The sequence below is a fragment of the Pelobates fuscus genome, chromosome 3, assembly GCF_036172605.1.
Source record: "Pelobates fuscus isolate aPelFus1 chromosome 3, aPelFus1.pri, whole genome shotgun sequence".
Taxonomy (NCBI): Eukaryota; Metazoa; Chordata; class Amphibia; order Anura; family Pelobatidae; genus Pelobates; species Pelobates fuscus.
This window is the reverse complement of record NC_086319.1, coordinates 83,977,810-84,089,153: the sequence shown is the minus strand read 5'-3', so window position 1 is coordinate 84,089,153 and position 111,344 is coordinate 83,977,810. Positions and strand designations below refer to the sequence as shown.

The 111,344-nt window shown below is 40.1% G+C and overlaps 3 protein-coding genes across 4 annotated transcripts in view; 2 read left to right on the top strand and 1 right to left on the bottom strand.

Annotated features, from left to right (window-relative positions):
• Window positions 1-5,223: 5,223 nt before the first annotated feature.
• Window positions 5,224-23,911, bottom strand: KIAA1191 (KIAA1191 ortholog). Of its 2 annotated transcripts, none has more exons than XM_063447322.1 (9): window positions 23,744-23,911; window positions 18,625-18,755; window positions 18,307-18,389; window positions 15,829-16,019; window positions 14,727-14,844; window positions 12,482-12,606; window positions 10,708-10,811; window positions 7,120-7,247; window positions 5,224-6,857 (listed from the first exon to the last, which is right to left on the bottom strand). In XM_063447322.1, exons 3-9 carry the CDS (start codon window positions 18,332-18,334, stop codon window positions 6,646-6,648), a joined length of 906 nt encoding a protein of 301 aa, XP_063303392.1. In that variant the 5' UTR covers window positions 18,335-18,389; window positions 18,625-18,755; window positions 23,744-23,911; the 3' UTR covers window positions 5,224-6,645. The 2 variants fall into 2 exon arrangements, with proteins under 2 accessions (XP_063303392.1, XP_063303393.1); XM_063447323.1 differs by having other exon boundaries at window positions 18,721-18,755.
• Window positions 23,912-24,169: 258 nt separating this feature from the next.
• CFAP43 (cilia and flagella associated protein 43) lies at window positions 24,170-92,069 on the top strand. The gene is made up of 38 exons (XM_063447321.1): window positions 24,170-24,252; window positions 29,207-29,460; window positions 35,376-35,472; window positions 36,625-36,792; window positions 39,192-39,336; window positions 44,025-44,181; window positions 45,565-45,647; window positions 48,477-48,608; window positions 50,156-50,272; window positions 50,839-50,919; window positions 51,156-51,304; window positions 52,169-52,272; window positions 54,281-54,436; window positions 54,747-54,916; window positions 56,161-56,316; window positions 56,554-56,684; window positions 59,728-59,887; window positions 60,686-60,787; window positions 61,483-61,560; window positions 65,697-65,822; window positions 65,942-66,046; window positions 66,447-66,563; window positions 69,259-69,462; window positions 70,133-70,339; window positions 71,452-71,541; window positions 76,936-77,016; window positions 78,147-78,272; window positions 79,646-79,765; window positions 80,616-80,723; window positions 81,427-81,513; window positions 81,594-81,682; window positions 82,932-83,139; window positions 84,020-84,132; window positions 86,391-86,550; window positions 86,837-87,001; window positions 88,139-88,219; window positions 90,633-90,786; window positions 91,843-92,069. Exons 1-38 carry the CDS (start codon window positions 24,221-24,223, stop codon window positions 92,013-92,015), a joined length of 4,986 nt encoding a protein of 1,661 aa, XP_063303391.1. The 5' UTR covers window positions 24,170-24,220; the 3' UTR covers window positions 92,016-92,069.
• A 16,120-nt stretch (window positions 92,070-108,189) lies between these two features.
• The window catches only part of ARL10 (ADP ribosylation factor like GTPase 10), a 9,256-nt gene continuing 6,101 nt past the window's right edge, over window positions 108,190-111,344 (top strand). Inside the window, exon 1 of the mRNA XM_063447317.1 lies at window positions 108,190-108,418. Within this exon, the coding sequence (XP_063303387.1) occupies window positions 108,269-108,418 (150 nt within the window). The 5' untranslated portion in view covers window positions 108,190-108,268. The remainder of the gene's footprint in view (window positions 108,419-111,344) is intronic.

The window sequence follows — 111,344 nt, the reverse complement described above, 5'->3', positions numbered from 1 at the left end:
CAGACATTAAAATATCAACTTCAGGAGATAAATCTTTCTTTTAAAGTCTGGTATTCAGAAACCAGGACGTCAGGTTGAATTGCTTTAGAGTTTGAAGAGGTACCCAGGAGAGGAGTGTTCCAGCAAATCCACGGATAGAGGCAGTTTCCAATAGGTTGAATTGGGGACATTTAGAAGAGTGGAAAACAAACTCCTTCTTAGCCACCAAGGCAGAATTATAATAATCCTTGGGCTTAGTGGAATTAAAATATATGCCAGATTGAAATTCCATGGAATAGACAGGGAGTCTATGACCTCTGGTCGGTCTGACAGGTTCAGAGAAGCAAATCTTTTCATTTTCCTGTTTGCTCTTGGAGCCATAAGGTCTATATCGGGAAAAACAAAGGTTTCTGTTATTTGACTGAATATCTGAATGGAGACCAATCCGCTTGTTTTAAATACTGATGACTGAGGGCATCTGCTAGGATGTTGAATTCTCCTTTTATATGCACTGCCAATATTGACAGAAGGTGACATTCGGACAATCTCATGATCTGTGAGCATAGATTTTCTAAACCAGTCAACCTTGTTCCTCCTTGCTTGTTGATGTAAGCTACTGTTGTTGAATTGTCTGACCTGTTTTGGACATGTTTCTGTATCTGAATCTGGAAAGCAATAAGCGCCAGCCAAACAGCCTCCAGTTCCATTATTTGATCTTTTTAAATCTCTGAAAATCCAAATTCCTTGTTTGTTTGTTTTTTTCTTCCATGTGTGCACGCCGGCCGTAACTTGAGGCGTCTGTTATACTTTTGCACAACTTTATGTGGAAAGAAAGGCCTTTCTGAAGGAAATGTGCCGAAGTCCACCACTGGAAATTCTTTAGTGTGAGACTGCTGAGTTTCGTAAGACAGGTTGGCTGTTTTTTATTCCAAAAGGATTGAATATTTCTTTGATGACCTTTGCCCAATTCACTGCTGGAATGAAAGCTGTGAAAAGGCCCAGTAAACTCATTGCTTCTCTGATGGAGCACACACGACTTTCTGAATGGTCTGAGAGATTTATTTTTTTCTTCTGGAAGATCTTCATACTGACCATCTATAATCAGACCCAGGAACTGAATCCTTTGGTTAGGAACCAATTAAGATTTAATTTTTTTGTTGATTATCCATCTGTGGCTTATTAAGGATTCCAAAGCAGACTGGAGGTCTTGACACAGTTCTTTTGAATAGGCTGTTAAAAGCTAGTCTTCCAAATACAGGATCACATAGATGCCTCTTCTTAAATCCGTGGCAATAACTACCAGAGTTTTTGTGAAAACTCTTGGGGCTGACAAAAGGTCAAATGGAAGTACTCTGAACTGATAATGAAAACACTGTTCTTGGAACTTGATGGCAAATCTTAAGAATCTCTTGCCTGTTTCTGCGACGGGAATGTGCAAGTATGCATCCTTCAAGTCCAGAGAAATAAGCCAATTTCCTGGTTGAATAATGTGACTGGCTGAATTTATCATCTCCATAGGAAACTTTTTTTTTATAACTTGTTGATCGCCTTTAGATCTAAAATCGGTCTGAAAGTACCATCTGGTTTCGTGACCAGAAATTTTCTTTAATAGGTGCCCTGGAACTTTTCTTCCCCTGGAGTGCTTTCTATGAGCATTTTCCGCTGTAGCAGAGTGGACTGTTGAATATATATAAGTGTCTTCTGGGGATACCTGATAGTTCTAATTGGTACCTATTTATCATCACCGAAAGAACCCATCAGTCTGAGGTAGTTTGTTGCCACCGTGCCTTAAAAAAGTTAGTCTTCCACCTACAGGAATGGCGTCATAGATTTCTATTTTTGTCTGAGAATCTCTTTTCTCTTGTAATGAAACACTTTTCTTTTTGACCTCTGTATAGGTTTATCCGAAATGAGCCTCTGTAAGTGGGTCAATCTCTATTCCAATGTCTTTCCTGGTTTCTGCTGGCACAGCTTTTTTGCCATCCGTCACTTGCTTCAAGAGCTCATCTAGTTTGGAACCAAAAAGTCTACCTAGTTCAAACAAAATATCACATAGGGAGTTTTTGGAAGCGGAATCAGCCGATCAGCTTCTCAACCATACTGCTCTTCTTGCCACCGTGGATAAACACGGTTTGGCTGATATTTTCAGGCTTTCTGTAGAAGAATCAACTAAGAAATTCGATGCCATCTTAATGTTCTGCAGCAATTGAACTGGATCTTCTTTGGATTCACTTGCATAGATCTTTGCTAAGGAGTCTAGCCACTGCTCCTTTGCTTTTGCCACTGAAGTACCTGCAATTAGTGCTTTACACGGAGCTGATGAGGAGGTAAAAAGCTTCTTCAAAGAAGAGTCTATCCTTTTTTCCATAACTTCTTTTAAACCACTTGAATCTCCAATGGGTAATGTGGTTTTCTTACCCAGGAAGATGCTCTAATAAACACTCTGGTTCCGCTTTGATGGCAAAAAAAAGATTTAAAGTGCCTAGAAAGGAAAGGCTTCTTCCCTGGAAATTTAAATTCCCTCAAAATCCGATTTTTTTTTTTGCTCCTGATCACCCATCAGTATTTGGACTTCTTTAACAAGCTTTCCAATACATTCCTCTGGAAAACATTCTTAATCAGGTGAATCACTAGAATGCTCTGCTATGGATTCTGAAAGGGAAGAATTCCCATGTTCTGTCTTCTCTTAGCATGAACTTTTACTGCTGTATCATGGGAAAGAGGATTGTGCATACTGTAACGCTGCGGACTGCATGTCAAACGGCTGCTGTACGTTTTGTTGGAACCAGCTTAGGAACGCTGACATCTGGATTTTTTTTTAGATTCGTCTGAAGCTTCATAACAATTAGAACAAATCTTTCATTCCTAACCATCTGACATGCGTTGGGAACATGAAGCACAGATTAAATGCTTTGATTTTGTCCTGCATTTTCCTTTCTCTGAAGATCTCTCTGCAGCCTCAGGATTAGATATACTGAAGAGAAAAACCCAGCGGAAAAAAAAAAAAAATACCCCCCCCCCCCAAAAAAAACACTTAAACATAAGAACAAAATGTATATCAGGCTGTAAGCGCACAAGATAAAAGCAAAAAGTCTTAACTTAATGACCTCAAAGCGTGCTGATTCTGAGTGCACCTGACAAACTGTTAGTTATTCCTGGGTTTTCCATTAAGAAAGGGTAAAAGCCTGACAACCTCACCTGCCGGAGGAAGGCAAAGAACTGGGGAGCTTGGGTGTTTATTTTATTGTGCCAAAGGAAATTGGTGGGAGTTTCTAAAAATATTGGCCGTTTGCCTGCCTTATTTTTTCCTCCAGATTAGAAATCCCAGTCGTAATGCACTGCCTCTAATCTGAAAGGGAACAACAGCAATTCTACGCACCGTAAATTCCATATTTCCTTGGTATAGTGTCAGTATGGTTTGTTACCTCCCTATTTAGTTAATTAATTTGTGCAGTATTTGGTCTCCATAGGGTTCTTTTGATAACTGGGAGGCTTGAAGGAGCATACCATTTATGTGTGAGTAGCTGGGAATTGTATTTAATTCTAATTTTTATAGTCCATATGGGGAAGATACTACCCACTTGTTTCAGTATTGCCACTATACAAAACGAATTTACTGTAAGTAAAATTGCTGCTTTCTACCTCCAATCTCAAGAGTTCTGCCTGGATTAGAGTTTGGAAAACAAGCTGAACACTCATTTAGAGTGATTTTTCTTTTAAAGGGAGACTCGAGGCACCCAGACTACTGCTGCCCATTGGAGTGGTCTGGGTGTCAACTCCCACTACCCTTAACCCTGCAACTGTAAATATTGCAGTTTTCATAAACTGCAATAATTACATTGCAGGGTTAACTCCCCCTCTAGTGGCTGTCTGCTAGAACGCCACTAGAGGGCACTTCCTGGGCTATGGCGTCGCTGGACGTCCTCAAGCTATGCGAGGACCTCCAGCATCACTAAAATCCCCATAGGAAAGCATTTTCAATACTTTCCTATGGGGAGGTCTAATGCGCATGTGCGGCATTAACGTGCATGCACATTAGGTCTCATCCCGCCGGCTGACGTGGGCGGTCCCTAAACCACCGCCGAGGGACATCGGCGGTGGTCTCAGGTAAGTCACTGATGGGTTTTCACCCCTTCAGCAACATGGGATGGGGGGTGGGAGGGAGAGGGGACCTGCAGTGACAGGAAAACGATTTGTTTTCCTGTCACTGGGGTGTCCCTTTAAGTGCACGATAGTCAATAAAACTCCATTTTAACATCTACCTTGCAACGACTTCTCTTTGATCTGCATTGGAAAGTCTTTTTAGCCCAAAATTAATACATACATTTTACACATCTATAGCACTGAAATCCGGTTTGGTAGGCCACTGCCCAAGGTCCGGCCACTGGTTCCCTGGACCGCCATCCTGCTGTTGACTGCAGCGATGCCCTTGGTACCCTATGGGGGATGTGGACATAGTTTAGATTGATGCGAGGAAGCATTCTGTTGGGCAAGATCTCCCAGACGCGCGCGTACAATCAAATTCACAGTGAAGCGCCTCCTCTACTTCAAGTATAGCAGCAGTTCGCAGAAGTGTAAAACACAACCTATGCTCGCAGGAACCTGGCTGTAGCGAACAGAACAGTCAGCGAGTAGTCAAGTTTTGTGCCCAAATTGCGCTGAACAAGTACGTAAGTATCTGGGCTTAATAAAATACATTTTTGAAGGAGCTCCATCCACATGCGACTAGCTTGGATGGCTGTCAGGCAACAAGTTTTGTTTTTTTAACCCCTGTAGTGACATTCCGTGTTTAAGACAGCCCCCAATTTTAGAAAAAATAAATATATATAATGAAAAAGGATGGTACCTCCAATAGAAAATACATGTTTACATTGGAGGTATAACTACTAAACAGGTTTTGGTATTTAGTTGTGTAGTGGACTGAACCAGTATAATAAGATAGGTGACCTAGAGTGGTCTAGCATTTTATAAACTAGATCTACGAATGGTAGTCATTGTGCTTGGCACACCAGATATTAGTGAAAGTTTACTTCCTACGAGTGTTTAGAATTGCAAAGCACCATCAGGAAGGTAGTTTAAGCACGAGGGCGCCACAATTGGCCATCAATGTGTAAAATTCAGCTGCAATGAAAACTTTAAAAAAGGTAGTTAGTGTAAACGCTGGGATAGAGGTAAAGATAAACTTTTGAACAGCTTATGCAAGATATGTTTCAGGCACAAGATAATATACACATCAAAAGTAAATAGTTTAGTTTCAGGTTTATTGTGAACAAAAAGACATAGGCAAAATAAAAAAATAAATAAAAAAAATTAACTACTCAATGTACTCAAAATGGACAGCAATTATTTTCGAAAGGGTAGGGAAGAATAACAGCAGTGGCAGGTTACCTGAAGACATTTTTAAGCACCTAGGTATAATTCGATCACTTATTTCTGAAGTAAAATAGTTTAGTTTTAGAGCCAGCTAGAGAAATAATTCCCAGTGAACTAAGCTCTAGGCCAGGCATAGGCAACCTTCGGCACTCCAGATGTTTTGGACTACACCTCCCATAATGCTTTTTCAGCATTATGGGTGTAAGAGCATTATGGGGGATGTAGTCCACAACATCTGGAGTGCCGAAGGTTGCCTATCCCTGCTCTAGGCTTCAATGAATGTTACAGGCACTATTAGTTGTTAAGTCAGCTGTAGTAATTACACCAGGACAGCAGCCAGTTGGTGATGGCAAAATACTGCACCATGCAGTACTGTGCTCGGCGATTCAATTTCAAATAATAAGCAGTAAGTACATTTGAAGAGGGGGGGGCAGCCACTGTTTTTTGGGTTGGTTTTTTTTTGTAGAGTTGGACTTACACTTCCCTACCAGACCAGAAACATACAATGGGATGCAATGGTAGCTTCTGAACTCAGAATGTGACAATTTTAAGGGAACAAAAAAATAAAATGAAAACCAAAAAACATGAATAAATATTTAGCAAACTTTTGCTCTCAAAACATCCAGGCCTTTTCTTTTGCCCTGAGACATTTGATCAATCCAGCAGTATTTACACAGGAATTAAGATCTGAATAACACAAATTGGGCTCGCATCTATCTTGTAACTCCAGATAATGCAATGAAGAAAGGAGAAAGCAGAAAAGAAAAAAAAAACACACAGAAAAACCTTAAGTTAGTGGTCAATGTCCTAGAGCAAGCTTTCACTTTACGTTTTCATAGACACATAAAAGCTAGGTTATTGCACAAGGTACTCTAGGCATGACACCAATAACACCCTCATTACCTTTTATACACAAGGAGGAATGTCAGCTCTGGTAAAAGGGATCATTACACAAATATTAGCATAACCATTTGGTTCATTTGCTTGAAAAGAGGAATTGGAGAGTGCCAACCACAAGTGTTTAACAGCTTCTATGCATAGTTGTATATGGAGTTATTTAGTGGATTGACAGTTAATTTAACAGTGAAGAAGATATAAGGAAAGTTCTTTCTTCCTGCACTGACAAAGCTCGGTGAAGGGGAATGCCACAACGAAAAATCAAGAAGGACACAACCTTTTATCTGAATTAACTCTTTTTCCTGCCAAGGCAATCAATGTGCCAGGTATTAATTATCTCATTGTTGTCCTTTTTCAAAGCAGGAAAAAAAATAAAAATTAGGAGAAGGAAGTCTTTTAGAAGCCAGTGGGTGTGAGTATGTTCATGTCACGAGGCTGCAGGTTGTGCCCACGGGGAATTTTTTTCTTGTCTGTAGCAAATGAAGGCATTTCTATCTTGGGAGGTTTAAATGCTGCAGGATCATCTGCTATTCTGTTAGCCTGTGCCCGCATCAGCTCCATTGGTGTTGGCTTTTGAGCACCTTTATAAGATTGGACAGTGAAGCCACCTGGAAAGGGGAAAACATTTTTTTATTTTTTTGCATAGCGTGAAACCTTGCATTCCTACAATAAATTTGAGAAATTGCTTTCCATATCCACAAGGTGGGTGTAATTTAAATATATTCACATGCAGCTGAACTAAATGACATTTATTTTCCTGCTACATTTACACCTGTAAAACTACCCCACATGTCCCTCGATATTCAGACAATGCATTAACCAAGCATTAGATTTGCTTTCTAACATACGCACAGTGTAAAGACAAGTTACCTGGATCTGTGGTGGATTTCTGAACAGCACGAGGGCCAAATATGCTCCACTTGTCAGCTCCTCCTGACTCTGAGCTGGTGATCTCGCCAACTGGGAGGGAAGTAGTGGAGCCCTGACTGAACCATGATCTGTGAAGGACATTGTTTTGTTAGAGGAAGAGATATATAGATATATGCGCGCGTGTACACACACACACACACACACACCTCTCAAAAAAATAAAGAGAATACAAAAATAACATCCTAGATCTGAATTAATTAAATATTCTTCTGAAATACACTGTTCTTTACTTAGTTGAATGTGCTGACAACAAAATCACACAAAAATAAAAAAAATGGAAATCAATTTTCAACCCATGGAGGTCTGAATTTGGAGTCACACTCAAAACTAAAGTGGAAAAACACACTACAGGCTGATCCAACTTTGATGTAATGTCCTTAACCCCTTAAGGACACATGACGTCATGTTTCCCTCTTAGTCCAGAAGTTTGGTCCTTAAGGGGTTAAAACAAGTCAACATGAGGCTCCGTAGTGTGTGTGGCCTCCACGTGCCTGTATGACCTCCCTACAACGCCTGTGTATGCCCCTGATGAGGTGGCAGATGGTCTCCTGAGGGATCTCCTCCCAGACCTGGACTAAAGCATCTGTCAATTCCTGGACAGTCTGTGGTGCAACGTTGGTTGATGGAGCGAGATATGATGTCCCAGATGTGCTCAATTGGATTCAGGTCTGGGAACGGCCGGGTCAGTCCATAGCATCAATGCTTTTGTCTTGCAGGAACTGCTGACACACTCCAGCCACATGAGGTCTAGCATTGTCTTGCATTAGGAGGAACCCAGGGCCAACCGCACCAGCATATGGTCTCACAAGGGGCCTGAGGATCTCATCTCGTTACCTAATGGCAGTCAGGCTACCTCTGGCGAGCACATGGAGGGCTGTGCAGCCCCCCAAAGAAATGCCACCCCACTCCATTACTGACCCACTGCCAAGCCGGTCATGCTGGAGGATGTTGCAGGCAGCAGAACGTTCTCCGCGGCGTCTCCAGACTGTCACGTCTGTCACATGTGCTCAGTGTGTACCTGCTTTCATCTGTGAAGAGCACAGGGCGCCAGTGGCAAATTTGACAATCTTGGTGTTCTCTGGCAAATGCCAAACGTCCTGCACGGTGTTGTGCTGTAAGCACAACCCCCACCTGTGGATGTCGGGGCCTCATACCACCCTCATGGAGTCTGTTTCCGACCATTTGAGCAGACATATGCACATTTGTGCAGAAAAAACGATATGTGTGTACACCCACCACAGTGTAATAAGTGCTTAATTTATATCAGCAGAAATAAACGTTCCTGTATAGGATAAGATTTCAGTAGTATCCCAGAAGACTTCCTCTTGTCTTCCACACAATATAAGCAAAAAAAAAAAAGGGGGGGGGGGGTGATCTGAACTTTGATGTAAGTTATTACATACTTGTTTTATACCTCACTCTGAACGTGCACCTTATTTTTATTATACTTTTTTCTTGCAGATCCTAACCCAGATAGAAGATTTGGAACTCTTATTCTGAAAAGGAAAAAATTTCAAGGCTTGCAAACGTCTGTGAAAGTGTGAGTGGCCATTTGTGAATGCAATTTTTACAATTTGCCTATATACACAGTTATACGCTATGTTGTTTTATTTGTGATTGGTTCAGCAGATCATCCCCTTTTTTTTGCTTATATGCATATTTGTGGCCTGCTGGAGGTCATTTTGCAGGGCTCTGGCAGTGCTCCTCCTGTTCCTCCTTGCACAAAGGTGGAGGTAGCGGTCCTGCTGCTGGGTTGTTGCTCTCCTACGGCCTCCTCCACGTCTCCTGATGTACTGGCCTGTCTCCTGGTAGCGCCTCCCTGCTCTGGACACTGCGCTGACAGACACAGCAAACCTTCTTGCCACAGCTCGCATTGATGTGCCATCCTGGATGAGCTGCACTACCTGAGCCACTTGTGTGGGTTGTAGACTTCGTCTCATGCTACCACTAGAGTAAAAGCACCGCCAGCATTCAAAAGTGACCAAAACATCAGACAGGAAGCATAGGAACCGAGAAGTGGTCTGTGGTCACCACCTGCAGAACCACTGCTTTATTGGGGATGTCTTGCTAATTGCCTATAATTCCCACCTGTTGCCTATCCCATTTGCACAACAGCATGTGAAATTGATTGTCACTCAGTGTTGCTTCCTAAGTGGACAGTTTGATTTCACAGAAGTGTGATTGACTTGGAGTTACATTGTGTTGTTTAAGTGTTCCCTTAATTTTTTTTGAGAGAAAAAAAAAATCATACATACATACACACATATATATATATATATATATATATATATATATATATATATATATATATATATATATATATATATATATATATATATATATATATATATACACACACACACACACACACACACACACACACACACGCTGCATCCACTACACACACAAAAAGCTGCCCTGTCTAAACACACAGCATCCACTACATGTGGCATGTATATTTTGTGCCTTTACCTTTAGAAATAGTTTATTTTTTCAAAATGGTAAATGTACAGAATATTGGCAAGTTATCGGCTATCGGCCTGAAAATTCACAGATTATCGGTATCGGCTCTAAAAAAACAATATTGGTCGAGATAGAGATATATATATATATATATTATATATATATATATTCATTTCAATGTTAAACAAAAATCTGCACACCAGTCAAGCGAAAATAGTTTAGCCACTAGGGTCTCAGCAGTTCATGAAGCTCTAGAGAGAATCATTGCCTTGGTCTTTCCCACCCCTTTTGCAAAAGCAGAATCTGTGCATCCTCCATTAAGTAAATGATCCTATTCATTTGTTCGTTCCTGTAATGGTGGATGTTATTTTTAGTCCACACCATTTTCTCTCTTTCTTTAAAATGAAATTTGAACCAGGTGCTCATCGATCTTTTTACTACTAGATTAGCAAATAGTCACAGGGAGCACTATCCATCTTCGGGCTTGCATGTTTCTGCAGCTATGTATACACATTTCATTACGCAATCTAACCTTTCCAAGGAGTTCAGATGATTAGGTTATTACATTTGCTCTGCATTCTTGGTAGACCATAGCCCTTTGGATTTTTATAGCACTGCTCTGGGTCCAGATCTTTTGAGAGGGCAGATTTGTTCCATTTTAGATCTAAACAGTATGGTGATGGCAGCGATATGGGAAAACAGAAGACTGTTCAGAAATCAACTGTGGGTTTTCATCTAGTAGGCCGGGGCATCCTAAAATCATCACCAACAACTTTCTCTTTGCCTTCCTTCAGCAAGATTGTATGGAAAGCCCTTTGAAATACTTAGTTTAAAAGCTAGTTCTGTTAAGAGGCCCTTTCTGCCTCCAAGCCTGTATGAGTAAGGAGTAACCATTAAGGATAATCCATTGTGTTTCAAGAGCATACGGATTCAAAACACATCAGACCCATGTGCTCTCTATGCCTGTGGGCAACATGAATATTTTCAAATCTAGTCGTCACAAATAGGCCCGGTGATATGAAGAGGAAATACACTATCATGTGTAGAATGGAGAGGATAGGTTACCTGCGCATTTGCTTGGGAGATGAACTAGGAGTGCTACAAGGAGTAGATTGGGCAGATGAACTCTGTCTCTCATCAGTGGAATCTCCTGATTGCATCTTTAGTTTCTGTGGAATAAGAGAGGATTAGCTATACTGTGCCATTTAAAATCTCTACAGTCTCTACAAAAAACAAAAAAAAAGGAAGAAAGGGTTTAGGCAGCAAGGCAGCTAAAACTGCTGGAGGCGTAATAAAACTACTTTCATCTATAAATCCAACAAGTAATGGCAAAAAGGCAGTCTGGGACCTGGATTAAAGGGTCAAGTGGATAAAAAATAAATAAAAAAATAAAAAAACATCAGTAATTTACAGATGAGCATCACATATCCTCAGTAGGTAAAGAAAACCAGGTATAAGTACAGAATTCATTACAAAAAATAATGACATGGCAACGCTAGACAAAGCAACAAGCTGAAGAACCACTTCTGTCCACTGAACACAAATACTAGGAAATCTATTCGCCAACGCTAAATAAAATCCATAAGCAGTAAACAGAATATATATTTTGTATTAACTTGGTTTAACTTATTTTTTACAGATGTTTTGTTAATCATGTGCTAATGCCTTATCGGGAACAAACTCCTACCCTTTGTAAATGTAGCCAATAACAAAAGGAGGTTGCTGGAAATGTTACTCCAAGCAGATTCCATAGCATGATGCCTATATAAGCCAAACAGACTTTTCTTTGTAAAAAAAAAAAATATATATATATATATATATATATACAAATTGGCAAATGAAGATCAAAATCAGATGGGATACAATGAATTAAAAAAACATGGCCAAAAAAAAAGAAAAAAAAAAGCACAAAAACAAAATGGAATACATACAGCTGTGCCAAGACACATTCTCTAACCTACACAAAACACCGCTTATTACCAATCTGTTATGCAAACAACTCCAAGTAGTGTTTGTGCCAACAACATAGATATTAACTGGCTATGCACCTTACACCATTTTAAACTCCGCTATGACAAAAGGTTTCATTTTGTTAAAACATGACAGTTGTTTGACAACAGAAAATAATATCTGTTAATTGGTGGAATCTACTCTAGTGTACTATGGGTTATTAGTATTTTACCCCTAGATTAAATTGCTGTTAATTTGTTGTTCTGTTTGACTGTCAAGAAAAAAAGAAAAAAAAAATTTCACACTCATCATCCTATCATAGAATGGTCCAAATTTAAACAGATAAAAAAAAAAAAAAAAAGACGTGAAATCCTACATTTTCTGATTTGCAATAGAAGGCGAGAGAGCTGCAGGAAGAGACTATGCACCACAGATGATACAATATTCAGTAGTGGTTGTGGTGCAAAGTGCCCCCTTTAGACCCCATCTGTTTTGACGTATGTATATAAAAAAAAAAAAAAAACATTTAATATATTATATATCTTTTCTCTCAAATATATACCAATATAAGTAATGCCAATCGAAGGACACATATCTCAACAGGCAGATGAATGAAATCTCAAGAAAATACTATTTCAAAAAGTCTGCTTCTTTGACACAAGAGGAAATGTTAAACAGATTATGGATAAACATAAATAACAAAACAAATGTATAGATCCACCAACTTGTGGTGTTGGACTTGATTGACTCAAAGTACAAGCATGAGATGACAGGTAAAGTGAGGGATAGTAAAATGAGTTCACAGCTTTTGCAGGTAATCCAAAACATGAGCAGTAGGTGAAGCATCAAATGAAGCACAGGGAACAGGGTATAGCCAGGAGACTCTTACATGCAGGGCTTCTGCCACGCGGTGGTATTTGGTCTCTTCAGCAGTGAGGCCCTTATGTGGAGTATATCCTGCATCCCTGAGGCCGGCCTGCTGCTCGAAGCGCTGAATACTCTCCTGTGTATGCTCTGGAAAGGAAACATTTGCGCACACAACTTTCAAGCGTTTGTGAGAGACACACTACAGCCTTGCTCCAGCAAACTGGTTAGTCACAACATGGGGAATGCATGGTATAACGAACAATTCAAATAACCACTTATAAATATAATACAAGATTCAAACTCTTACACATTGATCTTCATTATCTTTCCATAAAGCTTGAGATTCTTAGCTGTGAGACCTTAAAAGGGATACTCAAAGCATCAGAAGCACTACAGCTAAATGTAGTGGTTCTGGTGCAAAGAGACTCTCCCTGCAGTCAAAACAATGCAAACACTGCCTTTTCTGAGGAAAGGCAGAGTTTACATAGCTTCCTATGGTAATCTCTAGTGACACTCGGGCAGCAACTAGAGGCCCTTCATGGTGCGATGTAGGACCAGGTTTGGAGTCCTTATGATGCAGAACGGATTTGTGAGGAGCAATTGCATTTCTAACAAGGCGATGCTGGTTGGCGTAGTGCAACATTTGTCACAAACACACACTAGTCACCCAAGCACTGGATTGGCTGAGATCATGTGCAACGATCTCAGCCAGGGGAAGAGTGGCAGACATTAAGAGAATCACAAGTTTTGGGTGGGGAGGTCTAATTAATCTAGATAGGAAGCACTCTAAAGTTAGTATTATGTGTTAGAATGTTCCTTTTATATTTAAAAAAAAGTAGATAAAAGTTATGTTTGTCCATTTAATTGTTACTGTGTCCACCCCTCCAATCTTTTTTCCTGTTGTTTTCCTATAACTTACTATTGACATTTCAGAAAATATATTATACATACACAGGCACCCCTCAGGAGTGAATTTTTACCCACCCGTGGAAGTTTTACAAATACAAAATTTATGTAAACATACACTAAATAAAAAACCTTGTTAATTGGCCAGATCATTCAGCGAGATCCTGAATATGTAGCAGGTACCAAATCAATCCTAAACTGACTATCAAAAATACGTTAATTTTTAAGTCCTTATTAAAATGTACGCTTTTTTTTTTTTTTTTTTTTTTAACTCAGCCATTAACTGAGGCAGACCAATTTATGTTAAAACATGGGAAACAAATAGACATCACTGGGAGGATCTTCACGTGACGCATGATATGGCACTACCACTACTCCCGACAAGCAGGTTACAAGACCATGTAAAGAACAGTACTTGCAGCTACTTTAAGGTTAAAACATAAAAATGCTGTCAGCAAACCTGTTCGCTCACAGCTGGAAAAGAAGAAGGACGCTGAGAAATATTGCATACTAATGAAATTATAACTCTTTCCAGGTTTCCTAAATACACACACTGCTCTGCACTGAACAGACCGGCTCCACAAGCATTCATCACACCCCTCCAAGTTAAAAGCATACATGCTAGGAATTGAGGGATGGGGGGCAATGGCAGTCGCTTGGGCTAGTATAGTTAGATGCAATATTTTACTGTCTTAATAGCATAGTAGCAAAGCCAAAGAAGGTCATGTTAATGGAAATTAAACGCATTGGTAAAAGTAGTATGCAATTTAAAGTGACACAAGTCATGTTTATGCATGACAGGCACTTTTTCTACCTATCTAATAAAAGAAAAAAAAAAAAAAAAAAAAAAAAACTACCTGACCAATGAAATGAAAACCCTTGAGCTTGATTTACCATGCGTAGCATCCAAAATGTAAAATTGCATGCAAAAGATATGTATGCAGGTTTCACATTGCTAGAATATTTTATACATCCAATTATATGAATATAACCAATCAACGTACTCATAAAACCACTTATGTGAAAGTGACATTTTATATACATAACCCCCTATGTTGCCACGAAAAGTTGCTTTGCTCAGAAACATAAAATCACTTAAAAAGCCACTACTGATTGCCTACTTCATTGGATTTCAATTTACAGAATACATATTTGATTTTTTTTTTTTTCTTGCTTCAAATTAAGTTTACAGTTTATTTTATTCGTGATGATGGTTTTATTTGTGACATGCTCAACAGATCACCGGTAATTAAGGGATTTAACAAAAGGACCTAAAACAAAAATCATAACTATCAACAGTACATTGCATTTTTAATCATTTTACAAGTTAAAATTTAGCACAACCGATGCAACATCCTTACTTGTCATAAGAGAATTCATGATGACAGATGTGGCTTTGGCTTTCACCACAGGGGCCTTCTCAATGGAAGAGGAATTGGGTAGAGCAGGTGGGGGCATGTTATTATCCCCATCCTCAACCTGCTCAAGACAATAAGATATCGGAAGGAGCAAGGGTAAAGAGGGAAGGAGAAGTGTTGGAAGAAGGAGGGGGAAAGAAAAAGAGAGAAAAGAAAAATCAGTCAAGTTATATGTTGCAGATATGCTCACACAAGAGCACTTTCAACAGGGGGTAATTTTTTTGAAAAAGATTTGGGCAAAAGGTTACTTACTAGTTAAATATATATATATTCCTAACTTGTAAGAGTTGTATATCCAAACTGGATGCAAAATAAAAACTACCGGTATATGGTGTCCACATACATGTAGTTATTAAAGGAATACTATAGGCTCAATGAAAAAGGTCTGGGTGGCACGTGCCCCCTATTTTAACCCTGAAAGCACTGCCCATCGTCTGGAAAGGCAATGTTTTCTTTGCAGGGTTAACATGCCTCTAGTGGTTTTCATACTTCCAAAACAAAAAAGGAGCAGGGTAAAACTCAGGTCTCAGACTGCCTCTTTAATACAGTTTTGCTATAAAATACAATCTATGAATGAGCACAAAAAAAAAATAAAAAATAAAAAATAAAGAGTATAGATTGTTCCAATTTTCACTGAAGCATGGGTTTGTAGCTACAGTGACTTTTGCAAATCACTACAGTTAAAAGCTATTTTGCGCATGGCAACAGGGACATTGAATCGCTTTGTAATGCCCCTATATTTACAAAACAAAAAACTAAATTATATTCCTTTTTCTTTTGATATTACATTTTCCCGTATTAGTATAAACTGGATATACAAATTATGTCAGTTAAAATATGTGCACTATATTTTCTTTTCAATTCTGTGCAGGAATTCAAATGAGATAGATTTGCGTTCTTTTACATCGGCTGGAAGCCTGTTTAAAAAGTTAAACCACATATATCCTACATCTCATAAAAGCTCCCCAAACCAACAATACCAACAGTAATATTCAAATAGATTAATCTTAAAGCAGAAGGAAAGATTCTCTAGAATTCAGCATACCTTGGACAGCATCTTGTATTTACGTTCTGGTATAACTGGTTTTCTCCACAGCGTGTTGCTGCATAAGTCTGATGGTGGTGGCGTCATGGGTGCTGTGTCCTCCAGCGCATCGTCATAGCTGAAAGCTCGACGGTGCATCCCAATCGGCAGGGACATCTTCCCCAATAAACCACCAGAGCTGTGCTCAATGGCTAAAGAAAGAGAGCCCACTACTTAATACAGACAGACAGTCTTAAAAACATAATGTATAATAAAGGCTACAACCCACTACTTGCTACATTCTTAAAACAAACTTTAGACTATATGATGCTTAATCTAAATAATTGTATGCGGTTAAAGGGTTATTTTTAAACACCATGATAATTTTCAGTGTTTTAACCCCTTAAGGACCAAACTTCTGGAATAAAAGGGAATCATGACATGTCACACATGTCGTGTGTCCTTAAGGGGTTAAAGTGGTCATGGTGCTTGGGAGTCTGTAGGTGCAGCGTTTCAACTCTGCACATGCAAAGATAAGATCGCTCAGGAGTTTAACTCCTCCTCTGTCAGCTTCTTTAGCTAGCAGGCTAGCCAATGTGAATTCTGTACATATATTTGTGTATTTCTGTTGTCAGCAGGAATAGCATGCAACAGATGACCATTGGGGGCCCGGCTTCCCAAATCTGAAAGAGACCAGGTTGCAGGGAGAACTTGGCCTCAGCGTAGCACAACTGGTTAGTTTTCCAGGAGTGCATGCCAGCAAAGATTTCTTGAACCAAAAAAAATATATATATATAGTAGCTGATGTAACCATCTAAGTAGCAATCTTTTTGGGGAAAAAAATACTGAACACATGGAAATATATGTTCAGGGTCTGGCTAAAGTAACTCTTAAATCATTTAGAATTTAACGGTAAAACAATTTGTAAAAACCGGTAAAGGGACACTATAGTCACCTGAACAACTACAGCTTAATGTATTTGTTCAGGTGAGATCTATAGCTCCCTGCAGGCAATCTAATGTAAACACTGTATTTTCAGAGAAAATACAGTGTTTACATTGATTGATAGGATTACCTCCAGTGGTTGTCACTCAGACGGCCACCAGAGGGACTTCCTATCATGCAGGTCCCTAAAAAGGCCCTGTACACGTCAGACGTTTGAAAATACGTCTGACGTGTGCAGGAGAGAGAGAAGGCACTGTGTGGGCCCCTTCTCTCTCCAGCCTGTCAGAGAGGAGAGGGGGCGGGCAAAGACCGCGAGCTGAGCTGTCAGTCAGCTCAGCTCGCGGCCGCGCACACGCGCAGTAGTGCGCTCAGGACTTCAGAGGGCGGCATGAATGCCGCCCTCTGAAGTATGTGCGCATGTGCACAAGGGAGCAATGACGCTTCCAAATGGAAGCGTCTGATTGCTCCCTGCTCGCGCCCGCCTATTTCGTCATTTTGACGAAATAGGGGGCACGGCTTCACGAGGCTCCCGGCGCTGGAACCAGGTGAGTAAAAACTGCTGCCTGGAGAGTCCCTTAAAAGCATCCATATATTTATAAAAAGACAGCAAAACTGAACACAGATATTATACACCCACAACCTATGTAAAAACAGGATCAGCAGGTGTTTACACGCAGAAGCAATGTTAGAACATGCTATATGTTACTCACAAAACGAGAACATAATGTTCTATAGATTCCTTTGTCAACATTAATAAAGTACGGTAAGTTCCCTGTACATCTACAAAAAAAAAAAAACTTTCTACGTGTCAGCCCACATTACTAAAGAAACAAGTTAGTTCTAGCATGTTTGGGAGTGTACAATGCTGCAGAATACCCAAAGTTGTTTTTTTATGTATTAGGACATGTATTAACTTCCATTCCAAACAGGAAATACTTACAAAATTTCTATAGTGATATTTGAAAATGTCAATAATTATGGTTTTTTTTTTCTCCCCTTTTCTTTTCCCCCCCCAAAGGCAACGAATGGACTTTGCACATAAACAAGCCAACTACTCTAGGATTTATTCTATTTTATTCTAAGGTAATTAGATCAGCCCGGTAAGATCCGTTACTGCAGTATCATTGAGAAAATTCTGGCTGTCCCAATACGTATCTGGCTGTCCATTGGCCAGAATGTATCAGCAACCGTTACAAAACAAAAAGCACCTGCAAAGATATATGCCAATGTCACCCTGGTCACGCTGCATCATGGTTTTATTTTAACCGTAGTTTTTATAGAGGAAATAAACATTAAAACAAATGTATGCTACCACTTTAACAAGTTGAACAAACATGTCAAGCCAATGGTTTAAACTGGAATCAAACAGCCTGGAAACATTACAGCCAGAGTTTCTCCTATTTTTAGGCTCCAGATTATGACAAGAGATAAAGCATAATCTAAAATATCAATACCCTGCATACAAACCACTATATTTTACAAAAATAAGTAAATACACAGCAAATTGGTTTCCTCTACTAGAGCAGCAATATAAGGGAAAGAAAAAGTTGTTACCAGGCACATCAGGCTGTCTTGATGCCATTACAGTGGATAGAAACTGTACTCTTTTCGCTATGGAAATCCACAAATTGTGTCACCTGGTTAAAAACAAGTATCTATTTACTAAGCAATAAAAAAAAAAAAAAAAAAGACAGCAATGGGACAGGACATGCACAAATGCATTCACAAGTCACGCTAGATCTATTCACAACAACAGATTGGGTGCTATTTTGAGGGTAGCCATGCAAACGTCATCACTGTGCACTGAGTCGAAAGGATAGAGCATGTACAGCAAAAACAATGCAAACACAAAACAGTGGTTAAGTGTCTTACCAGGCCACTGGGCTGTATGTGTTAACTGGAATGAGACAAGTCAAACTGAAACATAGTGCCACTAAAACAGAAATATAGTGCATTTAAAGCTGAAACCTTGGAAGAGATCCCAACTGGTCCATGCAGGGTACCTAAACACAAGATGAAACAAAAACTGCAAGTTTATTTAAAGATATGACCCATTTAGATTATATACATACATATACGTATAGAATGAAAACTGGTAGCTACAGAAAAAAAAAACAAAAAAAAACAAGTGTTGCCAATTGACATCAGTGATAAAACATATTGAAAGTAGCAAATCAATGTAACTGCTCTTTATATGTATTATGGATATAGATATGAAAAATGCTTTCCCTCCAAGTACTACTTGTCTGACATTCGGCAATATTTGTTTTTAGTTCACAATTTAGTGAATAATTCTAGAAAATCTCTCTTTTTATTCATATAAAAACTCCATGTTTTTCTCTAAAAAGGATCTCTAACATTTAATATGCAAATCATTAATGACATTTGTACAAAAAAAAAAGTGGGGGGAGGATCATTAAAAGCACACAGGATCTGAGTGCCCATGCTAGATTTTACCAAGTTTGGTTGCGACATGTGCACACAAAATTTGGACAGTTCTCTTCTCCCTGGAGGATAACTGCACACAGACTGACTCACTAAAACAGCATGGTTGCCATCAGTATGTAGAGCAGTTCCAAACATTATAATGCAATGAGTGGAACTGTTCATGGGGGGGGGGGTGGTAAATACAAATTTACCTACTTTAAAGGACCACTATAGGCACCCAGACGACTTCAGCTCAATGAAGTGGTCTGGGTGCCAGGTCCATCAAGGGTTAACCCTGCCTGCTGTAAACATAGCAGTTTCAGAGAAACTGCTGTTTCCTTTAGGGTTAATCCAGTCTCTAGTGGCTGTCTCACTATGAAGATCACAGTGATAAGACGCTGGCGTCCATAGGAAAGCATTGAGAATGCTTTCCTATGGACTCGCTGAATGCGCGTGTGGCTGCGCATTCAGCCGATGACATCAGAAGAGGGAGGAGAGTCCCCAGCGCCGAGAGAGCACGGCGCTGGAGAAAGGCAAGTGTTTAACCCCCTTCCTCCCCCTTCAGCTTGGTGGGAGGGGGACCATGAGGGTGGGGGCACCCTCAGGGCACCATAGTGGTCCTTTAAGATTTTTTTTTTTTTACCTCCCCAAAAATTACAAATTATGTTCTATATGAAACTTTGTGTAACACTAACAAATTTCCTAAATAATCTCATCACACATTCTGCATCTCCACAGATGAATAGAGTTTAGAAAATTGAAAGTACAAATACAATTGTTCTTTTTTTTAATGAAGCGAAGGATGAGGTTTGATTTTTGACCCGGAATCTCAGCACAAATGGGATGATTTTGTATTTGTATCCGCCCGCACTCAGTCATAATAGTAAAAGTTCACTTAACACTTTTATACAATCCAATTGAAAGCCAAGGACATTTTATGCCATTCCATTATCATAAGGGCAAAGAAGAAGCCTAGCGAACACATTTACTAGAGCTTGCTGTTCATACGAGGTAGAGCTGATTAGCATTTCAAGCTCATAGACAAAGAATTTATTAGTTATAAGCAGAAAATAGTGGGAGAATGGTAAAAACTGGAAGTATAGTTAATTAATTGCGGCCACAATTGCCAAATCACAAGAAATCAACTTTTTTTTTTTTCAGAACATTTGTCTTTCCTTTGTCAATTCTCTAAACTTTGCGGTTTAGTGAATAAAGACAGTTATCCTGAAACCAGTACATCCATAATCATTATGGAGAAAAAAGAAAAAAAAACGTGATACACATTAAAGTGAATTTTAACCTGAATGGAATAACATATTTGCACAGATTCATCAATCCCAATTGAATACCTATATCATCATAATACACTTAGCCCACACCAACTACAAAGCCCCTTGCATACATTATGTTAAATTGAACACTTGTTTTTCTTCTTTTTTTTTTTTTGAATTCTTTATTTTGTTGTGCAGGTGTTCACAAATCGATTCAATGACGCCACAACAGCTTAAACATTGACATTGCATTAAGAACAGTGGCATGTAAAACGTGGCACATTTTTTATTATTATTTTTAAGCTTAAACTAACAAACACGTTACAGGTTGAAACTAAATATTTTGTGAGTAGAGTCGTTGAACATACTAAGCATCATGTGTTCAAGCTCGTTACACTTACTAGACATTATTTACAAGATGAGAGATTATAGGCATGTATATTATGTGGATAGGTCAAGCTTGGGTAATTAGAGTGCTCTTAGGACTATGTCAGTGCCCTGCATAACTGAGGTGAGTATTCATAGGTCAGCGAAGAGTCACCTAGCTTCCTCTGGAGTATATGTGCCAAGCTGGCTGAGCTAACTAACCCTAGCTGGCACCGGCTGGCATTAACCGTTGTTCTGTTGAGCGTGTGAGTCAGTCTATGTAGTAGTGCATAGCAATTAGTGGGGTGGTCAGTGCTGTGTGTAACTGACAGTCAAAATGCAGTGCCTGCAGGGTGTTTTATAGAGTTTAACGGTAGGCTAAGGGACCTGCCTGCTATGTGTGCTGTGGTTTGTCTCCTTTTAATGTATTCAGTATCTTGCAAGGCATGCACTATAACTCATCTCATTGAATTGGGAATAATGCTTGGAGTCGCTGGTTACTGTCCCTCCATTCAGTGTTATTTTCCAGCAGTTTCTCTCGAAATTGTGGCCCCCTGGCTTCCAACAGCCACACCCATACTAAAAGGTAGGGCTAAGGCAGAGATCACACACACACTTTTCTAGCTTTAATGATTCATACCTGAATGGGCACTGTGATAGGCTGAAAGTGGTCGACTGACGCTCTCTGCCAATCACTGCTGCCCATTGATGCTTAGGACAAGTTTCCTCATTAGCCTTAGTAGCACAGGTGGGTGTTACTAAAAAAAACGGTTTAACACTGAATGGAAAGATGGTATCAGACAGTGGCCACTTAAAAAAAGTGGAAGCAGTCACAGTGCCTACAGTGGTCTTTAACAATTATCTACAGCTACGGCCTCCCTGTTACATAATATAAAATAGAACCCATCAATGTCACATTTATACATGATTCGCATGACCATCTTATAACTTTCTAAGATTTATACAGAAACCACCACAAACAAAAAAGGCAAAATAGCAGAAGAAACAGTATTTATTGAAAATATATGCACTTGATAGAATCAAAAGCCTGATACTTGTGGACTACATCTCCCCTGATGCTTTGCCAGCATTATGGCTGTAAGAGCATTCATATGGATGTAGTCCACAACATCTGGAATGCCAAAGATTGCCTACCCATGGACGACAACTACTACTACCATAACAAAATGTTCTCAACCTGTGCTGTGTAAAAACAAAAAAAATCTAGTTTATTTGGTTGAAGACATCTGCTGTAAAATGTAAGTTTTGGAGAAAGCAAGTTTATATGAAGGTTTTCATAATCTATTATAAATGGTAGAGGGCAGAGACCAAGGACACATCCTATAAATACAAATCACTGCCCAGCTCTCTGCTGTGGATCTCTCTGATGTGATCACAATTTGATTAACAATGGACGAACATGGCAAAAAACAGGCATTTCAGGGAAGTAAATATTGATTTCAGAATGTATTTCACATAGACCTCCCTGCACCTGTGCTATGGAGGAGGATGCTCACAGCAGGAATGCAGTAAAACCAACAGCTGTCTTTCTGCATCAATGCAGAGTAGGTACCTGCCTGCCCAAAACAGCAGGTGCCTACTCTGCTTTCTTATTGGGATGACCGGAAGCAGGGAGAGAGAGATCTCGGAAGCAGCTCTCCTGTCCTCCAGATAGCAATCTGTGTGGAGCGTTGCCGCGCGTTACCATGGCAACGCTCCACACAGCATTGCGCGGTAGGACAGGAGAGCTGCAGCCAGGCACATACTTATCACCACTGGACCACAAGGGATGGCTGTGCCCGTGCCTTCCCCCCCCCCACCCCCCTCACCAAAGGTAAGAAGAAGGGGGGGGGGGATCCAGAATATTACTTTTTTCAAAAATAATTATTTTAATGTATCCCCCCTCACTCTCACACACACACACACACACACACAGCACCCCTCAATGCACTGTGTGTGTGTACGTGTGTGTGTATTGCATTTGTTAGAGATAACAAATATAAGCTTAATTTAATTTATATCATTATTTAAAATGTGTATCATTGAACTCTCTGTTGTGTTCTTTTAAAACAAAATATGTTAATTAGTTCGGACAACTGTATGAGTTTTTTTTTCTAAATTTAAAGGGACACTCCAGGCACCCAGACCACTTCTGCCCATTGGAGTGGTCTGGGTGCCAACTCCCACCCCTGCAAGTGTAATTATTGCAGTTTTACATAAACTGCAATAATTAACTTGCAGGGTTAACTACACCTCTAGTGGCTGTCTGTCAGAATTGAAAAAAGGGAACTTCCTGCTCCATAGCACAGGAAACCTTTGCTAGAGCGTCGCTGGACGTCATCGCACTGTGTGAGGACCTCCACCGTCGCTCAAATCCCCATAGGAAAGCATTGAAATTCGTTTTCAATGCTTTCCTATGGGGAGACATAATGCGCATGCCAGCCGACGGAAGAATAGGGAGGAGCGTCGCGGAGGAGGAGACAGCGGCGAGGGACATCGCCGCTGCCTCAGGTAAGTGACGGATCGTTTTCCTGGCACTGGAGTTTCCCTTTAAACCTCTGAATTCAGGTTTAATTGCCGTGTTGACACTTTGAGGGAAATAAAGTTGGCATGTATTGCGGTTTGGGCACTCGGGCTCAAAAAGGTTCGCCATCACTGGTCTATATTATCAGCCTATTAGTTATAAATATCACAAGGCAGCTATTTCCATTCACTGTCACACAGCATGGAGGCCAGTGGGCTAGGTGCCCATGGAGGCCAGTGGGCTAGGTGCCCATGGAGGCCAGTGGGCTAGGTGCCCATGGAGGCCAGTGGGCTAGGTGCCCATGGAGGCCAGTGGTTATGGTATCCCTACCTGCATGTGGAGGCTGTGATGCTGAATAATAAGGCCTTCGCCATAGATAACCCATTAAGCTCGGGCTGCTTACCTGACGGTCAGCCGGTTCCTGGTCCCAGCGGTTTGTGTACTAGAATCCCCCTCGTATCCTCCCTTCTAAGAACCTGGATGGGTCACCGAGGATGCTGAGCTGGAGAGTAATAGAAGAGCCCATTATCTGTTCGTATAATGGCGACCGATAAAAACTATACCGAAACGCGCATGCCCAGAGCCAAGGGGCGTGTCAGCGCTGGTAGACCGACACGTGCTCCCTTATCGGAGCGCTGATTGGTTGCTTGTTGGAACGGTTCGAAAGTACGAAAGGATTTCTCGCCGCCATCTTCGAAGTGGGAAAGCTGGAGGCGACTGACGTAATATGTCTCCTCCCCCTTAAACGATAATTGGTTTCTGGAGCCCCTTCCCTTAGCCAATCACACGCGATGTCTTGTGTTTCGTAGCAACCGAAGTAAACCAACGTTTGGGCACCCTGAGCCAGAGAAGAAGGGACCCCCTGAGCCCAGTCTTAGTGATGGAGGACCCTGGCTGTTCTCTGGAAGTCAGGTAAATACGGGAAATATCACTCCAACATGTCTCACATCCACAATGTGACAATAAATGGAGTTTAAATCAATAAACAAGGATTAATATATAACCAGCTAGATAGGAAGTCATGGAATGCAAGGCTTGGGGGTTTTAAAGGTGTTTTTCTTAATTTATTTTCCTATAGAATTGATGTGCAAATTCCACATTTTTTGCTATGTCTCAGTTTTAAATCAATATTAACATTCAATCAGTCAGGAAAGGCATCTCTTCTATAATTTTGTTTGCCCCCAATATCCTTTTTTTTCTTTAATATATTGGCATTTATGGGAAAAACAGATGAAGAAAGATACAGATTTTTAGTTGTTTCCAGTGTTTATTTGACACCATCTATATAAATATATTTTACACAGTTAAATTTAGGTGACCAGTTCCTTATTCATAATTTTTTTTATAGTGCACCCACTGCATTCATGCAGTTTCTGAACAATCTCTCACATAGAAGCCTATAAGTTTGCACTCACAAGTTAGTATGGAGTTCTGATGTCATGCAAGCATTTACTTTGGAGGGGGCTAATATTAGAGATAGAAAAAATACACCACAGAATTAAGGCTTTTCTTTAGTGTCCCCAGAAGCAGAACGGCAAACAGGGGTCTGAAATAGAAACAGACAAAAAACTATCTAAATTTGTGGGTAATAAATTTTAAAAAATTGCAGCAATCCACAACAAGAAACTAAATATTGAGAAACCATAGCAAAATATAAGAGATGTGTAGCGGAGCTCAAAAACCTGGACTAGGTATCTTAGCCGAATATCCATGAAGCTCAAAAAAGCATACTTCTATGAATAATGAATATCTATATTCCCCCTTCCCACCCACAGCAACTAGACAACACATAGTTCTTTATTCCTCAAGGCATGGTCTTTTATACACAGAACCCCTGCATGGGGTCTCCATTAATTCACATATAAGCCCAACCTGGTGCCTCTGAGTCTGGGAGATAATGGAGTTTCTACTCGCTAAGTTAATTATCTCCCAGATCCACAGGTCACAACACAAAATACATTAAATATAAGCAGTAACCCCAACATGTTATATATCCCCGGATAGCTCTGGTCCAAGCGCCCAAGTTGTCAAAATAGCGCCCAGATCCATAGAGTGTAGCCAGATCACCACCGGTCAATTGTCGGAGCTCCTGCAGGCAAACAAAAGTGAGCTCCGCCGTGCTCTCATGACATGACTGTTCCATTCAGTCTGTAGTACCTTTCCTCTAAATAGCACTCCCCTGGCAGGTCGGGAAGTGGGGCAAAACAGTGGGCAAAGGTGAAGCGTCCACATTAGAGTTCCATATGGTTTGCAGCCAAGTGTCACTGGGGATTATTCGGTTGTTTTGGGGGGGCGAATGACTGCCAGGGAGTGGGGGCGCTTTTGGCAATAACGTTCGGGAGAAGGAAAGGCACTGAGCCAGGGGTGATGATAGCTCCTTTGGGGAAAAGGTATGGGGAACATAGAACAGGTTCCGACACAAGATGGATGCACGAAAATACTCACAATATTAAAATGTAAGAAAATCTCTAACCGTTACTTAGGACTAACGCAAAATAATGGCAATTTTCATTAACTACAACTAATAAGGTGCTATCAACTTAGTTTTTTAACCTGACTGCACATAAACATACAGTTAGTTATTCAATAATAACTATGATATTAATAATAACTAAGAGAAAGTAACAAAAAGAAACATTAAAATAAAAAAGACTCACATCACGTAAACAGTGTATATCCCAAAAGCAGCACTATGCATCACAAGTCCTGAATATAAAAAGTCACTGGAAGAGAAAGGTCAGCAAATAGTGCCAAATTAAAATTTGACATAAAAATTAAATGAAGATGACAGCGGACAGAAAGCCAACAGCAAAGCACTTCACAGGCCTGCTCTGTAGTTTTGTGATAGTAGCTGGAAAGTTAAAAAAAAAAAAGGCCACCTCAGCACACACTAGGAAGGGGTGTGCCTACATATAACCAAATTACAGAGCTAAACACTATGACTACCTCAGCACACAATAGGAAACAGTGTACTTACACATAACCAAATTGCAAAGCTAAACTTTATGACTACCTCAGCACACACTAGGAACAAGTGTACCTACACATAACCAGGGGTAGAGAGTAACAGGGTTCAATAGAAGAAATACATAAAACGTGCTATCAAACAGTGCTACTCGCATGAGCGTTAGACACGTGTTAAATCATAATGAAAAAGACATAGACTGATGTGCATTTTGGTATGAAGACATTCCTAGTCGGTGGCACCAGCTTACTGTGGGTTTCCCCGATCAGGGTTTCCCGATTGATTTTGCCCTTTGCCTTAACTCTTTAGTGTATTTTTAGGTCTATTCTATTGGATACCACCATCCTTAATATCATAGTTCAGTAATTATCAAAATAAAACTGCAGCTTTACAGATTATAGCATACTTGCTACCAGTCTATAGATACCACCATCCAGGAACTTTACAACATAGTATTAGCATATAGAAACACGTAATACATTATAGCATAGTCAGGGTTCAACATGTGTACCGTCACTAGCCATTAGTTAGTGAAAATGTAGCTCTGGTGAGTAGAAATGTACCATTGGTGAGTGTAATATAGACCATCCAGGCTTGCAGTGGCTAGTAAATATTAAATCCTGGCTATAGGTTTGGACTTGAAATTTGAAGCCATCATAGTTACTGTCAGTGGTTAGATTGAAAGTCTCACTTAGAACTTGCAAAATACTTTATATTAGGTCACAATTTCTCCCCATTTTGTAAAATCCACACTCTCCCACATCTGTATCCCTCTCTCTCCCCTTGTTTTTAATGTACATGTGTCTTCCCTCCATCCTTGTGTCACCTGCCCAATCCTTCATTCCGATTTCATATTACCACCCTGTTCCATTACATTTATTTTAATCCTTCCAACCTGTGTGAACTAAAAAATAACCCCAAGACGTGGGGGATAACCTCAGAATGGTTTGGGGTAACCAATAGCACTAGGCAGGGGTATCCCCTCTCCCCTCTATTATACATACTGTCTGTTGAATCTTTAGCGGACATTATTAGGAATAATCAAAAAATAAAATGGTTTGAAAGTAATGGAAAATAATTAAAATCTCACTTTTTGCAGATGATATAATTTTAACGTAAAATTAACCGGTACTTTCGCTTAAAGAATTAATGAGCACTATTGGAGATTAAAGTAAACAATCAAATTATAAACTAAATATCGATAAGACATTGATTAAGGACAAAAAAAAAAGAAAAAACAGGGGACTTGGATTCCCTAATATGTCTCAAACAAAAGTAGCATGCGGAAAATCACACATTGAATTTGTCAGCACGTTAAAAAATAAGCTAAAAAACAAGCATGGTATCAAACAGACATTCATAATATGGGAACCAATTATATAAAAAATATTTTTTTGGAATTTATATAGAAAACAAGCAAAATGTTGAAATCTTTGATAATAACGGAAGATATGTATCCACTCTGGATAAGCCTAAAAGTCAGATTGGATATTCAGGAGAAATTTACGGATAGTCTTCCAATAGAAATAATAAAGATAAATCTAGAGAACCTATATATGAAGCCGTGGGAAAAAAAGGAATAAAACTAATAGGAGACCTTATAAGAGATAATGAAATAATATTGTTTCAACAATTTAGGAATAATTTAGGCCTACCATCAAGAGAGATCTTTTCATAACTAAAAATGAAAAATTCCTATCAAAACATAGATTAATCAATCCAACTGACCAACTAATTCACGCAAATGTTAAGCGAAGAATAAAAAAACAACAAATTGATAACCAAAGCTATGCACTTAACTTCATTACACTCCGAACAAAATGAAATATCAGTAATAAAATGCTGGAATAGTGAGCTACAGATATGCATAGAATATAGTCACTGGTATAAAATGTTGACCCAACTAAGGAAAGCTATACATTGCTTAAAACTAATTGAGGCACAATACAAATTTGTCAACAGATGGTATTGTTACCCACTAAAGCTATCTAAAATATATCTATCTAGATCTTTAAAATGCTGGAGATGTGAAAAATGGAGAGCAGACTATATCCATATATGGTGGTCACGTCCAGAAATTCGGAAGATATGGGTGATAATCTTTAAATAGATAGAGGAGTGGACAACAATGGAGTTCTCTCCAGCAGTGGCACTGCTCCATCTAGGCTGGCAAAAAATGGAAAAAGATAATTGAGATCAAAGCATTCATATCTTATTAGCAGTCAAACTACAAATAGCCAAAAATTGGAAATCCAAACTCCTGCCAAAAATAATAGATATAAAATTACAAATTATAAACCAATGTCAAATGGAACATGGCATAGATAAAAAATTTCACTACAATGCAAGTACAAGATGGAAGGATTGCGTAGAAAGGATTAAAACAGGATAACTAGAGATAGGAAAAAGGAGGATAAGAGATAAAGAGAACATAGATAAAACAGACAAGAGATAGATTTCACGATACAGGAAGAAATTAACAAAAAAAATAATGAACGAAAGCAAAGTAGAATTTAAATATTTAAGAATTGTGTGTGATGTATGGTGAGTTTTGATGTATTCATATATTTAAGGGTTGCACAATAAATTGATATAGAGTTATAAACATCGGGAGATAAATAAAGATAAATAGAAATTGAATGAAAAAAAACAGGGCAGTAAAATTGTTATCTATAAGGAGTGTAATTTTAATATCATAAAATGTTTAGCTATGTGTTTTGTTATACAAATCTTTGTCTGTTTGTCATAAATGAAAAATCTTTAAATAAAGATCAAATATGAAAAAAATTAATAATAATTTAAAAAAATAACCACAAGAGCTACCTTTTATGTAACCATCTGCTATTCTATGCCTTTATTCCATAAGAAAACCTAACAAGTCTTTTCTGTGTTTATTTTCAGACGGGTGCAAGGAATTAATACAAAGAACGCCACTTTCATTAACAACACCACAGTGTGCTACCCATGCGGAAATTTTATTGTTTTCATCGATATAGGGACAAGAAAACAGTCTTTTTTACAATGTCCAACAGGCAGCATTAGAGCATGTTCTGTTAATATACAGAGTGAAGTGGTTGCATTTTCCAACCAGAAACGTAAGCCAAGTATTTTTGTGTATTCATATCCAGGGCTTGCTAGATGTGCAGAACTAAAAGGTATGTAATTAATAAAAGAGCCATAAGGCCTTATAACATTGAATTTTATTGTTTCTCCTTCCTGATATTCAGAGGATATCCTATAATTAGGGGACTTCATCACCTATTACTGTGCTGGGGGACAGTTCACAAGAGTCAGAGATACTGCTAGAAATATTTAAAGGGAGATGTGCCTTCCCAGGGTTCTTAATATTATGTTTACATATCCCTATATTTAACAAATATATATTTATGAAGATTGAAAATTAAATCAAAGAAGTACTCCAAGCACTATAACCATTACAGACTGCTGTAGTGGCTATATTGCCAGGAGTGGCCTGACACTCTCCCGGCAAAAGTAGACAAACCATTTATACACAGTTTAATATATGACCTGGGGTCTGGCACTGGCTGCCTCTTCAGTTGAAACTGGTAGCTCCCTCCACTGAGCTAGCTCGGTGTTGCAGGGCTTTGCTCATTGGCTGATAGAGCTCAGCTGACACTCATAGCCAATGAGCACATAGCAAAATAGTTCAGCTCAGTGGAGCTAAGGGAAGCTCCTTAAAAGAGCTTCCAGCTCTACAGGAAGTGGCACCCAGCGGACCCCAGGTAAGTTGTGAAAGTGGTATGAACTAACAAAGACTATAAATATGTCATCCACTGGCTGTGCAGCCTAGGAAGACTTGCAAGGTTGAATTGTGGGATACTGCACTTTATAAGTATGGGTGTGGGCTGTGCATGCAGCAGCCTTGCCAATTTTCAGTGGTGAAGAGGAATCAATCTGAATAATCTCAGGTAGGTATGTCTTTCTTTTAGTTTATACATTTGCTGGACGTTTCATGTGGTATTATTTTAGAGATTTTAAATTTTTAGTCTAAAATTGATGGATTTTTCTGACTTGGTTATTTTGTGTAAAATCTGCCCTTGTCAATTTTTCACAACGCCTGGCTTATTGAATAGCCCCGAATGTCAAACACATTCAGTAGATGACAAGTCCACTTTAAAAAGCAATATGTTATATGCGTTTTGTGCAGAAAACTATTAAGACAGGAGTTTCAATTGCCCTAGCACATAAAAAAAATTATTAAAGGGACATTATACACATCAAAACAACTCTAGCTTAATAAAGCAGTTTTGGTGTATAAATCATGCCCCTGATGTCTCACTGCTCAATTCTCTGTCATTTAGGAGTTTAATCACTATTGTTTCTGTCTAGTTTAAAGTTTTGATCTCCTGCTCTGTAGATTGAACTTTAATCACACACAAGGCTCCTGTAGGGTCTTGAATACTATTGGATTTGGATAGCAAAAAATCCCCCAAAAAGAGGATCAACTGTAGACTCCCTGATTATACAGACAAAATTGTCTAAGTCTTATTAAAAAGGTTTGTGCTTCCTAATAACAAGTAAATAATACTATATACACCCAAACCAAAGAGGAGAAAAAGAGTGTTTATGTTTCCAGTTAATTCGATTAACCAAGCAATATGAAATGAGAAATCAGCCCTCTTTACTATAATTCAACCTTTTTTGGAATTATCCTATATTGAGGCATTTAAAATAGGGTTACCTGTACTAATATTTCATCTGATAGGGATCAACATGTATTCAGTAGTCTATGTACTCAGTAGTGACAGTCCATAATCCATCATTCATACTCAGGTGGATTAATCACAACTTTATCTGAGTTCACCTTATATATATACTCAATTCTAATCAATCCTAAAAAACTCTCTATAGGTTATATACATTCCCTATATGATTATTGAGTTACACTAAATGTAACAATCACTTTTATGGAACTGGATAAAATGTTTCTAAATTAGCCGAGAGGCTGTGGTTACAAATTCTACCACATCCAGAACAGAGGTGTTTGGAAACAGTGTTACATTTAAGGCATATGAATTTGAAGCATGTGGAATTAGCAAATAAAAAGGAACCTTAATGTGATTAAATTCTTATACTGTACTTAAAAGGGAGTAAATATTCTCCTAAAGTCCTCTTTATGTTAATATTACTCTAATAATAAACAGGGGAACACGTGGAGAGAAAAAAAAGGGCAACAAAAGATACATACAGATTATAATAGAGACCTAAATAACCTCAATGCATAATTCTACTTCAAGATATACATTATATGCCTAGAAGCTACAGAAACTCTTACATATTACTATAATATAAGACAAGGATCCCTGAGAACCGAAAGAAAATATGATCAAAATCCACTCATTGAACTAAAGCGCTAGACAATAATTCCCATAAAGCCTCCCCAAAAATATAAAAATGAGACAATAACATAAACGCCGGACGCACGTTTTGGTGCAAAATACTGTGCTTTCATGTAGGCTATCGTCAGTGGTGTATTTTGAATTTGTGCTGCCCTAGGCATGACGGAACTCGGGCACCCCCTAATTTAAAGTTGCCCCACCCCTTCCTGTCAAGGCCACACCTCTTCCTGTTAAAGACTAACACATGCATTGAGGGACAGACACACCCACTCACTGACCGGCACACACTCTCAGATACACTGACATACACTCACTGGCAGACACACATACTCATACACTCACTGATTTGACACAATCTGACAGACACACACAATTACTGATTTGACACAATCTGACAGACACACAGAATCACTCAGACATGCACTGACACACACACTGAACGACACGCACACACTCAATGACAGACACACATTCACTGACAAACACAAATTCACAGACATACACACCCGCTCACAGGCACACACTGATAGACATACACACACATTCACTGACAGACACACACATTGACATACGTACACACACATTCACTGACAGACACACACAAACTCACTCACAGAAACATACATTCACTGACAAACAAACTCACTGACAGACACACTCAGGTATAAACACAAATTCACTGACAGACAGACACATATACGCACTCACTGACACACACACACTGACATACAAACACACTCAGACACACACAAACAAACTGACAGACAGACACACACATTGTCAGGATCCTATCCTGACAATTCAAAACATGTTTAGTTTCTTCTGTTTTATTTAATTAAAGTTCCAGTTTTCACCACTAGTCACCTCAGTCTCTCTCATCTGCATAGCATGATAATCCTAGTCTTCTATAAAAGGCCACACCCAACTCTTCACATGGCCTTTACATTGAGAGAAGTTGTGTTCTGAAACCCGACATGTCTTCTGCTCCTGGCTCTTTCTAAAGAAAACCTGCTCCACCCTTGCTTACCTTCAACCAATCGGATTTATTCCAACCTGATCTCAAATACGAACCTGCTTTATTTCTATTCTGGACTTTGTTTTCATATTGATTTCCTTCCAACCTATCTGGATATTACAAACATTCTTATCATTTGCAAGTATCCTCAAACATCCTGAAACTGCAGATCTGATTCCAAACCAAAGAGGCTGATCACCTCAATTGCTGCTTTAACCTGTTTTACTTTATCCTTTATATTCCTGTTTAGTTTTATCTAATTGTTTCCCTGTCTCCTGTAAACCTGCTTTGGGGCATATTGTCTAAACTTCTATTTCTCTACTACTCCTTCATACTCACCTGTTTCTAGGTTCTGCTTTCTACCTTTGTCTTTATTATACCTTTTCCCTTTTCTCCTGTTATTCTTATTGTTATCTTTGTCTAACCATGTCTAATAACTCAAATAAACTACCTGAAGTCAACCCCGGCATAAGTCTCTCTCTTGTCTGACTTGATCAAACCATGACACACATTCATTGACCGACAAAGAAACTCACTGACAGATACACTCACTCAGACACACTGACAGATATAACACATTCACAGACAGACAAACACACACACTGACAGACTGACACACACATTTCCCCCCCAACATTTACAAATAATTCTTAACTTTTATTTTAATTTAAATCCACCCAGCCTCCCTACTTTTGGGATAGCTGGGTGGATTTTTACCTGGGGTCCAGTGGGGCTGCTGGGCAGGCATGCAGGATGGAGGGCAGGCAGGCAAGGGGGGCAGTGGATGCGCAAAATAGGCGTTGAGGAAGCTGTGATCTTTCTGCTCTGCTCCCTCACGCGTCGTTTAGTGGTGCCGGACTGATGTCACGTTCCGGCTCCTGGCATCACTGCAAGTCACGTGAGGGAGCTGAGCAGGAAGAGATCAGACCAGCGCTCCCTCATCGCCCGCCTGTAAAAGAAACTGTCCATGCGCTCTGGTGGGCCAGTCGGCCAACTCTTGGGCCCCCTCATATGTCAAGACTAACAAGGTATTTTCCAGGGCACTTGGGGGGTGGCGTTTGTTGCCGTCCCCTGGAAAGTGCTGCCCAAGACAAATGTCTTGTTTGCCTTGTGCTAAATACAGCGCTGGCTATGGGTATGATAGATTATTTTTGTATTCTTTTGCTCTCCACACTTTCCCCTGTTTATTGTTACGGTGATATTAACATAAAGAGCCTTTAGGAGACTATTTACTCAAAACATAAGCGTTTCATCTCCTTAAGCTTCCTTTTTATTTGCTAATTCTACATGCTTTACATTTGTATGCCTTAAAGGGATACTATAGTCACCATAACAACTAGTAAAATGTAGGACTTTCCCCTTCTCAGTTTTTACATATTAAAATTTGACAGATTGGTTTGCTGGGCCTATGTTGCCTTTGAGAATGTATGGCAGCCTAGTAATGAAAATTACCCCATCATGGCATACCATTTGCAAAAGTAGACAAACCAGGGTATTTAAAATGGGGCCTGTCCAGCATTTTTGAGTAGCCACTTAGTCACAAACCTTGGCCAAAGTTATTTTTCCCAAAAGAACTGCCCTTTCACTGATGATATCATCAGCATTATACATTTTACTGTTTAGAAACACTCATATATGAGTTCAGCGATATCAAACGAGTGCAACAGTACCCCCCATGTCCAGGTTTTCTGTGTTTTAGAAAGTTACAGGGTCAACTATAAAGCTTGCCCGTTTCAGTTTTTACCCAGGAATGAGAATAGAATTACTCCCATCGTGGCATGCCATTTGCAAAAGTAGACAATCCAGGGTATTCAAAATGGTGTGTGTCCAGTCTTTTTTGAGTAGCCATTTAGTCACAAACCCTGGCCAAAGTTAGCATTCACATTTGTTTGTTTTTTTCTGGGGGTGGGGCGGGGGGGGGGGGGGGGGGGTTAATGCAAAACTGCAGTTTCACTGATGATATCATAGTTACGAAACATTTTAATTTTTTAAAACACTCTTATTTGTGTTCAGGGATGTCTCCCAAGTATAACAGTACCGCTCATGTACAGATTTTATAGTGTTTTGGAAAGTTACAGGATCAAATATAGGGCTTGCAAATTAAATTATCTGTACTTTCCGCTTGGGTTGCCAGACAGGTACCTCAAATTATAATTAGTAAAATCACATAATTATGTAAAAATCATCCATATATATTTATATACATATATAATAGAGGGTTGTCAGGCAGTCCCCTTAAACGGGATAGCTGGAAAAGGTAAGTATCCTGGACCGCAGGGGCTGCAAACCATTTTAAGTTTAAGTCCAGTTTGTGCCGGACGGCATAGTACTCTGTAACGTACAAGTCACATGCAGGGAGATGTGACTAGGGCTGTATAAGCAAAGTGATTTCACTTTTAAATGGCAGTGAATTGAGCAATGACACTGCAGAGACTGCTTCGTTAATCTCAAAGTTGTTTTGGTGCCTATAGTGTCCCTTTAAGATATTTTTGTATTGAAAAAGTAGCCCTTAAGGTCCTAACATAGTTCCATTTGTGAGATGAAGATATTTTTAAACCTTTTTTTGTTCATATCTGTGACCTTCAGGAGTCTGTTTTTTTTACATTATATGTGTACACACTGGTAATTTGAACAGGGAAAAGGCATAATTATCTGGTACATTCTGTGCTGTAAAACTAGTTTTTCTGTTTTTCAGGGGGGGCTGTGCTGGATTATTCTGTACTTGCTTTCAGTTATTCTGGATCCTATTTGGCAAGTTTTTCTTCTGCTCCTGACCATGTGCTTACAGTCTGGTAAGTCTCAATATCCAGAAAAAAAAAAACTACTCGTGAGCCTAATACCCAGAAAGATCAAATTAAAGGAACACTAAAGGGTCAGGAACACAAACATATATTCCTGGCCCTATAGTGTTTAACCCACCATTTAGGTGGCTTGCCATCCTTAGCCCCCCTATAAAAGTTTAAAACTCACCTTATTTCCAGCGCCACGCAGGTCTGTCGTGGCTGGCTCCGCCCCCTTTGTGATAGCATCAAAATGGCCACATCGGCATGGGGAAGGGGCCAAATGTCGTTTTGGCATATCAGGAACTCCTCATAGAGATGCATTAAATCAATGCATTTCTATGAGGAAAATTCAGCGTCTCCATGCAGAGCGTGGGGACGCTGAACAGCAGGGCTGCTTTTTCGGCAGCACTGACCCAGGAACCTCCTCCATTGGCCATCTAAGGAGTGGCCATTTGGAGGTGTCCCTAGAGACAATGTAAACACTGCCTTTTATCTGAAAAGGCAGTGTTTGCATGAAAAAAGCCTGAAGGGAGCTATTATACTCACCAGAACAACTACATTAAGCTGTAATTGTTCTGGTGACTATAGTGTCCCTTTAATATATATCACAGTTCAAAGACTCACACAATAAACATTGTTGACAAACATCTTCACAGTTCTCTCTTGTGCATTACTCTGCTGGCTGACATGCAGGTCTGACAGCAGTTGACTCATTACCTACCTACAAAATGAGAAGCTGATATGCGGACGCCGGCTGGGGAGGGAGGCAGAAGAGTACCTGGGGAGCTCTAGCCTGCAGCTCCGCCGGGTTCCTCTTGCGAGGGTGGAGCGTTGCCACGATTACCACGGCAACGCTCAGATCTCGCAAGAGTGAACTCTAGCCCTGCAGGCTAGAAAATATTGAATTCAATGCATTTCTATTAGAAGCATTTGAGTAGATGCACACGCAGCAGTCATCGCGCACACGCATCCTGTCCTTTACAGCTGGGTGAGCAATATAGTTTCTATACATGTGGTGTGCCAATGTCAGTGTACACTGATATAATCAACCTGGAGCACAAATTCTCATTGGGTACGTTATGGAACCATGCAAAGCTCCCTAGCTGAATTAAGTTGGTTTGTATTAATTGGAAAATTATGTGATTAATGTATTACTTGTAGGAACTGGCAGGAAGGTATTCCTCTGTGCAGCAAGTCAGAATCTAATGACACCTTTACCAACTTGACCTTTAATCCTATGAACATGCTCCAGTTGTGTTCTTCCAGTGAGTCGTCTCTTCTCGTTTGGAACATTGAAGTGTGTGACACTGTGTATCGTCTAAAAGCACTGTAAGTAGATTTTACTATATATTGTTATTCCATCTTCGCAGAAAGGTATTGCTGAGCATTGTATACCCTATTTAGAGCACACTAGAGACATTGTGCTTTAAGGAGACTATAACCTGATCAATATTTGGACTCAATATAAATGACTTGTTTTAATGCTGTGGAATAATTATACTGACCTCAGTTAACCTTAGTTATAGAGGTTTCAAGAGTCATGTTTAGCAAGTGTAGCTATATAATTGGAACATGGGTAATTTATTGAAATTCTTGCAATGACATTTTGTTTGGGGGGGGGGGGGGATTAGTTACTATTGTCATATAATCAAAATCATTGCTCCCTGTATTGTCAAAAATCTTGGAAAAATAAGTTCCCACGCACCTATGAATATTATCAACAACCAAACTCTCTAATCCCTGATCAATCAGGCATTTGCCTAAATCGATAAACTACCACTGCCCTCTTAAAAGTTTGCAACCACCTCCAAACTGGCATGGAACAAAAAGACGTAACTGTAGCTATTTTCCTTGATATTGCCAAAGCCTTTGACACAGACTATAGCATTCTATTGCAAAAACCTAAAAACTCAGGTATTGGTGATTGTCCATTAACCTGGTTTCAGTTGTATGTATCGGATCAAACACAAATTGTGTCCATTTCTGACAGTGCCTCCCTCTCCTGGTCTCATGTGGTGTTTCCCAAGGCTCCATACTCGGCCCACTACTATTCGCATTATTCATAAATGATCTGCCTAACGTCTGCAAAGCCTCAACCGTACACATGTACACAGACGACACCATAATTTACGCTAGCAAACCAAATGTTTTGCACATTGAGGCTGTGCTCCAAGTCCAGTTTTCAGAGATAGAAAAGTGGATTGCAGATAACAAACTTTTCCTAAACACTGACAAAACTGTCACAATGGTATTCGGCACAGTACTTAAATTGCATAAAACGAAAAAACTCACAGCTATGCATTAAAACAAAATCAAATAGTACACTGAACGCAGTTCACTCTTTCAAATATCCAGGTAAGTTGCTAGACCCCAATCTATCTTTTGGCCTCCACATGAAAAATCTTGCTATTGTTTGAATCGAGATTTCTCCCTCCATCTTTCGAGTCTTGTGTTTAAGAGCTTTTCTGGGAAGCTCCCACCCTATCTGAGAAGAATGCTCTCTCAGACCTTTCCCACCTCCTATAATCACCAATCAAGTACAAGCACTTTATATAGTATACCACATTACGAAAAGAAAGTAGCACGATCCTCGTTTTCATACATGGCACAACCTCCCAGACACCATTGCCGTATTTGTTGGTGTTTAAGACGCCCCCATGTATAAGACGACCTCTGATTTTAGCCCAAAATTAAGAAAATCGGTATTTTAAACATCAAATAGAACAACTTCGATATTTTAGAGGTGACTTCTGAGGAGAACTACACACTTCTGATTCTCATGCCTCCCTTGCGCTATGGTACTCTGTGAAGTTAATGGCTCCATAGTACATGCTGGGACATCACTTCAGTATTACCTCTTCTCCATGATCCCCATTTCCTCCACCAATATAAATCAGAGAGCAAGACCTACCTGAGTTAGAGCATACCTTAATATGGCTGCTCCTTTTATGTTGTGGCATGTCTCTAGAGCTCCATTGGTGGTAAGTGCTAACGTCTGCTGCAGCTCCCACGCATATAGGGACCTCTTCCTCCTTGCCACAGCATTCAAAAGTGGATCACGTGATAATACAGACCTGCTCTCACTTTGGGGCTGCCGAGCTGGCAGGCCAGGTGAGTGAGCCGCGGGAGGGAGACCAGGTATGTGTGTGGGCTGTGGCACACTGAAACGAGCCAGGCGCACAAGTGTTTTTTTTCTGCAAAGACATTTCATGTATTAGACAACCACCAATTTTATCCCTCCTGGTAAAATATTTAATACATAAATAATATATTGATAGCTCACAGGCATAAAGGACAAGTTGTCCCCTCACATTTATGCTTTGACTTTTGCAAATAAACATGTTAATAATTTGGATTCAAGTGAAATAGCTCAGTTGGTTAATGTACTGACTTGAATACATGATCAAACATCAGATGTTCAACCCATTCTTTCATTGTAGAGGGACAATGTGTACCACTGCTTTGGGTAAAAGTAACATCTGCTGATCAGCTTACAGTTTAGATAAGCTGGAGATGTATGCAATGCATTGGCAATCCAATTTGACTGAAGAAACTTCTATAGAAGCAGATATTCCCATACAATCTAAGCAACATGCTCATTCCTGCTGCCTCCCCCCTGTTTAATTTCTACGCCCTATATTATAGTTTTTGCTAAACACCTTACGGGAAGCTGTATATTCTTTATGTGGGTAATCATGTGGTTTATCCTTATTTGTTTTCCTTTACAGACCAGTCAACCTTCCCAATGAAGATGGTACAATGGCCATGGAGGATAAAAATGTTGATGCTACCACTTATCAATCTTATGGTGGGCTCGTCCTACCAATCTCTGCCATTGCCGGCTTAGTGGATGATAGTGCACTTAGGTTCATTGTAAGTGAAACTTGTCTTTTAGTTTTAATTTGTCTTAATAAGAAGGTAAGCCTTTATTTTATTACCTTAATATTTCATAGCCAGGACACCTGATTTCTCCAACCACCATGACCACTCCTGCTTTTAGAATAGATCAAGGTGGTAGAAGTCTGTATGGGCAGTGTTTCTGCTTGAAACTCTTCACATACAGAGATATTTGTGTTAGGGGCTTGTTGCACCCCTTGCCTAATGTCAATTCAGTGCAAAATAATACCTCTGTCACCAGTGCACTGGCAACAGATGTGGTCCGATTCTTCCTTCCAGGCAGTGAGCAGGCAAAAGGAAGCTTGGTCTTCCATTCCTCCATGCAGTCACTCCACATGCACTCCGAGCTTGTGAGAAAGGTCCAATCAATTGCTTCTATGAGAAGAATTTGATTGGACCACGCCAGGGAAGCTGTGATGTCAGAGAAGGTGTGGAAAGTAGCTCTAAGTACTTCACTCGCCACTGGATTCCAGCGACTTGTAATGAGTGCCAGGGATTACATAATTTTCTTCTGTTTCACTGCTACAGTGAATATAAATCAAGAACTGATTTTGCCATATAAATGAAAAACTGAGAAAAAAAACAATAGGAGTACATTTTGACAACTGATACCCATGCTAGATGCTGTTAGTGTTATCCTGGCTTATTTATCTACCGTTGCAACTTCCCTCTGACATTCTGGGTAGCTGCTATATAGTTGGGCATGTAAATCAATTACACAGCAGTACATGTTTAGACTTATTTTATTTCTTTCACATAATGTGAATATTGCAAAACAGATTGAGTAAACAGCTTAGATAACTACAGACAAATAAAAGATGAAAAAAAACTTCAAGGAGAGAGGAGATAATGTACAAAGTTTTTTCGATCAATGGAAACCCTTAGATGGCATAAAAAAGTTGAGTCTATAACGAAGCTCCATACAGCTATACAGGGAAAAGTACAGTGTATGTTTAAGGGAGTTTAGCGTTCTAGAGACACTCAATAGTGGCAAAGGGTGAGTATGTGGTTCATGGGGTGATCATTGTGTGTAGAGGACCTCTTTATCTGTTTCATACATTTAATCATGTACCCTATATTCAAGCTTATAAACCAAACAAACAAAATTCATGGCAGCGATAGAGGCGAACAGTGGATTGTAGTTGTAACAGAGCTTGGTAGTCAGCCTAAGTATCTCTGTTAATATCCCTCCTTTTCCTGCAGGACACCTTCAGTGAATATATTAGCTCATAGCAGCTCACCAAACATCAGCCAAAACATAATGAAGGGTGAAAACAAAACACACTTTATTTAGTTCAAGTGCAAAAATGTATATACTGACCCCCAGCATGAGGTCCTTAACAGAACAATGGCATCTCTGGGAATAAACTGGATCAAACACCGCTAATTCAACCAACTCCTAGGTACAGGCATTTAATACAATTATCCCCCAAACATGTTGAAACACATATTGCTAATTCGATTAAATCACAGGCCCTAAATATAATTATCCCCCAAGCAGTGGCGGAACTAATGTAGAGAGCGCCCTGGTGCAAGAAAGTTTTTGAGCCCCCCCCCTTCATTGCAAGGGTGGCCAAAAGGTAGCTCCTCATCTGTCGTACATCTCAAACGATGATATGTCAGCTGGAAATCTACCGTTTTCACATCTTTGCATGGTTGTATTTGAGATATACACACATACTGACACATGCACACACTGACACACAGATACACACACAAACACATACTGACATATGCACACACCCAGTGGCGTACTAAGGGGGGGGGGGGCGGTCCGCCCCGGGTGCCACCATGGTGGGGGGTACCATGAGCTTGGTCTGGGAGTGGAGGGGGCTGTGAGAGCTGTGACCGCACAGTGCCCCATGGTAATTAGGGTGCCGTGTGGCCAGAACAGCTCACACACACTAAGAGCTGCTTAACTGGCCGCACGGATGGAAAGTGGGGGCGGGGCTAAGCAGAATAGGGGGCGGAGCCAAACCGGCAGTGAGGGCGAGGCTTAATACGGCCCTTACCCACTGCTGTTACTGCTGCACATGGAGGTGCAGCAAGAAGACATCCCTGCCTCTCCTAACCTAACAGGCTCCAGGAGGACTCCAGTGAATCCACTCATCCTCCAGCTCCTGTCTGTAAGTAATAGTGTGTGTGACTGTGTCTGTAAAACTGTCTTCCTGTAACTGTGTGTGTGTGTGTGTCTGCATGCCTGTAACTGTTTGTTTGTGTGTGTCTGCATGCCTGTAACTGTTTTTGTGTGTGTGTGTGTGTGTGTGTCTGCATGCCTGTAACTGTGTTTGTGTGTGTGTGTCTGTAACTGTGTTTGTGTGTGTGTATGTCTGCATGCCTGTAACTGTGTTTGTGTGTGTGTGTGTGTCTGCACGCCTTTAACTGTTTGTGTGTGTGTCTGCATGCCTGTAACTTGGTTGTGTGTGTGTGTGTATGTCTGCATGCCTGTAACTGTTTGTGTGTGTGTATGTCTGTATGCCTGTAACTGTGTTTGTGTGTGTGTGTGTGTCTGCATGCCTGTAACTGATTGTGTGTGTGTGTCTGTATGCCTGTAACTGTGTTTGTGTGTGTATGTGTGTGTGTCTGCATGCCTGTAACTGTGTTTGTGTGTGTGTGTGTGTGTATGCCTGTAACTGTGTTTGTGTGTGTGTATGTCTGCATGCCTGTAACTGTGTTTGTGTGTGTGTGTCTGCATGCCTTTAACTGTTTGTGTGTGTGTGTGTGTGTGTCTGCATGCCTGTAACTGTGTTTGTGTGTGTGTGTGTGTGTGTGTCTGCATGCCTGTAACTGTGTTTGTGTGTGTGTCTGCATGCCTGTAACTGTGTATGTATGTGTGTGTGTCTGTGTGTGTGGCTGCATGCCTGTAACAGTATGTGTGTGTGTGTCTGTCTGCCTGTAACTGTGTGTGTGTGAGTGACTGCATGCCTGTAACTGTGTGTGTGTGTGTGTGTCTGTCTGCTTGTAACGGTGTGTGTGTCTGTCTGTCTGTCTGCCTGTGACTGTGTGATGTTGCCTGTAACTGTGTGTGTGACTGTAATTGTGTATGTGTGTGACTCTCTGCCTGTGACTGTGTGTGTGTGACTGTATATGTGACTGTCTGCCAATAACTGTGTGTGTGACTGCCTGGCTATGACTCTGTGTGACTACCTGTAACTGACGATGTGTGTAACTGTCTGCCTATAACTGTGTGTGTGACTGTGTGACTGTCTGCCTGTGACTGTTTGATGTTGCCTGTAACCGTGTGTGACTGTCTGTGACTGTGTGCATGTGACTATCTGCTGCTGCCTTTTACTGTGTGTGTGTGTGTGACTGTCTGCCTGTGAGTGTGTGTGTGTGTGTGTGTGTGTGTGTGTGTGTGTGTGTAAATGTATATGTGATTGTCTGCCTGTAACTGTGTGCATGACTGTCTCTGACTGTATGTGTAACTGTCTGCCTGTAACTGTGTGTGTGTGACTGTCTGCCAGTAACTGTGTGTGTGTGTGTGTGTGACTGTCTGCCTGTAAATGTGTGTGTGAAGCTGCAGGGATTTTGTAGAAGGGGGCAGGGGTTTTGTATTGGGACAGGAGTCTTTATAAGGGGATTTGTAGATGGGGGTTGCAGGGGTTTTGTAGACGGGGGCATTACAGGATTTGTAGACGGGGCGGGACAGGGGTTTTGTAGGAGGGGGTGGGGCACACAAGGGTTTTGTAGAAGGGGGCTGATAGCGGTTTTGCAAATGTGTTCAATACATTAAAAAAAACTAAAAAAAACATTTTTAAAATGTTACAGGTTTTTTTTTGTTGGGGGGGGGTGGAGGGGAGGGAGGGGATGCTAAGCCCAGGATCCGCCCCGGGTGCCAAATGCTCTAGGTATGCCCCTGCACACACCGATACACACATACTGACACATGCACACACTGACAGACAGATACACACACATATACTGACACATGCACATACAGATATACACACAGACTGTCACATGCATACACTGACAAACAGATACACATATACTAACACAAGCATACACTGACACACAGATACACACACACACACACACAAACACCTACTGACACATGCACCCACAGATACAGACACACACATACATACTGACACACAGATATACACACATACTGGCACATGCACACACTGACATACACAAACACACAACTTGACATACAAATAAACACATACATGTTATAAGTATCCTGTTAGTTAACATATCCTACACTCCCATAAAGCCCAACCAGCAGCAGACCACAAGCAAGCCAGCCTGATGTTTACATACCTTTAGTGTTCAGTATGGTGGCTTACTTGGGGCCTGCTGCTGGCTGGGCTTATTGGGAGTGTGGGGTCTGGAGCAGCTCTCTGGTTGCTCCTCTCCCCACTGCTGCCTGTTGTATATAATTAATGCAAGAGTCCTGCACTATTACATTGCATTTGGTTTTATTAGACATTTCCATGGCCCCTTTTACAGGATGTACGATCCATTGAAAGAACACTGAATTAATTCTATATATAGCTCTCTCTCGTTCTCTATTTGTGAGTAAAACATTAAGATAGACAAAAAGATATGCATAGGTGTTACAAAGAAATTGAGTAACCAGTTGTAGAGATGTTCTGGGATAACATTAAAATGTGATTTATATTATCTATTAACATTCATAATCTTTATTTTTGATTTAGCCAAAGGAAAAAAGGAAACCTGTGGTCCAGCCTAGTTTCCATTGCTGGAGTTCAACTTCTGATATATATTTGGGTTGCAAAGGAGGACAGCTGCTAAGCATCAACTCTGAAACTCGGAAAGTCACTATCCTGAGCCAAAAAGAGCCTTCTTCCTCTGGTAATAACTCAATGACCACCTTCATTTATTTAGGACTTGTACGAGAGGATATTGTAATGATTGGCTATGTTACCAGGGATGTATTTACCACAAGGCAAACAAGGCATTTGCCTAGGGCGGCACTTTCAGGGGGGGCGCCAAAAAATGCCACCCTAAACTCCCAGACAAATGCCTTGTTTGCCTCGTGTTCTGGGGCTGTCCACCTTACTGTGAGTAAGTGAGTGAGTGAGTGAGTGTAGCTGTCAGTGTGTGCCTGTGAGTGTGTCAGTGTGTGTATGTCATTTTATGTGTATCTGAGAGTGTGTGCATGTCAGTGAGTGCTGGTGAAAGTGTGTGTTGGTTAAACAGTGTGTGCCAATGACTGTATGTGTGTGCCAATGACTGTGTATCTGTCAGTGAGTGTATATCAACGCATGTTTTAATGAGGGCATGTGTCTGTCAGTCACAAAAATGGCCTTGACACAAATCGGGGGGGCAAATTTAGATTTTGGGGGTGCCCAAATTTAGTCATGCCTAGGGCAGCACAAATCCAAAATACACCACTGTATGTTACCTATAAATTATAAACAAACTTTAAGTTTTCTTTAAGTGCAAGTTTTATTTTACTATAAGAACAATCACTCGCTTCACTGGTGGCCGTCCAAAGTATTTTACGTGGCAGCCTTGGCTACAACGTTTCTAAAATTCTTCCTCTGTTATCTCAGATAGTCAACTCCCTGAGCATTCATCGATAGCATATAGTCTACCCTGTGGAATATCACATGACATCTCTTATATGTATATAGGAAAACACTACAATCCATTACAGCAAATACACCTGGGCCTTAATTAATTATTTTCAATAGGCTTTTTAAATAATGTTAATATCTTTATACATACTTATTAAATTATCTTTTAAAAATATTAAAATATAAAATAATATATCATATATAAAAAATATAGATATATATAAAAATATTAAAATGTAAAAGTTTATCCAAAAATATTAAATGAAGGCCTTTTCTAACGTAAAGACTTATGATAGCCATCTGCCTCCGTTGACCACCTTGTAACAATTACTATTATTGATATAGCGCCAACATATTCCACAGTGCTGTACTCAAGGTAAGCAAAACATTAAATTCTAACAAGACACGTATGACGTCCAGGAATAGTGGGTTAAGAGGACCCTATTAAAATAAGCTTACAATCTAGGAGAGCATAGGGAGGGATCAGAACGATGTTTTGTTTTTGTAGAAAATAAGTTGGAAGGAGAGAAATGCTCATTAATGTTTCATATGCCAATGCTGCATTTACACTGTGCTGCGGAATAAATTGTCGCTATAAATGCCAACGATAATAATAATAACAAACTCCATATTTATAAAGATAATTGTTTTTCAGAAGAACAGCTTATCAAAGCTTTCCATGAAGACAGCATAAAGACAATGGCACTTCATAAAAATGGACTATACATAGCTGGCATGGTGAGAGCCTGCATAATATTGTGCATAGGATTTAAAATGAGTCCTAAATATATTTACAAAAAGGGAAAACAGTGCACTTGCTTTAAAAGGGCATTAATTCCACCAGGGTTCTCCATACAATGAGGTTAAGTTCCCTAAGGTATCCACTGGAAATATTTACAAGTGCCCAGACATAACCGATGGTTTCTGAAAGTAGTCTTTATTTGGGACAAAAAAAAGTGTAAAAACACTTCAGCCCTTACATGAGCCTTTGTCAAAACAAATATGGCAAGTTAAACAACCAACATATATATCAACCCCAATAACAATAAAGCTGCAATAATTTGGTATCATTAATTAAATCATTTAACTCACACAATCGGGAGGGAGGGAGGGAGTGTATTTACAGTATGTGGCTATGGGCAAGGCATTAGGATTTATAAATGCTATTAAAATACAGTCCATTTCCAGTAACATTAATTGTGACATATCTATGTTATGCAAATGTGACCCGCTATCCTTCTATTATATTTGCATAATGATAAAGTGCTTCCCGATTGTTGGCCAATATACATAACCTTACTGTATGACTCACGGGAAACCTCTTTTAATATGCTGAGTAAGGTGACACTAACTGTTTAAAATGGTAGCAAGGTGTATTTGGACATTGCAAAAACATATTGTACTTAATTTTACTTAACGTTATGAGTTATGGGGGCGGAGCCTGGCAGCGTAACGGGCCGGTCGCCATTGCCGCGAGCTCTGATACTCACGGGCTTAATCCAACGAATATCAGCCAACCACCTCACCATCCACCAACGCAAATACCACCATAGCACGGAGGGGAACCCCCGGAATCGACCAATGTCATTCCGGTACACCCCGAAGCAGGCAAAGCCAAAATATAAAGCCTGGGCCTACCTCCCATCAGCCCACCACGGCCTGGATTACTTGTTTGACGGGGACTTCCTGGAGGACGCGTGGGACACATCCCAGCACAACTCCGATCACGGAAACTTCGGAATGGGGCGCAGATCGCAGAAACCCCTACCAGGTACAGCACAGCCTGATATAGGCACACTGTTACAGAAACAAACACCCGCCAAAATGGCGGCCGTACAAGGCCCTGATCCCCCACAAGAGTGGAGCATAGCCCTCAAGGGGTTACACAGTCAAAACCCACACCCCAGCAAGATACCACTGACCTTGCCACCAAGCAAGACCTACAGCACATGCAAAACATGCTGCAAGAAATACAAAGCCTACTGGCTGCAGATCTACCCACCCTCAAAACCAGCATGCAGCGAATCACTGAAAAAGTACTACACACTGAGGGAGAAGTGAAAGGGATCCAAAAAGAAATCACCTCGCTGCAAGAATCCCTTTCCCAAATGCAACACACTCAAAAAAACTTGGAGGTACAAATAGCAGCCCAAGAAGACAAACACAGAAGCAACAACATCAAAATACGTGGTATCCCTGCCTCAGTCTCCAAGGAGGATCTACCACACTACGTGCGACGTCTCATGCAGTCCATACTTCCCCCCGTGGTGGCAAGGAAACTCACCTTTGCCGGAATATACCGACTACCCACTCCAACACGGGCATCCACACTCCTCGCTGGAGACGTAATAGTCCGCTGCGTCCTTCCCCAATATAGGGGACACATAATGTCGGCACTCAAGGGCAAGACGCCACTCGACTTTGAAGAGTCCCAATTGACTTTTTATCAGGACTTAGAGCCACTCTCCAATGGAGAAAAACCCTCAACGACTTCACCAGCCAGCTACGCTCCGTGGAAATACCATACCGGTGGGGAAACCCATGCCACCTCCTGGTCACGCACCAAGGAAACACGTACAAAATCAATACAGGAGCCGAAGCTACCGCGCTACTATCAAAACTGGGTCTACCAACCAAGAACACCCAGAACGCTTCTCCCGCTTGGGACCCAGAGACGATCGAACCATTCATCCCGAGGATACAGAGAATGGACACTCAGGCCACTTGAAGGGAATGGGGGGAGAAGTCTCCTACCCCAACCTGCTCACAGGCTAAATATTGCAAATTGTCGTTTACCTCTGGTTTTTCTCCTTTTTCTCCTATTGCTTTTTACCTTCTAATACTAAAGTTCTGTTGTTTTCTCCACGACTTAAGAATCGTGACTGTAATGACATCCTAAGAGCATGCCAGGGATGGCGCTGGCACGCTAGTGCACCAGAGGAATGTGTGCTGCAACACGGCGCACACCTTCCCCCCCCGACAGCCCCTAGGTTAGGGCTACTATACCTCAAGAGTAGTTTAAACAGACCAAAGTAGAAACCTCCCGACAAACTACTCCCAAGACAAACCGACCGTCACCACAGATCATTTGTCAGAACCACAGACCCATACAGGGGACATTCCCTCCTTACAAAACCTCGACCCCCAGCTTAAAGCTGGCTTTGCACAATCCACCCAATATGGACCATCCACCAATCCAGGACCTAGGAAACGACGCTCACGAATACCATACCTAGTATTATACCAACCTACTTCCTAGGCCTTACAACGCTTCCTAAAATATAAAAATTGTGCCAAACTACAACATATGCGTTGAAACTCAGAAGCTGATATGTATATGTTAATGTTCACTATTGCATGTGGTAACTTTACCCTTTGTTAAACAGCACGCAAAAATAAAGAATTTATAAAAAAAAAAAAAACTTTATGAGTGATCATATTTGCAGCAATGTATAGGTATACATGTATAGCTCTCCTGTGGGTTGAAGAAATTGTGCATCTTTTTCTATAAGTGTTAGTGATCATGCTGTACTGTTAATAAATTGACTAATCTGTTTCACATTATAGGATGGTGTTGTGTGGTTATGCTCTATAAAGGGTTCTGAGTTTAAAGTGCAAGAATGCTTGGATGCAAAAGAGCCCATCGAGAGCATTGATTTTTCTGCAGATTACAAAATGCTGTCAGTTGCAACATGTAAGGTATGGACCTGCAGAGAATTGTTTGTTTCTTTATTGTAAGCTTGATTTCTTAAACTAATTGTTAGCACTAACTAGTAAAATATTACAACACCTTATTCAGGCATTTTTGTTTTACCATTTCATTTAAAGGGACGCTTCAGGCTTTTAAAAATGAATTAACTTGATCATACTTTAAAAATAAATCCAAATTTACATGGTAAAAATAATGAAGCATGAAGACACTAGTCACCTTTGCAGTTTGTGTATTTTGTGTAAATCTACAAAAACTGGTAGGAAGTGATCATGATCCTTTTAGCTGTCTGTGGCAGTATTCCCATTAGTGCTTTATGATTCCTGCTGTCAGAGGTCAGTTAATTGCAGCACTATAACTCTTGGAATAAGTTTCCTTTAAATCAGATACCACTGTATTATGCGAGCCTAAACATAATCTGTAATAGTTGGGGGAGAGAGAGCAGAAATATGGGCTTGTGGAGCAAAACTGCTAGTAGTAAAACACAAAAAATCCCGACCTAACTAACCCTAACTGAACCTACATAGTATGTAATGTGCAAGACTGGAGTAGTGTTATGTTACACTAAAGTGAGAATTACCTGGAATTCAAATGAATTCAAACTGAATTTCAAATTTCAGGGGAGAGTAGCCAAACTCGAAGCATATGGAACTTTGAGAATGTTGCCATTTCAGCTATTGTTGTCTTAAATGTAAAATTCCCTTTAAATTCCCAACAAGTCTAATTTTTGTAAATAACCATGATAGAGTGCTAGATGTTCTCAGTGGAAAGAAACTGAACTGGTTGTTTACAGTAAATGTTTGAAAATTTATATGGCTCTTTAAGAAGCAAAAATATACATTGACACATTATAAAAAAAAAATAAAAAAAAAGTTGTCTTATCTAAACCAGAAATTGTGGAGAATTGACAAATTCATTGTAAACTTAAAGCCAGTGTAGACAAGCTGGAAACATAGCTAAATTGGAGAATGTTTCCGGGTTATCTTTTTTGGCCTAAAATGTGAAATCCCTTTCTCAATTCTCCACATTTCATGGTTTGATCAATAAATGCATATGAAACAAATGTACTCAGGTTTGCTTGACATACTATATACTGTGAGTTCATTTAGGGAGATCTTTAATATAGTGCTTGGTAAGTAGTAGATCCTTATTCCACCAGCAGTAGTGGTATAAATTCTTAGTCCGTGCTACGTTTATCTTATTGTCTCGGCTGCTTTAACTGCTCTTTTGGAAGTCTATAAAACACTGTTCTGCAGCATTCAACCTGTTGGAAGCTTTAATAATACTTTATAATAGTTACAAATCGTGGCATATTCTTTCTTTTTAAATTAGGGATGATAGTACACAATGTTCTGTTGAAGCTATAGTGTGCGTATGTGGTGATGGTAGTCTATTGGCATGTCGAGTATCCCACGATGCTTATCCAGCTGCTAGGCTCGTTTAGCATCATGTGGAATTTCGTTATTGATAGGCATTTTAACATATTGGCAAGTGGATTTTTACATTAATATGTACACATTTGATGTTCTGTTGCTAGGGAACACTATACATCCATGACACAAGCAGAACAGAAGAAACACAAAATATATTAAGTGTAAACAACGAGGACTTGCTTGCAGCTGACTTTTTGACGTCTGGAAATAAATGCTACCTGGTGAGTTGCCATTCTGTTTTATCTTTGGAATTCTGATTTTTTTGACTGTGAAATATTGGTTGTAACTGGAAGTGGAAAAGAAGACCTTCTCAGCCAATCTGTAAAAAAACAAACAAAGACCCAAAATAATAATTTCAAATTTGATCAAGTTTACGTAAAGTTTTGATAAAAACATTAGCTTTTGATGCAAGGAGCAAAACAACATTTTCACCCGTATATTACATGATCTGGCTGCCATGGCAAAAGGCAGATCATGTTTTCAAATCCCATTGTACACAGTGTACGATGTCACACCTTGCAGAAGTTGCAGTAAAAAACACCTTTTTTCACTGTGTTAGTGATACTGTAAAGCTGGACCCCTACTATCAGTGCAACACTAGGGACATATTATCCCATCCTGCCCTTGATTGCCCAACATGCCCTCTTCTGGCAAACAAACTCCAGTTATGCTATTTTTCCATGCTCATTTATTTAGTCCTAAAATTTACAGTTCTCTTCCTGTTTAGTAAATAAACTATAGGAGATATTTGTGTTGAAAATAATGTATATTTATTTTTGAATTACAGGGCATAGGGATATCAGGAGAATTGCAAGTGTGGTCGGTTGAGGACGGAACAAGGCTTGGCACTCTCAATCTCAATATACAGGTAACTAACACTTAATACATTACATTCTGCAAGACAATCCTAGGTGTTGTTCTTCACTGTTAAGAAAAGTTTGCCAATCAGGATACCAGGCAATAAACCTTAGAGTTCTCAAATGCAAGACGTCTTTCACTGCTGACATAAATAATGTAATTGAAAGGTTTAGATCAGAAATTATCAAGACAAACTGTATAGTAAGAGGAAATACATTACTAACGTACATCTTATTTCTCTTTAAGGCAACGTGTATGGCCTGCTGCCCTTCGTCCAGTTATGCAGTTGTTGGAAGCAGTGATGGACATGTCTATTTCATTGATGTTTCAAGACCACAAGCTCCTCGGATTGTCCAAAGAATTACACTTTATCATGTTCCTGTAAAACACCTACAGTGAGTCATGGTAGCTCTGCGTGGGGAGACTGATCAAGATAAAGTGCTTGACAAATTTACCATTCTCTGGGTGTCTCGCAGTTTCCCTGAGATCCATTTCAACTGACCTCAGTGAGAGCTCAGATCAGAAGTGTTTTTTAATGTAATAAGGATTGAATCGCCGGAGTCCAATGTTGAATCCTTGAGTTAATAAACCATTGGCAGTTTACAGTATTATTAACGTTATTTGTGTGGTGACCTTTTTTCCAAATGTTGAAATAAGTAAAATGAAAGGATATCTGTCATGCCAGGTACCACTTATATTCTTTTTAAAGATAAATACATTCTAACTCTCATTTTTGTGCTAGCAGATTTGTTGGTAAATCTATAGATTTGGAGCAAAACAGGGCTTTAAAAAATTGGGCTTTCTCCCACCTATTAATCAATTCTTCAGCATAGACTTTATGCCAAAAATTTTATTGCCAAGGAAGAGTGGCAGAGACCCCCCTTTTGCTCTCCATGTATAGCAACCACAGCACATGTAATGGCATTGGAAGAGTGAGTTCGGTAATGACAGGTTCCTTATAAATGAAAGCATTCACATTTTTTCCTGACTGCGGCTTTTCACACTGTGATTTTCTTATACTTCAAATGCACAGAGAGAATCACAAGCTTACCCAAAATCAACCCTGAAGTCCACAACTGTAGAAGTAGAACTACAACTCCCATGATGCTTTGGCAGTCTCAAAACTGTAAGGGCATCGGTGAAGTTGTCGTTCTCCAGCTAGTTATCTCACCTATAAATATTGCAATCCTATATGTTGGACCTTTTTTCATCAGGGGACTGTTGTTACTGACAATTTCTAATAGAACCTTTTTTTATAGTTTTGACCAAGAAGGGAGATTTCTTCTGAGCGGAGCATCTAATGGACACATATTTATTGTAAATGCAAAACCATCCCGTTCATTTCTTGTTCTTGGATGCATAGGTAAGTAAGCATCGGTACACTTTTACATATGTTTTGCTAAAGTGACTATTACTATTCTAATGCCATTAGTAGTTATATGTGGCAGAAATCATATAACTTATTGGGTTGTTGAATGAACTCTTTGAGCACCGGAGATTTATGTATATCTACCATTAAAAGGAAAATTATCATGTTTTATTAAAGGGACACTTTAAGCACCATCAGAACTACCGGCACTAGATGTCATTCCATCGTTCTGTAAAACCTCAGATTTACCACAGATTAGGAAATCTGGAGTGTCCCCTTTCTCACCATATTGCCAATGTGGAAGCTAAGTTCCCATTTTAGCAGTATCAGTTCTGCCCATATTTGGATTGCATTCATTTGTTAAATGTGTCAACTGACACGTTCAGTGAGGGAATATTATCCACGTTTGGACGAAATTGATACTGCTAATGGGAGTCTAACGTTCACAGTAGCAATACTCTGAATGATGGGTATCTGGTGGATCCTCAGATTGTGTCAAATCACTCAAAATATCTCAGGGAATGCCACCTGGACCACACTTGCACCATGACCAGTAAAGCAAGCATTGCAAATTTACATATAGCCTATTTGTGTACTGTTCTTTAATGCATACACATAAGAAAACATATATGTCCAATGCATCCCCTAGTTTACCCATACTCTAGGGCAGGAGTAAGCAACCTTTGGCACTCCAGATGTTGTGTATTACATCTCCCATGATGCGCTTACAGCCAGAATACTCAAGGGACATGTCGTCAATAACATCTGGAGTGCCATAGGTTGCCTACCTTGCTTTGTGGGGTGCACATTTTTAAATTCTGTTTGGCCAAGAGTACAAGAAACCAACTCAGAATATCTAAAACCAGATTAGAAACCAGTGTTGCACATGATATTATTTCACCTGAATGATAACAAGTCCTCAGTGTTTGCAGCATGTCATTGCTGTCCAAGATTGATAATGCAGAAGTTGTTTTTTACATTATCCATACTGCAGAAGACAGATCAGATATTAGGATCCAACTGTAATCAGTTTTTTTAAGACTATTTGCACCATAAACACTGCAATGAGCTGTAGTGGTTATGGTGTGTAGAGTGTCCCTTTAACTAATCAATGCTGTTCCTTTTTTATTACACATTGAGCAATTTATTTTGCTCCCACAGCATATGAATTGCACATACTAAGGACTGCACTAATTGTTTTTTCGCACAGCCCAACAGCATGTAAGAATGATATTTACCCATTAAAATATGGTGGACCTGCTAATTTACACATGCTCTCTAATTTTAATGTCAGTCTACAGAGTGGAAATAGTTCCCCTTTGATCTGAAATAATGAACAAACTAATGTTTGTTCAAGTAAAGGATTTCCTTCATACTACGCAATTATTACTCATTTATGCAATTTAAATCTTATCTTGGTGATAATTTGTTTATGCCAAAGTAGTGGTTATGGTGTTATCAGCCTGTGGTCACTGTCTCTAGGTTCTTTTTTTTTTTAAGAAACTAAAATAAAAAACTGAAGATGATTCATTATCACACTGGCAATATCAATTTAATCCACATCTGGCAGTTGTTGATTGACTGAACACATTGACACTTTCATCCAATCAATGGCATACAAATATGTATGAAATAGATATTGGTAACGCACATGTGGAAGTTAGCAATTTTGACATGCCATGCACACTCCCCATTTTTGATCAAACTGCTTAAAAAGCATTTGAGCAAGAACCGGTGGATGGTGTCTGCAGCCTTAAAGCACCATCACCACTACATAAATCAATTGACTGCTTAATTTATCTCAGTGTTTAATTCATCATTTGGAAGATATGACGTTATTTTGAGTTGTATATAGGATTTTTTTTTATTTTGTGCCGGACATGGTAAAACACCAAAATATTTTGTGTTTTGTAAATGATGTTTTGTATTGGTAATAATCAATTCATTGGTAACTTCATGGTATTCATTATAATTTCACATTGAATCTTGTTTGATCTAACAGAGGCTGGTGGAGACATTCTGTCCCTTTCTACAATGAGTTCTGTGGTTACCCAGCAAATGAAAGCGTTGGCACTTATCTGCCCCGTGGGAGAAAAGAATGAAGAGGCTGGAGGAACTCAGTTGGCACTATTTTCTCTGACAGAAGATGTCTTTTCAAGTAAGCCTTGTTTGCAACCCATCATTGACAGAAGTTTTGTTATTAACGATTTTCGTGTGAAATTGTCCACATTTTAAATGTTTAGCATCAGTATGGCAAGGCCAAAAATGCAGTGCAGCTTCAGCAACAACTTTTATAATGTTGTACTAATTACGGTTGTCCTCCCACCTTAAATACCACTAACACTAGAGAAAACATAAAAGTAAAATAAAAAAACAATTAGTAAAACATAAATGGTGGTGTAATAACGTTCCATTCTTTTGGGTTGCCTGAGCCGTAAATCACGCATTCTCTTACTATTTACTTATAGACCCAGATAAATACAGGGATGAAAGAGGCATGTTTAATGACCAGGTGATTCAGAAGTGTCAATATGAAGTGGAAGACCCTCTGTGTTCTGCAGTGTTTGGAAGCAATGCCAACTCAGTCTTTGGGTACTGCAGTTATTCTCCCTTTATTTACAAATATGTGCTCCCAGAGGTAAGTGACACACATTACAAGCCTTCTGCTGATAATATTGTCTGTTTACAATGCATAAGTAGTCATCATTTCAAGTTATTCTGTTTATCAGCTCTGTCTTAATTACTAAGAGCCTTATTAACCTGACGAGGCCAGGTGCCATCTTTGCAGGGATTTTCTGTTTTCAGTGAAAAAGATTCTCTCTTCCCGAACTCTTTGGCTCACTCATTTTACAAACCGGCCCAGGAACGAAGTGTGGGAAACCAATGCGCAGAAATACAGCTCTCACAACAGTGTAACAATTAACCTCCAAAAACGTGTTTACAAGGTTGATGTATACAGCTGTAACACATGCCGTTATGCTATTAATAACGCTGATCTCTTTTGGAGATTATCCGACTAAGCTAAATGTACCAGTGGGTAGTGGGTCTCTCACCAACCAAATGTGATAATAACAAAAAAAGATACTTATAAATGTGTTTGTCTTGCAGCAAATCCATAGTCACTGATTCTCTACACCTTTAGTGATGTCTGCTACACCTTTAGTATGAGGTAGCACTCGGTGCATATTAGTAAGGGACTACTCCATCTACTGGTTAAAATAGGGAATACTCCAAAAAGTATAATAAAAAAAGCCTTATTAAATAAGCAATCTATTATATCAAAACAAGATAATACATCTTACACAATAATAATTTCCATATAGAAAGCCAACATCTATCACAGAGTAATAGTAAACATAGTATTACCACAAATAAGAGAGAGAAAAAATATGAATAAATACAATTGCTTCTGGTTAAAAAAAAAAAAATTACCTTAATTAATTTTTTTTAAAAATTACCTTAATTATGTGAAAGAGTATCAGGAAATCCTCAGCGCTTGGCCTTTGTCAAGGGATGTCTGCCACAACCAGGAACAGACTGAAATACCAGACTGTCAGTCAAACCCTTGTGTCCTATTAAATCTAATTGGATAAATATTGCTCATTCCCGAGTTTGACTTTAGATTTGTTAATGTGCCATAATTCCAATATATAAATGAATGGACTTTATAGCCACAAGCATATTCCCTTTTACTTCAGAATAATAAATGACTGTTACTTTTGCAAGAGAACAAATGTCTTCCTCACTTGTCATACACTTGCACTAATTATTTCCATTCATTTTCTTGTAAATGGAATGTGTTATATAATTGAATTGAAGTGAACCTAAGTTAAACAACTTGCAAGTCTACGATATATAATAAGTGAATATGATTTACTCCAGAAAACCAATGGGGATTTGGTGAACCTACTAACGCCAGAGAAGAAAGTCAGAGGAAGTCAACTTGGACCTGGGTTTCTTTGCTGCTCTCCTCACCACAAGTGGCTGGCAGTGTTTGCAAAAGATGGCATGGTATACCTCCATGATTCACATAACCTGGTAAGTGTTGTTCTTGTTGGTCAGAAAAAAAAGTGGTCTATGATAATTCCTGGTATCCTCATGCAAGTTAGTTGATAACATACCTCACTTAAGGTAGAATCACAGAAACTTTGATGTTTAGAGTCTGGTATTAGGACCAGTGGGTCACAGAGCTGTTAGATCATGTCTAAGTTGTAATGAAATAATACATTATCACTTTAATATATACTAATTTGTACCTTCTTTTATGTGTTCCAGGAAAAATTTGCACAGGCTCATTGTCATTCATACCATACAGGAGGGATACAATCCTTAGCCTTTTCTTTGGATGGGCTTAGGATCGTCACCACAGGGATAGGGGATGGTGCGCTTGTGTACTTAAGATGGAAGTGAGTACAAATCTTCATGATTAAAATGAGGGGGTAATTGGGTTACAACACTGTTAACTGGAACTATGCAAACTACATAGCATCACTTGATTAACTATTTTCATCAGTTGTGCAATTAGATTTTCTTAATCAATGGATTTACCCAGTACTCAATCAATTGACTCACTTCTCTTTTAGTTTTAACAGCAATGACGTGTGACTGCACCTATTACTGCTGCATTGTGACTGGCCAGTGTTGTGTTCATACTTAAAATGCTGGGTAGTTAGTGCATGCATGAGTGAATAGTTGTTGTAGTTTGTGTGTGTATGTTCGCAAGTCTGTTTGCTTAATAATGCAGGAATTTGGCGCAGTGCTATAAAAATATCTTAAAGTTATCACCTCGATATTCTACGAGGGAGTGAGTAAAATATTTCTACTTTTCAATAAATACCTGTGGCATTTTGAGAAATCAAATATGTACAAACACTAAGGGTAACTCACTCATAGGAGCAGGTCTGGTGTGCTTGTAATGCTATACAATCAAGCCACAAATGGTAACCATTAAGTGGATGACAATCAGTGGAGGTGAATGAGATAAGAGTGTAGACATTCGTGTGTAGCCTGACTCTTCATGTGAGAAGTCGCATCTCCAGTGAGCTCCCTAATAGCTGACTCAAATACAGCTAAATATCCTCAACTAAACTACCCAAATGGGCAGCAAAAATAAATATACGCTGCCTTCAGAACCCGAGTACCCGGGGGCAGGCAAAAAAGCCGGAGACCTGGACAAATACTTCAGGGACAAAGTGAGAGTTCTCGCGGCCGACACAGACAACCCTCCTGATTGGAGCTAACGTTCCCTTCACTTACACGAAAAACACATTGCTGACGAATCTGGGAGATATATTATAGTTCATGGTCTTATTGGATCCCCCCACATAACACTTGTGGCGGTATACCTCCCGAATAAACATCAATGTGGAACCTTTTGTAAAATGATGTCTATAGTGCAAAACAACACGACAGGCACACTAATCAGTGGTGGGGATTTTAACGAAAACAAAACTCAAGACACCTTTTCTTATACTCCATGGGAGGCTCATACGGCAGTGGTTAGGAGGGAACTAATTAAGTGGGGATTACACGTCAAAAAAGACAGAAACAAGAAAATTACCAAACTCCTAGACATAAAACAGACTGAAGAGGCTCACAAACACAATATATCTGACACTGATTACCGCAACCTCCTTTCACTGAGATCTGAACTTCACTCTACTACAAGATAAGATGAAAAAAGCCATGTTATGAATGAAGCAACTATACACTCAGGGGAACAGATGTAGCAAACTTTTGGTGCAAGCCCTAAAACAAAAGCAGACACTAACGTACATTCTAAAAATTAGGAAAGCAGACAAAACACTAGCCCAGAAGATAGAAGACATAGCCGAACACTGAACACATCCAACACTGACGAGATAAAAACATACTTAAATGACAAATTCGACAGAATCCTCCCACCCTCAGTGTCTCGATCTTTAGATGAGCCATTCACGATGGAAGATCTTACACAAGCCATCAAATCAGCCCTGAACAACAAGAGCCCTGTCCCGGATGGGTTCTCGGCCACTTACTATAAGACCTTTCAAAAAGAATTAGGCAAACACTACCTAGAGGCCATTAACTCCATCTCACCGAATAGAATAATCCCCAAGTCCAACCTGGAGGATAATATCACTTTGCTTCCCAAACCAGGGAAATTTGGAGAGATGCTTGAGCTATCGCACGATATCTCTCATAAATGTAGATGTCAAGATTTTTACCAAAATATTAGCCTCTAGATTGAGACCCTTTCTCTCAGACCTAGTCCACCCTGATCAGGTCGGATTGGTCCCAGCAAGGGAAGCAAAAGACAACACCACCAAAATCATAAATCTGGTACACATAGCTAAGCAAACCAACACACCAACACTATTACTGACAATTGACAAGGCATTTGACAGGGGGGACTGGTAATTCTCAATAAGCACTTTGGAGGCATTAGGGTTTGGCAACCTGTAGATCAAATGGATCCGGGCAATATACTCTTCCCCGACTGCTAAATTGAAGGTCAATGGACAACTGTCTGGATCATTCCCCATTACCAATGGTACACGCCAAGGCTACCCCCTTTCCCCCCTTCTTTTTATTTTAGCTCTAGAACCCCTTATACAGGACGTATGTAGACGAGTGAACATAGAGGGCATTCACATACAAAATCAGGAATACAAGGTGTTGGCATTTACAGATGGCCTTCTGTTTACCATTGCAAACCCTAAGAAAAGTTTGCCACATCTGATGGAGGTACTCACGAAATACAGTAAACTATCTAATTGTAAAATAAACACAGAGAAATGCGAGATTCTAAACTTGAATCTCTCAAACACTCAAGTATCTCGCCTCAAACAGACTTATCCTTTCCAGTGGGCTAAAAAGTCAATAGAATATCTGGGGGTACACATTACAACATCATCTGGGACCCTATATTCAACAAATTTTCCAGGCTTACTTTAGATGGATGGGACGGATTAACATTATTACTCTGAACATCCTCCCATGCCTTCTACATCTCCTCAATACCCTCCCAATTTGAATCCCACAAAAAATTTCCACACGGTCCGAATCATGCTTACGAAATTCATATGTGCCAAGAAACGCCCACGCATACTAACAAGGCCCAAGGAGAGTGGAGGGCTCGGTTGCCCTCACATACTTCACTATTATCAAGCCATACACATGGGAAGAGCTTAGTTTGTTAAATATTGACGAAAAAAAATCATTATTATCTCTATGTACTATTGATCACTAGAGTAAAAGAAATGCATATATTTTACCTAAATTTTAACCCCTTAAGGACACATGACATGTGTGACATGTCATGATCCCATTTTATTCCAGAAGTTTGGTCCTTAAGGGGTTAAATGCATTTTCAAGTAAGACTTAAATGGTGATATTTTTTTTTTTCTACTCTAATCCAATATGCTACACCCACCTGGGTCTTATGTTATAAATTCTGCTACATTTCAGAACTACTGGCAATAGCAGACTACGAGAAGCCTATCAGCATGGACAAGATCTGGAAAATTCTCTGCAAACAGGAATGGAGAAGGAGGATAAGGTGCTAAAGAAAATGACGACATGGTCATCACAAGCAACTGTCTCCAATAACCAAGAGAAAGAAACAGAGGTTGGTAAATAAGATTAATTTAGTTATATACAGTTTGTAACTTTACATAGAGGGATATTCACAAATGAGTGAATTTTTCAAAGTGGATTTCAAATTTAAGGACAAACTGAAAACAGAATTGACTTTGGCCTTAATTTTAAAATTTACTTTGAATTCCCAATAATTCTCAATTAAGTGATTAAACCCAAAAGATACATTTTAAATGAATGAAGAATGAAATAAATGAACATATTAAACAAATCACTTTAATTCCCTAAATATTTAACAAAATGAAAAAGTTAACTTGTTGAATATCATAAGTAGGTAATAGGGCAGGGAGTTACAGGAACAGTTTAAGGAACATAGCCTCTACAGCTCATGTAGTGGTTATGGTGCCAGGAGTACCCTTCAATGCAGGGCTTAGTTCAGTGGCTGAGAGCGATCAACTGACACTTTTAGGTGAGTCCCAGTCAGGAGAGCTGGGGCTAGGGTTGTATTAATAAAGTGATTTAACTCATAAACAGCAGAGAGTTAACATGTGAGTCTGCAAGGGCATCTATACATCAAAACTGCAACATTAAGCTAATGTCGTGCTGTTGCTTAGAGCGTCCTTTTAAAATGAATTTAAATAGAAACCGATCCTCACATAAAAAATATCCTTAATAGTTTATTTTTTGGATTTTGGCACTCCAGATGTTGTGGACTACATCTCCCATAATCCTCTTACAGAGTGCCAAAATTTGTCTACGACTGGTTTACCCAATGGTATTGATTTCTGAGAAGTCACATTTCCTGTTTAACACATTTGATTTTATTCAGGATAATCCAACAAGTGTGGAGGTAACCGATCATGATGACGGCTACACCAGAAATTCATCACTTGCTGCCAACCCAACCTGGCTTGATCAGAAAATGAACGAAGTAAGTTTATCTGACGTTTTTTGCACATGTTGCATATACATGTTTACATACCATGGATCATAACATAAGCACCTATACAGATAACGTGTACATATGGGATTCAATCAGTTGGTGATGGATGACATGTCAAGACAGTGGTGGAACTAATGTTGAAAAGGCCCTGGTGCAAGAAAGGTTTTTGGGTCCTCCCCCTAGTGCAAGATTGGCCAAAATGTAGATTGACATCTGTCGTACATCTACAATGCTATACCAGGTGGTGATCTACCATTTGCCCATTCTTGCAATGTTGTATTTGTGAGCAGTGTTTGTGCATATAAATGTAAATATGTTTTGTAAACAGTAGATGAGATGTAAAGTATTGAGATGGGTGTATTTGTATGTTCTGTTGCCATTGGAATGCAGCAGTGTGTTTTTATGTAGTGTTGGTTTTTAAAAGTAGGTGTGCTTTTGTATGTAGTGTTGGTGTTTGATTAAAGGGGTGCTTGTATATAATTTTAGTGGGTTAATACAGAGGTGTGTTTGTACGTAATGTTTGTGTTTGATTGCAGAGGTGTGTTTGCATGTTGTGTTGGTGTTTGCTTGGATGTACGCACATACACTGCCACATACATACATAGATACATAAACCGATATACATGCACATGCTTCTTTATTTGCTACTAATATTATGTTTCATTTGTTCTTCTTATTAAAAGGCAATAAAGAAGGAGACACAGAAATATGCCACTGAGAAAGATTACTTGAAACAAACGATTAAAAAGCTCCGCCAGAGAGTAAGTAGCTTCTATTTTTATTCTAAGGATATTGGATTCCAATGCTCAAAATACATTAAAGGAACACTTTAACTTTAAATAAATATATAGCGGTGAGATTGCTCTGTGGGCTAATGCATCATCAGTAGAATCTGTTCAACCCTTGGGTCGCAGGTTCAGGATATAGTAAGAACCCCTGGATGTTGGGCTAAGGTAACATCCCCAGGACGTACTTGAAAACCAGAGTAATCTGAATGTACCTTTCCTCAGGGACACCATCAGAAATTGTGGGGCCCCTAACATAGCTCAAGGTCTGGGCCCCTGGGTGCCCGCCTCCAAGCCCCGCCTCCAAATCCCACCCACAGGAATACACAGACACAAAAGGACACAGACACACACACAGGAAGATACACACATACTAACAGACACAAATACTGAAACAGACATACACACATATAGACACAGATACAGATACACACACACACACACACACACATATTGACATACAGACACACACACCGACGTACATACATACTGACATACATACATACATACATACATACATACTGACAAACTGACATACATACACATAAATACATACTGACATACATACATAATGGCATACATACACATACATACATACACACACACACACACAGATACAGACATACTGACACACACACAGACATACATGCATACTGACATACATACTGATAATAATATATATATATACACACATACATACTGACATACACACACGCACAGACATACACACATACATACATGAATACTGACATAAATACACACATACATACTGACACACACACAGACAGTTATACATACTGACACACACACAGACATATATACATACTGACACACACACAGACATACATACTGACACACACACAGACATACATACAGACATATATATATATACTGACATACACACACACATACAGATAGACACATACACACATACATACTGACACACACACAGACAGTTATACATACTGACACACACACAGACATATATACATACTGACACACACACAGACATACATACTGACACACACACACAGACATACATACAGACATATATATATATATACTGACATACACACACACATACACACATACATACATGCATACTGACATACATACACACATACATACTGACACACATAGACATACATACTGACAAACACACAGACATATATACATACTGACAGACATACATACATATACTGACATACACACACATACAGATAGACACATACACACACACACACAGACATACATGCATACTGACATACACACATACATACTGACATACACACACACATACAGATAGACACATACACACATACATACAGACACACACACAGACATACATACTGACATACATACTGACACACACACAGACATACATGCATACTGGCATACATACACACATACATACTGACACACACACATACATATATACATACTGACACACACACAGACATACATACTGACATACAAACACATACAGATAGACACATACATACAGACACAACACAGACATACATGCATACTGACATACATACACACATACATACTGACACACAGACAGACATATATACATACTGACACACACACACAGACATATATACATACTGACACACACACAGACATACATACTGACACACACACAGACATACATACTGACAGACGTACATACAGACATATATATATATATATATATATATATATACTGACATACACACACACATACAGATAGACATACACACATACATACAGGCACACACACAGACATACATGTATACTGACATACATACACACATACATACTGACACACACACACATGCATACTGATACACACACAGACATATATACATACTGACACACACACAGACATACATACTGACAGACATACATACATATATATATATACTGACATACACACACACATACAGATAGACACATACACACAGACATACATGCATACTGACATACATACACACATACATACTGACACACACACACAGACATACATACATACATACTGACAGACATACATACAGACACACACACACACATACATACATACATACTGACACACACACACACACATACATACTGACACACACACAGACATATATACATACTGACACACACACAGACATACATACTGACAGACGTACATACCGACATATATATATATATATATATATATATATATACTGACATACACACACACACACACACACACACACATACAGATAGACACATACACACAGACATACATGCATACTGACATACATACACACATACATACTGACACACACACACACACAGACATACATGCATACTGACATACACACAGAGATACTTGCAGACAAATACATACACACACACACCTCCTTTATTAGCCACCCTCCTCTTACCTTTCAGTTGGCTGGGGATGATGGGAGTGGATGCCTCTGGTGTCCTCTGCTCTCCCTCTCGTCTGCTCTCCCCTCACGCGGAGTAAGCTTGGAGGAAGTGACCGAACGTGATTTCCTCCCAGCAGGCCTTGCGGTGCAGCTGCAATTTTTTTTTTTTAAAGGGGCCCGGTCGCACATTTACCCGGCCGCAGCGCTGACCGGGCCCCTGAAGATATAGGGCCCATCGGGTGGCCCTAAATGCTTGGGCCACCTGATGGTCCCCGGTGCAAATGCACCTGCGGCAGTTTCGCCGCTCCACGTGGGGCCTGGGCGGCTGGGCCCCCCAGGGCCGCCGGGCCCGTGACAACCATTATGGTTGCCACCCCCTGATGGCGGCCCTGCCTTTCCTGGTTAAATACTTTGTTATTATTATTACATTATTATTTACTTGGTGATTGGAGCAGCTCTTCATTATTGTGAAAGAGTGGCCTCTACTGGATGTTAAAATTACTGCAGTTGGAGCGTTTTTACACTCCCTAATTTGTCATCATATCTTTCCTTTTGTGTTTTGTTTATTTATTTTTCTGTAACCATTCTTATAAATTGCTCTTATCCAAAGTACTTACATTTAGTTAATCATAATTGAGTCTACGCATGGTTGTAGACAGAGGGATATATAATTACACATACCGGCACAAAAGGAGTACAGATTGCAAGTAACCCCTGTACTAAGCCACATTTACTCACCCTGGAGTATTATAGTAGTTTGAAAATGCTCTTCTAATATCACCATCTGTTTGTCCTTAAAGGGTTACTATTACTCTTTTTCCCTATAAAATTTTTGAAATTTATGATGCCCTATTAAACATCTCTATCTGATGTCACTTTCTCGTGGTCCAATCTAATTCATCTCATTGATGCATTAAACTATACTCTTTCACTGGCCCATATATTAATTCATATATGAATTAATATCCGCTCACTCGGTACAGGGCTGTCATTGACCTTGCACCCCTACTACCCAAACGATCCTTCGAGGGACATCACTTGCCAGCTACACTCCTACCTGATGAAGGAACGTATCATGGCAGCAGCTCAAGCCCAGCACTAAATAGACAAACCGATCCGTTATGGTTTGTTTAATGAAAAGTGAATACTTGACTTTCAATGGCTGAGAGTTATATATCGGATTCCTTAAAACATAGACAGGTATATTCACCAAAAGAGGAACCTTGAAGAACAGACTTGCAAATGTTAGTCTGAAATCTCAGAACTGGAGACATTTTTCATATTTTTGCCTAAACTTTGCATCCCTCTGTCAATTTTTCATGGTTCTTGGTTTCATGAATAAATACCAGAGATATCAAAAGTCTGGCACAAAATCACTAATAGTCCAAGAGAAGAGTCAGATGGCTTAAAAAGCTTCATAATCATATGTTCTTGCGAACAAGCCAATAACAGAGTGATTAAGTCGGGCTGCCCTTTATTGCTAAAAATAATTTCAGAAAATAGTTTTTGAATCCTCTTTGAAATCATTGTTTTCTCTATGATGGATGTTAATGGACAATTCTACAAACATTGTACTGTTAACCTCCAAGAGCCTGATATACTAGGTTAATGGTAAATCTATCCCCTCCATGTTGGCAGAAGATGTAGGTCAGTAATCTGATCCTAGTAAGTTTCTGTAGATATTTGCTCATATAACCGATCTTGCTTATTTTCTTCCTCTAGATACAGGAAATGATGAGAGAAAATGATTCACTGCCTGATATTGAGAAATTGGACCAACAGGAATTTAATCTGGACACTGAGGAACAGGAGAGACTGCTGGCTGAGAGTGAGCAGGAAGTGGAGAGAGTAAGTCATAGTGTAATCTTAGTGTAATCTTTGTCTGACAGAACATTGGGATTGTTGTAAAAGTCAGAAGGTGCTGTAAAGTGCTGATGAAACATTTTGTATTTCTATTCTCCTGAAAGGTGCGTAAAGAGATCGAACTGGAAAACTTGTCCAAACAATACCTGCGTCATGTCATCAAACAGGAATGTTGGGACTCCATGATAGTTAAGGGGCGCTCTGTTGCGGTAAATATTCTTTTCAAATTCTTAATGCTTGTAAATCTCTAATTTTGGGAAATAGTGGTGGAATATATGTAGCTATACACAACACTGAGGAAGCCAAGAAAAAACACATTAAATAGTCACATACATTCAATAGTCACAATGATATAACAAATAAAAAAGTGGTCTTGCCAATATATACAACATATTATATTAACAAATCACAGTTCCAGATTGTGCAAAAACCTCACAACTTTAAAAAAGCTAGCCAAACAGTAATCACTATGAAAAGTACGCACAGCTTTAGATGTGAATTGATGGATGGATGGATTGATAAATGGATGAACAGATTGGTTTGGTAGTGCTTACTGGTGACTGTAAAGCATTTTGGATTGTAATGTTAATGTAGGTTTTCTTCTTAAAGTCTTTTCATGCGAAATATGAAGTCAACAACTACCCTTTGAAAGAGCAATCCAGAAAGGCCTTGGACAAACTAGGGCAAGTGTTAAGAGTGAAACAGATCGCAGAGCTGGATCTTAAGGTAAAAAAACATTTTAAATATTCTGTTGGTATTCCAATTTAGAGATGAATGTGTCTAAAATGATTTTTTGCCTCTCGAGTTTCGATCCACCAATCTAAACTACCAGGAAGTAACAAGACTGGTTGTCTGATAGATGGCCAGGGGAATGTGACAAGGGTAATTTTATAAAAGTGCTAGTTTATATCGAAATATGCACATTTCGTAAAATGAAAAATACAGGACACATTCTTCATACTTGAAGCAAGCTGAAGTGCTCTAGGAATCTGGAGTGTCCCTTTCACTTTGGTGAGCACTTCCTGGATAATTAAGCAGCTTTGCAGAACTAATATAATATATACTCTTTCTCACACTATAAAGTAAGCTTGTTTAGCAGTGCTGCAGATAGCAGCTTAGTGGTTCAATGTCATTTGTGCTTCATTAAGGGTCATGGTTTACATAAGGTTTATGATATGAAAGAAAAACATATCACCAGGTTCTCTGTGCTCCAGAGAGCAAGTTAGATGATATACATAGAACAGAGATGCAAACTATGGACCCCGCATGTTTTTGAATTACAACTTCCATGATTCTCTGCTAGCAACTGGCATTATGGGAGCTGTAGTCCAGCCACATGTGAGGAATTGCAGTTTTAACACCCTGCACAGACTATGAGGTAACCTGTTCTCCAAAGTACATGTCATTGAAAGATGTTTTGTTTGGCCCCTTCATGACTAAGACATGAGATGAGGGAAGGAGTTCTCTAATTGGGATGATTACATTGAATTGAAAAAAAGTGCTTATTGACAAAAAAAACTCCAATGTGGCAGTAGTCACAGTTTAGTCTACATTTTTCATTCCATTTCCATTCACTACAATGTAATGTTTAGTAATAAAACCCTTTATTTTAAATGCCATGTTTTCAATGTGTACTCTACACATACCACCTTGCATCTATTAATGCAATCTCACTAGGGTTCCATTAGGGATTATTTCCAGTAAGTTTTTTTTTCCCAAGTGATTGGCCTTTTCATGCCATCTCCAAGGGTCTAGACAAGGTTTTCAAGCTGAGCTGCTGCGTAACTGAAGTCATTTTGGTTTGAATTCTGTGAGGTACTGAATACATTTAGAACTTGCTATTCACTCCATTTCCCATAACCACCAGCTGTTACATTTTAAAATGCCAATGCTCTTAGTTTAGTGAACTATCTCTGATACATTGGGGTTTATTCACTGTAATGGGAATTATTGAAAATTGGCAAAAAAAAATATCACACATTTACGCCAAAATAGTCAATCTTGGAATACAGCTTTTCATATTCATCTATTTTGAATGTTACAATAAATTTAGTAAGAAATGCTGTATCCTTCACGGAATTCAAAAGATGTATTCTATTTAAATCCATATTTATTTTTTTAAAAAAACTAGCAACTCACTCCTTTTTCTTTATGGATAATGTCAATTCTCTGCTCCACACTATTCTCTTTTTTTTTGTGTGTCTTTTTTTAGTAGTTTGGAGCTGTGCAATCAGATAATGCCAAGTGAACAGTTTTGGAATATATATGTAACACATATGCACATGGTGTGGAGGTATCTTGGAAACTCACTATTCTGAAAACGATATCATTTTTATTTACACTTAATAAAGATTTTGTAATCGCCAATTCAGTGCAGTTAGCTGATTAAAGTACTATTTGGCGTTGGCAGTCATTCAAATGATGAAGAAGAGATTAACCATGTTTATTTGTTTCATGTCCTGAGATGATGGGTTTGGGTAGGTATCAGTAAGTACCCTCTACATTCCTGCAGCATGTTACTGATGAACATGTAATCTAATCAGCTCATTCACAGTAAGGAATCTAACAAATCAGCGTGGACATGGCACAATGAAGACAGAGGCTTATTATCACACATGTGTGAGAATGAAGGGAATTTATCTGGAAGCTGGCAAATGTTTGTAATTTAGAGTCCATTTGCATGGATCTGCATCAGAGAAATGTAATGATTGATGATAGCCATTTTTCCATCATAGGAACCTAATATTTCAACACAAAATCCTGTATAGTTAGCCAATTGTAAGAAAATGTTGCCACCAGAAAGATGTCAAATTTTCCCTCATAACATCAAATCTTCAAACCCTTCAAGAAAATTAGAAAAATGTTATTACATAGTTTTACTTTTGTAATGTTAGTCATTAAATGTAGATTAAATATAAATGCCATCTTTGTTAATATTTTATTTACCTAGGGAGACTTTTTTTCTCATTGGCTACCTGTTCTTCTGTCTTACACATCCAATATGAAGGCTTCGTAGCCATTTTCATGTTGCAGGATACGATAAATTAATTAGATTCAATACAGTCCATCCTAAAGAGTGCATGTGTTAAATCTGTGAATAATTGCTCAATTCTTTGTCATATTACATTTGTTTCATAACCGGGCTCAATGAAGGTTTCTCCTATGGGTAGAATGGCCGCTCTCTATGGGCATTCAGAGTATGTACCTGGGCTCAGGTGCAGGTGCTACACAACATCACACTGTATCAACTAAAGAGTGCTTGTATGGATTCCCTGCCATTAGTGTAAGAAGTAGACCTCATCCCTCCGGGGTCCACACAGGCACATCATCACAGAAGATTGACGCCGTGTATCAGTTCTGCATCAGTATAACACATTTTATAAATCATGATGTTTTATTATTTATTTTTGTCTAAATTTAGGCCAGAAAAGAGATTGTTGAACTGCAGACAAAAGTTGGGACAGAGGAAGATGATGATGCAGAAGACGAGGATAGCAAGAACAAGGACACTACCTCCCTGACTGGCAGCCTGAGCGGTCATTATGGTGGAGATACCTCTACCTTGTACAACCAGTTGCATATCAATGACAGAGAAGAAAAGATAAACCAGATCATATTAATCCAAGTAAGAGACAAGCTGTATTACCATTGAACAGCGTGTTTGTAGTCAAAATCGACCATTTGCTTTCTAAGAACAAGCATTTTATATAACATTTTCCCATCTGTATAGCATAAAAAAATATTTTGAATGTTGCATTTTGAATTTCCCATCTTATGCTATGCATTTAGCATTAATTATGGCTAGATTTGTTTCTTGTTCTGGTTGTGTAAATATTTTGTTAGAAATCTCATGAGTTAAGTTTACTTATGAATAATTTTACATCCAAGATCATTTGATCAAAATCATTATCATGTCCTGTTTCTATTTATCTAACTTTTCTTTCCGTTTTTTATATGTTTACTTTACCCCCTGGGCTGAGCTGCAGAGTACATTGGCGCTTCATAAATAAACTTGCTAAATAATGAAAGCTAACAAATGCTGCAGCAAATGCCTATTTTATTTGCAACCTTTCTTTTCTAAACAAAGCATATTATTGTCTCACTAATAAAACAAAATCTAGAACATGGATGTTGGACAGTGACCGATCGCATATTGGACTTGATTTCCCAAAATGTTATGCCAATCAATGACTGGTAAAGAATTCTGGGGAACGTAGTTCAACAACTATAGGGCCATATTTGTACACCTATACTTTACAAAGACATATAAATGAACATTTACTGTGTTTACACAGGACATCATCTACAAAGTGAAAAAAAGCTTCAACAAGGAATTTGATTTGGTGTGCAAACAAAAAGAGCAAGAGGTTTCCCGTGTCAAGGAGAGAAACGAGAGAATCATGGAGATTATGGCACAACTAAATGTTCAAGAAAAAATTCTAGAACCAAAATTCACAGATTATGAGAAACCAGAGCGAGCTCTGACTGTGGAGGATTCAGAGGTATTCTGTGTATTGCTATATGTTGATCTATTTATTTCAGATAGTTGCCATTCATTTTATATAGTATACATTTTAGCATTCATCCCAATTTTGGACAGTATAAGATCTGGACTGGAGTGGGCGGACCGTGAGGGTTCATCAGTGATGTAAGTTGCACCACTGGCAATGCCTGAAATGGGCATTTCTGCCTACAGAAGTGTAGTGCCAGCATGGCATGACTGCACACAATGCTGACTTAGGGCAGACCATGCAGAAAGCCCTGCTGAAGTACTCTCTGCGTGGTCCTAATGCCTTCCGCACAGTGCGAGTGCATCTACGTTTGCTGGGGACAGTCAAAATTGGGATGGAGGGACAGCATCAAGAAATCAGTGCGGTCCTGCCTAAATTTGGACAATTGAGAGGTCTGATTTAAGTACAAAAATGAACCTGCCACTGCATATTCTTTAGATCAAGGTGATCCAAAGACAGATGGCCACCTGTTAGAAAACTACCTTTCCCATGATGCATTGCCAGCATTAAGGTTGCAACAGCAGCACAGATGGGGTAGTTTAACATCTATATTGGTACTATTATGGCACTTGTGCCTTTTATATAACTGTACCCAGTCTTGATTGCACATCTTCAGTGCCTTTTTCTTTGTACAAGTCTGTCTACACTTGCAGTGCTACCATTCATTTGGATGTTATACAATCCTAGAGAAAAGCTTTAAAAAGTCAAGGTGGCTGATTGAAGCCAGGTCATTCTCATAATATTCAGGGATATCCACTGTGAATTGTTAAGTGTTCAAAGTAAAATTTGAATTTTTGGTCACAATATTTAAACTGAAAACATAGCTATCTTGGCAAATTCATCTTCTGAGGCTTAAAAGTTAAACTTTACTTTGAATTCCAGACGATTCCCACTTAAGTTTATGTAATGCTCTTTGACAGCCAACTTTTTAAAGTCGTGAGTCAGTGAGTAACATGAGCAGAAATTTGGGTTGGGATCACTTTAATAATTAATAATGTTGTGCGATACTGGTTGAAAATCCGAAATCATTATTGAATGGTTCATTTAGGCCATTATAACCAGAGTTTATTAACTCATTTCCTGTATATTATATTCCATTACAGGTAAAAGTAGAAAAATATCTAACTCCGGAGCAGAAATTGCTGGCAGAACAAGTGGCTAAACAAGAAGAAGAGAAGCGGCTTGCTGCACAAGTAAGTGTATATGTATAGACTACACAAGTAAGCGTATATTGATTTGCTGCACAAGTAAGTGTGTATGTATAGACTACACAAGTAAGCGTATATTGATTTGCTGCACAAGTAAGTGCATATGTATAGACTACACAAGTAAGCGTATATTGATTTGCTGCACAAGTAAGTGTATATGTATAGACTACACAAGTAAGCGCATATGTATAGACTACAAAAGTAAGCGTATATTGATTTGCTGCACAAGTAAGTGTATATGTATAGACTACACAAGTAAGCGTATATTGATTTGCTGCACAAGTAAGTGTATATGTATAGACTACACAAGTAAGCGTATATTGATTTGCTGCACAAGTAAGTGTATATGTATAGACTACACAAGGAAGCGTATATTGATTTGCTGCACAAGTAAGCGTATATTGATTTGCTGCACAAGTAAGTGTATATGTATAGACTACACAAGTAAGCGTATATTGATTTGCTGCACAAGTAAGCGTATATTGATTTGCTTCACAAGTAAGTGTATATGTATAGACTACACAAGTAAGCGTATATTGATTTGCTGCACAAGTAAGTGTATATGTATAGACTACACAAGTAAGTGTATATTGATTTGCTGCACAAGTAAGTGTATATGTATAGACTACACAAGGAAGCGTATATTGATTTGCTGCACAAGTAAGTGTATATGTATAGACTACACAAGTAAGCGTATATTGATTTGCTGCACAAGTAAGTGTATATGTATAGACTACACAAGTAAGCGTATATTGATTTGCTGCACAAGTAAGTGTATATGTATAGACTACACAAGTAAGCGTATATTGATTTGCTGCACAAGTAAGTGTATATGTATAGACTACACAAGGAAGCGTATATTGATTTGCTGCACAAGTAAGTGTATATGTATAGACTACACAAGTAAGCGTATATTGATTTGCTGCACAAGTAAGTGTATATGTATAGACTACACAAGTAAGCGTATATTGATTTGCTGCACAAGTAAGTGTATATGTATAGACTACACAAGTAAGCGTATATTGATTTGCTGCACAAGTAAGTGTATATGTATAGACTACACAAGTAAGCGTATATTGATTTGCTGCACAAGTAAGTGTATATGTATAGACTACACAAGGAAGCGTATATTGATTTGCTGCACAAGTAAGTGTATATGTATAGACTACACAAGTAAGCGTATATTGATTTGCTGCACAAGTAAGTGTATATGTATAGACTACACAAGTAAGCGTATATTGATTTGCTGCACAAGTAAGTGTATATGTATAGACTACACAAGTAAGCGTATATTGATTTGCTGCACAAGTAAGTGTATATGTATAGACTACACAAGGAAGCGTATATTGATTTGCTGCACAAGTAAGTGTATATGTATAGACTACACAAGTAAGCGTATATTGATTTGCTGCACAAGTAAGTGTATATGTATAAACTACACAAGGAAGCGTATATTGATTTGCTGCACAAGTAAGTGTATATGTATAGACTACACAAGTAAGCGTATATTGATTTGCTGCACAAGTAAGTGTATATGTATAGACTACACAAGTAAGCGTATATTGATTTGCTGCACAAGTAAGTGTATATGTATAGACTACACAAGTAAGCGTATATTGATTTGCTGCACAAGTAAGTGTATATGTATAGACTACACAAGTAAGCGTATATTGATTTGCTGCACAAGTAAGTGTATATGTATAGACTACACAAGTAAGCGTATATTGATTTGCTGCACAAGCAAGTGTATATGTATAGACTACACAAGGAAGCGTATATTGATTTGCTGCACAAGTAAGTGTATATGTATAGACTACACAAGTAAGCGTATATTGATTTGCTGCACAAGTAAGTGTATATGTATAGACTACACAAGTAAGTGTATATTGATTTGCTGCACAAGTAAGTATATGTTTATAGACTACGCAAGTAAGCATATATTGATTTGCTGCACAAGTAAGTGTATATGTATAGACTACACAAGGAAGCGTATATTGATTTGCTGAGTTTGTCTTTTCTTGCTGTATAAGTATCTGTCTCTCACCTGAGGTACAGGTAGACATGCATTTTTACGCTGTTCATAGGACTTGGTGTGATTGCAAAATGTCAGCAACAAAATTTTGTTATTAGTAATTGCCTGTAGATATTTGTGACCACAAAAATACTGGCAAGTTTCCAAGAATTACTTTTTGCCTTTAAAGGGACAATAAAGTCACCAGAACCACCACAGCTTAAGTGGTTCTGGTGTCTATAGTATGTCCCTGCAGTGTTAGCACTGTGAGCACTGCCTCTTAGAGAAAAGGCAGCATTTACATTGCTGACTAGGAATACCTCTAGTGGCTGTCACTCAGTTACTCACTAAGTTAGTGCTGTGCATTGTGGAGCACCTATGTTCAGCGTCTCCATGCTCTGCATGGAGACGCTGAATGCTTCCCATAGAGATATATTGATTCAATACATCGCTATGAGGAGGAGCTAATTGATGCAGTGTAGCGTTTTGCCACACATGTGCAATAGCCTCCCATTGCTTTCATATTGGTCAAATTGATCATGTCAGCCATGGAGGCGGAGCCAGGCGGGGGGCAGCCGCAGCAATACCAGCATCTCCACAGAGATGGTTACCTAAACAGCCACTTCAGCACTATAGTGTCATACATGTATGTATTCTAGACACTATAGAGTTCCTCTAACATCTGCTCATACTAATATCTGCGTCAACGGATATCATCCATCATTCTGCATTTACCGTTTTTTTTTTGTTTGTTTTTTAAATTCTTTATTTTTGTGTGCATGAGATTAACAGACATTTTCCCAATGCCACAACAGCACTGGCAAGGCAGATTGTTTAAACAAGACAAATCAGTTACATGGCATTTGAGTATACTGCACAATTTTTTTTTTTAGTATAGTGTAGAGTACAGGTTGAGCATTACATGTCTGGCAGAATTGTTGTGGGATAACTACGCAGCTATGCAAAGTCGTAGACATGGTGAGAATTAAGTTAGAAAAGGCAAACAATACAAACAATAATGCAAACAACATGTGAAACAATACCAGGGCAGAAACCTCTGGGAGCTATGACATGCTTGTTACTACTGGTCAGAGCCCTGCTATGAGGGTCAGGAGGCAGAGAGACTATTAAGGAAAGAGCATCGGTGTTAATTACTTAGGCTAGGTGCAAGTGATTAACTGCCACTTTAGATTACGAATAACAGTAACAATGCAGTACCGTCTTGTAGCTTAGAGCCGGTCGACAGTGGGCTAATGGTGGCACGCAAAGTGCAAGCATCCCGATAAACAAAGAATTATGTGTGCTGTGATAATAAGAGAGCCGGCAAGAATACCGTTATGTGTCCATCCAGTTATATTGGCATATACACAGATTAAGTCCCGCTCCATCCGCCAGGATGGGGGCTGGTAAAATAAAAGAATTTCGTCAGCCGATGCCCAGGGACGGGAGGCTGTCAGCAGGTAGATGCTTAAGTCCGTCCGCGGCTCTTTGGGATGAAAGGCCCCGCCGGGCTCCAATTGCTTGACGCTGTGTTTTGAGGGCATTGTGATGTACGCCGCGGCTGACCGCCATTAGCGGTGTTTCTGTTCCTCTGGATTCCTGCGGTCTGTCTCGCTTTTTCTGGGGCCCTCGCCCTGGGGGGCTTTGCAGGGTAAGTCCAGTGGGTGTCTGGTGATAGTGCTGGATTGCAGTTTTCCGCCGGGTTTGAGATAATGCTGATCTCTGTGTCAGCCTGTCAGTGTGGGGTGGCCCCTTCTAGGTGGAGTTGCAGGCTTTCGCGGTAGGCCTTGGTGTGAGGGAGTAGCTGTCTGTACAGCGGTAGGCACACTCATCATGCTGTCTAGTCTCCGCCAGAATTCCATGAACCTCTTGTCTAGCCGGACGAGTATGTCATCGAGCACTGAGTTAGGTGCTGGGAGCCATGAGGTACCCGCCATTTTGGCATGGCCTCCGCTGGGTGCACCCGTAGTCGGGAGCTTGATTGCTGGGGTTGCGCTGCCCTCTGGGGGGGGACCGGGATCACCCCCTCCGGTCCAAGGGGGGGGGTTACGGGGCATAGGTCTATGCTTATCTGCAGCTCGGTTTCTTCGAAGCGGGGGATCGGCCGTTTCCCCCGCCCGGCACCCGCCGGGCCGCGTTTCCCACGAGTGTAGCAGGACAGGTACCTCGGGTCGCCAGCCCCCTTCTCGCTTTGTAGCTAAGGCAGGTAACTTGGGTATCAGGGAGAGTAGTTCAGAGCGATTAATATTTGGTTGTAAAAAATATTTGGTTGAATTGGGAGTATGTTGCACTTTCCAATTAATTGCCACTAATTGCAACTACGCCAGCACACAGTAAAAGTTTGAATTAACCCTATCAGTGCTGAACTTATCAGCTGGAAAAGTAAACAGGGTTATTTATTATAATGAGAATTGTCAAGAATTCAAAGTTAATTTCAAAATGAAAGTCAAAATAGCAGAACTGAAAAAAATTCTCCCAGTCAGCTATGCATCCATTTCAGCTATTTTGGCTTCAAATTTTAAATTCACTTTGAATTCCGACAATTCTCACTTTACTGAAATGCTGTTAGTCACTAGCATGGAAATAAGTTAGTAAGCAGCGATGGGAGATGTTAAAACCCATGCCAGCTGAGAATGACCAGTTGGTAATGGTAGAAATTTGCAATATGGGAACAGGCATTATTTGCTAACATCGGCGGCAGCCATTTTAGTTAGTAGCAGCTTGTCTCTAAAACATATCGATAACCTTCGAAAAAAAAACATTATTGTGTATTTACTTTGCAAAAATGTCTTTACCCATTGCACAAGAGGGTATTTACTCATTGCTCAAATAAATGTTTCTGTTATCTTTACAAATATTTGTATTTACACTGAAAACTATGTGTGTCTTACTTGTGGCAACCATATGTCTTTCTTTACCTATTGCACAAGTAAGTGTGCATTTACCTGTAGTACCTATATGTGTTACTGGCTGCAAGTACCCATGTGTTTGCCAGCTGCACACGTTAAATTCACTAAGTGCCTACATAAATCTGTGTTTAGAAATACAATTAATGTAATAATTCAAATAATATTTAAACATGTGACAATGCAGACTTTATTGTAAGCAACACTGCTTTGTAAGTAATCCCAAATTTGGGGAAAAAATGTTTCTTAAAAGGCAAGTAATGAGCCAGTGGACAGTCTTTTACATCACAAAAAGTAAAGATAATCACTAAAAGTAGGATTTAATCTGTACATTTGGCTATAATACTTCACAGGTTGTGCATTGTTTACGGACATAATTTAAGCATGAAAATACTGTTGGAATAGATTCATGGATTTGTTCTGTTCTATGTGATAACAGACATTGTTTTAACATCCCTATAGGGCGATAATGCCAAGCAGCGTGCTCTTAATGATATGATGGGAGGTGTGCTGGAAGTGAAAAAGGAAGACATTTTAAGAATGGTGAGATCATTTACACATGCAAAATCTAATTTGAATAATAATCAGGATTTTTAGATCGTATCAAATTTTTTTCTTTATAGTCACATTTTATTGTTAATATATAGATTTTTACATTGCAATCAATGAGCTCCTCTAAAGCTAAGGGGAAGTTCTTCTTTTGTAGAGATCAATGGGAGCACCGAGCTTGTGTGAAACACAGCCACAATATCTTCCATTAATGTAAATGGAATACAGCTGGACAACAATTATTTCCTATTGATTTCTTAGGAGAATTATCAGGCAAGCACAGAAAAGTAGATCTGTTCGAACACTATGAATATAATCAAAGTAATGCCAGTGAGCCTGTACTGACAGACAATCCTTGGGCTCAATTTGAAACCAGTAGAAAATGCTTTACGTTTTATAGAAATCAATAAGGTGATCCCTTGCTGGCTTGATGCTACTCCAGCAAAAACGACTTAGCAACTCAGAGCTATTCCCAACATGATCCAGATACAGTATTGAAGTAATTACTTGGGCTATAGCAGAAAATTTAAGTTGCTATGTATAACGGCAGATCAGTAGTTTATTCGTACACCCCTACGAGTACTGGTGATGAGATTCAAAGAAACTCAAGTATGCTGTAATGGACGCATTGAAACTGGTCATCCACGGGGTAAAAGGGGAAGCCCCTTCTCCACTGCAGCTAAACAATGAGAAATCCAGTTGGTGTACCATCCAACAAAAAAAAGGTATTTGGAAAGAAAAGAAACACTATGCAGACTGTGGCAAGAGAGTGCAAATAGTAGAATAAAATAATATTCAATAAAAATACATGGCAAACAAAGAGAACATTTTATGTCTACCGTCACTCTTATTTTTCCACCACTGTTTTTTTTTTTGGGGGGGGGAGGTGAGAGGTTGTATGGCATACCAACTGGATTACCATTTGCTTAGCTACAGACCTATTTTCCCAGTATTCTAATTGAAAGTTCCAATTTTTCTTGGTTTCTTAATCTTTATACATAACCTTATTTTATTCCCATATCTGTCCATTCTTCTTTTTGTATTTGCCCCCATGATCTAGAAGCCTTTTATGAATGAATTAACCTTCAGAAGGTATCTGATTATTTGCATGTAACTATTTTCAGGATATCCCGCAGCCAGCATTTCTATCCAAGTCCGAAGAAGATTGGAATGAAGATGAAAAAAAACAGTTCAAGGAATATGATAAAAAATGTAAAGAGCTTAATGAGGAAAAAGAGAAGTATAGGAAGGTGAGTGTCAGCATATGGTGTGAGAATTTAAAAAAGGAAAATATTTGACAAAGGGTTTTTTTTTTTTTACTGACCTGGAAAATATGGAGAATTGACAAAGAAAAGTTTTAAATTTTTTTTTTTTCAATCTTGGACCTAAAAATTTAAATCGTTGAATATGTCCCAAGTGCTCCTGTGGACAAACCTACACTGTTAACCTGGGAACACTAGAGAATTCATTGCTTATTTTAAGCCAAAATGTTGTTTATTTTAAGCCAACATATCCAAGATGAGTTGGAAAAAATAGTCAAATATTTTCCTATTTAGTGAATGAACCATTTATATTTCATTTCGCTAAAAAACAACAACAAAAAAAAAAACAACAACAACAACAACACAGCTTATCTTCTAATTTCAGAGTGGCAGAGTGAATTCTATTACATCTTTACAGAACACCTTGTCATTAACTTATTTTTCATGATAAAATAAGATTTTCCTTTAATAACAAATATTTGCTTTTTGTTTTATATCCCTTCTGAGTGATTTAAAGGGACATTCTAGTCACCAGAACAACTACAGGCTATTGTATTTGTTCTGGTGAGTATAAACAGTCAGTTCAGGCTTATTGCAGTAAACAATAGATAAAAAAAAAGAAGTGTGTAAGGCACTTCAAGAGGTGAATAGGTGTAAACACTGTTTTCAGAGAAAATGCAGTGTTTACATTACAGCCTAGGAATACCTCCACTGGCCACTCCTCAGGTGCTTCCACTGACATTCAGCACTGACATTCAGTGATTCCACCCTCTGCATGGAGACACATGCATTTCCTCATAAAAATGCAGTGATTCAGTTAGGAAATGCTGATTGGCCAGGGCAGTGTTTGGCTTCTGCTGGCTCTGCCCCTGATCTGCCTCCTTGACAAGATCAGTCTATCCAATTCTCTCCTATGGGAAAGCATTGTGATTGGCTGAGATAACCATTTCTGATTAGTCAGCCCAGGAGGCAGATCAGGGGTAGAGCCAGCAGCCGCAGACCATAATAAAAATAAGATTTTACTATATTCAGGGAGGTCAGGGTGGCTAGATCGTTTTTAATACTGCAGGGTCAGAAATACATGTTTACGTTCCTGACCATATAGTGTTAATTAGTACATACCAAATGAATAAATGGAGTGATAAAAAAATCTAAAATATAGATTGACAGAAAGATTTGATCTGATTTATGAACATTTTCCAACACTGCTATAGTCTCAGCGTGGTCATTTTTTCCAACATTTTGTGATTTGATTTTCAGTTCGCTACAAATCACTGCTTAGTGCTTAAATTGAGTGTTTCTTCTCTCCCTGTGACAAAGCAACATCCACTAAACATTCTTTTTAATTTACTATTCTAAAGTTATTAGAGGCAGAAATGAAAAAGATTCAGTTGTCCATAATGGAAAGCACACAAGGATTTGATGACACGCTGAGTAAGCTGTTCCAAAAGAAGGTGAAAACAGAAATGGTCCTCTACCAGGTAAGTAGCAAACTTACCATCTGTAGGACACATGTGCCCATATATACTATATTCTGTATATAACTATATTGGATGTAAAATAATAGAGTGTCTTGGAATGCTGTAAAGCTGTTTTATTGGGCAAACAGAATTTTCGAATGTCAAGGTTTCAGGAGATGCTGCTTTACTGAAGTTTAAAGCAGTGCTCTAGCAGAACTCCAATATTTTGCAGTCACAGTAAATTCCCTTTTTATTTGAGATCCTCCAATGGGGCAGTTGTTTGTCAGGTGCACATGTATATCCGCACAGATTTTGCAAAGTTTAAGTCTTGGCATCAGGATTTCTCCTACCAATCTTCAAGAACATCTCGTTTCTCTATCTTTCAGCTTCCATCTTACATTTTTTTTCCATTTTTCTGTAACAATAAACATTTTTTTCTCTGATTTCCACATCATCTTCTCACATCTACTTATTCTCCAAAAGCTGTTTTTTTTTCAATCCTTAACTGTGACAGTCATGTTGGGTAAAAACGAATAAGTCAGCAGAGGTATCCTAGCCTATGACAAACCCTGTCTTTTGTCCATTCTGCATTTGATCAGTCATTAGATATACTTAGTGGTGCACCCCACAGTTCCTAAATTCAACTATTCTATGATACCCACAATGTACACGTATAACTTTCCTACCCCTTTCCAAGATTAATAATCTGTGATGGGTCATTTAGTATACAATGTTTCATTTATGTTTTAGAGCAGAACAATGCAAGTTGACCCTTTATTTTTATAGGGCATCTTTGCTCCTTCTTTGTTACCTTGTTCATTGTGACCACTTAAAAATATTTAATCAGCTTTTCTAACCGGTGTTTTGCTAGGAGGAGCTGAAAATCAGAAATCTAATATTCTTGCTTCTGAATGAAGAGGAAATAACCACAAGGATAACTCAGCTGAATAACATTCTGCAAAGAAAGCGCAAACAGAAGGTGCGAGCAGATTCGTTCGTGATATTCTTTGTAGAGTTACATCGTTACATAGGCTGAAAATAGACATGTGTCCATCAAGTTCAACCTTCCTCGCATTTGTTTTTTGCTGTTGATCCAAAAGAAGGCAAAAAAACAGGTTGAAGCACCTCCAAATTTGCAACAAACTAGGAAAACAAATTCCCTCTTGACCATAGAATGGCAGTCAGATTTATCTTTGGATTAAGAAGCTATTACCCTACAATTGAAAAATGATAGAATTGAATATTCTGTTTTTGCAAGTATGCATCTAGTTGCCTTTTTTAACATCTGTATGGACTCTGATAAAACCAGAGAAGGCAGAGAATTCCATATCCTGATTGTTCTTACGGTACAATTACTTTATTTTGCCTTATCTATGGAGTTTAGAGTTATCTATGGATTCCATGGGCCAAAGTTCTCAATGTGAAGCAGTTACCATGGATACCAATTGAATATAACTGTTGAATGCTTCTCTTTTAGAACTGTCCCAGAATTGCTCATCCAGTTTCACTTCACAACTCTGCACCGAAAGGCTGTGAGCACTAGGCACAGGTTGATTCAACCATCTCTGCAGTCTTTTCGAAATGGCCAAATCATACTCCATTTAATTAAATCAGATTCATATCATGTTGCCTATTGAGTCTTTGAGATATAAAATGAATCAAGAGCTTTGTGTTGGTTGCAGATTCAAACATCCGAAGCAGTGAAGACATTTAAAACTGAAGTGGATTTCTTCAGGGAAAGCTATGACAATCTTGTAGTGGAAGATAAGGTAAAAGCACAACATAGGTTTGTTAAGTGTACCTCGGCTCACACGCTTGCATCATGTTCATTGTGGTGTTTTGGTTTCAGTTTCTGGATCGAGGATTTAGGAAGGATTTTCAAGACATTTCTGCACAACTAGTTGAACATCTTTATAAACTTTTTAAACGCAGACCAAGGTATTTATGTATGAGAAATGTTAATAAACACATTGATTAAAGGGACATGCTAGAGGATATTCTTTTTTAAGTGCATTATGGAAATATGCAGTACAAGAAATGCATTATTTTAACCTGCTTCATTTTCCAAACGTACCCAGTATTTGTTGTTTTCACGGTGTTGTCTACAGCGACCAGGAATGTCTTAGACCTATCAGCCAGTCATTTTCCTCCCACTGATTTTAGTGGTAGCGTAATATGAATTACTGCTGTGCATGAAAATTGTATGGGAAAGTACAGCAACATTAGTAATGGCAAGTAATCCTATACAGATCATTCACATCTGTACTGCATTTTGCATCATGCACAGTATACAGTTTGCTCAACAATCATGAAAATGCATGCATGAGAACCAACTGTGTGACTTGAAGCTGACAGGGGCTTTAATAGTGTTTCTCATTTGCTATTATTTCAGGAAAAAATTGCCATGAAAATAAAAAAAAAAGAGAGAAATTATTTTGTCTAAACCAGCAAACAAACATTTATAAAAAAATATTCACACCAAAATAAAGCAAGAACAAAACTTTGAAAAGTATGTAATAAATGTCAGATTGTATTGTTAGGCACGCAAGGGGAGCTGGGGGAGTTTCTTCCTTCCCCTCATCTCAATTTCAGATCAGTCCTCAAATAACAGAAATTGCACATCATTGTGCAGCACCAGAAGATGGAGACACAACACAGGAGCCTGCTCTGCATGGTCCCACTGATTAGACTCCATCTCTTCTCCCCCTGTCAGGTGTTGCAAAGTAAAGAGATCTTCCAACTGCACATGTAATAATCTGTCAGACATGCCCAGTGCACTTTTTCAGCATTCCTAGGGATAGGGCACTGATTGGTTAAATCAGTGTCCCCCAGGAGTGGGTGTGGAAAGCATAAAAAAGAAGCAGGTAAATATGAAAGCTAAAGCTCTTGAATGAGACAGTTGTCTCAAAGTGATGCATATCCCTGTACGTTATAGTACTGTACAAATATTTACATCTTTTATCATTTTGATTGAAATATGTGTGTAAATATGTATTTGCAAATGTCTTAGATTATCCATCTCATGCCAGATAATTACTTACTATTGAAAGTGGAATGTCAACATGATTACTTTACATGGCAAGATAAAACAAATAATTTTAATAAGAAAGTGCAAAGAGTTCATTATGTATATATTTCTGATATGTGAGAGTAGATGCATGGTTTACACCTTCTGCCTCCATTTTAGAGTTCAACGCCTGAGGACACAGACAGACAGTGCAGCACCTTTTAGTGATCGTCCAGGATCGGCCATGGCATACAGTGAGTCCTTAGCTCAGCTAATGCAGGCAATGGATGAGTTTGATGCCCCAGAAAATATACCAGAAGGACTAGAACTGCCAGTGTGGGAACGTTTCTGCAAGACAAGGCGATCCAAAATGGAGATTGAGCAGCAAGTACGTATCACATTTCAAAGCCCTTATAAATCAATATATTTAATAAGCAGTTTTAGAAGTAGACTTTAGAAGTAGACTTGCTCAAAAGTTAATTTCAGAGAGTTCGACCAAATCAAATTCATTTTAAATGTACGTCCGGACTAATAGATCGTCTGGGTGTGATTTTAGAAGGCATTTAATTTGGACCAGAATTTGCACATGTATATTTAGAAATAATATTATCAATACCCGTTTTAGGTAAATCCCTGACAAGTTATTGCTCTTCAGTGGGTTACTCACAAATTCTAACCGAATTTTCTGTGAATGTTTTGAACATCCTCGAATATTTATTAACGAACACCTTTTTTTGCACTCGTCGTCATTCCAGCTGCTTTTTTTAAAAGATGCCAGAATTTCAAGAATTTCTAACCTTTTAAAAACCCTTCCCTACCAAACCCCACGTGAAGCAGAATAATAGCTAACGTAAACAAACTCACCTTCCTGTATATTTCTCATCATACCAACAAACTAGATAATTTTTCATGAAAACCTTTGTCTCTGTATGTATCTGTAGAGAACTGTGCATTATCTCAACCCCTTCTACTCTAGGTGCAGTACAGGATAGTGTTCAGTAGATCTGTATAAGATGAATAAATGCTCTTTTTTTTAAAAAAAAAAAAAGGTAAATAGAAGCGTACTAATAGTGTACCCCCACTATGTTCCCTTCTTCAGTAGAGAACCATCTACCCTTTTGTTCAGTGTAGAATGGAATGCTGGGCTCGAGGTTTGTTAGACCAATGCCTGGAATTTATTTGTAGACTTCCAAATATCACTTCTAAATGCATCTGAGAAAACTACACCCAGTATGCGACTCAAGTTTTATTGCATGATCTTTTTTTAGGTGAAGCGCAAAGCTGCGGTTTTAGCTGAAATGCAAGCTTTCCTACAGAGGAGGATTGAAGAAGATGAAAAGATGCAGCGGGATATTGAAAATATCATGCAGGAAATAAGCTTGTAATTATATAAAAAATGGGTTTGAAAAAACAGTGTTGACCCTTTCCATAATAACCCAATTTTAAGACCATAATATAAGTCTGAAGTAGATAACACCCCAAAAGTCAGTTGGTAATTTTATAAATCTGCGAAACTGATCAAAGGTGCACTAGGAGATCTGTTAAGTATATATTTACTGCAGTACCCATTCTTTCCCAGGGCTTCTCCTGGCTTATTTGGACGTAGACTAAATGGCTTAGACGTTGGTTAAGCAATAGGATGAAAATAAGGCAAGATGGAGCTGGTAGGCAAGCAGACAGGGCAGGCCCAAGATACTTTTTTTGCCTAGGTCTAATGATAAAATGGATGGTGCCCTGGTTATTAGAACCCTCCAGTCTTTAGGCACAGGGAATACACACAACTGTATCCAAACCATAGTTGGATGTGTCAGCCTGGAGACAGGAAAATCATAGTTCAAGAATGCTACACCAAGACATGCATAAGCTGCTGAAGACTTTGATAGTAATTGTCAACTAACCTAAATTTTCTGTTTAGTGAATAAACCACTTAAATGTCTTCTTTCAAAATACTAACTGTGGAGGACCGCCTGGCACGCCGACTGGGTACCTCCGCCAATCACACTTCCTAGTACTCTCCGAGTACCATAAGTACCACACCATAACCACTGTAGCCCGCTTAGCCGCAGCTTGGCTGGGGTCTCGCAATCCCTTCCCACCCTGGACCAAACATGTTGATCCTGGTCCCAGTGGGAAGACCTCTCCTCCAAGAGAGTATAATAATCCAAAGCACAGTATAGCAATTCCCCGCACACATGAGCCAAGGCTTAATGCTGGGAAGTAGTCTGTTTAATGGAAGCACAGTCACAGAACTTATACAAGTTACAAACCCCTCCTCTGTGCCTTAGAGATAATTGAGTCAGGAACTGTACTAACTCAATTATCTCCAGGTACAGAAAAACACACATTTTTCAGACACCCCAAAAGTACCCCCAAAACACATGAAAACCTCACAAAAGTTACATCCCCAGATAGCCCCAATCTGGGTGACCAACATATTAAAAAATCACCCAGGTCGGTTCAGGGGTTCGGGATTTCTATGAAAGTAATAATTTGACCGACCGTGCACATGGTCCTATGCCCAAAACAGTTGCATGAATTCAGTGCTAACGGTCGGTCAGGTTCGGTAGTTTAAAAATTAACAAACTACCGAACATAGTCAATAGTCCTACCATGGAGCTTGTTCCCCTCAGCCAGACGAACGATTCCACCCTTCTAGGTAAAATCTGAACACAGGCAATGATGGAAGTCCAGCAGTGTTCGAAGGTTTCCGTGTCCGTTTTGAGTTCCATGAACTCGACAACCAAACACCACTGCCTGCGTTCATGCGAACAAGATGGCCGCCACCTCATAGTCATTCATACGAATTGTGGCCACCCAGACGAACAATTAGAACACTGCGGTTAGAATCGTTAGGAGGTGGTGATATGGCTTAAAAAGCTCCCAGCTGGTCCATTGTTCGTGCACCTGTTCGGTTTTCCGAACAGCATAGGAAAATGTATTTTAACAGGCTTGTTGCAGGGCCCATAGTCTTTGGGTAGGAGGCTAGACAGCAGGCCCCTCCAGGAACACATGGCAGAGGCATTTCTGCCACACTAACTAATTTCAATACTTCCCAGAAATTTTCCAGACTTGCTTATAAACTGCAGTTCTTTTTATTCTCACTCAGTCAGATGCTGCCTGAACACATTTGCATGTAAAATGTTGCATTAGAAACTGTGTGTTCTTATTGTTCCCATTAAATAGAACAGTTTAATGATGCCACGTTCATATGAAGTGTCAATAAATCACTGCTTAGCATGATGCCAATTAAAACAACATGGGTAAAGAAACCATAGGAGTGGGCAAGGGTTAGGTTAAGGGTACATTTATTAGGACTCTGTTAGGAGAGGTTAAGTTTAAATAGAACTAGTGGATAGGAGGTTCCTGCCTTGAAGCTAATATGGACATTATCCCCCATGAATGAATAAATTCTATCTAAACCAGGGCCAAACCAGGGCTGCCTGACAGATCCCCAGATGTTGTAAAACAACAACTCCCATGATGCTTTGCATGCATTTAGAATGACAAAGCATCATGGGAATTGTAGTTCAACAACATCTGGGGATCTACCTATTTGGCAGCCCTGTTCTAAACCAACCTGCAATGGTACTGGTATAACAGGATTTAATAATTAAACTGTTGCTAATCTTCTTCTTTCAGGCTACGAAATGAGAAAATGAAATTTCAGCTAAGTCTGGTTGTCCAGTTCCTTCTCAAACAGGGACAGGTGGAAATTGAAATCCCAGACTTGATTCCGAATTATCAGGATGCCTTGCTCCTTCACAGGAGTGCGATTGAAGAGTTAAATGGCAGAATACAGGTAAATTAGAGACCTTTCCAATACGAACCAAACAGGCAGGAATTTATTACATGATGGCATGCAGCAGGCTAATAGTTATCTCAAGTTATCTCATGCATTCATTCAAGTTAATAATGTACCCAAACATGACTCATGGCAGAAGCTGCTTTATTCTCTTTTGCACTATTTTACTATTATGACATCGCAATGAACCATTTTTGGCATACTTACACCAAGTAGTATCATAGCTGAATCATGGAACGTTGTGCATTACTTTTCCATATTGTTTCCCTTTTCATTTCCTTAGAATGTTGGAGAACTGAAAATTGCAAGCATGGTAGAATGCAAAGATTTCCGAAAAGGAATTTTTCAGCTTGAATGGGAAAATAAAAAAATACAAATGGAGATGGAAGATCTGAAACAGAAATCCAGGGATATTACAATGCTCCGCGTTACAAAAGAACTCCAATTTGTAAGACTTACATTTGCTATTATTCATTTAAAACATCTGATGCACATATCCTCCTGATTTCAACAATAACGATTGTTATTCCCAGGCCCATAAATTCACTTCACTCAAGACAGCCATTAACCCCAGATGGTTTAGCTTCTTGTAGGTACAGCTAATATCACCTTAAAGGACACTCAGGACACTAACACAACTTGAATACAGTTGATAACTTTTTGCATCATTAATATAGTTTTTTGTTCTTTTTGCATGCTCAGATCTTTATCATTTTTGCACAAAATAAAAAAAATAGCAGAATGCTGCAGTATACACCCCTCATTCCAAAAATACTTCCTTATCAAGAGAATGCACACATTGTCAGCCCCAACAGAACTGAATGTGTTGTTTTCAATTCACAAACTAGCAGCAAGCAGTCAGAGAAGCTATAAACAGTTAGTGATACTCTTATGATATGCCTCCCTGGGTGTCCTCTTCTTCTAATGCAGGTTGCTTTGTAGTTCAGAGTATCCAGTGCTGTCAGTGGCTGAGCTGGCTGCATACACTTATTAAAGAAGTGTTTGCTAAAATGAAGGGGTGTAGCTAAAGAGGCAGGCTTATGGTTTGGAAAAAACATTATTATTGTTTTTTTTTTTAGCAAAACCTAAATAGATTCGTCAACGCAAAAAAAATACAGCATATTAATGAGGCCAAAACCTATGAAATGCATTAAAGTTGTATTGGTGACCAGAGTGTCCCTTTAAGCATGGTGCACTGAGTAGATATGGGTGGTTTTGTAATGAAAAAAAATTAAGGGATTTTATGACATGAGATGTGGATGTAAATATGGTAATTGCATATAGGAAAGTGGTTGTTCAGAATAGGAACAGTTATTATAAGATTCCTTAACCCCTTAAGGACCAAACTTCTGGAATAAAAGGGAATCATGACATGTCAGACATGTCATGTGTCCTTAAGGGGTTAAAGAAAACAAGACTGTAATAACTGGCCTAGATAGGCCGTGGTATTGGCCTCCGGATATATGATGTCACCACAAAATCTGGAAAGCTTTTTAAAGAGCATGCATGATGATATCACAGAATCTATAACTTTTTTTCAAATATTTGCATAAATCAATAACTTTTTTTCTGTTTCTTAATTTAGTTTCTTAATGAGCCAAATTATTCAAAACGTGTATCTGAACAGATTTCAGATCTAGAAGAAACCCTCAACTTACAAGAAAAAGTAAGTATAAGCAGAACCGTGCTTAACTTCTATTGTGACCTATTTTAAAGGAACAGTCAAGCAAAAAATATGTTATAAATCCCTGGAGTTAGTGCTAAAATCATGATTTGTATCACTATCCAGGGATTTAGAGTTAGGAAAGTTATTACACACAGAAAGCCTGCTTAAGTACTTACTCATTCTATTTCCACCGACACTGGTTCAGTAAATGTTGGGTCAATGCGCATGTACCTGGGTGATCACACATTATCAAAAATTAATGTGCTACAATATTTACATCCCCTTACATGCCCTTTTACATTTGCAGATCCTTTACCACTCATTCAGGAACATCTTTGCCCACATACCACATGTCATTTACAAGCCATCTCTTGCATTTTTTTTTTTTTTTACATTCTTTATTTAGACTTGAGCAGTAGACAGTGCAGTGCACAATGACAGCAAATAATAGCACAAATGTTTAACGACAGTAGTGACAGAACAATCTGTATCAATAACAGAGGGCTAAAGGATTACAGTATTGTGGTACAAAGTACAGGATGAGAAGACATATATACTGCATTGATTTAAATACATGTAAGTTTAGTCATCTTGCATCCGAACATTTATACAGTTGGTGCGAGTGTATATCATCAGACCTGTCTGCTGAATGCATAGTGGATATCTTAGGTACCAGATGGTTGTCCACTCTCTATCAGGAATCATGTGTTGTCTCTATGTTATCTACTTCTCAAGTATTTTTTCCGGTCTGGGGATATTCCCTTACGGAGACTAAGAGAGAGAGCAAGAAAAGATGAAGAAGAAGAGGGGACAGCAGAAATAAGGTTCGCCGAGAGAGAAAGAGGTGCAGGGTGACACCCAAGCACCCCCCAATCAGGGGCCATTAGGCCTACATTAGTTGTTAGGCTTGGTCGATTCGTTGAGGAAAGACTCCCATTGCTCCCACACCTTAGTAAAGGTTTTTAGCGTTCCTTTTACTTGGGCGGTCAGTTTGTCCATTAAGTATGTATCCTAAAGTTTTAGTAATACCATGTCAACGGATGGGACCTCTGACCCTACCCAGGTTTGAGCTATTGACCTTCTGGCTGCCAGGGCAATTTTGTAAATCAATTTTTGTTCTGGTCTAGTCCATCCGTCGAGCGGTCTAGATATCAAGAGTACCCATGGGTCCGGCGTCATTGGTTTGTGGAAGGTGTTCGTTATAGTTTTATACGATAGTTTTATACGATTGTTCTTGAATTGTAACACATATTGAGGTCTGCCCACTGGCCTCCCAGATGTCCTGCCAGTCAGTGCCCTCTAGTGTCTCCCCCAGCTCTGTTTCCCACTGATCTGTATAACGCAGTCCCCCCAGTCCTCTGTGCTGGTGCATAAGTGTGGGTAAATCCTGGTGATGAGGTCCTTTTGGTAAATTTCTGCATCACAATTATTTTCAAAGAATGTTAGGTGTGTACGGGCTGCCTTTTTGATGTGTGATTGTTGGGCAAAGTCCCTGACCTGTAGGTACCGGAAGTAGTCTGATGTTAGTGTTGTTCTATTTTTAACCCCTTAAGGACCAAACTTCTGGAATAAAAGGGAATCATGACATATCACACGTCATGTGTTCTTAAGGGGTTAAGTTCATCGTAGGGGATAATGTTGTCACCTTTGTACATTTGATAGATTCTTTGGAGACCCGCATATTCAATCCCTTTAAAGTCTCTAGGTCTCATTCTGGCCATCTCTTGCATTTTTATTAGCAAATTAACATAAGCAAGATGTATAACTACCTGAAAGTGACATACCTTTTGTCAATGATAGATCTATTATATTATAGGCTGCATCATTGATGTAAGATTATACCGTTTCTGAAAATAATGTATGACTTACAATTAAGCCAGTAATACATTTTGTTTTGATACATGCATCCATGACACAACAAATTTGACTTTTACCTGTCCTATTAAATGGAACTTGTATCATTACAGTATTTGGGGCAATTGTGTATAACAATACCAATATTTTTAATAATTTAACAATCATGAACTATAAAACAGTATCTGGATTTCCAGAAATATAAATACCGTAAATAGGAAAACACGTTGATGATATTCTCTTTATAATACACCAATATGCAGTTGGACTACTTTTCATGGTAACAAGAAGAATGGGGACATTCTAGTTTAGTTAACTGGTAATTGGTTCATGTTTAGGATTTTTGAGGGATGTTTTTATGGTTTTGAAACCACTGGAATATGTCTGGTAGAAATGAGTTGTATTATTAAAAAACAAACGTTAAACAATTCCAGGCAGCAAAGGATAATGGCCAAGCCAAATTTACCATAACATACACTATCCAGCTACATGTGGCTGTCATGTCATGCTATAGAACAAAAATAATGCTTTTAATTATTATTTTTTTATTATTATTTAGCAACATGAGAAAAATGTGAATGGCTACAAAAGAATCATTAGGGATTTGGAAAAGAACATTAATAAAAAGAATCAAGCTAACAGCCAGTTGGAAAAGGATCTGAAAGACACACTGCTGTCATTCTCCGAAAGAAAACATATTTATGATGTCGTTGGTGAGTGCGTAAAATATAAACATAAATACATTAGTACAGTGCTAATATTGGAAAATGCACCTCACCAGATCATCTGAGTCACTTGTGTTTGGTTAATGGTTGTAATATACAGTATATCAATTTGCATGTTTTGTAAGCTATGTTTTAGCTTTGATGTGAAATTCAAGAAGAAAAAAATAGCACTGATAGAAAATTATTACAAATACCGAATTTAAGAGAATTATTATAGACACTGTAATTAAACAGCATTAAAAAAGACCTCCGCTCTACTGTAGCAAAGTTTATAATGGCACTTGTCAATAATCTGTTAGAATGGCTCCCCTTTTCCTTCCTGACTGCAGATACACCAATCACCACCCAAACAAAACTTTAACCCCTTAACTTTTCACAGAGCAGGAGATAAGGAATTCTAAATTAAGAGTTGTTCTGGTGTGTATAGTTAGTCCCTGCAGGCGTTTTGCTATAAACACTGCTTTTTCAGAGACATTGCTATAAACAGTATCTAGTGTCAGAGAAAAAGCAGTGTTTACATTAGTGCCTAGAAACACCTCTAGTGGCCAATTCCTCAGATGGCTACTAGAGGTGCTTCGTGGGTCAGTGCTCCATGCTCTGTATGGAGAAACGCTGAATGCTCCACATAGGGATGCTGATTGACTAGGGTGGCGTTTGGCTGAGATCATCAGATTGAAATCTCAGCCAATCCAATGCTTGCCTATGGTGGCTTTAAATGTGCAACCCTCTAGTGAACTACCAATAATTCACAGTGTAGTAAATGGTTTCCATAATGGAATAGCAATGTGAAAGTGTAGTAAATGGTTTCATTTAACTATTTAAAGTTTATTTTTAGACAAAGGAGAATTCTCAAGGGAATTTCTCATTTTGGTCCAAAACTGCTGAATTGGAAAAAAAATTGTGAATCCTCCAATATTTCCAGCTTAATGAATAAGGCCAATAGGTTATGCTAGTAAATCTAAAAAAAACAACAATTGAAAAAGGTGGTGGAAAACTAGTGATACAAGATTTTCGAAATAACTGTGTTTTGTTTCATTATTACAGGCTCCGAGCAAAGTTCCGCCAACAGCGCAAAAGATCGGTACAGGGACATTATAAAACGCAGAAAGCTGTTGGACCTGGAAAAAGCACAAGCTCAAGAGATTGCTGTACTGCGGGCTGAAGTAGATAGATTAAGGATGAAAACCTTCCCTGCTTTAATACAAATGGAATACTAGATAGTAACCAAGGAATACAGTAAATGAAGGGTTAATTGAAAACCTCAAATGAAAGATGTATGTGTTCATTTTAACTTTGTATAATTTTGGGTTTACTGATTTATTCATTTCTCACTAACGACGCAATTCCTTGTTGATATCTAAAATATATCCCAGTAAAATGTTCCAAATAACTTATACTTGCATTTACATTTGTATCCTAAAACAATTGTGTCTTTTATTGTTACACCATTGCACCAATCATTGTGCTGGGGAACACTGATTATAGCCCTGAATTCAATAGGAGGTGAGGGGGTTATCAAAGTGTTTTATTCTTAAAAGGTTATGTACTAAAAGTGGGGCATTCACCATGGAAACCAGTAGTCACATTTCATTGCTGATTCCTGATATTTTATAATTTTGCCCCACTTTTTAGAACAGAATGCTTTGTAAGTGCACCCCAATGTGTTTGTGGCACACGTTGAATTCAGAGCTGTTCTAGGTTGAACCAGAGCTGATCCTGGGTGGGTGCAGGGGATAGATAGAGGCACAGCATGGGGTGTGCAGCACTTTACACTGACCCCCTCACATTATGTCCTGCCCCTCTCGTTAGGCTTCACCCCATGATCAGAGCTGAGTGGCAGAGCTGGAATGCAGAGGTTACAAGCTGACAAGCTGTAAACTATTTTGACCTGGGGCGCCAATAATGTTTGTGCACCCAGTTTTTAGTGTCCCTAGGACGGCCCTAGGTTGAGTACAGTCCTTAAAATATGTGGGGGTTTTAACAAGTGTCAGAATTACAACTGGGATTACCATCTTACAATTAATTAAAAGTAGTATATTAGTTCGACTAGAGGTATGCATACAGCACACAGTATGTGTGGCTTGGAAATGTTTCCATCTTTGAAACTTGCCTTTTGTCAAAAGAAGATTGGGAGCTTCTGGTATACTCTCTTAAAAGTAGGGATTGAAATTTACAAGGTATTTGGTTGGAACACGCTAATTCACATATTAGATCAGGGTTAGCCATTGCCAGTCTGCTAGGTATTTAAAGAGAACCTAGAGGCTAGGAATTCAAAATTGTATTCCTGACACTATGACTATAGCTACCTATAATGTCCCCTCACTCACACGACCTCACACCTCCCTTTTCTCCCCCGCAGCGCAGAACCCTTTTCTCACATACCGGAATTTAGCGCCGATGTCCTTTCAGCGCTGGGTCACGCTCTGCCTTGGCTTCTCCTATCCGTTGGCCTAATGCGCATGTCCCGCGAGGACAGCACCGTAGGAAAGCATTGTTAATGCTTTCCTATGGGGTTTTGAATGACGCTGGATGTCCTCATGCAACCAAAAGTTGCCCAGAGACCCGGAAGTCCCTCTAGTGGCTGGCTCCCAGAGTTGATTAAACCCTGGATAGTAATTATTGGAGTTTCTCAATAATAAGGTTTGTCATGGAATAAAAACAAAATAAAATTGAATGCAAATCCACTGAGCTGAAGCAGATTAGTTACTCCACATGTGCTTGAGGGAAAATGGGTTTACATTGACACAAAAAAACATTTTAAGCAAGCCTGCCACAGTAAAATGCTGTCAATGGTTAGTGGGATAAGGCAAGATGTTTGCTTGGTAAATAACACAAGATTAGGAAATGCTAACTATCCTGTAACCTCAAGCGTTTATCTCTGCACTTTGTATCACTCTGAATGTTAATGCAGAATTTACACATTTCTGCTTTCGTGATATCAATGTCATCCATATTTTTTTTACTATCATTTCACTAAAGACTTTCATAGCAAATTGTAAAGTGTCTTTGTATTAAGAAAATATAGGTAAGTCCCCCAAACTGTTTCAGGGTTATTAACTAAAGCGAGAATTCAAAGTGAAATGCAAAGTTAAGGTCAAAATATTTGAACAGGAAAAATTCTCAAAGTCAAGTAATCTTTCAGTTCAGCTACTCTGGCCTTAAATTTGAAATTCACTTTGAATGATCACTTTAAATAACCCTGTTAGTTTCACCATGTACCTAAAATACATCACAATTTCCTGAGACATAACAGGGCAGTCTAAGCACCATTATTACTAGAGTCCATTGTTGCTAGAACTAATACTAAATGGACGAAGTCCCCTGATTCTGTGACAAACCATTTTCAAGCAGTTTGATAAAATAAAAAATAGGCAGCGTCCAAGCACTTATGCCCCTGGGCCCTCGCGTGCCATATTGTTAATTGAGAATTTACACATTTCTGCTTTAGTTATACCAGTTTCATGCATATATTTCCTACGTTTGGCTAAGGCAAGCTAAACCTCATTTTTTAGCTTCACAAATGTAATTGTAATATAATTGTAAAAAAATGACTGTAATGGAGGGAGGCGGGAGTGAGCCCACCGGGGTGAACATAGAATTCAAGGTGAGAATCCATATTTTATGGCTGTGTGCACCATAAATCATACTTAGAATAGAAGATTATGCTAGCGCAGTGTACTAATAATCTTTTTTTTTTTTTTTTTTTTTATTCTTTATTTTTGTAGTGCGTATATTGGTCACAGGCGTACATATGGTACCCCAACGGCATTCCATATGCAGGTTTCAATACATTAGTTACAGTATGGGGTAGATAAACAATGCACTTTTTTTTTTTTTGTGTACATAAATTATTGAACGCATTACTGGAAACAGGCTTATATAAACATGCTTGAAGTACACATCTAGGCTATGCTTCCGACATAAGTTGCAAAGGATGAACGATCTAGACATGTATATAAACAGGTTGAATTAAATAATGAAAGCAGGTTTAACGAATCTGACACAAAATAAGCTATCTTAGCTGAGTCACAGCAGGATATTAAAGCAAGGCATAAGTAGTAGGCCAAGGTTAACGGCTGTGTGTCGTTTTAAGCTATACATTGCAAAAACAGACCTGAGTAGGCACACCATTGATTGAATAAAGCATTGATCTGTCACTGTTAGATATTACGGGTTACACAATACAGAGGAACATGCATGTCTATGAGTGTTACTTGTGTTATGCTAGGTAGCTGCAGTGTGTGGAGGTACATGTGTTCACTAAGCAGTTTGAACTATAAGTGTAGGTGCTGAAAATGTGACTGCATGGGCTATATGACCGTTTTATAGTCATGGACGTCAGGTCCTGCTGTGTGTTTCACTCTGTGACCTGTGTGTAGTGAGGTGCTGCAGGTTAAGGTTTGTTGTTCCGCGCCAGCGTGTGGATGCCTGCCTGTGGAAGGAGTGTTCCTGCTCTGTTTTATCTTGTGCAGAGACTGTGAGACTGTGCGTGCATGTAAGTATGTAGGGGATCAGTGGGGCAGTCCAACGTGTTGTGCTGGGGGTTATACCCCTGTTCATCCGATACCCTGGTTTGTTAGCCGGCATGTCCGCGAGAGGCAGAGTCCAGGCAAGTCCTCCTCATAGCCCCGGGCCGGTGCAGATTCTGGCTGATGGAGGTTGCATGATGTTTTTCGCGCGTAGGAGGCAGCGGTTTCTCCTGGCTGGGGTCAGTTGCGTGTCCGGTTAGGATGGCGTCTTCTACGGTGACAGTTATACCGTGTCGGAGGTCTCGGTTTCTGATTTTCCTCCCCGGTGTGCTTCCGCTTGAGTAAGTCCTCCATGTACATGTCCGAGTGTCCGTTTGATGAAAAATGTCCATATGGTCCTTTTCTGCCTCGCTGTTCTCTGTTTGCTACAGGTAAGCTCTATCAGTAGCTTCGTAGGGATGGCAGTTGCTTGGTCCCAGGAGCTGTCTGTCATGGTGGCCAGATGCTGTGGCAAGGCTCTCTCTGTGCGCGGCCTTACTTTGCTCATTAGGTTGGCACGTGGCTGGTCTTCGGCGGCCATCTTGAGGGGAGCTGCCCGGGAACCGCTCCTGGACCCAGCTCAGAGTAGTAGGAGCTGCTTGTGGGGACCGGGATAACCCCCACCGGTCCAGAGGGGTGGGGGACAGCAAGTTGCCGGTCGGAGACCTGGGAGAGCGGCCGTCTCATCCCAGCTCAAGCTCCATCAGGCCTCAGGCTTTTGTCGGGTTACTTCAATTCCAAACAGGGTCGTATGTGGTATCCCCGTGTGCACCAGCAGCTGGGGAGCAATGTGGTCGCCACTGTTTGTCAGTGGCTGCTTTTGGCTTTCAGTTTGCACCGATTTTCCGAGTTCTGATGCGGGAGCTCAGACAGAGTGTGTCTGATCCGATCAGCAGTCAAGCTCCGCCCCAATAATCTTAATTTTAATAATGACAGGAGGCGAGTATTTTGCATTTACTTTCTTTACTAACTCCACAGCAGCAAAGAAAAAACAGTAGAAACAAAGAACCAATCAGAGCGAGTCAGAGTATATATAAGTCCAGGCATAGCCAATCATTTCCTCTTGATTAATGCGACATCACAAGTTCAAATGTAACAGATAACATGTCCGATCCAACTTGATCCAACTAGAAAACGATAATGGAATTACCGTATATACTCGAGTATAAGCCTATCCGAATATAAGCCGAGGCCCCTAATTTTACCCAAAAAAACTGCGAAAACGTATTGACTCGAGTATAAGACTAGGGTGGGAAATGCAGCAGCTACTGGTAAATTTCTAAATAAAATTAGATCCTAAAAAAATTATATTAATTGAATATGTATTTACAGTGTGTGTATATAATGAATGCAGTGTGTGTGTATGAATGCATTGTGTGTTTCTGAGTGCAGTGTGTGTGTATGAGTGCAGTGTGTGTGTATGAGTGCAGTGTGTGTGTGTATGAATGCAGTGTGTGTGTGTGTGTGTTGGAGAGCCTTGGTGGGGGGTGGACATTTTTATTATTATTATTTTTTTAATTATTTAAATTTTTTTGTTGTATTATTATTTTTTATTTTATTATTATTATTTTTTTTCTTTCGTCCCCCCTCCCTGATTGATACATGGAAGAGAGGGGGTCTCTCACTCCCTGGTGGTCCAGTGGCATTGGCAGTTCAGTGGAGGGGGGCTGGCAGGAAGCTCTTACCTCTCCTGCAGCTCCTGTCAGCTCCCTTCTCCTCCGCGCCGGTCCGGTCAGCTCCCTCTGCAAGTCCCAGTGTAAGTCTTGCGGCCGCACTATGACCCCGCGGCTCTTGCGAGACTTACACTGGGAGCTGACCGGACCGGCGCGGAGGAGAAGGGAGCTGACAGGAGCTGCAGGAGAGGTAAGTAAACGCACACAGACCCTTGTCTGTATTATGGCAATGTAAATTGCTATAATACAGACATTGACTCAAGTATAAGTCGAGTTGGGGTTTTTCAGCACAAAAAATGTGCTGAAAAACTCGACTTATACTCGAGTATATACGGTAAGCCTTCCCAGTAATCCATACGACTTGTTAAACTGAAAGAAAAGAGAAACTAGTATCAATGATACGGAATCGACCGTATGAAGCATATGTTTATGAGTATCTATATAAAACTCTATAATTACTTAATCTGATTATCCATCGGGTATTATCATATAACGTCAATTTACAGTATGATCTACATCCACAGTCCATATATAAATTCGTACCTGTACTTAGGTTTTGATTTGTTAGCAATAGTCTCGTATTCTCTTAAGTCAGAGAACGACTAAGGTGGGAACGTCAAGAAGAAGAAAGGGAGGGAAAATACTCGCCTCCTGTCATTTTTAAAATTAAGATTATTAGTACACTGCGCTAGCATAATCTTCAATTTTATAACATGACAGGAGGCTTTGTATTTTGCAATTTTAAAGCTTAGGCAAAAGAGAAAATGCGGCATTAGAAGACTGGCGGAAGTAGAACGTCCGGAAGGTCGATTCGCGGGACCAGTCTGCCGCTTGTAAGAGATCCGATAGCGACGCGCCTGCCAAAAAGGCTGACAACGCAGCTGCTCCCCTCACAGAGTGAGCGCCGAAGGACGGGTCCACTCCTGCAAGGGCGAGGAGCCATCTAATCCATCTGGATAATGTAGTGGTCGAGACTGGACCATGAGGGTTAACGTATGATATCAGTAGTTGTCGGGAGGTTGGCCGACGTAGTGTTTCCGTTGCCGCTATGTATGCTCTTAAAGCCATAACTACACATAGTTGGAGTTCTGATGTGAAGAACGGGTAGAAAACTGATGTCGACCGGCTATGGTTCGTCTTGAGATTCGGAATGTGACCCCTTCCAGGCCGATAGTAAAGGCGTTTGAGTCAAAACTTGACGAAATGAGACTAGGCACAGTAAGAAGGTCAATTTTGCTGACAGTTGTCTTAAAGATAGCCGTTCATTCTGAGGTCATTCCTTCAGGAATCTAAGTACCATCTCCACATCCCAGAGGTGTTGGTATTTGGGTGCTGGGGGGCGCCTCAGTTTGATGCCCCGTAGTAGTCGGCAAATCAGAGGGTCCTGGACGATTGTTCTCCCTTGGGATGGAACGTGGGCTGCTGATATGGCCGATCTGATGACGTTGATGGTGCGATATGATTTACCTTCTTCGAAGATGGAAGAAAGGAAATTCATTATCTCGGACACAGGAGCTGTAAAGGGATCCAAGTCCCGTCCCACACACAAACTGGTCCAAGTTTTCCATGCGGATAGGTAACTCTTTCGTGTTCCCGGGGCCCAGGAGTCCCACAGAAGGTCTTCAGTTGTAGACGATAGTTCGTGGGTGTCCCATGCACCCCTGAAAGAGTCCAGGCCACCTGGGTTAGTTGGTCGTCCAGGAGCATGGGATGTGGATTCCCTACTGGGTCCCGGAGTAGATATGGGTCGTTCAGTAGGAGGATTGGGTCTTCGCACGATAGCTCGAGAGGTCTGGGAACACAGTGGTGTCAGTAGTGTTAGCGTCACCTCTCATCGTCGCATGTGATGAAGTACTCTCGCAATCATTGCGAACGGAGGAAAGGCATAAGCCCCCTGTATGGGCCAGTGCTGGGTGAAGGAATCCACCGCTGCACATTCCGGGTCCGGGAGCCAGCTGTTAAATCTTTGGAGTTGATGATTGTTGCGTGATGTGAATAGATCTAGGCTAAATGGTCCTCTCCGTTCGTTCATGTAAGCGAATATTTGCGGGTTTAATTGCCAATCGCTGGCATCTCTCCAGTGTCGGGAGTACCAGTCTGCGGTGAAGTTCGATTCCCCTGGCAGATGCTCAGCCCTGATTGAGATGTTGCGTGGGAGGCAATAGTCGCAGATCTCCTTCGTCAAGTTCGCTAGTGTTTGGGAGCGAGTCCCTCCCAGATGGTTGATGTATCGTACTGCGGAGACATTGTCCATCTGCAGTAGGATACAGCAGTCGGATTGTCCTTTTGCCAGGCTTTGAATGGCGAACGATCTGACCAACAATTCCAGACAGTTGATGGCAAGTTCCTGATTCGTCCACCACCCTTGGATGCGTTCCCATCTGTGCTGCCCCATCTCCATCGGCTCGCATCTGATTCTAGGTTGAAGTCCGGGTGGTTGCCAAAAATGGCTCGACCATTCCATGCCTGCATGCAGTTGAGCCACCATTCAAGTTCCTGGCGTACCTCGTCCGTCAGTGGGACTGGTTGGTGGTATGTGGGGTTTTGTCTGAGGAAGCGGGCTTTCAGCCGTTGCATGGTTCGGTAGTGTAGTGGGCCCGGGAATATGGCCTGAATGGAGGAGGATAGAAGTCCTACTATCCGTGCCAGTTGTCGAAGAGGGATGGAGTCGAGTTTGAGGACCTTGCGTATTAGGGATCGACCGATATTGATTTTTTAGAGCCGATACCGATACCGATAATCTGTGAACTTTCAGGCCGATAGCCGATAACTTGCCGATATTCTGTACATTTACCATTTTGAAAAAATAAACAATTTCTAACGGTAAATGCACAAAATATACATGCCACATGTAGTGGATGAAGTGTATTGAGACAGGGGAGCTGTGTGTGTTGTGGATGCAGTGTGTATTTGTGTAGTGTGTATAGTGAATGCAGTGAGTGTTTGTGTAGTGTGTATATATAGTGAATGCAGTGTGTTTGTGTAGTGTGTATAGTGAATGCAGTGTGTATAGTGAATGCAGAGTGTGTTTTTGTATAGTGAATGCAGAGTGTTTGTATAGTGTGTGTATAGTGAATGCAGTGAGTTTGTGTAGTGTGTGTATAGTGAATGCAGTGTGTTTGTGTAGTGTGTGTATATAATGCAGTGTGTGTTTGTGTAGCGTGTGTATATAATGCAGTGTGTGTTTGTGTAGCGTGTGTATATAATGCAGTGTGTGTTTGTGTAGCGTGTGTATATAATGCAGTGTGTGTTTGTGTGTGTATATAATGCAGTGTGTGTGTGTGTGTGTTTGTGTAGTGTGTATGTATGTAATGCAGTTTGTGTAGTGTGTATGTATGTAATGCAGTTTGTGTAGTGTGTATGTTTGTGTACTGTGTATGTATGTAATGCAGCTTGTGTAGTGTGTATGTTTGTGTAGTGTGTATGTATGTAATGCAGTTTGTGTAGTGTGTATGGTTGTAATGCAGTGTGTGTGTGTGTTTGTGTAGTGATTTCATTTGTGTAAAATGGGGGGGGGGGAGATTTTTTTATGTTAATTATTTTTATTTTATTTTAATATTTAAATGGTATTTTTTGTTTCTTTTAGTCCCCCCTCCCTGCTTCTTACCAGGGAGGGGGGATATAGTATTCCCTGGTGGTCCGGTGGTTTGTTAAGTACTGTGGGGGTCCGGCAGCAAGCGCTGACTTACCTTGCCAGCAGCTCCTGCAGCTCCCCAGTGTAAATCTCGCGGCCCTTAGTGCCGCGCGGAGCGTTGCCATGGTAACCCGTGGCAATGCTCTGCGGCCGCGGGTTTAGCGAGATTTAGACATGGAGCTGCAGGAGTTGCTGGCAAGGTAAGTCAGCGCTTGCTGCCGGACCCCCCAGCTTGTAATGAGCCTGGTGGTCCTAGGAGGTATTATCGGCAATATCGGTAGCTATATTGGCCGATACCGATATTGCCGAAAATACCGAATATCGGCCGATAATATCGGTAAAACCGATCCCTATTGCGTATCTCTTTCCTGATGGCCGTCACCTTGGTAGTCGGAAGGTGGAGAGTGCAAGACCTGGAGTCTATTTCGAAGCTCAGGAATTGGATTGTGCGAGTGGGGATCAGTGCCGATTTGTCCCTGCTGACAATAAATCCCAAAGATTCTAACAGTTGAATCGTGTATTCGGTGTGGTGAAGCCACTTCGCTTGTCCTGCAGAATATGAGTATATCGTCCAAGTAGATGATACATCTGATTCCCCGAGTCCTGAGATGGGCCACTACCGGTTTCAGCATTTTTGTAAAGCACCACGGTGCTGGAGCTGAGACCGAAAGGGAGGCAAGTGAATTGCCATGGGGACCCGTGCCATAGGAACCGAAGTGGTTGGCTGTCCTTGCAAAATAGGTTTGCATCTTTGAGGTCCAGACACGTGAATCAGTCCCTTTCTTGTAGTAGGTCCCGTAGTAGGTGTATGCCCTCCACCTTGAAATGACGGTATACAAGGTGGGCGTTCAGTTCCTTAGGTTGATCACTGGTCTGAAATCTCAGTTTTTTGGGGTTTTTTGCAGACGAAGAACATGTTGCTGAAGTTGCCTCCTTGCGTGTGCGCGGGTTGTATCGCGCCTTTTGTGCGGAGTTCACATAGTTCCAATTCTATAAGTTGTGCGTCCGTTTCAGAAAAGCATAGGGGACGTGACGGCCATTGTTGACTGAGGTATGACTGTAATTCGATGCGGTAGTCTCTGACCGTCTGTAACACCTACGCGTCTGTGGTTAGATCTGCCCAATTCTGGTAAAAAAGAGAAACACGGCGCGCAGTCATGGTTAATAAAGGCATAGGCATGTTTGGTTTTCTTACCTGTGGGAAATCTTGCACGGGCCCGTCCACGCCCTCCATCTGCTCCCCTCTTGTAGTAGGAGTATGGTGGTCGTGCACCCGAGTCCGGATAGGACTGTTGCTGGTAGAAGTGTTGCAGAGGTCCGTTGTGTTGACCTAATGGCCAAAAGCGGCTGGTGGCACGGCCCCGTTGCCAACCAGCCCTGGCAAAACACCCCTCGAGGGGTTGCCTCTGAACACTTTGCACAAAGAGGTACGGGCCCTGTTCAGAGAGGTGAACACGTTCACGTGTTTATTGAGCTCCTTCATGAATGCCTCTCCAAAAAGTTTGCCCTGTGCCCGAGGTCAGCCAACTTTGGATCCATGCAGAAAAGTGCTGCGCGGCGCCGCTCTGTGGAGAGGGCCGCATTGGTATTTCCCAGGAAGCAAAAACCCCGCTGGGTCCACTCCCTGATATCATGTGCCCATTCACGCACCATGTCCGCGGTAGAGGTGCCTGAATGCTGTAGGGCTCGATAGTGTAGAGGGCCCGGGAAGATGGCCTGTATGGAGGCCGCCAAGAGGCCAATCACTCTCGCCAATTGTTTTAGGGAGGTCAGGGGGGTCGTCAGAGTGTGTCTGATCTCCTTCTTTATGGTGGTCAATTTCGCCGCCGGTAAGTGTAGGGTCTGTAGAGTAGAGTCCACTAAGAGACCCAAAAACTCTATGTGTTGTGTAGGGGTTAGGATGGATTTTTTCCAATTGATGAGGAAACCCAAATTCTGCAAAAGATTCTGAGTCCACGTCAGATGGGTCTCGATAATGTGGTTGGACTGACCCATGATGAGGATGTTGTCTAAGCAGATTATGAGACGAACCCCTCGACTTCGAAGTAGAGCCACCACGGGCTTCATGAGTTTGGTGAAGCACCATGGGGCTGAGGATAGTCCGAATGGGAGACAGGCGAATCTCCATTTTCTTCCTTGCCATATGAATTGTAGGAAGTCTCGGTGATGTTGTGCGATTGGTATTGTGAGATAGGCGTCCTGTAGGTCTAACTTGACCATCCAGTCCGACGGTTGGAGGAGATCCCTGAGGCAGTGTATGCCTTCCATTTTGAAATGGTTGTAGGCAACAAAAGTGTTGAGTTGTTTCAAGTTGATCACTGGGCGGACGCCGCCGCCTTTCTTGGCAACTAATAATAGGATGCTCACGTAGCCTGGGGTAGTCATAGGGATCTCTAAGATGGCCCGTTTGTGTGCCGATTCCAAGACCTCCATGGATACAAGGGAGGCGTCTTGTTGGGAAAAAAGCATTCCCCGTGGTGGGGAGATTTGTACTGGGAGGGACAGGAACTCTAAGGTATAGCCTCTTACCGTGTTCAATACCCAGGCATCTGATGAGATGTGTGACCATGCATGGAAAAAAATTCGGAGTCTGCCCCCCACTGCCCATAGGGAAGAAGGAAATATGAGAGGACTTACCATAAGGTCGTCTTCCTGGGCGGGTGCCACGTGATCCACGAGCAACCCATGGCCGCCCACGTTGTGGGAAGAAGGCCGGGGTGTTGCGGTGCTCCGTGAAGGAGGCTTGTCCAGTGTAGGAGCCTCGGTTCTGACGGAATGAACCTCTGACGGCTCCTGGCTCTTCCGGTCCCACCAAAAACCTTAGGGTGGAAAACTCTGCGTATGTTCGATTGCGCCTTGTCTAGGGCAGTAAAAGTATGTACAAAAATTTGACAAAATTGTCCCCGAACAGGAGACCACGGGCCTGGGTGCCCGGCTCGGTTATAGCCATGTTCACCAATTTGGGCTCTATTTTTAATAAGATCGCTTTGCTACGTTCTGTGGCCATCGCACAGTTGGCGTTGCCAATCAGACAAATCACCCTTTGTATCCAACCACTTATGGTGGTACGATCCAACTCTTGGTCGTTTTCGACCATATCAAAAAGTTTGGTTGCTGGGCCCAATATATCCAATATCTTATCCTGGCAGTTGGGCAGGGAGAAATCAAGGCCTTTATTAGGCTTCCAGACAGTCTTGCCCAGGAATTGAATGATTTTTGGGTCCACTGCAGGTGTTCTGCAGGCCTCGTCAGGGACAGTGGGACGTGGGCATTCTGCCCGCAGCTTATTATGCGTTGCCTTATTTAAAGGCTTGCGAATCCTTGATGCAACGTATTTGGCCACATGGGCCGAAGGGGACCAGTCCGCTGACCTTGGATGACGCAGGTCATCGGAGTCGAACAGAGGTTCACCATAGGGGTCTACTAATTTGTTTGCATTGTCTGGGGCCTTAAGCTCCATGTCATACGAGTCAGATTGAGGCGTATTATGCTCTCTGTGGTCATGGTCTTCGACCATGCCATCTGATTCGGGATCCTCTGTATCCATACAGGTCTCCTCTTCAATCTCGCTGAGATCCGACTCAGAGTCTAGTTGGGCTTTTGCCCGTTTCCATAACCTAACCGATTTTGCCCGGCTAGTGGCTCTTTTGCGCGGTGGTATATTAGACGCGCCATCTGTGACAGGTGTGTAGCTGTCCATCTGTGAGATTGAAGAGTGTTTGATTTTCGCAATGGCCTTGTGGCCAGTGTGAGGTTGTGTTGGGGTTACTACAGGCAAAGCCTGGGTAACGGTCGGCTGAGCCGATTTCTATGCCTCAAGCAGAGCATGTGTAAGAGTCTGTGAGATAGATTCAGACATCACTCCCATGGCCGATGTGAGGGCCTTAGTCATAACATGAGACATAGTGTTGTCAATCAGTGACTGCATATCAGCAGTGGGATCAAAATCAGCGGGGATAGCCGCTCCAATCTCAGATACCCCTGTGGGTGTTTTAACACTCCCTGGATTGGTGATAAGAGACCCAGAAGGAGTGGGTATATCTTTGTCACCAGGCATGTTGGGGTGTATGAAACTGGCACCAATAACAATTTTATTGAACTGAAAACCTAAAATGGGTTGATTAACCCAGAGGAGAAAAAAGGGGGGTTATATAACTTTAAGGACAAAGCAAAACGAATTACTCACAGAAAAAACAGCAATAAACAGCAATAAAGGAAGGTATGAGCAGGAATACTTAAGGAGGGAGCAAGGAGCCGTCCGACCGCCACTGCAGCTTTAACCCAACTCCGAGGTCTGGTCGTTGGGGGTGGAGCTGCGTGCCGAGCGCGGGAAGCCAAGAAAATGGCTGCCGCGAGCGGCAGTGAGGAAAGCACATAAGATAAAGCCGGGTAAGCGGTGCTCGCGGCGAATGTGTAATCACTTATAACGTGTACACATTCATGCGCCGCGAGCAGGGAGCCGGCATCTGAGCTCTGTGGGTGGCGGCCATTCACGGCGCAAGCGGAACAAAAAAGGGCGCGAAGCGCCAGATGCAACTCCAGCCGACGTCCCCGAGCCCGCTTGCAAATTAGGCTCTGGGGACAGGCTGGACCAGGGAACGTTAAAGGCAAATAACAAATAGGATCAAAGCAGTACAAGCATAGCACAAAGGTTTTAAAGTAACAAAATCATCATAATATAACATATCAATAAAATGAATCAGCAATAAAGTAATAAATTAATCAATTAATTAATTAAAGTTATCAAAGAGATAATAATCCCACAGTTAAGGAGCCTGAGGGATCAGATATACTTAACTGAGGGAGCAGCAAAGAAAGAGGAACAGGATTGGTTGCCAGAGCCTATTATGCTGGAGGAGTGGAACCTGATTGGCTGTTCCTGTTACTGGGAAGAATACACCTGAGACTGTTAATGTTATTATTGGTTATGTTTATAAAGTGTTTTCTTTGCTGCTGAGGGAAATAAAGAAAGAGTGCAGCATAATAGGAGCCTCCGTGTCTTAATAAAATCAGCGGACTGCACCCATATCCTACTAGCACAGTAACAACTTCTACAACTGTAGTGGTTATGGTGCATAGACTGCCTCATTATTTGCCGGTTTTTGTTTCTCAAAATGTAGGTAGTTTAGGATCATTTAGCAACATTTGAAAGATCTAGAGCAATGAACAAAGTCTTGTCAGATTGTCAAAATAATCCAGCACTTCGGAAGGACCACTCAATGGCTAACCCAACCACACACATGCTGGCAATAAATACTATTTATACACAGACTACTTTCATACACTAAGTACTAAGAAGTATATTCACCGAACTTCAAAATCTATATTAACTAAATCTGCTATTTTTTAAGGATTACTACTTGTGACCTAAGAAGCTTGTCAATTCTGTATTTAAAAGTGCTTCAAGTGTCCTCTTTGCTGTTAAATGTCACTTCCTCAGTCCTTCCCTTTTCTGTCTTGCCACTGTTCCTCTCTGTTCCATTCTTTTGACAATTTTCATCTTATCTATTCCATGTCACAACCCCCGCCCCCACTCCATACTTTGGCTTCACCAGACCTTAAAGCATCCCCATAGAGTCCAACCCCCTCTCCCTTTTGCCTCAACATACTAAGTCTCTTCCCTTCCATTAGTCTCCCAATCATGTTCACAAAGGAGGCAAAAAAATCTATTGGTGTGGTAGGTTGGACTAATGATATGTATATTTTAGGGGGAATAAATTGTCCACCATGATTGTATCTCCAATATCCGCTATCCACCTCTCGGCTATTGACTGGAGATGCTTTGGAAGGCTGTGCAACAAATCATGTCAAGATTTTAGAATAGTTTTGAAAAAAACAAAAAATGTTTAAACAGGATTCCTGCTGTCGGCCACTAGCTTTGCATGGAGCCATCACATCCTGAAAATTCTAAAAGACAGGCCTGTGTTTTTCCATGTTTTTATGGGTGTCTGTCGCGGTTGCCGGCCAGCCGCGGTGACGGTCGTGCCCGACCGGCACAGCCTCGCTGACAGCACGAGCTTACCTGCTCGTCGGCGAGCCAACAACTGCTTTCCCACATCCTCCGGCTGGCGCACCCGAATCCAAAATGGCGCTGACCGCGTGGTCGCGCTTAAACATAGCTCCGCCCCCGAAGTTTATACTGACGTGCGCGTGACGTTACAACGTAAATGCGCACGCACGTTTTGGGGTCAGAGGTCGCCCTCTGACCAATCAGACCTTAGAGAGGGATATTTAAATCCCTAACTCACCCCAGTACCTTGCCCTGTCGTGGTTTCCTGTTCCTGGTTTCCTGAGAGTGCTTTATCTTTGTGAATCTGATTTCCTGGTATCCTGATCTTGGCTTTTCCCTGGTTATTCTGAATTCTGGTTTCCCTGACTTGGCTCATGTAAACGGTATTGTGTATTTTCTGGCTTCCTTGACCTCGGCTTTCCCTTTGACCTCTGTCTCTAGCGTATTAGTCCGGCCATTCTAAGGTACGGTTTACGCTCTGTCCTTTTATTTTCCTTTTCTTGCCTATGTATATGTTTACACAGTTTCTGCGTGCTGGACCACACTAGTAGTAAAAACTTCTATGTTTACATTTTGGTTAATCCAGCCTCTAGTGGCTGTCTCATTGACAGCCGCTAGAGGGCATCCGCGCTTCTCACTGTGATTTTCACAGTGAGAAAACGCCAGCGTCCATAGGAAAGCATTGATAAAGCTTTCCTATGGACTGGCTGAATGCGTGTGCGGCTCTTGCCGCGCATGCACATTCAGCCGGTGACGGAAGAAGAGTCCCCCGCCTGGCGTTGGAGAAAGAGGTAAGTTTAACCCCTTCCACCCCCTAGAGCCCGGCCGGAGGGGGGCTCTGAGGGTGGGGGCACCCTCAGGGCACTATAGTGCCAGGAAAACGAGTATGTTTTCCTGGCACTATAGTGGTTCTTTAAAGATTTTGTTTTGATCAAAACGTGTACAATTGGCTCTGTCCTTATGGGGTTAATGAAATACGTTTGCAAAAAATTTAAACATTGCATGAATATACAGCCTCCTGCTACATCACTGATCCATATTGCATGTAAAATAACCTTTGCACTATATTGTATTTTAAACAGAAAGCTTATCGTAAATAACCTGTCTTAAATATAAATATTTAGACAGATTTTTCCTCTGAAAAGCATTTCATTAAACTAAAACCGAGTTAAATAAAGAAATATTTATATATAAATCCAATTTGAATTTTTTTTTTTAAATCTATATTTTTAAATGTATTTATTTAAAAAAAAGAAAAAAAAGCATTGTTTTTTTTTTTATCCACCTTGAGTGCAGTAAATTATAAGATGTCATTTATAAGAAAAAACGGAAATTATTCTATTAGCACAGTAAGTATACAGTGTGCCAGCCAGGGTCTGTGTGTGAGTGCAGCACAGAGTATGAGGAGGATGCTTGGGGTCACATTCCCAGCCTGGTATGCAGAGCTCAGGGAGGGCAGTCCCAGTAGGTGGCCATTAGGGCAGCCAGTAAGATGATCTGAGAGCCTGTTGTACCTGCCCGGGGAGCCAGGCATGCGCCCTGCACACAGGAAGCTGGCAGGGTGTCTGAGAGGGATGCGTTCCCTTTAAACGCCGGGGCCCGGAGGAAGGTGTGTGGGTGACGTCACGGCCGGCGGTGCGGACGGATGGCCGCCCTTAGGAGCTTGTCAGTGATGATCGGGGCGGCTGTGGCGGCGCTGGGCTCGGTCCTGTACATCGCATGGAGCCGGTATTTCCCCAGCCAAAGGAGGACGAGGAGGTACCTGATGGCTGACACCATCAGACACAGTGAGGAGGTCTGTATGGGGTCAGTGAGCACAGAACACCAGCCTACTGTGTACACTGTCATCACTGCTATATATAATGTACCGAGAGGGGTACACTGCCATCACTGCTATATACCATATACTGAGAGGGGTACACTGCCATCACTGCTATATACCATATACTGAGAGGGGTACACTGTCATCACTGCTATATATCGTATACTGAGAGGGGTACACTGCCATCACTGCTATATACCATGTACTGAGAGGGGTACACTGCCATCACTGCTATAAATATACCATGTACTGAGAGGGGTACACTGTCATCACTGCTATATATAATGTACTGAGAGGGGTACACTGTCATCACTGCTATATATCATATACTGAGAGGGGTACACTGTCATCACTGCTATATACCATGTACTGAGAGGGGTACACTGTCATCACTGCTATATACCATGTACTGAGAGGGGTACACTGTCATCACTGCTATATATCGTATACTGAGGCGGGTATACTGCTATATACCATGTACTGAGAGGGGTACACTGTCATCACTGCTATATATACTGTACTGAGAGAGGTACACTGTCATCACTGCTATATATAATGTACTGAGGGGGACACTGCCATCACTTTATACCATGTACACTCACTGCCATCACTGCTATATACCATGTACACACTGTTATAGGAGGGAAACACAGCTGTGTATATACCATGCACACATTGTTATAGGAGGGATATACTGTTGTTGTATATGCCATGTACACACTGTTATAGGAGGGATATACTGTTGTTGTATATGCCATGTCAACAGTGGAAGGAAGAATGCCCTACTGCTTGCAATGCACATGCCTTTATAGTAGCGTTCACTACTGCTTGTTATCAGTGCAATGTTTTATGGACCCAGGACATACTTGAAAACGAGAGAAATCTCAATGTATCCATCCTGGTAAAATATTTTATAAATATATAATATACACATTATTATACAATGTTCTAGGAAGGATGTTACTTTCTTATTCCATTGATTAAGGGGAAAAAAACACAAGAGCTGATGCTTTTATTATCTTTTTTTATTTTACATTTTTTTTCAAGTGATCAAAAATAATTTTTTTACTTTCAATTTCAACTGTTTTGTTTACTAATTGTTGGTAAATTTACTGAAATGACTGACATTCCTGACATGTAAATGATTGCAAACTGGGATATTGTGTGTGTGTGTGTGTGTGTGTGTGTGTGTGTGTGTAGCAAGCTGTATGCAATGAAGCAATAAGACATAAAGTGAGGTTATTGAGGGTTACTATGCTATCCGTAAATAAACCTTCTATTTACAATGTAAGAGAACATTCTAACAAGTCCGCTCACTAAAAGATTGCGATGTGCACGGTTCTAAGTTCCTAAAATGGTCTTACTGGCCAATGTGCATAGGGCAAGGCTACTGCACATCTAACCTTTTATCTTTAGCTTGTCAGCTGTCTTTGTGAGAAAAGGAAAAAAAACAGATAAAGGGAGAGTTTAGACCTACCCCCAAACCAGCTATTTTCTTTGTGTAGAAAGACTCATTAACCATTGCAAGACCCTTGTCCCCTGCTCAGATGTGCCCTGCACCATTCTCTGGGTAGCAAGCCTAATTCATCCTAACTAAGCAGTTCCCTTATCTGCTGCAGGAAGTGACCTGCGCTATTCTGCCATCTATCTCTCTGATAAGTCAGGGCTTCTTAACTTTTTAAATTGGGGAACCCAAATTATGCACATGGAATTACCATCAAATCTCCGAAATGATCAGTTCACTGAAAAAACTTTAATACATCCCTCCACAAATGATGAATACAGAGCCCATTTATAACACATGCTGGATTTATTAACACACATGCTAAGGGTTGCAATGTATCCGAAATAGTTCGGTAAGCTCACAGACCCTGTTATTACTGTAACTCCATTATAGGATAATGGTGCAAAGGCTCAAATTATACCCCAAAATGTGTTTAGGTCTCTAAACATGTGGAGATTCCTTTCAATGCCCATTTAAAGGGTTACTCCAACCACCATTACCACTTCAGTGATTTGAAGTGGCCATGGTGGTAGGAGCCTGGATGTGCCGGGTTTCTGTTCGAAACACTGCTCATTCAGAGTGCCAGGGGGCTAGTTAAACCCCGAACACGTGCCTAATAAAAACAGCTTCTCCCTCCTGAACCTGGACGTTGCTTTATTTTTTAAAAAAAAATATATATATATTTTGAATCAGAATTCCCTAATTTCCTCTCAAGATTTGACTCTCCTCACTAACCTTGCTGACTCTCAGATTGAGTGCAGACACTCTCAGCCGTCGAAAAGCTCCAATTATAGGCTTCTCTATGAGAAACCCGTGACTGGAACGCGGAAGGCCCCCTGCCGACGTCAGGCTGAGAAGAGAGATTGGCACTGGGAGCTTTGCCCGACGCTGGTTTACAGGTAAGGGTCAACACTATTTATATCATTTTTGTTTCTTTTACGTTTCAAAAGGCATTGTTAGCCTAAACAGTCTAATAGTGGCAAAGGGTTAGAGTAACTATTTAACCCCTTAAGGACCAAACTTCTGGAATAAAAGGGAATCATGACATGTCACACACGGCATGTGTCCTTAAGGGGTTAAAGGGTGAGTTGGACACAAAATACTGTTATAGAGCCGAAAGTTCCAAAGGATCACTAAAGACCACGTTATCTCTTTTAAGTAGTTTGGGTGCAGTGGTCTTGTCATTTTAAAATATAATTATTTTGTAGAAGCAGCAATGCATACATTCAATAGTTAAATACACCTCAAGTGTCTTCCATCTACACAATAGTTCAACTCAGTTCTGCAATCAAATGCTGCCCATTTGTTTGGGAGAGTGCAGCATTTGGCTGTGCATGTTTATCTCCAGTGCTTCTCTGTGAGAAGCATTGGATTGGACTACTAGATTATTGGCAA

Excerpts from the sequence above, each read along its gene's own strand:
- CFAP43 (XM_063447321.1), top strand. The coding sequence starts at position 24,221 with ATGGAGGACCCTGGCTGTTCTCTGGAAGTCAG. Across the intron at positions 45,648-48,476 it reads GACTATACATAGCTGGCATG|GATGGTGTTGTGTGGTTATG; the intron begins GTGAGAGCCTGC and ends TTCACATTATAG. Across the intron at positions 69,463-70,132 it reads ACCAGATCATATTAATCCAA|GACATCATCTACAAAGTGAA; the intron begins GTAAGAGACAAG and ends GTGTTTACACAG.
- KIAA1191 (XM_063447322.1), bottom strand. The coding sequence starts at position 18,334 with ATGGCATCAAGACAGCCTGATGTGCCTG. Across the intron at positions 16,020-18,306 it reads AAGACAGCCTGATGTGCCTG|CCATTGAGCACAGCTCTGGT; the intron begins GTAACAACTTTT and ends CTCTTTCTTTAG. Across the intron at positions 12,607-14,726 it reads CATGAATTCTCTTATGACAA|AGCATACACAGGAGAGTATT; the intron begins GTAAGGATGTTG and ends TTTCCTTTCCAG.